General features: G+C 46.9%; 2 protein-coding genes across 12 annotated transcripts; one reads left to right on the top strand and one right to left on the bottom strand.

Moving 5' to 3' along the window:
• The first annotated feature begins 46,400 nt into the window (after positions 1-46,400).
• LOC310698963 (glycoprotein-N-acetylgalactosamine 3-beta-galactosyltransferase 1-A-like) lies at positions 46,401-122,490 on the top strand. Of its 11 annotated transcripts, none has more exons than XM_083520536.1 (5): positions 46,401-46,965; positions 50,768-50,874; positions 106,843-107,106; positions 109,876-110,540; positions 116,450-118,383. In XM_083520536.1, the coding sequence occupies exons 3-5, from the start codon at positions 106,902-106,904 to the stop codon at positions 116,669-116,671; spliced, it is 1,092 nt and encodes a 363-aa protein (XP_083376662.1). In that variant the 5' UTR covers positions 46,401-46,965; positions 50,768-50,874; positions 106,843-106,901; the 3' UTR covers positions 116,672-118,383. The 11 variants fall into 11 exon arrangements, 10 of the variants coding, with proteins under 10 accessions (XP_083376662.1, XP_083376658.1, XP_083376656.1 ...); XM_083520532.1 differs by lacking the exons at positions 46,401-46,965; positions 50,768-50,874 and adding exons at positions 53,332-53,533; positions 90,446-90,540; XM_083520530.1 differs by lacking the exons at positions 46,401-46,965; positions 50,768-50,874 and adding exons at positions 53,332-53,533; positions 90,446-90,544.
• A 97-nt stretch (positions 122,491-122,587) lies between these two features.
• Positions 122,588-143,098, bottom strand: LOC310698962 (uncharacterized protein; the record flags this gene model as incomplete). Its single annotated transcript, XM_083520526.1, has 15 exons — positions 122,588-124,141; positions 125,474-125,716; positions 126,429-126,616; positions 127,622-127,910; positions 129,640-129,747; positions 130,325-130,378; positions 131,195-131,302; positions 132,268-132,321; positions 133,830-133,937; positions 135,103-135,156; positions 136,587-136,694; positions 137,263-137,370; positions 137,473-137,634; positions 140,177-140,230; positions 143,045-143,098. Coding segments are annotated over 15 exons (1,839 nt in total), but the record flags the coding sequence as incomplete, so codon positions are not given.
• Between the last annotated feature and the right edge of the window lie 464 nt (positions 143,099-143,562).

Below are 143,562 nucleotides of genomic sequence, written 5' to 3'. Positions count from 1 at the left end.
AAAAAATCCCTAAGCCACGCGGTCACAATTTCTGCTAAAAATCTGACATTCTGCAATTCATTCAAAAATGTTGGCAAACTATTGCAAGTCATCCCCTGAAATGTTTTTCGGTGGAAACAGATGGGTCTTTATTATCGGAACAGAATTAGCGCTCGACGTCTGAACAACTTTTTTGGAAAAAATCCCTAAGCCGCGCGGTCACAATTTCTGCTAAAAATCTGACGTTCTGCCATTCACTCAAAAATGTTGGCAAACTGTTGCAAGTGATCCCCTGAAATGTTTTTCGGTGGAAACAGATGGGTTTTTATCATCGGAACAGAATTAGCGCTCGACGTCTGAACAACTTTTTTTGAAAAAATCCCTAAGCCGCGCGGTCACAATTTCTGCTAAAAATCTGACGTTCTGCCATTCACTCAAAAATGTTGGCAAACTGTTGCAAGTGATCCCCTGAAATGTTTTTCGGTGGAAACAGATGGGTTTTTATCATCGGAACAGAATTAGCGCTCGACGTCTGAACAACTTTTTTTGAAAAAATCCCTAAGCCGCGCGGTCACACTTTCTGCTAAAAATCTGACGTTCTGCAATTCACTCAAAAATGTTGGCAAACTGTTGCAAGTCATCCCCTGAAATGTTTTTCGGTGGAAACAGATGGGTTTTTATTATCGGAACAGAATTAGCCCTTGACGTCTGAACAACTTTTTTTAAAAAAATCCCTAAGCCGCGCGGTCACAATTTCTGCTAAAAATCTGACGTTCTGCAATTCACTCAAAAATGTTGGCAAACTGTTGCAAGTCATCCCCTGAAATGTTTTTCGGTGGAAACAGATGGGTTTTTATCATCGGAAACAGAATTAGCCCTTGACGTCTGAACAACTTTTTTAAAAAAAATCCCTAAGCCGCGCGGTCACAATTTCTGCTAAAAATCTGACGTTCTGCAATTCACTCAAAAATGTTGGCAAACTGTTGCAAGTCATCCCCTGAAATGTTTTTCGGTGGAAACAGATGGGTTTTTATCATCGGAAACAGAATTAGCCCTTGACGTCTGAACAACTTTTTTGGAAAAAATCCCTAAGCCGCGCGGTCACAATTTCTGCTAAAAATCTGACGTTCTGCCATTCACTCAAAAATGTTGGCAAACTGTTGCAAGTGATCCCCTGAAATGTTTTTCGGTGGAAACAGATGGGTTTTTATCATCGGAACAGAATTAGCCCTCGACGTCTGAACAACTTTTTTTGAAAAAATCCCTAAGCCGCGCGGTCACAATTTCTGCTAAAAATCTGACGTTCTGCCATTCACTCAAAAATGTTGGCAAACTGTTGCAAGTGATCCCCTGAAATGTTTTTCGGTGGAAACAGATGGGTTTTTATCATCGGAAGAGAATTAGCGCTCGACGTCTGAACAACTTTTTTTGAAAAAATCCCTAAGCCGCGCGGTCACACTTTCTGCTAAAAATCTGACGTTCTGCAATTCACTCAAAAATGTTGGCAAACTGTTGCAAGTGATCCCCTGAAATGTTTTTCGGTGAAAACAGATGGGTTTTTATCATCGGAAACAGAATTAGCCCTCGACGTCTGAACAAATTTTTTTAAAAAAATCCCTAAGCCACGCGGTCACAATTTCTGCTAAAAATCTGACGTTCTGCAATTCACTCAAAAATGTTGGCAAACTGTTGCAAGTCATCCCCTGAAATGTTTTTCGGTGGAAACAGATGGGTTTTTATTATCGGAACAGAATTAGCGCTCGACGTCTGAACAACTTTTTTGGAAAAAATCCCTAAGCCGCGCGGTCACAATTTCTGCTAAAAATCTGACGTTCTGCCATTCACTCAAAAATGTTGGCAAACTGTTGCAAGTGATCCCCTGAAATGTTTTTCGGTGGAAACAGATGGGTTTTTATCATCTGAACAGAATTAGCGCTCGACGTCTGAACAACTTTTTTTGAAAAAATCCCTAAGCCGCGTGGTCACAATTTCTGCTAAAAATCTGACGTTCTGCAATTCACTCAAAAATGTTGGCAAACTGTTGCAAGTGATCCCCTGAAATGTTTTTCGGTGAAAACAGATGGGTTTTTATCATCGGAAACAGAATTAGCCCTCGACGTCTGAACAACTTTTTTGGAAAAAATCCCTAAGCCGCGCGGTCACAATTTCTGCTAAAAATCTGACGTTCTGCAATTCACTTAAAAATGTAGGCAAACTGTTGCAAGTGATCCCCTGAAATGATTTTCGGTGGAAACAGATTGGTTTTTATCATCGGAAACAGAATTAGTCCTTGACGTCTGAACAACTTTTTTTTAAAAAATCCCTAAGCCGAGTGGTCACAATTTCTGCTAAAAATCTGACGTTCTGCCATTCACTCAAAAATGTTGGCAAACTGTTGCAAGTGATCCCCTGAAATGTTTTTCGGTGGAAACAGATGGGTTTTTATCATCGGAAACAGAATTAGCCCTCGACGTCTGAACAACTTTTTTTGAAAAAATCCCTAAGCCGCGCGGTCACAATTTCTGCTAAAAATCTGACGTTCTGCCATTCACTCAAAAATGTTGGCAAACTGTTGCAAGTGATCCCCTGAAATGTTTTTCGGTGGAAACAGATGGGTTTTTATCATCTGAACAGAATTAGCGCTCGACGTCTGAACAACTTTTTTGGAAAAAATCCCTAAGCCGCGCGGTCACAATTTCTGCTAAAAATCTGACGTTCTGCCATTCACTCAAAAATGTTGGCAAACTGTTGCAAGTGATCCCCTGAAATGTTTTTCGGTGGAAACAGATGGGTTTTTATCATCGGAACAGAATTAGCCCTCGACGTCTGAACAACTTTTTTTGAAAAAATCCCTAAGCCGCGCGGTCACAATTTCTGCTAAAAATCTGACGTTCTGCCATTCACTCAAAAATGTTGGCAAACTGTTGCAAGTGATCCCCTGAAATGTTTTTCGGTGGAAACAGATGGGTTTTTATCATCTGAACAGAATTAGCGCTCGACGTCTGAACAACTTTTTTTGAAAAAATCCCTAAGCCACGCGGTCACAATTTCTGCTAAAAATCTGACGTTCTGCAATTCACTCAAAAATGTTGGCAAACTGTTGCAAGTCATCCCCTGAAATGTTTTTCGGTGGAAACAGATGGGTTTTTATTATCGGAACAGAATTAGCGCTCGACGTCTGAACAACTTTTTTTGAAAAAATCCCTAAGCCGCGCGGTCACAATTTCTGCTAAAAATCTGACGTTCTGCAATTCACTCCAAAATGTTGGCAAACTGTTGCAAGTGATCCCCTGAAATGTTTTTCGGTGGAAACAGATGGGTTTTTATCATCGGAAACAGAATTAGCCCTCGACGTCTGAACAACTTTTTTGGAAAAAATCCCTAAGCCGCGCGGTCACAATTTCTGCTAAAAATCTGACGTTCTGCAATTCACTCAAAAATGGTGCCAAACTGTTGCAAACGATACCCTGAAAGGTTTTTCGGTGGAAACAGATGGGTTTTTATCATCGGAAACAGAATTAGCCCTTGACGTCTGAACAACTTTTTTTGAAAAAATCCCTAAGCCGCGCGGTCACAATTTCTGCTAAAAATCTGACGTTCTGCAATTCACTCAAAAAGTTGGGAAACTGTTGCAAGTGATCCCTGAAATGTTTTTCGGTGGAAACAGATGGGTTTTTATCATCGGAACAGAATTAGCCCTCGACGTCTGAACAACTTTTTTGAAAAAATCCCTAAGCCGCGCGGTCACACTTTCTGCTAAAAATCTGACGTTCTGCAGTTCACTCAAAAATGTTGGCAAACTGTTGCAAGTGATCCCCTGAAATGTTTTTCGGTGGAAACAGATGGGTTTTTATCATCGGAAACAGAATTAGCCCTTGACGTCTGAACAACTTTTTTGGAAAAAATCCCTAAGCCGCGCGGTCACAATTTCTGCTAAAAATCTGACGTTCTGCAATTCACTCAAAAATGGTGCCAAACTGTTGCAAACGATACCCTGAAAGGTTTTTCGGTGGAAACAGATGGGTTTTTATCATCGGAAACAGAATTAGCCCTTGACGTCTGAACAACTTTTTTTGAAAAAATCCCTAAGCCGCGCGGTCACAATTTCTGCTAAAAATCTGACGTTCTGCAATTCACTCAAAAACGTTGGGAAACTGTTGCAAGTGATCCCCTGAAAGGTTTTTCCGTGGAAATAGATGGGTTTTTATCATCGGAACAGAATTAGCCCTCGACGTCTGAACAACTTTTTTGAAAAAATCCCTAAGCCGCGCGGTCACACTTTCTGCTAAAAATCTGACGTTCTGCAGTTCACTCAAAAATGTTGGCAAACTGTTACAAGTGATCCCCTGAAATGTTTTTCGGTGGAAACAGATGGGTTTTTATCTTCGGAAACAGAATTAGCCCTTGACGTCTGAACAACTTTTTTGGAAAAAATCCCTAAGCCGCGCGGTCACAATTTCTGCTCAAAATCTGACGTTCTGCAATTCACTCAAAAATGGTGCCAAAGTGTTGCAAAAGATCCCCTGACAGTTTTTTCGGTGGAAACTGATGGGTTTTTATCATTGAAACAGAACGAGCCCTCGAGGTCTGAAAAACTTTTTTTTGAAAAAATCCCTAAGCCGCGCGGTCACAATTTCAGCAAAAATCTGACGTTCTGCAATTCACTCAAAAATGGTGCCAAAGTGTTGCAAACGATCCCCTGACAGTTTTTTCGGTGGAAACTGATGGGTTTTTATCATTGAAACAGAATGAGCCCTCGAGGTCTGAAAAACTTTTTTTTGAAAAAATCCCTAAGCCGCGCGGTCACAATTTCAGCAAAAATCTGACGTTCTGCAATTCACTCAAAAATGGTGCCAAAGTGTTGCAAACAATCCCCTGACAGGTTTTTCGGTGGAAACTGATGGGTTTATATCATTGAAACAGAATGAGCCCTCGAGGTCTGAAATGCTTTTTTTTGAAAAAATCCCTAAGCTGCACGGTCACAATTTCTGCTAAAAATCTGACGTTCTGCAATTCACTCAAAAATGGTGCCAAAGTGTTGCAAACGATCCCCTGACAGGTTTTTCGGTGGAAACAGATGGGTTTTTATCATTGAAACAGAATGAGCTTTCGAGGTCTGCAAAAATTTTTCTTGAAAAAATCCCTAAGCCGCGCGGTCACAATTTCAGCAAAAACCTGACGTTCTGCAATTCACTCAAAAATGGTGCCAAAGTGTTGCAAACGATCCCCTGACAGGTTTTTCGGTGGAAACAGATGGGTTTTTATCATTGAAACAGAATGATCCCTCGAGGTCTGAAAAACTTTTTTTTGAAAAAATCCCTAAGCCGCGCGGTCACAATTTCAGCAAAAATCTGACGTTCTGCAATTCACTCAAAAATGGTGCCAAAGTGTTGCAAACGATCCCCTGACAGGTTTTTCGGTGGAAACAGATGGATTTTTATCATTGGAAACAGAATTAGCTCTCCACGTCTGAACTTGCGGGAAAAACTTTTTTTTGAAAAAATCCCTAAGCCGCGCGGTCACAATTTCAGCAAAAATCTGACGTTCTGCAATTCACTCAAAAAATGGTGCCAAAGTGTTGCAAACGATCCCCTGACAGGTTTTTCGGTGGAAACTGATGGGTTTTTATCATTGAAACAGAATGCGGAGAAAATATTTTATTCCCCCCCCCCCCTGGTTTGGGCAGCCATCCCCAAGCTAGAAGAGGGAGACGGAGCACTCCGTCTCCCTCTTCTGCCTTCAGGGACAGCCTCCCTAGCCTGTGTGGGGCAGCGCACTGCGCTGCCCTACAGAGGCTTTGCGCAACCATCCCCAAGCTAGAAGAGGGAGACGGAGGGCTCCGTCTCCCTCTTCTGCCTTCAGGGACAGCTTGCCCCGCTGTCCCCCGAGTTTGTGGGGCTGGCGGGGGAGAAGAAAGCTTGCTTCTCCCCCGCCCCCAGCCTCCAGATCAGGTCGGGGAATAGCGGGGTGGCGGTGCTCCGCCACCCCCTATCCCCCGAGCTTGTGGGGCTGGCGGGGGAGAAGCAAGCTTGCTTCTCCCCCCCGCCAGCCTCCAGATCAGGATGGGGAATAGCGGGGTGGCGGCGCTCTGCCACCCCCCTATCCCCCGAGCTTGTGGGGCTGCAGGCTGCTGCCCACAAGCCTTGCGAGCCCGCGGGACATCCCGCCGGGCTTGCAAGACTTGCAGATAGCTTCCTGAAGCCTGGAGAGCGAGAGGGGTCTGTGCGCACCGACCCCTCTCGCTCTCCAGGCTTCAGCGAAAGCCTGCATTCACCCCATAGGACGCACACACATTTCCCCTTCATTTTTGTAGGGGAAAAAGTGCGTCCTATAGGGCGAAAAATACGGTACTTTGGGTGGTGGGTACTTAAGACATGTTTGCCTATGATGCTAAGCTTATACTGTACTTGGGTGTTGCCCTGACATAGCTGCCTATGCTAATCTTGTGTCACCCTCCCCTTTTGTGACATTTTAGTGATGTGGCAATGATGTATTGATGATGCTGTGCAAACTGTATTCTGACATATGGTGGGAAAGTTTTCAAAGTCAATGTGGCCCCATGCTCTGGGTTCACTGGCTGCTGTTGAACCTGCTGCGCAACAATAAAGGCTCTGAGTCTACTGACTGCTGTTTCGCTCCAAATTGCTTGCTTGCTGGAATTTCCTTCTTTTACTGACCACATGGACCTGTGGGGGGACCTGTACCCCGACAAGCTGGGCTGTTGAGTAGTCTCTCAACCTGGAATTTTCCTTACCAGTGTGGAACCTCTAATGGAGCAATCTCCCCACTCCCCCCAAAAATATTGTTCCTTAGACTGTCCCTGTGGCTGAGTATTTGGTTTTTTAAGAAAGGCACATTTCACATCAAATTTAGCTGCAGATTAAGCTGGAGGAAGGGAGGGGTCACTTTCTCTCTCCTAAACCTCTCCTGTCCACCACCACCCTTTTCTGGGCACAAGTATTTTAGACAGCCCACCCCTGTTTCCTTCCTATGCAGAGTTTAGGCCCAATAAACTGCTATTACTGTTATTATTGTTAGCTTTGCAATGGTCATGGGGGATAATTTGCAGGAAATGTGTGGCTTACTGTGTTTCTTTTTAAAAAAAGATCTATTTGCAAAAGGTTTATATAGAAAATCAATCAATCAATTACTAATAGGTCCTCAAAACACCTGGGGAGGTACTGCTGCTAGAAACTATTCCCCCTCCCCGTCCGTCCCACTTCCAATGCAAACCCCCTTCCTCAATCAAGATGGGATTTCAGCTAAAATAGAGTTGGACAACTTGGGGGTTTCAGCAGGAAATTCAAGGCAGCCCCCTGCCTGAATGAGACTGGATTCCCCTGCTAAAACAAAAAAGGGGGGGCAGTTTAGGAGATAGATCCAGACAAACCCATTTCTGAATCAGGAAGGGGTTTGCTTGGAATCCCGGCCAACTGAGCAGAATTTAAGCCCTGCTCATCGGCTGACGTTGAAAACCAGATATCGCCCGGCCCTGGGCAGGATGGCACACCGAGCCTCCTCACATCTGTTCAAAGGAGGCTGCAAAGCGGGGGTCATGTTTGTATCATTTCGCGGTCTTCTTTATTTCTATGCTCTTTTAGATGTGGCTTCATAGCCGAGTGAGAGATTTGAGCCCCAGTGCCTTCCAGGTCCTAGTTTGGCAGTCTAACCACTAGGCCGCACTGCCTCTCTACCTTCCTGCTTAAACCAGCTTTCTTTTTAGGACTGTGAACTTCTAAGGCGCCCCCACCAAGAATCCTGGGAACTGTAGTTTGTTAAAGGTGCTGGGAACTGCAGCTTTCTCAGGGTTCTGGAAACCATATTGAGCTCTTTGGAATTTTCAGAGATTGCGGGGGTGGGCTGTTAACAGATGCTGCGGAAATGAATTCTTCTTGTGGTTTTCCGTGTACGAGATCCATCCCGGTATATAAGCACTACGGTTTGGGAGGAGGCCAGTTGTTTGGAAAGCACAAGGTCGGCCAAAAAAGACACCCAGACTTTTGTGGACTGTGGCAGATGAGGTCAGAGGGAGACTGCGATTTGGGGAGAATGTATCTTATTCTAAGGAAAGCTTAATTCCAAAGAAACAGAAAAGATGTTTGACTTTCTAGGATATGGCACTGCTGTTCAGATCGCAAGTTACCCAACCTCACAATTACTTAGAGTCATGCAAACAGACCGATAGCCCATTCTACTCCAATGCACTGATGTCCACAAAAGCCGGATGGGTGATTCAAGGAAGCTTCCAGGCAGGGCATGAAGGCATTTAGCTCTTCCCCCCCTCCCAGAACTGATATTCCAGGACAAACCTTTTTTATATCAGAACTTTAATGCGCTATTAGAATTAAAAGAGGGGGAAACCCAGCCGGATGGGCGGGGTCTAACTAAATTATTATTACGGTATTTTTTGCTCTATAGGGCGCACCTGACCATAGGGCGCACCTAGTTTTCAGAGGGGGAAATCAAGGGAAAAAATATGACCTCCCCCCCTCCCTGGGAGCAGCCAAGTTACAGGGAACCAGGCAGAGGCCTTCTCAGTGGTGGCGCCTTCTTCATGGTGGTCCACTACTGCGTTAAGGGAGGTCTTGAAATAAGTAGATTTGTTGCTGATCCAAAACACCCACCCCCCCCACATGAAAACAAAGACCACCACAGCCAACTACAAATGAATAACCACACCCTAGGCCACCCGACCCCACCCCCACCCATCTTCCCCCCCTCCACCTCTTTCCCCTTTCCTTCCTAATGTCTCAACAAATGAAAATGATTTGTAAAAATGTTACATGGGGGAAAAAACATGAGAGAGAGACATTGCACACTTTTGTAAATCAACAAAATCTTTAATAAATAAATAAATAAATACTAAAAAAAAAAATCATAAAAAGAGGCCTCCTCACTGGAAGGACATCAAAGCCCACCTGAAGTCCCAAAATCCCTGAAGTCCTGATCCACGCAGATCTATGCGTGTATGGAGTGATCTGCGTGGATCTGCATCTGACAGTTTACGACTCCCTGTTGTAGGGAATCACATGTATAATCAATCGTATGATTGGGGACATCAGGTGGCCTATGATGTCCTTCAGGTAAGCTTTGGGTGTATGGCTTTCCTCCATCTCCACTGCGCAGGATTCCTCTGGAATGACAAGATCACTTGCCCAGCTTTCCTCCATCTCCACTACGCAGGATTCCTCTGGAAAGACAAGATCACTTGCCCAGCTTTCCTCCATCTCCACTACGCAGGATTCCTCTGGAATGACAAGATCACTTGCCCAGCTTTCCTCCATCTCCACTACGCAGGATTCCTCTGGAAAGACAAGATCACTTGCCCAGCTTTCCTCCATCTCCACTACGCAGGATTCCTCTGGAATGCCAAGATCACTTGCACAGCTTTCCTCCATCTCCACTACGCAGGATTCCACTGGAATGACAAGATCACTTGCCCAGCTTTCCTCCATCTCCACTACGCAGGATTCCTCTGGAATGACAAGATCACTTGCCCAGCTTTCCTCCATCTCCACTACGCAGGATTCCTCTGGAATGAAAAGATCACTTGCACAGCTTTCCTCCATCTCCACTACGCAGGATTCCTCTGGAATGACAAGATCACTTGCACAGCTTTCCTCCATCTCAACTGTGCAGGATTCCTCTGGAATGACAAGATCACTTGCACAGCCTTCCTCCATCTTAACTGCACAGGATTTGACAAGATCTTCCGCATGGGTTTCCTCCATCTCCACTGCGGAGGATTTCTCTTGAATTACCAGGTCCAGCAGAGAACCACACTTTGAACAAGTAGTAAGACTCTCGCTTTTCCCCGCACTTCCTGGGGTAATCACCACTACAGTTTCTATTTGAGGTGTATCTGTTGTGGTGGTCCTGATGCAACATCTCTCCATCCCAACCAATGCTGCACTCAGCAGCTGGAAACCCCCAGCAATACAGCCTAGATAAATAGAAGGTCCAATATGCTGCTCACTGGGAATTTGAGGCAACTCAAAAGTTTCAGGGAAGTCAATTTCCCCATTTTGTAAGACAGCAGACATGTTCCATATCACGGAAATCAGGATGAGTATCCCTGCTGGTAAGTTCAGCAGAGCTCCAAGCCCAAAAAAGGTTAAGAGAAAATCCTTATGGTTTCTGGTCTCGAACACATTGCAGAGGGCAAATGCCTGTAATCCAAGGGCCGCTGAATTCATAATGGCAGCTAAGGCCATTAAGTCCTGAGCAACAAAAATTTCCCTCGGGAGGTTTGGATGTTGTTCATGGAGCTCTTCACAATGGTAATAATAGTTTCCGTCGTTAGAAGGGTCTTTCAAAAAACAGACCTGCCAGATCCCGATCCAGATGTTTTCAGAGGCAATTCCCTTTATGTTTTCGACACGCCACACTCGCCAGTTGACAATGGCTATTGAGGCAATGCACATCATCCAGGCCATAATATCCATCAGGAATGCACATAAGAGGAGGCAGGACACCAATCTCAGCCACCTGACTACCAGGGAGCCTTCTTTCACCCGCAGGGGGGGGGGGTTGGAGATGAGGGGAGCAGGGGAGACCTTGGAAGACATCCTGGAAACAAAAGAGAAGACAACATGCAGTGAGAGAGGGAATAACAAGCATGTCTAGTCATTGAAGGACATCCTTCCATGCACAGAAAGAAGCAGCAAAAGAAAGAGTTCCCCTGCTCTCCCCCCCCACCCCCCGGTTAGGAATAGACATCTGATCCACACATACTTTCTTCCAGCAAACTGCTACTGATTTAATATACAGTGGTGCCTCGCAAGACAAAATTAATTCGTTCGGCAAGTCTCTTCGTCTTGCGGTTTTTTCGTCTTGCGATGCACGGTTTCCCATAGGAATGCATTGAAAATCAATTAATGCGTTCCTAGGGAAACCGCCTTCAGACCAGGTCCGGGGGACAGTCTGTCCCCGGACCTCTTCTGAAGGCTGGGGGGGGGACAAGGGCTTTTCTTCCCACCCCCAGCATTTTAAAAAACCCTGGGACAGCAGAGGACTTCTCCGCTGTCCGGGCGATCTTAAAATGATGGCGGGCGGCATTTTAAAATCGCCCCGGGACAGCGGAGGACTTCTCCACTGTCCGGGGCGATTTAAAAGCCCCTGGGAAGGCAGGCAGGGGGGACAAAGACTTTCGCCCCCCGCCCGCCTTCAGAAGGTGTTCCCGCCCCCCCCCCCGCCCGGCTTCACAGCAGCGCTACGAAGCCCGGCGGCTGGGGCAGGTGTTCCCGCCCCCCGCCCGGCTTCGCAGCAGCGCTACGAAGCCCGGCGGCTGGGGCAGGTGTTCCCGCCCCCCCCCGCTTCGGAGCAGCGTTCCGAAGCGGGGTGGCTGGGGCAGGTGTTCCCGCCCCCCCACCCCGCTTCGGAGCAGCGTTCCGAAACGGGGTGGCTGGGGCAGGTGTTTCCGCCCCACCCCACCCCGCTTCGGAGCAGCGCTACGAAGCCCGGCGGCTGGGGCAGGTGTTCCCGCCCCCCGCCCGGCTTCACAGCAGCGCTACGAAGCCCGGCGGCTGGGGCAGGTGTTCCCGCCCCCCCACCCCGCTTCGGAGCAGCGTTCCGAAGCGGGGTGGCTGGGGCAGGTGTTCCCGCCCCCCGTCCGGCTTCGCAGCAGCGCTACGAAGCCCGGCGGCTGGGGCAGGTGTTCCCGCCCCCCGCCCGGCTTCGCAGCAGCGCTACGAAGCCCGGCGGCTGGGGCAGGTGTTCCCGCCCCCCCACCCCGCTTCGGAGCAGCGTTCCGAAGCGGGGTGGCTGGGGCAGGTGTTCCCGCCCCCCACCCCGCTTCGGAGCAGCGTTCCGAAGCGGGGTGGCTGGGGCAGGTGTTACCGCCCCCCCGCCCGGCTTCGCAGCAGCGCTACGAAGCCCGGCGGCTGGGGCAGGTGTTCCCGCCCCCCCACCCTGCTTCGGAGCAGCGTTCCGAAGCGGGGTGGCTTGGGCAGGTGTTCCCGCCCCCCGCCCGGCTTCGCAGCAGCGCTACAAAGCCCGGCGGCTGGGGCAGGTGTTCCCGCCCCCCGCCCGGCTTCGCAGCAGCGCTACGAAGCCCGGCGGCTGGGGCAGGTGTTCCCGCCCCCCCCCACCCCACTTCGGAGCAGCGTTCCGAAGCGGGGTGGCTGGGGCAGGTGTTCCCGCCCCCCCCCACCCCGCTTCGGAGCAGCGTTCCGAAGCGGGGTGGCTGGGGCAGGTGTTCCCGCCCCCCGCCCGGCTTCGCAGCAGCGCTACGAAGCCTGGCGGCTGGGGCAGGTGATCCCGCCCCCCCCCCCACCCTGCTTCGGAGCAGCGTTCCGAAGCGGGTGGCTGGGGCAGGTGTTCCCGCCCCCCGCCCGGCTTCGCAGCAGCGCTACGAAGCCCGGCGGCTGGGGCAGGTGTTCCCGCCCCCCGCCCGGCTTCGCAGCAGCGCTACGAAGCCCGGCGGCTGGGGCAGGTGTTCCCGCCCCCCCCACCCCGCTTCGGAGCAGCGTTCCGAAGCGGGGTGGCTGGGGCAGGTGTTCCCGCCCCCCCCCCACCCCGCTTCGGAGCAGCGTTCCGAAGCGGGGTGGCTGGGGCAGGTGTTCCCGCCCCCCGCCCGGCTTCGCAGCAGCGCTACGAAGCCTGGCGGCTGGGGCAGGTGATCCCGCCCCCCCCCCACCCTGCTTCGGAGCAGCGTTCCGAAGCGGGTGGCTGGGGCAGGTGTTCCCGCCCCCCGCCCGGCTTCGCAGCAGCGCTACGAAGCCCGGCGGCTGGGGCAGGTGTTCCCGCCCCCCGCCCGGCTTCGCAGCAGCGCTACGAAGCCCGGCGGCTGGGGCAGGTGTTCCCGCCCCCCCCACCCCGCTTCGGAGCAGCGTTCCGAAGCGGGGTGGCTGGGGCAGGTGTTCCCGCCCCCCGCCCGGCTTCGCAGCAGCGCTACGAAGCCCGGCGGCTGGGGCAGGTGTTCCCGCCCCCCCCGCCCGGCTTCGCAGCAGCGCTACGAAGCCCGGCGGCTGGGGCAGGTGTTCCTGCCCCCCCCCGCTTCGGAGCAGCGTTCCGAAGCCCGGCGGCTGGGGCAGGTGTTCCCGCCCCCCGCCCGGCTTCGCAGCAGCGCTACGAAGCCCGGCGGCTGGGGCAGGTGTTCCCGCCCCCCCACCCCGCTTCGGAGCAGCGTTCCGAAGCAGGGTGGCTGGGGCAGGTGTTCCCGCCCCCCGCCCGGCTTCGCAGCAGCGCTACGAAGCCCGGCAGCTGGGGCAGGTGTTCCCGCCCCCCCCAGCCCGCTTCGGAGCAGCGTTCCGAAGCGGGGTGGCTGGGGTAGGTGTTCCCGCCCCCCCCCCCCGCCCGGCTTCGCAGCAGCGCTACAAAGCCCGGCAGCTGGGGCAGGTGTTCCCGCCCCCCCGCCCCGCTTCGGAGCACCGGGAGAAGAGATCTCCCCGCAGCCGCTTGCTTCAAAAGAGGTCCGGGACCTCTTTTGAATCAAGCGGCTGCGGGGAGAAGCGCAGCCGCTTGCTTCAAAAGAGGTCCGGGGGCAGCGGGAAGCGCTTCCCGCTGCCCCCGGACCTCTTTTGAAGCAAGGGGCGGTGGGGAGAAGCGATCTCCCCGCCGCCCCTTGCTTCAAAAGAGAAGACCCGCTGTCCCCGGGGCAAGCTTCGTTTTGCGAAGCAAGCCAATAGGGAAATTCGTCTTGCGAGGCAACTCGAAAACGAAAAAACCTTTCGTTTTGCGAGTTTTTCGTCTCGCGAGGCGTTCGTCTTGCGGGGTACCACTGTACTCTTGCACTGTTGCTGTGAAAATCAGCAACCTGTTGTGGATGGGAGCTGCTCATGTTTCGCTGTCCTGCTATCTGCTACTGCAGCTATCCTTTTCCACCGAGCATAAACACACCTGATGGCATAGTGAGGAATGCTTAATCCATAAACTTACGTGAAATGCCTTCCTCAGCTACAGTCTAGAGTGCCAGGAACAGAGCAGGTATTTGCTAGGTGCTCCTGAGCCTCAAGAAGACTGAGCTGTTGGCCACTGAGCTGACGTTCGCCTGAGCAGCCGGCCAGCCACAGCAGCAACTGCTCTGCAGAATTCTTTGGTCAGTTACAGGCCAATTAGAATCCTGACAACAACACAAATCATAACTCCAAGGTACTGGTCATTTGGAACATCAGGAAAGTGGAAAATGGGAGGGAACTCAGTTCCCTTCTTTCCCAATGCAGAGTGTTTATTCCAGGACACTGTGCAGTTAAAACACGTTCTTCCTGAAGTCAGATTCAGAGCAGTTCCAGCAGTAAAAATGGTGATGTGTGTATCTCAGTACAGATTTGTTTGATGGGCCTGAATGCATTTCATAAAGGATCTCCATGTACAATAAAGGCTAATAGCATGAGGCCCTGAACAATAAGATTTGCCTTGGCAAAATTATTGAAGACTCCTTACAAACCTATCCTTCTTCCCCATCCCATCTTGTTCGGACATTATAGTAAGGGAGAAGATCTTAGCTCTCTTCCTTTGCACTGGGATTACATGAAATTTGTGCCATGGGACCCCATCACTCACACCAATATGGGCAACACCATTTTCAGAACCTAGGTGCCCATGATTTAAAATCGCTTTCCTAAGACACTTCAGTCAAAATATTTGTGTTGCTTCCTTCCTGTTCCTTTCTGTGTTGATGCTCCGAATGTGAGCTGCTCAGCTGCATGCAGTTTCCACTGAAGTGTGTGTGTGTGTGTGTGTGTGTGTGTGTGTGTGTGTGTGTGATTAACATTCGGCCAAGCAATGGGCCTAAATCAATCTATTTCACCTGAAATAACTTTGGGAGCCAGCCTTTAAAAATCTAAAGGAGATATCAAATTCAGAGGAATTAAAAGCTGTCATCTTTTTGACTATTTGAAACATCTTAGAACGTACACAAATGTTAATGTTTGAAGGAAGGCAGCAAATGGAGCATTGGAGCCATCCATTCATCCCAGGTGTTGTGACCATTGATAAGATGAAGCACTTTCACATCGCATGGCAGTGTGCAGTGCTTTTTAAAAGGTAAAGGACCCCTGACAGTTAAGTCCGGTCACGGCTCTGGGGTTGCGCCACTCATTGGCTTTACTGGCCGAGGGAGCTGACGTTGGTCCGCAGACGATTTTTCCAGGTCATGTGGCCAGCATGACTAAGCCGCTTCTGGCAAAACCAGAGCAGCGCACAGAAACGCCGTTTACCTTCCCGCCGGAGCGGTACCTATTTATCTACTTGCACTTTGACGTGGTTTGGAACTGCTAGGTTGGCAGGAGCAGGGACCGAGCAACGGGAGCTCACCCCGTCAAATACGCAAGTCCAGTTCTGTATCTGCATGACATCCTCCACACCCAAATGCTCTCCCGTTCTGTTTCCCCCACTTAATCAGGATACACCATCTCCACTGAAAACTCTGCTCAGTGACACCCATCCAATAGAAAAGTGCTGACCGTCTTCCTGCAGATACACTTCCGTGCAGGGGTTTGTTCGACAAGTTCTTCCTGAGTGTGGGGATGTTTTCAGGGGCTCTTTACTTTTCCCTGCCTCCCCTTTCATCCTCACCTGAGGAGATCTTGGCCTTTCTCTTGACAGGGACCTTCGTTCTCAGGCCGGATTTCTGTTTTCCTCCATTCCTCCTTCTCCCCGTTTGGTTCACTGAGAAAATAAGAGAGAGGAAGTTTCATGCAAGTCAAGGTGTGCAATGCATCTTCAGGGCATTTGGGAGGAAGAAAAGGTTCAGGAACAAGCGACGCAGCAGCCCCCCAAGCGTAAAAAAAACATTTGAACATATCGCTCATGAGATTCGCCCCCCCCCCCTTAGGATATAAATGCCGAACATCCTACTCTCCTATTAATATAAAAAGTGGGGTATTTCATATGATAAGAGCAGAGGAAGCTGCCTTATATGGAGCCAGACCAATTTTGGGAAAGTGCTACATGGGCCAGTCCACCAATTGGCTACCAATGAGAACATAGCAAATCACAAAATGGCTGCCATATGGTGTGGTATGAAATAAATTTGCCTGGCTGTGGGGCGTGAAGGCCGCACCCTGCAAGACCCTTTCCACGTGGCCTAGGCCCAGACTCGCTAGCCCCACAAAAGAGGCTCCTCATGAGGCCAGAGGAACATGGCCTGGCTGTGGGGCATGATTCGAAACCTCCAGTCCCAGTCCAGTGCTCTAACCACTAAACCACACTGCCCCCCATTGCAGTCTATAACAGCCTGGAGGGCCACAGATGCCCCATATTCTCTGGCTCTGAGATTGGCCAAAGTTTCCTTTCTATCCCTTGTTGTGCAAAAAGAAAAATGCCCATGACAAAATGTGACATTTTTGGTTCTTTGGAGACAGTTCTGCTTCTTTCTCTCTCTCTCTCTCTCTCTCTCTCTCTCTCTCTCTCTCCCTCTCCATTTAAAGGAGCCTCATCTCTTTTCCCACCCAAATTCCTCCTGCACCCCCCCCCCCAGCTTCAAGATTTTCATAAAGAACTAACTAACTAACCAACCCATGATTGGAATTTACGAGATTAAGGAGATAATTTATTTTTGTATAAGGAAAATAGATGGGAGGATAAATTAATTGCGCAAGGCCAGAATATATAGGATGGCAAATATCAGAAGAAACAAAGATTATGATTTGGGTTCTTAAAATAACACCAACACATGCCTGCCCAGTGGATTTCAGAACAAATATGTCTCCGAGAACTCCCATTCCCAGAGTTCCCTGGGAAGTTGTGGGCATCTCTTTCGAGAGGCAATGGAGTGTGCCTCTGGGGGGTGAAATCAAAGGTTTTCAGCAGGCCCTAGAAGGAAAAACGAAGGAGACGCCTGCGAGAAGCCAAGTTACAGGAAACCAGGCAGAGGCCTTCTCGGTGGTGGCGCCTTCTTCATGGTGATCCACTACTGCTTTAAGGGAGGTTTTGGAATAAGTAGATTTCTTGCTGATCCAAAACACCCACCCACCCCACTCACACATGAAAACAAAGACCACCACAGCCGACTACAAATGAATAACCACACCCTAGGCCAACCCCAACCTCTCTCACCACCAAAGGAACACAAGCGAACGGCCAAGAACCTGCACAAACAACGCTGACACCAAACCCTACATATAGGAGGTAAAATAGAAAAATCGCCACCCAACCCCACCCCACCCCCATCTTCCCACCCCCCCACCTCTTTCCCCTTTTCTTCCTAATGTCTCAACAAATGAAAATGATTTGTAAAAAATTTACATGGGGGGAAAAAACATGAGAGAGAGACATTGCACACTTTTGTAAATCAACAAAATTTTTAATAAATAAATAAATAAATGCTAGTTTTTGGGAGAGGGGTGCAAATAGCTAGCCATGCCTAGGGCACAAAATAGCCTGGCACCAGCACAAGGCCAACAAACACAAAAAGGAAAAACATCAATGGGGTACAGGCCAGCTGGGTAACCCTAGCTTCCACTGAGCGCTCCTCACCCAAGCTGAGAAGGGCTCCTGTGCTCTTCTGTGCAATGCTAAGTGCAAGATGTAGGTCTTTGTGACCTTGAGGCACATGCCAGAGGCAGAGAAGTAGCTGGTGAGTAGTTGCTCCTTCAACTCCTCCCAAACACACTCCCACCATCCAATTATACATTCACGTTCCAGAGATTGCACAATGTGGGAAAAACTGTGAAGCCGGCCAATGCCTCTACATAGCTCCATCCTTATTTCAGATATTGCCATATATCAATATATTCCAATATTTAGCAGTTTGCTACTCCCTGTTGCAGGGAGTAACATGTATGATGGCATGTTTGGGGCTTTCCTCCATCTCCACTTCGCAGGATTCCTCTTGAATGATAAAATCTTCCGCATGGCTTTCCTCCATCTCAAGTGCGGAGGATTTCTCTTCAATTACCAGATCCAGCAGAGAACCACACTTTGAACAAGTAGTTAGACTCTCGCTTTTTACCGCGCTTCTTGAGGTAATCAGCCTAACAGTTGCTACAGTGGTGCCTCGCAAGACAAAAAGTATTCGTTCCGCGAGTCTTTTCGTCTTGCGATGTTTTTCATCTTGCGAAGCATGGTCCATCGCAACTGCGCCTCTTCAAGCGGCTTTTAAAAAAAAGTGCAAGACGTTTTCGTCTTGCGAAGCAAGCCCATAGGGAAATCCGTCTAGTGAAGCAACGCAAAACCGAAAAACCCTTTCGTCTAGCGAGTTTTTCGTCTTGCGAGGCATTCGTCTTGCAGGGCACCACTGTATTTGACATTTATCTGTTGCGGTGGTCTTGGCGCAAAATCTCTCAATCCCTACAGAACCTAGAGAAAATTTATCTCCGAAGGTGTTACGGAATTACGGGGGGGGCACACCTTTAAAGTTGTTAAATGTTACAAACATTATGCCTGAACCTATCCTTTCGACTTGACAGCTCAGGGAAGATACCAAGCTGTATGAATCCTATAAAATCAACCCCTTTGCCAAGTTCCTCCATTCCAGCACCATTTTGCCCTTGGAAAAAAGACTCTTTCCCCTTCTACCTCCCCAAGCTTGAAGACATGTGTACACACCTCCTGCCCCAGGAAATGCCCAGAGGTGACAATTGGTGGGCTCATTGTTAGCCAAGGGAAGACAAATCTCATCCCCAGACTTGCCTCCGGCTCCAGAGGTGCCAAGGAAGTTCTGTTGTACTTTGAGTGGTGGGTACTTAAGACATGTTTGCCAATGATGCTAAGCTTATACTGTACTTGGGTGTTGCCCCGACATAGCTGCCTATGCTAATCTTGTGTAACCCTCCCCTTTTGTGACATGTTAGTGATGTAGCAATGATGTATTGATGATGCTGTTCCTTGATGATGCTAGTTCCTTAGACTGTCCCTGTGGCCGGCTTTTTGGTTTTGTAAGAAAAGCACATTTCACATCAAATTTAGCTGCGGATTAAGCTGGGGGAAGGGAGGGGCCACTCTTTCTCTCCTAAACCTCTCCTGTCCACCACCACCCTTTTCTGGGCACAATTATTTTAGACAGCCCACCCCTGTTTCCTCTCTATGCAGAGTTAAGGCCCAATAAACTGCTATTAAAGGTAAAGGTAAAGGGACCCCTGACCATTAGGTCCAGTCGTGGCCAACTCTGGGGTTGCGGCGCTCATCTCGCTTTATTGGCCGAGGGAGCCGGCGTACAGCTTCCGGGTCATGTGGCCAGCATGACTAAGCCACTTCTGGCAAACCAGAGCAGTGCACGGGAACGTCGTTTACCTTCCCACCGGAGCGGTACCTATATATCTACTTGAACTTTGACGTCTTTTTGAACTGCTAGGTTGGCAGGATCTGGGACCGAGCAACGGGAGCTGACCCCGTCGCGGGGATTCGAACCTCCAACCTTCTGATCAGCAAGTCTTAGGCTCTGTGGTTTAACCCACAGCACCACCCGCGTCCCTATGTTGCTATTACTATTATTATTATTACTATTACTATTACTATTAGCTTTGGAATGGTCATGGGGGGTAATTTGCAGGAAATGTGTGGCTTAATGTGTTTCTTTTTTAAGAAAGATCTATTTGCAAAAGGTTTATATAGAAAATCAATCAATCAATTAGTAATAGGTCCTCAAAGCACCTGGGGAGGTACTGCTGCTAGAAACTATTCCCCCTCCCCGCCCGTCCCACTTCTAATGCAAACCCCCTTCCTCAATCAAGATGGGATTTCAGTTGAAGGTCTTGCTAAAATAGAGTTTGACAACTTGGGGGTTTCAGCAGGAAATTCAAGGCAGCCCCCTGCCTGAATGAGACTGGATCCCCCTGCTAAAACGAAGAAGGGGGACTGTTAAGGAGACAAACCCACTTCTGAATCAGGAAGGGGTTCGCTTGGAATCCCGCCCAACTGAGCAGAATTTAAGCCCTGCTCATGGGCTGACGTTGAAAACCAGACATCGGCCAGCCCTGGGCAGGATGGCACACCGAGCCTCCTCACATCTGTTCAAAGGAGGCTGCAAAGCGGCGGGACATGCTTGTATCATTTCGTGGTCTTGTTTATTTCTATGCTCTTTTAGATGTGGCTTCATAGCCGAGAGGGGGATTTGAACCCCGGTGCCTCCCAGGTGCTAGTTTGGCAGTCTTACCACTAGGCCGCACCGCCTCTCCACCTTCCTGCTTGAAGCAGCCCTTAATTGGGAATCTATATTCCTGCTTAAGCCAGCTTTCTTTTTAGGACTGTGAACTTGGCTTTGCAACCCTGGTAGCCGCACCCTACATTTAAGGCGCCCCCACCAAGAATCCTGGGAACTGTAGTTTGTTAAAGGTGCTGGGAACTGCAGCTTTCTCAGGCTTCTGGAAACCATATTGAGCTCTTTGGAATTCTCAGAGATTTTTTTTTTGGGGGGGGCTGTTAATATATGCTGCGGAAACGAATTATTGTGGTTTTCCGTGTACGAGATCCATCCCAGTATATAAGCACTATGGTTTAGGGGGAGGCCAGTTGTTTGGAAAGCACAAGGTCAACAGAAAAAGACACCCAGACTTTTGTGGACTGTGGCAGATGAGGACAGAGGGAGACTGCGATTTGGGGAGAATGTATCTTATTCTAAGTAAAGCTTAATATCACAGAAACAGAAAATATGTTCGACTTTCTAGGAAATGGCACTGCTGTTCAGATTGCGAGTTACCCAACCTCACAATTGCTTAAGATCATGCAAACAGACCGATAGCATGATTCAAGGAAGCTTCCAGGCAGGGCATGAAGGCACTTAGCTCTTCCCCCCTCCCAGAACTGATATTCCAGGACAAACCTTTGTTTTGATCCTGCAAATGCATCTCTTGCTCATCTTTTGGGTTAACTGTGCAAATCGTTCCTGGCATCCTGAAAACTCAAAGAATTACAAAGGCACTACTCCAGTTGTGCACTCTGTGGAGAATTCTGCTGCAGAAACCACCTTCATGCCTACAGCTGCCTAGAGTGACGTGCAGAGAAGATGTTAGGATCTTCCAAATAACTGCTTCAAGGGAGCATCTGAGGCCACTGTAACTGTTTTTGTTCTCGGGGAAATTTTCTAATCACAAAGCCAGGATTCCCAAGAACTAAAAGGGTGGAGATCTTGGAGGATGATGGAGAACTTGGTGCTGCTCCCTTAGGTTCCAATATTCCCAGAAACTGCAGAGAAGGAGAAACCAGGAGATTTGGAATATTACCCAAAGAAAAATACAGCAGAGGAAGGGCCTGTGGCGGGGGGGGGGGGACCTGGCACCCTACTGCTGTTGCCTATTTGCACAATTCATGTAGCAGTATAGAGCATGCGCAGCAAAACCTCACTGCCTTTCCAAATACTGCTTTTGCTGCTTCCCGTTTAATACCACCAGCCTAATCCCACACAAGTTTTGAATCATGCCCCACAGCCGGGCGATGTTCCTCCCGCCTCAAGGGGAGCCTCTTTTGCAGGGCTAGTGAGTCTGGGCCTAGGCCTGGTGAAAAGGGTCTTGCAGGGTGCGGCCTTCACGCCCTACAGCCAGGCAATTTTATGTCATACCACACCATATGGCAGCCATTTTTTGCCATCCACCATGGCAGCCATTTTGTGTTTTGCTATGTTCTCATTAGTAGCCAATTGGTGGACTGGCCCATGTAGCATTTTCCAAAAATTGGTCTGGCTCCGTCTAAGGCAGCTTTCTCTGTTCTTATTGTAGCACCCTGCTTGTGGTTAACGCTTAGCTGGAATGAAATATTCAACGCAGCAATAGAGAAATTAAAATAATAATTTATTTGTCAGACAAATAAATGAGAGGCACAGTGGTATATGGTTACCAAGCTCTCGCCTGGTCTCCTGTCATTATGGCCAGCACTTATATTCCCTCAGTCCAGGCCCCTTGCTCCTCCTTTGGCTGCCTCTGTCCAATCAGCCTGGTTGAATTTCCTATTGGCTGATTGCTATAACCAATCCTAAAAGATACACCCATTTCCTATTGCCTTTTATGGGATACAAAAAGCTATATATTCTTCTATCTATAAATGACAAATAAGTAGTCATATATCTTACATTTGTCTCAACAAGGAACCTTAATTACCAGCTCACCTCTTGCCCTCCTTGCCCTATTGCCCTCCAAAACAGATGGTTAATAGTTTTAAATTTTTATCTTAGACAGATGTCAGGGATCTTGGGTTCACATTCTCATGCATCATCATGAAAGATCTCCTTTTTGGAGGTCTTTAAACAATGGCCTGACAACCATATATCAGGACTGCTTGGATGGCGTCTCCTGTCTGGCAGGGGGCTGGGCTCATCTGCCCCTCTGGTCCCCTACAGCAATATGACTCTATGAAATAAGAATTTAACATTTCTTTCTTTCTAGATCCTTTGCATAATTACATTTAAGCTAGTATATTTCATACATTATCATAGATAGCTTTTTAGAAGAATAAGCCTTCTCAAAGGAAAGGATGGACCAGTTTACAGCCTCAAAATAAAATGGGGAAAAAGCCCTTCTCCAGCCAGTTGCTTTCTTTTCCATTTACTCTTGGCCTTTAACCTTAGGAAAATATGGCTCAAGTTTAAGGCACATGGTTTTATTTTACTGTTTACCAACTATTAATTATGTAGGGTCTGTGTAACCTTGGTCTTCAGCCTGTAATTCCCTTTTTACGACTTTGAGAATTGTTTTCTGCTATAAATCAGGGGGCCTCCTTGTCCAGGAGGATAAACATCTTGCCAAAGTACTTAGGCAGCTGGTCTTCATTTGAAAATCTTTAAGCTCATTTTAAAATACAGACCCTAATCAAACTATAAGCCTTGATAAAAATGCAGGCTATGATTGGATGCCTCATTATCATATGAAATACGCCACTATTTATATTAATTGGAGCGCAGGATGTTCTGCATTTATATCCTGGGGGGGGGGGGCGAATCTCATTAGCGATATGTTCAAATGTGTTTTTCCGCTTGGGGGGCTGCTGCGTCGCTTGTTCCTGAACCTTTTCTTCCTTCCAAATGCCCTGAAGATCCATTGCACACCTTGACAGCCAGGCAAATTTATTTCATACCACACCATATGGCAGCCATTTTGTGATTTGCTATGTTCTCATTGGTAGCCAATTGGTGGACTGGCCCATGTAGCACTTTCCCAAAATTGGTCTGGTTCCATATAAGGCAGCTTCCTCTGTTCTTATCATATGAAATACCCCACTTTTTATATTAATAGGAGCTAGGTGCTTCTTGTGGTCTGGTGCGTCTTATAGAGCGAAAAATACGGTATTTTGACGGAAGTGTCTTAGGAAAGCGATTTTAAATCATGGACACCTAGGTTCTGAAAATGTTATAGCCTGTATTGGTGTGAGGGATGCGGTCCCATGGCACAAATTCCATGTGGTCCCAGTGCAAAGGAAAAGAGCTAAGATCTTTTCCCTTACTATAACATCCAAACAAGATGGGATGGGGAAGAAGAATGAGAGGTTTGTAGGGAGTCTTCAATAATTTTGCCAAGGAAATTCTTATGTCTCATGCTATTAGCCTTTCTTGTAAATGGAGATCCTTTATGAAGTGCATTCAGGCCCATCAAACAAATCTGTACTGAGATACACATACTGTATCACCATTTTTACTGCTGGAACTGCTCTGAATCTGACTTCAGGAAGAACATGTTTTAACTGCGCAGTGTCCTGGAAAAGACACTCTGCATTGGGAAAGAAGGGAACCGAGTTCCCTCCCATTTTCCACTTTCCTGATGTTCCAAATGACCAGTACCTTGGAGTTATGATTTGTGTTGTTGTCAGGATTCTAACTGGCCTGTAACTGACCTAAGAATTCTGCAGAGCAGTTGCTGCTGTGGCTGGCCGGCTGCTCAGGCGAACGTCAGCTCAGTGGCCAACCGCTCAGTCTTCTTGAGGCTCAGGAGCACCTAGCAAAGACCTGCTCTGTTCCTGGCACGCTAGACTCTAGCTGAGGAAGGCATTTCACGTAAGTTTATGGATTAAACATTCCTCACTATGCCATCAGGTGTGTTTATGCTTGGTGGAAAAGGATAGGTGTAGTAAAGGTAAAGGGGTCTCGCTTTATTGGCTGAGGGAGCCGGCATACAGCTTCCGGGTCATTATTAAGCTGCTTCTGGCGAACCAGAGCAGTGCGCAGAAACGCCGTTTGCCTTCCCGACGGAGCGGTACCTATTTATGTACTTGCACTTTGAAGTGCTTTCGAACTGCTAGGTTCGCAGGAGCAGGGACTGAGCAACGGGAGCTCACCCCGTCGCGGGGATTTGAACCACCAGCCTTCTGATCGGCAAGTCTTAGGCTCTGTGGTTTAACCCACAAAACAGTGAAATCATGAGCAGCTTCCCATCCACAACAGGTTGCTGAGGTTCTGGCCATTTTCACAGGAACAATGCAACAGTACATGAAATCAGTAGCAGTGTGCTGGAAGAAAGTCTGAGTGTCGGCTTCTCTGGATCAGATGTCTCTACCTAACCAGGGGGTGGGAGAGAGCAGGGGAACTCTTTCTTTTGCTGCTTCTTTCTGTGCCTGGAAGGAAGAATGCAGGAGGGAGGATTTCCTTCAATGACTAGACATGCTTGCTATTCCCTCTCTCACTGCATCTTGTCTTCTCTTTTGTTTCCAGGATGTCTGCCAAGGTCTCCCCTGCTCCCCTCCTCTCCAAACCCCCCCTGCGGGTGAAAGAAGGCTCCCTGGTAGTCAGATGGCTGCGTTTAGTTTCTGGTCTCCAGTTGTGTGCATTCCTGATGGATATTTTGGCCTTGCCGATGTGCATTATGTCAACGATCAGTGTCAACTGGCGAGTGTGGAGTGTGGAAGACATCGAGGGAATCGGCTCTGGAAACATCTGGATTGGAATCTGGGATGTCTGCTTTTGGAAAGACCCTTCTAACGACGGCAACTCTTTTTGGCATTGCGAAGATCTCGATGAGCAACATCCAACCCTCCCGAGGGAAATTTTTATTGCACAGGATTTAATGGCATTAGCTTCGATTATGAATTCAGTGGCCCTGGGATTAATTTCATTTGCCTTGTACAATGTGTTCAAGCCCAGAAAACATAAGGATTTTCTCTTTCGCTTTTTTAGGCTTGGAGCTCTGCTGAAATTAGTTGCAGGGATACTCGTCCTGATTTCTGTGGTCTGGAACACGTCTGCTGTCTTGCAAAATAGGGAAATTGACTTCCCTGAAACTTTTGAATTGCCTCAACTTCCGAGCGAGCAGCATATTGGACCTTCTATTTATCTAGGCTATATCGCTGCAGGTTTCCAGCTGCTGAGTGCAGCATTGGTTGGGATTGAGAGATGTTGCATCAGGAGCACCACAACAGATACATCTCTAATAGAAACTGTAGTGGTGATTACCCCAGGAAGTGCGGTGAAAAGTGAGAGTCTAACTACTTGTTCGAAGTGTGGTTCTCTGCTGGACCTGGTAATTCAAGAGAAATCCTCCACAGTGGAGATGGAGGAAAGCTGTGCAAAAGATCTTGTAATTCCAGAGGAATCCTGCACAGTAGAGATGGAGGAAAGCCGTACGCCCCAAAGCTCACCTGAAGGACATCAAAGTCCACCTGAAGTCCCAAAACATACTATTATACATGTTATACCCTACAACAGGGAGTCGTAAACTATCAGATCCAGATCAACGCAGATCGCTCCATACACGCATGGATCTGCATGGATCAGGATATGATAGTTTTGTTTTGGGACTTCAGGTGGGCTTTGATATCCTTCAGGTGAGGAGGCCCTTTTTATGACTAGTAGTTAGTTAGTTATTAAAAATGTTGTTGATTTACAAAAGTGTGCAATGTCTCGCTTTCATGTTTTTTCCCCCCAGGTAACATTTTTATAAATCATTTTCATTTGTTGAGACATTAGGAAGAAAAGGGGAAATAGGTGGAGGGGGGAACAATGGGTGGGGGTGGGGTCGGGTAGCAATTTTTCTATTTTACTTACTATACGTAGGGTTTGGTGTCAGCATTGTTTGTGCAGGTTCTTTGCTGTTTGCTTGTAATTAATAAACCAATTAATAAACCAATATTAATTAAAATATTGACTCTGTTCGCATGATCTTGGCCAGTCTTAATGCACACTCTCGTCCGTTTTTCAGAGCCTCCTCCAGAGCAGACCCACTAAAGCCTAACCGGTGGGTCTACTCCTGTGTAGGATTCAGTTCTTGATAGTTGTGCACTTGGGTCTGGGTTAAAGGCGGATCTACACGGATCCTCATGGATCCTCCACTTTTTTAAAAATAACTCCATCAAATGCAGTTTCAAATCACACCTGGAAGGCACGCCTACAGACTGGACTATCAAAAACGTGGATGCAGCACCACAAAAACTTGGATCCGAGGCATGGATCCTCATGAATTCATATGATTTTTATAGTGAAACAAAATAAAAACACCATGATACTGTAGACCACTTTTTAGTCTGTAAGCAGAACCAAAGAAATCACGCATCCACTGTTTGTGCTGCCGTACTTTCGTGGAGCTGACGTGCTTTCGTGGAGCAAAAACATGGTTAAAAAACATGGATCCTGATGGATCCTCATGATTTTTGCATTAGATCAGGCCAAAGTCACCATCAGCTCAAATATCATGGCCATGGGCACAGTATCCACCACAAAAATCACTAATCCACGGCTTCCTGGCGACACCGTAGCCCAAAAACGTGGTTTTGAAGCATGGATCCTCATGGATCCTCACGCTTTTTGCACTAGATCAGCCCAAAGTCACTGTCAAATCACACATCATGTCTAGGGGCACAGCCTGCATCACAAAAAACTCAGATCCACGGCTTCCTGGTCATCCCCTGGCCCAAAAACGTGGTTTTGAAGCACGGATCCTCCTGGATCCTCACGCTTTTTGCATTGAGCCACCCCAAACTCACCGTCAAATCACACATCATGTCCACAAAAAACTCAGATCCACGGCTTCCTGGTCAGCCCCAAACACTCAGTCTCATAACAAAAAATACTCAACGGAGTTAGGGCTGAGGGTAGGGGAAGTACAATCATGATCTTTCCAGTCCTCTAGAAGCTAACCCTTTTGGTCATTTTGATCATGGAGCCAAATATCTCTTCCCAAGTTTTAAGAGCCTAAACAAGTAAAGAACAAGCTTGCCCTTTACATGCAAAAGCCATGAAATTCAGCCCATTGGGCAACTGATCATGGGGCTGGGAGGAGGGAGGTAAGGACTAGCACCTTCTCTGCCCTCCACCTCCAACAGCTACACCTGAAAGTTTCATGATGGGGTTCGATTTAAGAAGCTGAATGTTTATAAAGGCACTTAGCGAATTTCTGCCACGGAAATTCTGAACAGAAACACTCTGCAGGTTCAGCCCCTAACAGAAACTGCTCTACGGTCTCTGTGTTGGGAAATGGGAACAGATCTTGCTCATCACCAACCTTCCCTCTGCAAATCAGTATCACTATGAGGCTGAACTGAACAGCTTGCTCCAGAGTTTTAAGAGATAGGTTTCTGTGGTGTAGTGGTTAAGAGCGGTGGACTCTAATCTGGTGAGCTGGGTTCGCTTCTCCGCTCCTCCACATGCAGCTGTTGGGTGACCTTGGGCCAGTCACACTTCTCTCTGAACTCTCTCAGCCCCACCTACCTCACAAGGTGTCTGTTGTGGGGGTGGAAGGGAAAGGAGATTTTTAGCCACTTTGAGACTCCTTCAAGTAGAGAAAAGCAGGATATAAAAACCAACTCCATGAATAAGAATTCTATGGAAAAGGACCATCCCTGCCATGATGATGAAAACTTCATCATCTTCATCCTGGGAAAAAATGACTATTGGGGTTCCACAAGGATCTGCCCTGGGCCTGGTGCTATTCAATCTTTTTATAAATGATTTGGATGATGGAATAGAGGGCATGCTAATCAAATTTGTAAATGACTGCAAACTGGGAGGGGTTGCTAATACACCAGAGGGCGGGTCAGAATTCAAAAATGACCTGAAAAGCCTAGAGAGCTGGGCCAAAACCAACAATATGGAGTTCAGTAGGGAGAAATGTAAGGTACTACACCTGGATAGAAAAAATGAAATGCACGGGTGGGGGACACTTGGCTTGACAACAGTACCTGTGAAAGGGATCTGGGAGTCTTAGCCGACCACAAGCTGAACATGAGTCAACAGTGTGATGTGGCAGCTAAGAACGCCAATGCAATTCTGGGCTGCATCAGTAGGAGTATAGTGTCTAGATCAAGCGAAGGAATGCTACCACACTATTCTGGTTGGTCAGACCACACCTGAAAAACTGTGTCCAGTTCTGGGCACCACAGTTGAAGAAGGATATTGTCAAGCTGGAGCATGTCCAGAGGAGGGTGACCAAAATGTAAAAGGTCTGGAATCCAAGCCCTATGAGGAGAGACTTAGGGAGCTGGATTTGCTTAATCTAGAGAAGAGAAGATTAAGGAGTGACATGATAGCCATGTTTAAATATTTGAAGGGATGCCATGTTGAAGAGGGAGCAAGCTTGTTTTCTGCTGTTCTAGAGACTAGGATGCAGAATAATGGATTCAAACTATGGGAAAAGAGATTCCACCTAAACATTAAGAAGAACTTTCTGTCAGTAAGGGCTGTTGGACAGTGGAATATGCCACCTCGGAGAGTAGTGGAGTCTCCTTCTTTGGAGGTTTTTGAGTGGAGGCTGGCTGGCCATCTGTCAGGGGTGCTTTGCTTGTGTGTTCCAGCATGGCCTTTGCGGTCTCTTCCAGCTCTATGAGTTTATGATTCTATGACACTAGCTAGGACGCTGCACTGTTCCATTAGATAGATATTGTTGCTATTTTTTAAGCTAAAGGTTATGTATAGCTGCCATCTATTAGTCTTTGAGCCAGTGTGGTGTAGTGGTTAAGAGTGGTGGACTCGTAATCTGGTGAGCTGGGTTCGCTTCCCGGCTCCTCCACATGCAGCTCCTCACAGGGTGTCTGTTGTGGGGAAGGAAGGGAAAGGAGATTGTTAGCTGCTTTGAGTCTCCTCAAGGGGAGTGAATGGCGGAATATCATGTCCAAACTCTTCTTCCAAACTCTTTGTAATAGTGACATTTCCCATAAATATGCTGAGACACAACTGAATAATGTTATAGATTTCAATGGGATTCATGGAAGGGCCAAGTTTATTCAGCAGTTTAAATGAATGGGGCATGGAAGGGCTTAACTGGTTCTTAAGCAGGGCCAAAACCTGGGGGAAGGAATCTTCAGTCTCTGCAGAAAACAGCAGGCACAACAACATTTTGTATGGAATGCAGAGCCAGTTCTTCTCATAAGCAAGTAAGGGGAGCCCCTGAGGTGCTGGATGCGCCACTAGAGCTGGTGGCATGGTGTGAGTACCAAGGTTGGTTTTGCTCTCTGCATTTTTCCTGAAGTTGTTGAGCTGTGAAAATCATGTCCACTGCCCCCTAGAAGGCTGGAAACCATTTTGGGATTCAGGAAGGGTCACCTCGGATAATGTTAAGAGACGGTTTGTTAAGATCCTTGCAAGCATTTTGCCGGCCACAGCTAATAGAGAGATGCCGCGATAGTTTCCACAATCAGTTCTGTCACCTTTTTAAAAAGAGATTGATAATTTGGGCATCCCTGAAGTCTGCTGGGATCACTTCTCTCTCCCAGATTTTTTTAATGCGCTTGTGAAGTTGTTGTGTAAGTTCAATTCCACCCGCTTGGAAGATTTCAGCAGGTATCCCATCAGGTTCACTGGCTTTGTTGTTTTTCACTTGGTTAATAGCTGTACACAACTCTCCCAGATTTGGAGATACTGCAAGCTCATCTCTAATTTGTTTTTGCAGGATTTGTGAGAGGACCTCAGCAGCTATGGGGGAGTTGTGGTTAAGGAGATGTTGGTAGTGTCCTTTCCAGCACAGTGCAATAGCTTCTTTATCTTTTAGAAGTGTGGTACCATCTGCTGAGCGTAGGGGGCATATGCCATGATTTATTGGTCCATAGATGGTCTGTGTGGCTTTAAAGAAACTCTGTGCATCATGAGTGTCGGATAAGTGCTGGATCGCTTGAGCTTTTTTTTATCCACCAGGTGTTTTTTAGTTCTCTGGTTCTTAGCAAGCAGTGAATTGCCAGGACTTGGAAGCCCCCTGGTGATGAATTCACTCTTTCCACCCCCCTTTCAAAAATGTGCATGGAATGAATGAGCTGGCATTCAAATCTATTCTTTTAAAAGCATATTTTCTATTATTATTGGGTCCATTCTGACAAATATTGGGTCCATTCTCTCAATTCTGATCCTTCTTGATTCCCTCATTTCTTGGGGTTGGACTAGATGACCCCTGGGGTCACTTCCAACTCTTCCATTCTACAATTCTCTCACCTACAATTCTGACACCTGCTTCAGGTTGTACCAATCATACCAGCAGATAAACAGCATTTTCTCCAGTTGATGGTCTTTTTTTAGGGGGTAGAGGTTTTTGTTAGGAAATCCTGACATCCAGTGGATGGGGAATGCCTGACAGCTGACGTTACACTCCCAACATCCACTTAAAAGCCATATGGTCCCTTGAAATGCTTCCCCCAAAGGGATTCTGGGAGCTGTAGTGCTGAGAGCCGTTTGGAGACCCCCTATTCCCCTCCCAGAACTACCATTCCCAGAGTTCCCTGGGAAGTTGTGGGCATCTCTTTCGAGAGGCAATGGAGTGTGCCTCTGGGGGGTGAAATCAAAGGTTTTCGGCAGGCGCTGGAAGGAAAAAATGAAGGAGACGCCTGCGAGAAGCCAAGTTACAGAAAACCAGGCAGAGGCCTTGGCAGTAGTGGCGCCTTCTTCATGGTGATCCACTACTGCTTTATTTATTTATTTTTATAATTTTTATTAGATTTTATACAATTGTAACACATACTGGAACAAACGTTGCACAACCCAAAAAAACAAACCAAAACAAAGATTACAAAAGGAAAAAAGAAAGAGATAAAGAATACATCTATAACAAATAACAACAGACAAATGAACCACACAAATGAGCTTAATTATTTAAAAATCCAATCTTCTAGACATATTACTTGACTTCCTCTAAACCCTCCCTTCTGAGTTTCTTTGTGTCTGAATGTAATAGTTTTCCAATCTCATTATTAAAGCACAATATTCCAGTTCTAATCTAATTTCTTCACTTTTCTGAGTGTTCTAAATCCCATTTATTGAAATAAATCCTAATTTAATCCTAGGCCTGTTAGGTACTTTCAAGTAACTTCTAATTTTTAATATTACCATATTTATTCAAATGGTCCTTAAATTTCCTCAAATCTTCTTGATATTCCTCTTCTTTCTGGTCACAGATTCTTTCAGTAAGGTCAGCTAGCTCCATGAAGTCCATCATCTTCATTTGCCATTCTTCCACAGTTGGTAGTTCTTGTGTTTTCCACTTCTTGGCTAGTAAGATTTGAGCAGCAGTTGTGGTATACAAAAATAATTTTACATCTTTCTTGGGCAATTCCAAACCTGTTATTCCTAGAAGAAAGGCTTCTGGTTTCTTTATTAATGTATATTTCATTATTTTTTTCAATTCATCCTAAATCTTTTCCCAGAAGTCTTTCACCTTGGGACGGGTCAACCACATATGATAAAAAGTTCCTTCTTTTTCTTTGCATTTCCAACATAGATTATCACAGTTATGGTAAATCTTTGCTAATTTAACAGGGGTCAAGTACCATCTATACATCATTTTCATTCTCTTTTCCTTTAACATCATACATGCGGTAAACTTGATCCCTTTCTTCCATAACCTCTCCCAGTCCTCCATCATTATATTATGTCCCACATCTCTTGCCCAATCAATCATCACCGATTTAACTTGTTCATCCTTTGTATGCCACTCTAAAAACAAATTAGACATTTTAGACATATTCTTAACTTTAGTATCTAACAACTCCGTTTCCAATTTGGTTTTATCTATTGCAAAACCATTTTTCTTGTCAATCTTAAATAATTCATTAATTTGATAATATTGAAGCCAATTCACTTGATCTTTAATTTGATCAAACGGTTTTAACTTAATACCTTCCTGATCCTCAATCTGTAAGTCTGAGCATCTCAACCATTTATTTTCCATATTTTACTTTTTTGGGGCCCGTGCTTCCATTGGCAAAAGCCATTTAGGGATCCACTACTGCTTTAAGGGAGGTCTTGGAATAAGTAGATCTGTTGCTGTTCTCCTGCGCTCCCTGCCTCCCGCCCTGGTCCGTGTGCCCTTCTCCCAAGCTCTGCACACTATTTCATATTTGGTTCTGCATTGCAATAGTGCAACGATGAGAGCATGTTGGCAGGGGGAACTATTCTGACAGGGGTGGGGCCAAAGGACCTACCTATGTGCTCTTTCCATCTGTCGATCCTGGCTAGCTGACAAATCCAGAAGGCTTTGAAGTAAGTTGGTTCCAAACGACACTGCACTGTGTCCCTTCGCAACACCCCCCCAAACGCAAATTCTTAGGGTGACTTTGACCTTGTAAACGAGTGGTTTTTGCTAGCAAAAAGTCCAGCTTCTTGTTGCTGCAAGGTGGTATCTGTACTCCGACTTCAGGGCCTGATACTCACCATTTCACCCCCTGCACCAAGGCATTCCCACACTTGACTAATGTTCTCAAGCTCCACCAACCTTGAAGCTTCCTGCTTTTCTCTTTGGGACATTGCCTCTTGAACAACTGCTTCCTGCCCATTTTGGGGAGCCCTTGTCAATTTCAATACTGTAAATTGTGCACGCTTGCTACCTTAGAGCTTGCAGGCTCAGTCTTGGCTGTCATTGTTGAGTGGTGCCAAAACAGCTGGTTGCATGGACCCAGGAAGCAGAGTGCCACAGTCTTGAATTGAGATGAATTTTTCCACATCTCTTGACTTCCAGGTTTTTCTTTGTTTGCTTGTGGTCCATATCATTGAGGAGTCCAAGATCACTTTTTAATACAGATTTATTAGCTAATAATTGGGAAATTTAACCAATAATCATAGTAAACCACAACAAAATCCTTAAATTCCTCTACCTATAATCACATTAAATACTACTAAAGAATACAATGAAGATCAATGGACCAACGTACTGGAGTTAATTTCAAAACATAAAACATAATCTATTAGGAATTATAAAACAATTGTATGCAGAAAATGATATAAAATAGGAATGTCTATTGATGGCATCCTACAGCATTAAAAGATGATATCCTATAACATTAAAAGGAAAAAATCCCTAATTTGTCTATTTGTTCAAGGTACTACCGATAAACTGATCGCCAAAGAATTGATGCTTTTGAATTATGGTGCTGGAGGAGACTCTTGAGAGTCCCATGGACTGCAAGAAGATCAAACCTCTCCATTCTGAAGGAAATCAGTCCTGAGTGCTCACTGGAAGGACAGAATGTGAAGCTGAGGCTCCAATACTTTGGCCACCTCATGAGAAGAGAAGACTCCCTGGAAAAGACCTTGATGCTGGGAAAGATGGAGAGCACAAGGAGAAGGGGACGACCGAGGACGAGGTGGTTGGATAGTGTTCTCGAAGCTACCAGCATGAGTTTGACCAAACTGTGGGAGGCAGTGGAAGACAGGAGTGGCTGGCGTGCTCTGGTGGCGTAGCGTGGGGGGTGCAGGGGGGCCGGCCGCACCGGGCGCAACACCTGGGGGTTAGGGTTAGGGTTAGGGGGAGCAAATCCACGGGTTAGGGGGCGCAAATTACTTGCCTTGCCCCGGGTGCTGACAACCCACGCTACGCCACTGGGTCCATGGGGTCATGAAGTCGGACACGACTAAACGACTAAACAACAACCGATAAACACTCCTCCAGAGAAATGAAAGAGCTGACAAAAAATGTAAATCTATGAGTACACACAGGAAAGAAATCCAGACGAGGAACAAGCTAAAGGGAACAAGGACACAAATGGTAGAGAACACGTAAAAGAGGCCTCCATGTGATTCCCTTCCACCGTAAAGAGCAAACTATCAGATCCAGATCCATGCAGATCTCTACAGTTTGTTCAGGGCGTCGGGAACTGTAGTTTCTTTGGGGCTCTGGAAAGCGCAGTGTGTCAAGGGAGCTGGGAACTGCAGTTTAAGGGTGCTGGGACCTGTAGCTCCCGGGATGTGCATATGCACGCGTTTGCTTTAAGCGCAATTCCGCAACCCAAAAGAAGGTTTATCATGAGGACTACACTCTTGTGCACGGAATTGAAATTACAGAACCCTTGAATTTTATATTTTTTAAAAATTGAAAGTGTAGGTTTGCTTGGAAGGGACTTGAGTGTTGTGATGTACCAGGTTGTTTTTATGTGCATATCTATATAACATATGGGACCAAAGGGGGTGGGAAATATGTCTACGTCTGAACTGTAGTTAAATGCGGAGAAAATATTTGCAGTTCCTACGGAAACTACCGGGGGGGGGGGGAGAGAGACATCTTTAAAGTTGTTAAATGTTACAAATATTAGGCCTGAACGTATCCTTTCGACTTGACAGCTCAGGGAAGATACCAAGCTTTATGAATCCTATAAAATCAACCCCTTTGCCAAGTTCCTCCACTCCAGCACCATTTTGCCCTTGGAAAAAATACTCTTTCCCCTTCCACCTCCCCAGGATTGAAGACATGTGTACACACCTCCTGCCCCAGGAAATGCCCAGAGGTGACAATTGCTGGGCTCCTTGTTCTCCAAGGGAAGACAAATCTCATCCCCAGACTTGCCTCCGGCTCCAGACATGCCAAGGAATTTCTGTTGTACTTTGGGTGGTGGGTACTTAAGACATGTTTGCCTATGAAGCTAAGCTTATACTGTACTTGGGTGTTGCCCCGACATAGCTGTCTATCCTAATCTTGTGTAACCCTCCCCTTTTGTGACATGTTAGTGATGTAGCAATGATGTATTGATGATGCTGTGCAAACTGTATTCTGACATATGGTGGGAAAGTTTTCAAAGTCAATGTGGCCCCATGCTCTGGGTTCACTGGCTGCTGTTGAACCTGTTGCGCAACAATAAAGGCTCTGAGGCTACTGACTGCTGCTTTGCTCCAAATTGCTTGCTTGCTGGGATTTCCTTATTTTACTGACCACATGGACCTGTGGGGGGACCTGTACCCCAACAAGCTGGGCTGTTGAGTAGTCTCTCGACCCGGAATTTTCCTTACCAGTGTGGAACCTCTAATGGAGCTATCTCCCCACTCCCCCAAAAAATACTGTTCCTTAGACTGTCCCTGTGGCTGAGTTTTTGGTTTTTTAAGAAAAGCACATTTCACATCAAATTTAGCTGCAGATTAAGCTGGAGGAAGGGAGGGGCCACGCTTTCTCTCCTAAACCTCTCCTGTCCACCACCACCCTTTTCTGGGCACAATTATTTTAGACAGCCCACCCCTGTTTCCTTCCTATGCAGAGTTAAGGTCCAATACGCTGCTATTACTCTTGTTATTATTAGCTTTGCAATGGTCATGGGGGATAATTTGCAGGAAATGTGTGGCTTACTGTGTTTCTTTTTTAAAAAAGATCTATTTGCAAAAGGTTTATATAGAAAATCAATCAATCGATTAGTAATAGGTCCTCAAAACACCTGGGGAGGTACTGCTGCTAGAAACTATTCCCCCCCTCCGCCCGTCCCACTTCTAATGCAAACCCCCTTCCTCAGTCAAGATGGGATTTCTGCTAAAAGAGAGTTGGACAACTTGGGGGTTTCAGCAGGAAATTCAAGGCAGCCCCCTGCCTGAATGAGACTGGATTCCCCTGCTAAAACAAAGAAGGGGGGCTGTTTAGGAGATAGATCCAGACAAACCCGTTTCTGAATCAGGAAGGGGTTTGCTTGGAATCCCGGCCAACTGAGCAGAATTTAAGCCCTGCTCATCGGCTGATGTTGAAAACCAGATATCGCCCGGCCCTGGGCAGGATGGCACACCGAGCCTCCTTACATCTGTTCAAAGGAGGCTGCAAAGCGGAGATCATGTTTGTATCATTTCATGGTCTTCTTTATTTCTATGCTCTTTTAGATGTGGCTTCATAGCCGAGTGAGAGATTTGAGCCCCAGTGCCTTCCAGGTCCTAGTTTGGCAGTCTAACCACTAGGCCGCACTGCCTCTCTACCTTCCTGCTTAAACCAGCTTTCTTTTTAGGACTGTGAACTTTTAAGGCGCCCCCACCAAGAATCCTGGGAACTGTAGTTTGTTAAAGGTGCTGGGAACTGCAGCTCTCTCAGGGTTCTGGAAACCATATTGAGCTCTTTGGAATTTTCAGATATTGGGGGGGAGGTGGGCTGTTAACAGATGCTGCGGAAATGAATTCTTCTTGTGGTTTTCCGTGTACGAGATCCATCCCGGTATATAAGCACTACGGTTTGGGAGGAGGCCAGTTATTTCGAAAGCACAAGGTCGACAGAAAAAGACACCCAGACTTTTGTGGACTGTGGCAGATGAGGTCAGAGGGAGACTGCGATTTGGGGAGAATGTATCTTATTCTAAGGAAAGCTTAATTCCAAAGAAACAGAAAAGATGTTTGACTTTCTAGGATATGGCACTGCTGTTCAGATCGCAAGTTACCCAACCTCACAATTACTTAGAGTCATGCAAACAGACCGATAGCCCATTCTAGTCCAATGCACTGAAGTCCACAAAAGCCGGATGGGTGATTCAAGGAAGCTTCCAGGCAGGGCATGAAGGCATTTAGCTCTTCCCCCCCTCCCAGAACTGATATTCCAGGACAAACCTTTTTTATATCAGAACTTTAATGCGCTATTAGAATTAAAAGAGGGGGAAACCCAGCCGGATGGGCGGGGTCTAACTAAATAATTATTACGGTATTTTTTGCTCTATAGGGCGCACCTGACCATAGGGCGCACCTAGTTTTCAGAGGGGGAAATCAAGGGAAAAAATATGACCTCCCCCCATCCCTGGGAGCAGCCAAGTTACAGGGAACCAGGCAGAGGCCTTCTCAGTGGTGGCACCTTCTTCATGGTGGTCCACTACTGCTTTAAGGGAGGTCTTGAAATAAGTAGATTTCTTGCTGATCCAAAACACCCACCCACCCCCACACATGAAAACAAAGACCACCACAGCCAACTACAAATGAATAACCACACCCTAGGCCACCCGACCCCACCCCCACCCATCTTCCCCCCCTCCACCTCTTTCCCCTTTCCTTCCTAATGTCTCAACAAATGAAAATGATTTGTAAAAATGTTACATGGGGGGAAAAACATGAGAGAGAGACATTGCACACTTTTGTAAATCAACAAAATCTTTAATAAATAAATAAATAAATACTAAAAAAATAATAATCATAAAAAGAGGCCTCCTCACTGGAAGGACATCAAAGCCCACCTGAAGTCCCAAAATCCCTGAAGTCCTGATCCACGCAGATCTATGCGTGTATGGAGTGATCTGCGTGGATCTGCATCTGACAGTTTACGACTCCCTGTTGTAGGGAATCACATGTATAATCAATCGTATGATTGGGGACATCAGGTGGCCTATGATGTCCTTCAGGTAAGCTTTGGGTGTATGGCTTTCCTCCATCTCCACTGCGCAGGATTCCTCTGGAATGACAAGATCACTTGCCCAGCTTTCCTCCATCTCCACTACGCAGGATTCCTCTGGAAAGACAAGATCACTTGCCCAGCTTTCCTCCATCTCCACTACGCAGGATTCCTCTGGAATGACAAGATCACTTGCCCAGCTTTCCTCCATCTCCACTACGCAGGATTCCTCTGGAAAGACAAGATCACTTGCCCAGCTTTCCTCCATCTCCACTACGCAGGATTCCTCTGGAAAGACAAGGTCACTTGCACAGCTTTCCTCCATCTCCACTGCGCAGGATTCCTCTGGAATGACAAGATCACTTGCCCAGCTTTCCTCCATCTCCACTACGCAGGATTCCTCTGGAATGCCAAGATCACTTGCACAGCTTTCCTCCATCTCAACTGTGCAGGATTCCTCTGGAATGACAAGATCACTTGCACAGCCTTCCTCCATCTTAACTGCACAGGATTTGACAAGATCTTCCGCATGGGTTTCCTCCATCTCCACTGCGGAGGATTTCTCTTGAATTACCAGGTCCAGCAGAGAACCACACTTTGAACAAGTAGTAAGACTCTCGCTTTTCCCCGCACTTCCTGGGGTAATCACCACTACAGTTGCTATTTGAGATGTATCTGTTGCGGTGGTCCTGATGCAACATCTCTCCATCCCAACCAATGCTGCACTCAGCAGCTGGAAACCCCCAGCAATACAGCCTAGATAAATAGAAGGTCCAATATGCTGCTCACTGGGAATTTGAGGCAACTCAAAAGTTTCAGGGAAGTCAATTTCCCCATTTTGTAAGACAGCAGACATGTTCCATATCACGGAAATCAGGACGAGTATCCCTGCTGGTAAGTTCAGCAGAGCTCCAAGCCCAAAAAAGGTTAAGAGAAAATCCTTATGGTTTCTGGTCTCGAACACATTGCAGAGGGCAAATGCCTGTAATCCAAGGGCCGCTGAATTCATAATGGCAGCTAAGGCCATTAAGTCCTGAGCAACAAAAATTTCCCTCGGGAGGTTTGGATGTTGTTCATGGAGCTCTTCACAATGGTAATAATAGTTTCCGTCGTTAGAAGGGTCTTTCAAAAAACAGACCTGCCAGATCCCGATCCAGATGTTTTCAGAGGCAATTCCCTTTATGTTTTCAACACGCCACACTCGCCAGTTGACAATGGCTATTGAGGCAATGCACATCATCCAGGCCATAATATCCATCAGGAATGCACATAAGAGGAGGCAGGACACCAATCTCAGCCACCTGACTACCAGGGAGCCTTCTTTCACCCGCAGGGGGGGGTTGGAGATGAGGGGAGCAGGGGAGACCTTGGAAGACATCCTGGAAACAAAAGAGAAGGCAACATGCAGTGAGAGAGGGAATAACAAGCATGTCTAGTCATTGAAGGACATCCTTCCATGCACAGAAAGAAGCAGCAAAAGAAAGAGTTCCCCTGCTCTCCCCCCCCCACCCCCCGATTAGGTATAGACATCTGATCCACACATACTTTCTTCCAGCAAACTGCTACTGATTTAATATACAGTGGTGCCTCGCAAGACGAAATTAATTCGTTCCGCAAGTCTCTTCGTCTTGCGGTTTTTTCGTCTTGCGATGCACGGTTTCCCATAGGAATGCATTGAAAATCAATTAATGCGTTCCTAGGGAAACCGCCTTCAGACCAGGTCCAGGGACAGTCTGTCCCCGGACCTCTTCTGAAGGCTGGGGGGGGGGGGACAAGGGCTTTTCTTCCCACCCCCAGCATTTTAAAAAACCCTGGGACAGCGGAGGACTTCTCCGCTGTCCGGGCGATCTTAAAATGCTGGCGGGCGGCATTTTAAAATCGCCCCGGGACAGCGGAGGACTTCTCCACTGTCCGGGGCGATTTAAAAGCCCCTGGGAAGGCAGGCAGGGGGGACAAAGAGTTTCGCCCCCCGCCCGCCTTCAGAAGGTGTTCCCCCCCCCCCGCCCGGCTTCGCAGCAGCGCTACGAAGCCCGGCGGCTGGGGCAGGTGTTCCCGCCCCCCCCCACCCTGCTTCGGAGCAGCGTTCCGAAGCGGGGTGGCTGGGGCAGGTGTTCCCGCCCCCCGCCCGGCTTCGCAGCAGCGCTACGAAGCCCGGCGGATGGGGCAGGTGTTCCCGCCCCCCCCACCCCGCTTCGGAGCAGCGTTCCGAAGCGGGGTGGCTGGGGCAGGTGTTCCCGCCCCCCGCCCGGCTTCGCAGCAGCGCTACGAAGCCCGGCGGCTGGGGCAGGTGTTCCCGCCCCCCGCCCGGCTTGGCAGCAGCGCTACGAAGCCCGGCAGCTGGGGCAGGTGTTCCCGCCCCCCCCCGCTTCGGAGCAGCGTTCCGAAGCGGGGTGGCTGGGGCAGGTGTTCCCGCCCCCCCCGCTTCGGAGCAGCGTTCCGAAGCGGGGTGGCTAGGGCAGGTGTTCCCGCCCCCCGCCCTGCTTCGCTGCAGCGCTACGAAGCCCGGCAGCTGGGGCAGGTGTTCCCGCCCCCCCCCACCCCGCTTCAGAGCAGCGTTCCGAAGCGGGGTGGCTGGGGTAGGTGTTCCCGCCCCCCCGCCCGGCTTCGCAGTAGCGCTACGAAGCCCGGCGGCTGGGGCAGGTGTTCCCGCCCCCCCGCCCCGCTTTGGAGCACCGGGAGAAGCGATCTCCCCGCAGCCGCTTGCTTCAAAAGAGGTCCGGGACCCCTTTTGAAGCAAGCGGCTGCGGGGAGAAGCGCAGCCGCTTGCTTCAAAAGAGGTCCGGGGGCAGCGGGAAGCGCTTCCCGCTGCCCCCGGACCTCTTTTGAAGCAAGGGGCGGTGGGGAGAAGCGATCTCCCCGCCGCCCCTTGCTTCAAAAGAGAAGACCCGCTGTCCCCGGGGCAAGCTTCGTTTTGCGAAGCAAGCCCATAGGGAAATTCGTCTTGCGAGGCAACTCGAAAACGAAAAAACCTTTCGTTTTGCGAGTTTTTCGTCTCGCGAGGCGTTCGTCTTGCGGGGTACCACTGTACTCTTGCACTGTTGCTGTGAAAATCAGCAACCTGTTGTGGATGGGAGCTGCTCATGTTTCGCTGTCCTGCTATCTGCTACTGCAGCTATCCTTTTCCACCGAGCATAAACACACCTGATGGCATAGTGAGGAATGCTTAATCCATAAACTTACGTGAAATGCCTTCCTCAGCTACAGTCTAGAGTGCCAGGAACAGAGCAGGTATTTGCTAGGTGCTCCTGAGCCTCAAGAAGACTGAGCTGTTGGCCACTGAGCTGACGTTCGCCTGAGCAGCCAGCCAGCCACAGCAGCAACTGCTCCGCAGAATTCTTAGGTCAGTTACAGTTACAGTTAGAATCCTGACAACAACACAAATCATAACTCCAAGGTACTGGTCATTTGGAACATCAGGAAAGTGGAAAATGGGAGGGAACTGAGTTCCCTTCTTTCCCAATGCAGAGTGTCTTTTCCAGTACACTGTGCAGTTAAAAACACGTTCTTCCTGAAGTCAGATTCAGAGCAGTTCCAGCAGTAAAAATGGTGATGTGTGTATCTCAGTACAGATTTGTTTGATGGTCCTGAATGCATTTCATAAAGGATCTCCATGTACAAGAAAGGCTAATAGCATGAGGCCCTGAACAATAAGAATCTCCTTGGCAAAATTATTGAAGACTCCTTACAAACCTATCATTCTTCTTCCCCATCCCATCTTGTTTGGACATTATAGTAAGGGAGAAGATCTTAGCTCTTTTCCTTTGCACTGGGATTACATGAAATTTGTGCCATGGGACCCCATCACTCACACCAATACGGGCAACACCATTTTCAGAACCTAGGTGTCCATGATTTAAAATCGCTTTCCTAAGACACTTCAGTCAAAATATTTGTGTTGCTTCCTACCTGTTCCTTTCTGTGTTGATGCTCCGAATGTGAGCTGCTCAGCTGCATGCAGTTTCCACTGAAGTGTGTGTGTGTGTGTGTGTGTGTGTGTGTGATTAACATTCGGCCAAACAATGTGCCTAAATCCATCTATTTCACCTGAAATAACTTTGGGAGTCAGCCTTTAAAAATCTAAAGTAGATATCAAATTCAGAGGAATTAAAAGCTGTCATCTTTTTGACTATTTGAAACATCTTAGAACATACACAAATGTTAATGTTTGAAGGAAGGCAGCAAATGGAGCATTGGAGCCATCCATTCATCCCAGGTGTTGTGACCATTGATAATATGAAGCACTTTCACATCGCATGTCAGTGTGCAGTGCTTTTTAAAAGGTAAAGGACCCCTGACAGTTAAGTCCAGTCACGGCTCTGGGGTTGCGCCACTCATTGGCTTTACTGGCCTAGGGAGCTGACGTTGGTCCGCAGACGATTTTTCCGGGTCATGTGGCCAGCATGACTAAGCTGCTTCTGGCGAACCAGAGCAGCGCACAGAAACGCTGTTTACCTTCCCGCCGGAGTGGTACCTATTTATCTACTTGCACTTTGACGTGGTTTGGAACTGCTAGGTTGGCAGGAGCAGGGACCAAACAACGGTAGCTCACCCCGTCAAATACGCAAGTCCAGTTCTGTATCTGCATGACATCCTCCACACCCAAATGCTCTCCCGTTCTGTTTCCCCCATTTAATCAGGATACACCATCTCCATTGAAAACTCTGCTCAGTGACACCCATCCAATAGAAAAGTGCTGACCGTCTTCCTGCAGATACACTTCCGTGCAGGGGTTTGCCCGACAACTTCTTCCCGAGTGTGGGGATGTTTTCAGGGGCTCTTTGCTTTTCCCTGCCTCCCCTTTCATCCTCACCTGAGGAGATCTTGGCCATTCTCTTGACAGGGACCTCCGTTCTCAGGCCGGATTTCTGTTTTCCTTCATTCCTCCTTCTCCCAGTCTGGTTCCCTGAGAAAATAAGAGAGAGGAGGTTTCATGCAAGTCAAGGTGTGCAATGGATCTTCAGGGCATTTGGAAGGAAGAAAAGGTTCAGGAACAAGTGACGCAGCAGCCCCCCAAGCGGAAAAACACATTTGACATATCGCTCATGAGATTCGCCCCCCCCCCCCGTGGATATAAATGCAGAACATCCTGTGCTCCTATTGGGCCGCACCCTGCAAGACCCTTTCCACGTGGCCTAGGCCCCGACTTGCTAGCCCCACAAAAGAGGCTCCTCATGAGGCCAGAGGAACATAGCCTGGCTGTGGGGCATGATTCAAAACCTCCAGTCCCAGTCCAGTGCTCTAACCACTAAACCACACTGCCCCCCATTGCAGTCTATAACAGCCTGGAGGGCCACAGATGCCCCATATTCTCTGGCTCTGAGATTGCCCAAAGTTTCCTTTCTATCCCTTGTTGTGCAAAAAGAAAAATGCCCATGACAAAATGTGACATTTTTGGTTCTTTGGAGACAGTTCTGCTCCCCCCCCCTCCATTTAAAGGAGCCTCATCCCTTTTCAAACCCAACTTCCTCCTGCACACAGCTTCAAAATTTCCATAAAGAACTAACTAACTAACCAATCATAATTGGAATGTACGAGATTAAGGAGAGAATTTATTTTTATATAATGAAAATAAATGGGAGGATAAATTAATTGCGCAAGGCAAGAATATATAGGATAGCAAAAATTAAAAGAAACAAAGATTATGATTTGGGTTCTTAAAATAACAACAACACATGCCTCCTCAGTGGATTTCAGAACAAATATGTCTCTCTCTTTTTAAATTACCCAAATGCTATAATGCAAGGAGTTGTAGTGACAATGCAGTGAGATTCTACTCAGAGTAAGCCTATTGGAATGAAAGGGTTTGAATTAGTTGCGTCCTTTAGTTCTTGCTTTTTATCTAGATAATACCTAATTAGGAATACAGTGGTGCCTCGCAAGACGAAATTAATTCGTTCCGCAAGTTTTTTCTTCTTGCGAGTTTTTCGTCTTGAGATGCACGGTTTCCCATAGGAATGCATTGAAAATCAATTAATGCGTTCCTCTTCTGAAGGCTGGGGGGGGACAAGGGCTTTTCTTCCCACCCCCAGCATTTTAAAAAACCCCGGGACAGCGGAGGACTTCTCCGCTGTCCGGGGCGATCTTAAAATGCTGGCGGGCGGCATTTTAAAATCGCCCAGGACAGCGGAGGACTTCTCCGCTGTCCGGGGCGATGTAAAAGCCCCTGGGAAGGCAGTCAGGGGGGACCTGGAAGAGGTTCTGGACCTCTTCTGAAGGCGGGCGGGGGGCAAAAGTCTTTGCCCCCTCCCCCGCCTGCCTTCAAAAGCCGTCCGGGACAGCGGAGAAACGCGCTGCCTTTCTCCGCTCTCCCGGGAAGGCAGGCAGGGGGGAGCAAAGACTTTCGCCCCCCCCCCCGCCTTTAGAAGAGGTCCAGGACCTCTTCTGAAGGCGGGCGGGGGGCGAAAGTCTTTGCTCCCCCCCCCCGCCTGCCTTCAAAAGCCGTCCGCGATAGCGGGAAGCGCTTCCCTGCTATCCTGGACTGCTTTTAAAATGCTGGCGGTGGGGAGCAAAGCCTTTCGGCCCCCGCCGGCCTTCCTGGACCTCTTCTGAAGGCCGGAGGGGGGGGGAAGGCTTTGCTCCCCACCACCAGCATTTAAAAGAGGTCCCCGGAGATTTCCCTATGGGCTTTCGTCTTGCGAAGCAAGCCCATAGGGAAATTCATCTTGCGAAGCGCCTCCAAAACAGAAAACCCTTTCGTCTTGCGGATTTTCCATCTTGCGAGGCATTCGTCTTCCGGGGTACCACTGTAGGGATTGGTTTGCTTTCTTTCTGTTCTTGTTTTTATTACCGTATTTTTCGCCCCATAGGACGCACTTTTTCCCCTCCAAAAATGAAGGGGAAATGTGTGTGCGTCCTAAGGCTTTCGCTGAAGCCTGGAGAGCGAGAGGCATCGGTGCGCACCGACCCCTCTCGCTCTCCAGGCTTCAGGAAGCTATCCGCAAGTCTTGCAAGCCCGGCGGGAGTTCCCGCGAGCTCACAAGGCTTGTGGGCAGCAGCCTGCAGCCCCGGCGAGTGTCCACAAGCCTTGCGTGCCCAGCAGGAGGTCCCGCCGAGCGCGCGAGGCTTGGGGCGGCAGCCTGCAGCCCGAAGCACGCAAAGCCCTCCGGAGGTTGCCCCGTGCTTCAGGCAGGTGTGCGCAAGGCTTGGGGTGGCAGCCGCGGCGGGGGGGGGGAAATATATATTTTTTATTCATTCCCCCCCCAAAAAACCGAGATGCGTCCTATGGGCCGGTGCGCCCTATAGGATGAAAAATATGGTAAGTATTTTGTTGTGTTGTTGTTGTTGTTGTTGAAATTCCACAAATTGCACATCAGGATTCATTACATAGTAAGCCCCCCCCCCTTTTCTATTATCTGCTTCCCATCCCATTTCCTAGGATGTTTTTTTTCTTTTCCACCCTTAGCTGCAACCTATCTTCCCTCTTTTATATCAGAACTCTAATGCTCTATTAAAATTAAAAGAGGGGAAAACCCAGCTGGATGGGCAGGGTCTAACTAAATTATTATGGTTGTCTTATTTATTTGTGTTTTTATCTTGTATAAAAGATAAAAACACAAAAAAAACCCAAAGTTGAAGCAAGAAGGAATCTTCAAATATTAAAAAAATGCAAGGAGTGAATTGCCAGGACTTGGAAGCCCCCTGGTGATGAATTCACTCTTTCCACCCACCCCCCTTTCAGAAATGTGCATGGAATGAATGAGCTGGCATTCAAATTTTTCTTTAAAAAAGCATATTTTTTATTATTATTGGGTCCATTCTGACAAATATGGGGTCCATTCTCTCACTTCTGACCCTTCTTGATTCCCTCATTCCTGGGAGTTGGACTAGATGACCCATGGGGTCCCTTCCAACTCTTCCGTTCTACAATTCTCTCGCCTACAATTCCGACACCCGCTTCAGGTTGTACCAATCATACCAGCAAATAAACCACATTTTTGCCAGTTGATGGTCTTTTTTTAGGGGGTAGAAAAGAGCGTGGGTTTGTTTTGGAGGTTTTTGTTAGGAAATCCTGACGTCCAGTGGATGGGGAACGCCTGACAGCTGACGTTACACTCCCAACATCCACTTAAAAGCCATATGGTACCTTGAAACGCCTCACCCAAAAGGATTCTGGGAGTTGTAGTGCTGAGAGCCGTTTGGAGACCCCCTATTCCCCTCCCAGAACTCCCATTCCCAGAGTTCCCTGGGAAGTTGTGGGCATCTCTTTCGAGAGGCAATGGAGTGGGCCTCTGGGGGGGTGAAATCAAAGGTTTTCAGCAGGCGCTAGAAGGAAAAACGAAGGAGACGCCGGCGAGAAGCCAAGTTACAGGGAACCAGGCAGAGGCCTTCTCGGTGGTGGCGCCTTCTTCATGGTGATCCACTACTGCTTTAAGGGAGGTCTTGGAATAAGTAGATTTCTTGCTGATCCAAAACACCCACCCACCCCACTCACACATGAAAACAAAGACCACCACAGCCGACTACAAATGAATAACCACACCCTAGGCCAACCCCAACCTCTCTCACCACCAAAGGAACACAAGCGAACGGCAAAGAACCTGCACAAACAACGCTGACACCAAACCCTACATATAGGAAGTAAAATATGAAAATCGCCACCAGACCCCACCCCACCCATCTTTCCCCCCTCCACCTCTTTCCCCTTTTCTTCCTAATGTCTCAACAAATGAAAATGATTTGTAAATGTGTTACATGGGGGGGGGGGACACACGAGAGAGAGAGACATTGCACACTTTTGTAAATCAACAAAATCTTTAATAAATAAATAAATACTAGTCATAAAAAAGAGGCCTCGTCACCTGAAGGACATCAGAGCCCACCTGATGTCCCCAAACATACGATTAGACATGTGATTCCTTTAATTAAACATGTCTAATCGTATGTTTGGGGACATCAGGTGGGCTCTGATGTCCTTCAGGTGAGCTTTGGGGTGTATGGCTGTGGCGTTTGCCTCCTAGGATGGGTCATAAGGAAAGGGTTAAAATGGGTGTGATGTGATTGGCCAGTGAGAATGCAAGGGGAGAGTAAAACTTAGAGTGGGAGGTTTTGACAGTTGAGATTTGGGAGTTGGAGAAGGAAAAGGGAGGAATAGGCAGTGGAGTGGGTTGGTCAAGTTGTATTGTGAGAGAGTGAGAGGAATTGTTAGGGAGAGTCATAGTTGGAATAATCAGTTTGGAGTTGTTAGGAACTAAAGTTAAGAAACTGAGAAGAGAAAAATAAACTGAAACCATACGCTTGTTCCTGCATTTAAGAATAAACTTGATTATTTGTTAATGTTAACAACTGTCTGGACTCCGTGTGTGTCCCTGTGAGAAGCGGGGTGGTGGCAGCCAAGAAAGCAATCACAGTGGTGGCCACGTGTGGTGGGAGTGTGAAAAGATGAAAAAATTTTGGGACTTTATATATAATGAACTGAAGAAACTTTTTAAGTATACATTCCTGAAAAAACTGGAGGCTTTTTTAATAGGGATAATAGGGGAGGAAGTAAAAAAGGAGGATCATAAATTATTCCAATATGCTCCAGTAGCAGCTAGGATCCTTGTAGCTCAAAAGTGGAAGTCACAGCAGACCCCAACGGTTATGGAATGGCAGGCTAAATTTTTTGAATTCACAAAATTAGCTAAAAGGACGTATAAAATCCGGGACCAAAAAGGGACAAAGTTTGAAGAAGAATGGGGTAAATTTGTGGCATACATAAGAATTAATTGTAGAAGTTTAAAAACTACAGCAGGGTTAACATAAATCCTGTGATGTGTATAGAAGTGAATAAGAATCTCTAAGAGAAGATCTATATTAAGAAAACCGCAGCTGGGAAGGAAGGAAGTCTGGGCGTGTATATACGCAGTGTAAATAAGATGACATAAAATGATGACTAAAAGATTGTTTTATTTTGTTTGTGAAAAAACTCAATAAAAAGCATTTGCAAAAAAAGAAAGCAATCACAGTGGTGGCACAGGGTCAATAGACCGTCAAACGTCCCGGGGCCCTGTGTGATCGCCACAAAATTGGTGGCAGCAGTGGGATCACAACCGTAGGTGGGATCACAACCGTACCTGCGGTGGAATAACATCACTACCTGTCACCACAGAAGTGGTAGGCAAGTGGTGGGATTCGGTGGGAAAAACAATACACCTGGAGCTTGGGGAGAAAATCTCAAACTACCTCACAAAATGGTTAGAACAGGAGAGGGCAGCCTCTGTTCCAAAAATCAGAGAAGTGTTTGCTCTGGAAGAATTTTATGAAACAATCAACGACCAATTAAAATATCTTATAAAGGAAAGACACCCTCAATCACTTCAAGAAGCCGCTAACTTAGCTGGCCAAATAAATGAAATAAGGGACCATAGGTTCAATGAACCAAGTTTTGGCGGGAAAGTGTGGGGGACTAACAGAAATAAATTCCAACAAGCAACGGGAAACCCCTCTTCAGAGAAAGACAAGGGAAAGAGGCCATTGTCAAAGGGGCAAAATGACAAGGCCCAAGCCAACACCAGTCTCACCGAGGAGAAAGGGTGGAAAACAAATTATACAAATCCCAAAGAAGTTCAATGCTGGGGATGTGGAAAATTTGGCCACAAAAGTTTTAATTGTAGAGCTGGAGGAGAAAAGTCTGGTAATATTAGCCCTCAGAAAAAAACGTATTGCATCAAAGCTGAGGAGAGTCAAGCTAGGCAGGATAGGCCAAAGCCTATCACTACAACTCCTTGCATTATAGTGTTTGGGTAATTTAAAAAAAGAGAGACATATTTGTTCTGAAATCCACTGAGGAGGCATGTGTTGTTGTTATTTTAAGAACCCAACTCATAATGTTTGTTTCTTTTGATTTTTGCCACCCTATATATTCTTGCCTTGCGCAATTATCCTCCCATCTCTCTTCATTATATAAAAATAAATTATCTCCTTAATCTCGTAAATTCCAATTATGGGTTGGTTGGTTAGTTCTTCATGGAAATCTTGAAGCTGTGTGCAGGAGGAAGTTGGGTGGGAAAAGGGATGAGACTCCTCTAAATGAAAAGAGAGAGAGAGAGAGTGAACCAGAACTTTCTCCAAAGAACCAAAAATGTCACATTTTGTCATGGGCATTTTTCTTTTTGCACCACAAGGGATAGAAAGGAAACTTTGGGCAATCTCAGAGCCAGAGAATATGGGGCATCTGTGGCCCTCCAGGCTATTATAGACTCCAATTGAAGGGCCTCAGAAATAGAAATTCCAGCATGCTGTTATCAAAGCCACTGTTACAAGACGGGCAAGGCCACAAGCAGGCAGACAAACAAAGAATGAGTAAATTGGGAAGTGTTAAGCTTCAAAAGGAGAAACATGGAATGTTAGAGCCTGATTGGATAAGAATGTAAAGTCTCACGCTCTGTTTTTTTTTTGTTGTTTTTTTGGTATAGTCTATAAAAAGTGGGCGCATCCTGACTGGGGTGTGCAGATTGCGAGCTTATGGAGCTGTGCCTTTGTCCTGCATATGCATTTCAAATAAATCCTTTTGAATCCTGCAAGTTTGATTGCCACGCTGTATGAATCTGTGCTCCGGGGACCCAATAGCAGATATGGAACAGGTCCAACAGTTAGACTGCCAGATTAGGACCTGGGAGGCACCGGGGTTCAAATCCCCCTCTCAGCTATGAAGCCACATCTAAAAGAGCATAGAAATAAACAAGACGACGAAATGATACAAACATGTCCCCCCGCTTTTCAGCCTCCTTTTAACAGAAATGAGGAGGCTCGGTGTGCCATCCTGCCCAGGGCCGGGCGATGTCTGGTTTTCAACGTCAGCCGTCAGCCGATGAGCAGGGCTTAAATTCTGCTCAGTTGGGCGGGATTCCAAGCAAACCCCTTCCTGATTCAGAAACGGGTTTGTCTGGATCTATCTCCTAAACAGTCCCCATTCTTTGTTTTAGCAGGGGAATCCAGTCTCATTCAGGCAGGGGGCTTCCTTGGATTTCCTGCTGAAACCCCCAAGTTGTCCAACTCTTTTAGCTGAAATCCCATCCTAATTGAGGAAGGGGGTTTGCATTGGAAGTGGGACGGACGGGGAGGGGGAATAGTTTCTAGCAGCAGTACCTCCCCAGGTGTTTTGAGGACCTATTACCAATCGATTGGTTGATTTTCTATATAAACCTTTTGCAAATAGATCTTTTTTAAAAAAGAAACACAGTAAGCCACACATTTCCTGTAAATTATCCCCCATGACCATTGCAAAGCTAACAATAATAACAGCAATAGCAGCATATTGGGCCTAAACTCTGCATAGGAAGGAAACAGGGGTGGGCTGTCTAAAATAATTGTGCCCAGAAAAGGGTGGTGGTGGACAGGAGAGGTTTAGGAGAGAGTGGCCCCTCCCTTCCCCCAGCTTAATCCGCAGCTTACATTTGATGTAAAATGTGCTTTTCTTAAAAAAACAAAAACTCAGCCACAGGGACAGTCTAAGGAACAATATTTGGGGGGGGGAGCGGGGAGATTGCTCCATTAGAGGTTCCACACTGTTAAGGAAAATTCCGGGTCGAGAGACTACTCAACAGCCGAGCTTGTCGGGGTCCGGTCCCCCCCCCCCCCTCGCAGGTCCATGTGGTCAGTAAAAGAAGGAAATTCCAGCAAGCAAGCAATTTGGAACAAAACAGCAGTCAGTAGACTCAGAACCTTTATTGTTGTGCAACAGGTTCAACAGCAGCCAGTGAACCCAGAGCACGGGGCCACATTGACTTTGAAACCTTTCCCACCATATGTCAGATTACAGTTTGCACAGCATCATCAATACATCATTGATACATCACTAACATGTCACAAAAGGGGAGGGTTACACAAGATTAGCATAGGCAGTTATGTCGGGGCAACACCCAAGTATAGTATAAGCTTAGCATCATTGGCAAACATGTCTTAAGTACCCACCACCCAAAGTACAACAGAACTTCCTTGGCATGTCTGGAGCCAGAGGCAAGTCTGGGGATAAGATTTGTCTTCCCTTGGAGAACAAGGAGCCCAGCAATATCAGCCCTCCCTTCCCCACAGGTGGGCAGGGTTTGCGGCACCGAGCGAGGCTCACCTGGGCGGGTGCCACCCACCTGCTTGAGCTGGCCTTTGACCCGCCCTCGGCCAGGGAGGACAATGGATGTCCAGCCAGGGGTGGGCCGAAGGCCAAAAAGAAAAGAAGCTGACTCCTGGGCTCAAGCCTCTTTTGCCATTCTCCCTTCCAGGATCATTTCTTCACTCATTCTTCATTTCTTCATTCACTCAAACACGCACCCGTTGACACAATCACAATTCACGGCGGTTTTACACAAAGCCTTATCTGCTTGCGGTTTTAGTCCCCAGGAATATTCTGTGCACTCGTTCCGTATCGGGGCTGCTACTTCAGCAGCGTTACAAGGTTGAGACTCCGCACACATCAAGACACTGGGGCGCTGGCGCTCGACAGCCTACAAAAGTTACATTCGTCCCGGCTCCTCCTTATCACTTGCAATTTTATTGTCTTACAGGTTTACCCACCATGAAGATCTGGGTGATAGGCCACAGCATTGTCCATTGGGCAGCGGATTATGCACGGTCTCAAAATCATGGCCATAGCCTTAACATCCACCCCAAGGTACGCTTTTATTGGATGGCCCAGCGGGGCATGCGTTAGCGGAGCTTGATGCCCATGCTGCGTAGTGCCGCAGCGATCCATGGCCCTCCAAGGGTCTTGATTATACATGCGGGGGAGAACGATCTAGTGGAGCAAAAAGGCATTGCCCTTGCCCTTGCTGCAAGGACAGATTTAAAAAGCCTGCATGCCTTGTACCCATCAATGACCATCGGTTGGTCCAATCTCCTACCCCATCTTCACTGGAGGGGGGCTTCCAATCCCTCTCGCCTCAATTATGCAGTGAGTAAAATTAACAGGGCCATGCGCAGCACCATGCGCCCAATTGGTGGGTTCTCTATCCCACATCCCACCATCACAGCAGATAGAGTTGACCTATTCCGGGGGGAACGGGGTGCACCTGACCCCACTGGGCAATGACTTATGGCTGCACGACTTGCGACAAGCCCTTCGGGACTGGATAGATTGCGGGGTTTGATTGGTCCTCCGTTGTGGGACTTGGCGGCAAGACCCCTTAGGGCCTCGAGTGGCGGTTTTAGGCCTTGGCAAGGTAGCCTTTAGTCTAACATCAAGTTGGGGGGTCATGGATTCATACTCCCCATGCGGTGGCGCTTGAAGGGCCCGTTAAAGGGCAAAACCGGGAGTCCCTGGCCCTAGAGCGGCGGCATGTAGGTCAAACTCCCCGGACGAGGTCAGTGGAAGGGCATGCTGTGTAAGTTTGCGCTTTGCAGTCCCCTCTCACTGGGCCTCAACTGCCTGCATATCCTCAGCCAGGAGGGCTGAGAGGGCTACCTGCCAAGGCCTGTGCCAAGTTTCCCACTTCTGAAGTTCAATAAAGTTGTGGCCAATTTGAACCCATATTCTGGTCTCTTGTCTTATCATTTGGGCAGTGGCGTAGCGTGGGTTGTCAGCACCCGGGGCAAGGCAAGTAATTTGCGCCCCTAACCCCTAACCTGCCGCCGCTGCCAGCTTCTTCTTGCTGCTGCCTGGTCTGGTCTGGTGTGGTTCTCTCCCGCGCTCAGCGCTGCGCTGGGCGGCCGCTGCACTGTCCCTCCCCCAGATAGTCCCTCGCTCTCTCTCCGCACCGCACGCCTGGCACCCACCCCCTCCACAGTGGGCGGCGATCCGGCGGCTCGGATCGGATTCGCACAGCCAGCACTGCAGTGAGAGAGAGTGAGTGAGCCAGGTAGGGGCAGAGAGCTGAGAGTGCGAGCGCGCGCCCCCCCCAGATGTTGCGCCCGGTGCGGCCGGCACCCCCTGCACCCCCACGCTACGCCACTGCATTTGGGGGAAAGGGGTAGGCACCACAGACAGGGTTTAGCGCGCGTGAAGGACATTCTTTATGACCCCCTTATCTGATGAGATCCTTGGAGCAATAGAGACGCTTGAAAGAGTCAAAATGACAGCAGGAAAAATCCCTTTATTTTGTCATGACAAAAATGGTACAGACACGCGTTGCCCGATGTCTGGCCCCGAATTCTAAGCGAGCCAGCTTTTTATACATTTGCAGAATACAATACCACCTGATTTCTTGTAAACCACCTGATTTCTGGGAAATCGAAAGTTATAGTAAGTTCCTATTACCATGTAAGGTCTTGCCTCCCTCTTTCCTGCCATGGCCCACTACATTCCTGAGTTTGCTTATCTCTTTGCAACCTTGAATAATAAACATTTGAGCCTGCTCCATCAATGTCAGCCTTGTTCTCCTGATGGACTTCTCCTTTCTCAGAAAGGCCTTGGGGGGGGGGGTTGCTATGGCCCTACACACTGAAGCAGAGAGAACTGCCCTGTGAGAGGGGATGCACAGGTTTGGACCACTACTCTGAAGGTCCCTTTGCTGCACCTCAGATAGTGGGGGAATATGGAGCGGGAGCTGCATAAAAGATGGGAAGAACAGGTAGGCTCACATGAGACGTGGTGATTCTTTGTGTATTCTTGACTTGTGTCATTCAGGGATTCAGCAGAACAAGCTAGCTAGCTCATAGAACTGAGCCTTGAAATCAACTGGAAGCCTATGAAGATGTCTTAAATTTGGCATTACCTTATGCAGTTCTTACATCTGTCCCTGGGGACATTTTCAAATAGCTTCCAATGGAAAGGAATTGCAAGGGAGACATTTATGCCAGCTCTTGAGTTACTCTAAATAGCCCCCGCTTTGTGTCCTAGTTATTTTCCAGGCCTAAATCATAGAATTGTAGAGTTGGAAGAGACCACTAGGGTCATCTAGTCCCAACTCCCTGCAAAGCAGGAATCTTTTGCCCAACCTTGGACTCAAACCCACAACCCTGATATTTCGAGTCTCATGCTTTACCAGCTGAGCTATCTCTGGCCTCATGGCAACAGGCACTTATGGGAGTTTGCATCACAAAGGCCAGACAATGCCTCTGCAGCGGCCAATCAGATGCCTCTCAGAAAGTCCCAAGCTGGGTGGGTTAGCAACAGTCACCTTCCTTTGCTGTTCCTTGGCAATGATATTCAGAGCCATACCATCTCTGAACCAGGAGTTTCCATATACTAGCCAGATAACAGTTCCATGTGACACTCACCTTACCTTCCTGGCATTCTCCTTCAAATCGTGAATGAATTGGACCAAGACCCAGGTTAGTGCTGATCATTGTATCTGGCAACACTGCCATGGAAGATTATCAAGAAACTTCAATTGGTACAATATATATAGCTGTCATAATTTTGACGGGTACAGCCATGTGTATGTATACTAAAAAGGGACACAGGTGGCGCTGTGGTCTCAACCACTGAGCCTCTTGGGCTTGCTGATCAGAAGGTCGGCAGTTTGAATCCCCATGACAGGGTGAGCTCCCGTTGCTCTGTCCCAGCTCCTGCCAACCTAGCAGTTCGAAAGCACACCAGTGCAAGTAAATAAATAGGTACCGCTGTGGCAGAAAGGTAAACGGCATTTTGGTGTGCTCTGGTTTCTGTCATGGTGTCCTGTTGTGCCAGAAGCAGTTTAGTCCTGCTGGCCACATTACCTGGAAAGCTGTATTTGGACAAACACCGGCTCCCTCGGCCTGAAAGCGAGATGAGCGCCGCAACCCCATAGTCGCCTTTGACTGGATTTAACTGTCCAGAGGTCCTCTACCTTTACCTTTTTTTTACCTATGTATACTAAAAACAATTAATGAACTTACAGGCTTTTTTAAAGGAAGGTTTTGGGTTTTTAAAATTTTTATTCAGAATTTCAGCATAACAATTTATCAAAAACATATCATCCATCTGTTTCCACCGAAAAACATGTCAGGGGATCGTTTGCAACACTTTGGCACCATTTTTGAATGAATTGCAGAACGTCAGATTTTTGCTGAAATTGTGACCGCGCGGCTTAGGGATTTTTTTCAAAAAAAAAGTTGTTCTGACCTCGAGGGCTCATTCTGTTTCAATGATAAAAACCCATCTGTTTCCACCGAAAAACCTCTCAGGGGATCGTTTGCAACACTTTGGCACCATTTTTGAGTGAATTGCAGAACGTCAGATTTTTGCTGAAATTGTGACCGCGCGGCTTAGGGATTTTTTCAAAAAAAAGTTGTTCAGACCTCGCGGTCTCATTCTGTTTCCAATGATAAAAATGAATCTGTTTCCACCGAAAAACCTCTCAGGGGATCGTTTGCAACACTTTGGCACCATTTTTGAGTGAATTGCAGAACGTCAGATTTTTGCTGAAATTGTGACCGCGTGGCTTAGGGATTTTTTCAAAAAAAAAGTTGTTCAGACCTCGAGGGCTCATTCTGTTTCAATGATAAAAACCCATCTGTTTCCACCGAAAAACCTCTCAGGGTATCGTTTGCAACACTTTGGCACCATTTTTGAGTGAATTGCAGAACGTCAGATTTTTGCTGAAATTGTGACCGCGCGGCTTAGGGATTTTTTCAAAAAAAGGTTTTTCAGACCTCGTGGTCTCATTCTGTTTCAATGATAAAAACCCATCTGTTTCCACCGAAAAAACTCTGAGTGGATGGTTTCAACACTGGCACCATTTTTGAGTGAATTGCAGAACGTCAGATTTTTGCTGAAATTGTGACCGCGTGGCTTAGGGATTTTTTCAAAAAAAGGTTTTTCAGACCTCGCGGTCTCATTCTGTTTCAATGATAAAAACCCATCTGTTTCCACCGAAAAACCTCTCAGGGTATCGTTTGCAACACTTTGGCACCATTTTTGAGTGATTTGTAGAACGTCAGATTTCTGCTGAAATTGTGACCGCGTGGCTTAGGGATTTTTTCAAATAAAAGTTGTTCAGACCTCGAGGGCTCATTCTGTTTCAATCATAAAAATCCATCTGTTTCCACCAAAAAACCTGTCAGGGGATAGTTTGCAACACTTTGGCACCATTTATGAATGAATTGCAGAATGTCAGATTTTTGCTGAAATTGTGACCACGCGGCTTAGGGTTTTTTTCAAAAAAAAAGTTGTTCAGACCTCGAGGGATCATTCTGTTTCAATGATAAAAACCCATCTGTTTCCACCGAAAAAACTCTGAGTGGATGGTTTCAACACTGGCACCATTTTTGAGTGAATTGCAGAACTTCAGATTTTTGCTGAAATTGTGACCGCGCGGCTTAGGGATTTTTTCAAAAAAAGGTTTTTCAGACCTCGCGGTCTCATTCTGTTTCCAATGATAAAACTCCAACTGTTTCCACCAAAAAACCTCTCAGGGGATCGTTTGCAACACTTTGGCACCATTTTTCAGTGAATTGGAGAACGTCAGATTTTTGCTGAAATTGTGACCGCACGGCTTAGGGATTTTTTCAAAAAAATGTTTTTCAGACCTCGCGGTCTCATTCTGTTTCCAATGATAAAAATGAATCTGTTTCCACTGAAAAATCTCTCAGGGGATCGGTTGAAACACTTTGGCACCATTTTTGAGTGAATTGCAGAACGTCAGATTTTTGCTGAAATTGTGACCGCGTGGCTTAGGGATTTTTTCAAAAAAAAGTTGTTCAGACCTCGAGGGCTCATTCTGTTTCCAATGATAAAAATGAATCTGTTTCCACTGAAAAATCTCTCAGGGGATCGGTTGAAACACTTTGGCACCATTTTTGAGTGAATTGCAGAACGTCAGATTTTTGCTGAAATTGTGACCGCGTGGCTTAGGGATTTTTTCAAAAAAAAAGTTGTTCAGACCTCGAGGGCTCATTCTGTTTCCAATGATAAAAACCCATCTGTTTCCACGGAAAAACCTCTCAGGGGATCGTTTGCAACACTTTGGCACCATTTTTGAGTGATTTGTAGAACGTCAGATTTCTGCTGAAATTGTGACTGCGTGGCTTAGGGATTTTTTCAAAAAAAAGTTGTTCAGACCTCGAGGGCTCATTCTGTTTCAATGATAAAAACCCATCTCTTTCCACCGAAATACCTCTCAGGGGATGGTTTCAACACTTTGGCACCATTTTTGAGTGAATTGCAGAAAGTCAGTTTTTTGCTGAAATTGTGACCGCGCGGCTTAGGGATTTTTTTCAAAAAAAAGTTTTTCAGACCTCGAGGGCTCATTCTGTTTCAATAATAAAAATCCATCTGTTTCCACCGAAAAACATGTCAGGGGATCGTTTGCAACACTTTGGCACCATTTTTGAGTGAATTGCAGAACGTCAGATTTTTGCTGAAATTGTGACCGCGTGGCTTAGGGATTTTTTCAAAAAAAAGTTGTTCAGACCTCGAGGGCTCATTCTGTTTCAATGATAAAAACCCATCTGTTTCCACCGAAAAACCTCTCAGGGTATCGTTTGCAACACTTTGGCACCATTTTTGAGTGAATTGCAGAACGTCAGATTTTTGCTGAAATTGTGACCGCGCGGCTTAGGGATTTTTTTCAAAAAAAAGTTTTTCAGACCTCGAGGGCTCATTCTGTTTCAATCATAAAAATCCATCTGTTTCCACCGAAAAACATGTCAGGGGATCGTTTGCAACACTTTGGCACCATTTTTGAATGAATTGCAGAACGTCAGATTTTTGCTGAAATTGTGACCGCGCGGCTTAGGTTTTTTTTCAAAAAAAAGTTTTTCAGACCTCGAGGGCTCATTCTGTTTCAATCATAAAAACCCATCTGTTTCCACCGAAAAACCTCTCAGGGGATGGTTTCAACACTGGCACCATTTTTGAGTGAATTGCAGAACGTCAGATTTTTGCTGAAATTGTGACCGCGCGGCTTAGGGATTTTTAAAAAAAAAAGTTGTTCAGACCTCGCGGTCTCATTCTGTTTCCAATGATAAAAATCCATCTGTTTCCACCGAAAAACCTCTCAGGGGATCGTTTCTTTATGTAATAGCAGAATATGGAAAAACGAATTCATACCAAGGAAAAATGAATAACAATTCAAAGTTGTGGTGCAGGTACCTTGAACTAGCCACAATAACAAAATTAATAAGAAGTAAAGTAAAAAAAGGTAAACTGTGCAGGATTCCTCTGGAATGACAAGATCACTTGCACAGCCTTCCTCCATCTCAACTGCGCCGGATTTGACAAGATCTTCCGCATGGGATGGCCAAGGGGGGTTCAAAGTCTTTTATTACTCCCTTCCCAAAAAATCATATCTGTATATATATATATATATTTAATTACAGCTCAGAATGATGGATGTGCTTTTTGTTGAAATTGGGTCAAAGCATTTCACCTTCTCCTGTGTTTAGGACTTTTTGCTGTATCAATTTGTGCATTTTTTCTTGCTTTCTTTCTTTCATTTTTGAACGTGGATAACGGAGTTTGTTTTAACAAAAGTCCACAAGGAGTTTCACATGAAAGGCTACTTCGGTAGCTTGTTAAAAAACATATGGCACATCAAAAATCAATCCAATGCAAGACTTTTCACTGTGCAATGGAACTTTCTTTTCTCTCAGTGTGTACCCCTGAAATCTGTTCTGGCATTTCCCCCAACCCCTCGAAACAAGTCTTTTTTTTCATATAATTTTTATTAACAAACCAATCAAATCACATTAATTCCAAATTACAAAGCCAAATTTTTATTTTTTTGTTGGGGGTACCCATACTTCGAGCTCAGAAAAGGATCCAAACGTCTCTCTTGCTGCTGCTTTAATATTCACAGTTCTGTCCAAACAGTATTCACAGTTCTGTCCAATCTTCTCTCTATTGTTTTCTTCATCTTCTTGTTGTTATCGTATATTCCTTTCTTTGTGACCTGAGATAGTCTCCACAAGCGGGTTAAAAACAAACGTTGTTATATCCTGTGTGGATTTTCCGTTCCTCCAAGAGCCATATTCAAACAGACAGACGCCATTTCAACACTTCCGTACAAAGCATTCTTAAAGTCTGCCCATTAATCCTCACAGGCCTGTCACTCTCTCCTCAGACTTCTTAGGGGGTTCTGCCAGGTCAAACTCACATTCCGATATAATAACAAAGCCGTGGTCTCCTCCCCCTCGATCGTAAATCCACCAAGCCTGCTTCCTAACGAGTCTCTTTTTCTAACTGCGTCATTCCAAAGGCCTTTCATTCCTTTCCAAATATTTCACAAGCCATGTCTTTGATTAGTAATTCATTTCCACACAGTTCTTAATCATTCTGCTTATATTCAGTAATTGCAAAGATTCTTCCTGGGGGGGGGGGGTTGTTAGGTAATCACATAAGATAAAAAAAGAATAGTCCCCCCCCCATTCCGTCCCGTTCCAACATACCGACCCTTTGATGTGTCTTCTTCTTGATATCTTTTCCTGTTAAATTCAGCCGTCGCTCCCCTTCACAGAGGTCACTTCAATTAGCAATCTTAACTCCCGTTCTTCACTCGAAATATGTGCATTTGCTTCTCTCTCTCATTGTTTAATTTGAGTTGCTGCAAACAGGCTGCGCGATCAGAGACAGCGTCCGGGAGAGCCGTGCCACACGAGTGCTGTGCGCCTTGTGCCCTCACCCCCTTCTTTCGAACTCGAGGGTGATATATGGCAACCGCAGGCGAGGCAATGTTCCCCATTCCCTTGGGGTAACAAGGGAGGCTGCATACTCCCACATCAGCCTCTTAATTACCTCGTGTGGGCCGGAGAGATGGTATTGTCGGCCATCTTCCAATGCGCCCCTAGCGCCCCCCCTTTCGAAACAAATCCGAGGATGGCACAGGGTTTATGTGGGGAGACAGTACGTACATGTACTGTCTGTAAGCCCCCCTTCCTCCTGTTTCAGCCTCCCTCTTTTCTCCCAGACAGGAGTCTCCCTTTATCTTATCGCCTGAGCTACATTCCTCAAAAGGGGACTCCTGACTATAAAATCTCCTTCTAAGGGAGAGGGGGGTTTCGGACACCTCGCACCCTTTTAAAAACTTTATTCCAACTCTGAAACCAAACCATCTTTCTATACCAAAAAAGCAAAGCTAGGCTAAACTTCAACCCATCACATTACCCCAGAATTTTAAATGCCCTCCAATGCTTTGCAGACTCATTGCCTTCCACATAGCCATAAAATTGGAAGAGTTGAAAGGGACCCTGGGGTCATCTAGTCCAGCCCTCCAAAATACAGGGTTTACAGCAAGATTTGTACTACCAAAGAGACACACGCATTTAAGTACAGATGCACAACTGGAAAGGAAACATCTATGCTCCTATCCTGAATGCTGCCTATCACACCCTAAGGAGGAGGAAAATAGAAGTATCCAACCTCGTATAGATCTCAGATCCTGAAATAAGGGTTAATTCAATTGATACAACCACTCACAAATAATAAAACAGTCATAGTTTGGATTAATAGGAATACAAAATGAACAAATTTTTCTTTCCATAACTTGTATAAGAATAGGAAGCCTAATTAAGATTTTTAAAATAACCACACTTAGGAAAGTTAGACATGGGGTACCTTTAGCAAACATTTCCCCCCTATTGCAGATTTCTTGTTAAGGGAAGCTTACTCGGAAGTAAATATACCTGGCACAGAAGTAAGAGGGGGGGGGGGGACTGAAAGAGACAGGGGGAAGGGGGGTTGGAATTTCCCAAGAGAAGAGGCCAGGAAGTCTCACAGAGACTGATATCAGGAGCCTTACAACTCCTCTGTCCAACCAAATCAAAATTAAAACTGGACTCAGATAGACAATTGCTGGCTAGGGAAGCTTCTGCTTTTAATAACATTTGTCTCTCAAATGGAGACCTACTTAAGGCTCATGAAACACTGGGAAAGTAGCTTCTGAGCAAGGAAACATTCCCCAGCAGAGTTACAAATTCCTTTCCTCTTTAGTTGCATAGGGAAGGGGGGGCAATCCCCCCCCTCAGAACACAGGATTTTTCGCTGCTCTTGAATAATAAACATTTGCCGTGAAAGAAAGGGTGTTCTTATGGCCCTACATTGGAATAAGTAGATCTGTTGCTGTTCTCCTGCGCTCCCTGCCTCCCGCCCTGGTCCGTGTGCCCTTCTCCCAAGCTCTGCACACTATTTCATATTTGGTTCTGCATTGCAATAGTGCAAAGATGAGAGCATGTTGGCAGGGGAAACTACTCTGGCAGGTGTGCGGCCAAAGGGCCTACCTATGTGCTCTTTCCGTCTGTCGATCCTGGCTAGCTGACAAATCCAGAAGGCTTTGAAGTGAGTTGCTTCCAAACAACACTGCACTGTGTTCCTTCGCAACACCCCCCAAACGCAAATTCTTATGGTGACTTCACCCTTGTAAACGAGTGGTTTTTGCTAGCAAAAAGTCCAGCTTCTTGTTGCTGCAAGGTGGTATCTGTACTACGACTTCAGGGCCTGATACTCACCATTTCACCCCCTGCACCACACTTGACTGATGCTCTCAAGCTCCACCAACCTTGAAGCTTCCTGCTTTTCTCTTTGGGACATTGCCTCTTGAACAACTGCTTCCTGCCCATTTTTTGGAGCCGTTGTCAATTTCAATAAATTGTGCACGCTTGCTACCTTAGAGCTTGCAGGCTCAGTTTTGTCTGACGTTATTGAGTGGTGCCAAAACAGCTGGTTGCATGGATCCAGGGAGCAGAGCGCCACAATCTTGAATTGAGATTAATTTTTCCACATCTCTTGACTTCCAAGTTTTTCTTTGTTTGCTTGTGGTCCATATCATTGGGGAGTCAAAGATCACTTTATATCACAAATCTTTTAGCTAATAGATTGCGAAATTTAGCCAATAATCATAGTAAACTACAACAAAATCCTTAAATTCCTTTACCTATAACTGCATTAAATACTACTAAAGAATACAATGAAGATCAATGGACAAACGTACTGGAGTTAATTTCAAAACATCGAAGATAATCTGTTAGGAATTATAAAACAATTGTATGCAGAAAATGATAAAAAATAGGAATGTCTATTCATGATATCCTATAACATGAAAATATATCATATAGCATTAAAAGATGATATCCTATAATATTAAAAGGGAAAAATCCCGAAATTGTCTATTTATTCAAGGCTCTACCGATAAACACTCCTCCAGAGAAATGAAAGAGCTGACAAAAAATGTAAATCTATGAGTACACGAAGGAAAGAAATCCAGAAGAGGAACAAGCTAAAGGGGACAAGGACACAAATGGTAGAGAACACGTAAAAGAGGCCTCCATGTGATTCCCTTCAACCATGAAGAGTAAACTATCAGATCCAGATCCATGCAGATCTCTAGTTTGTTCAGGGCGTCGGGAACTGTAGTTTCTTCGGGGCTCTGGAAAGCGCAGTGTGCCAAGGGAGCTGGGAACTGTAGTTTAAGGGTGCTGGGACCTGTAGCTCCCGGGATGTGCAGATGCACGCGTTTGCTTTAAGCGCAATTCCGCAACCCATAAGAAGGTTTATCATGAGGACTACACTCTTGTGCACGGAAATGAAATTACAAAACCCTTGGATTTTATATATTTTTTTAAATTGAAAGTGTAGGTTTGCTTGGAAGGGACTTGAGTGTTGTGATGTCCCAGGTTGTTTTTAAGTGCATATCTATATAACATATGGGACCAAAGGGGGTGGGAAATATGTCTACGTCTGAACTATATTTAAATGCGGAGAAAATATTTGCAGTTCATACGGAAACTACCGGGGGGGCACATCTTTAAAGTTGTTAAATGTTACAAATATTAGGCCTGAACGTATCCTTTCGACTTGACAGCTCAGGGAAGATATCAAGCTTTATGAATCCTATAAAATCAACCCCTTTGCCAAGTTCTTCCATTCCAGCACCATTTTGCCCTTGGAAAAAAGACTCTTTCCCCTTCCACCTCCCCAAGCTTGAAGACATGTGTACACACTTCCTGCCCCAGGAAATGCCCAGAGGTGACAATTGCTGGGCTCCTTGTTCTCCAAGGGAAGACAAATCTCATCCCCAGACTTGCCTCCGGCTCCAGACATGCCAAGGAAGTTCTGTTATACCGTATTTTTCGCCCTATAGGACGCACCGGCCCATAGGACGCACCTAGCTTGCTTCTCCCCCGCCCCCAGCCTCCAGATCAGGTCGGGGAATAGCGGGGTGGCGGCGCTCCGCCACCCCCTATCCCCCGAGCTTGTGGGGCTGGCGGGGGGGGGGGAGAAGCAAACTTGCTTCTCTCCCCCCCCCCCCGCCAGCCTCCAGATCAGGTCGGGGAATAGCGGGGTGGCGGCGCAAGCTTCCTGAAGTGGGGTGGCGGATAGCTTCCTGAAGCCTGGAGAGCGAGAGGGGTCGGTACTTAAGACATGTTTGCCCATGATGTTAAGCTTATACTGTACTTGGGTGTTGCCCTGACATAGCTGCCTATGCTAATCTTGTGTAACCCTCCCCTTTTGTGACATGTTAGTGATGTAGCAATGATGTATTGATGATGCTGTGCAAACTGTATTCTGACATATGGTGGGAAAGTTTTCAAAGTCAATGTGGCCCCATGCTCTGGGTTCACTGGCTGCTGTTGAACCTGTTGCGCAACAATAAAGGCTCTGAGGCTACTGACTGCTGCTTTGCTCCAAATTGCTTGCTTGCTGGGATTTCCTTATTTTACTGACCACATGGACCTGTGGGGGGACCTGTACCCCCAAAAGCTGGGCTGTTGAGTAGTCTCTCGACCCGGAATTTTCCTTACCAGTGTGGAACCTCTAATGGAGCAATCTCCCCACTCCCCCCAAAAATACTGTTCCTTAGACTGTCCCTGTGGCTGAGTTTTTGGTTTTTTAAGAAAAGCACATTTCACATCAAATTTAGCTGCAGATTAAGCTGGAGGAAGGGAGGGGCCACGCTTTCTCTCCTAAACCTCTCCTGTCCACCACCACCCTTTTCTGGGCACAATTATTTTAGACAGCCCACCCCTGTTTCCTTCCTATGCAGAGTTAAGGTCCAATACGCTGCTATTACTCTTGTTATTATTAGCTTTGCAATGGTCATGGGGGATAATTTGCAGGAAATGTGTGGCTTACTGTGTTTCTTTTTAAAAAAAGATCTATTTGCAAAAGGTTTATATAGAAAATCAATCAATCGATTAGTAATAGGTCCTCAAAACACCTGGGGAGGTACTGCTGCTAGAAACTATTCCCCCTCCCCGCCCGTCCCACTTCTAATGCAAACCCCCTTCCTCAGTCAAGATGGGATTTCAGCTCAAAGAGAGTTGGACAACTTGGGGGTTTCAGCAGGAAATTCAAGGCAGCCCCCTGCCTGAATGAGACTGGATTCCCCTGCTAAAACAAAGAAGGGGGGCTGTTTAGGAGATAGATCCAGACAAACCCGTTTCTGAATCAGGAAGGGGTTTGCTTGGAATCCCGCTCAACTGAGCAGAATTTAAGCCCTGCTCATCGGCTGACGTTGAAAACCAGACATCGGCCGGCCCTGGGCAGGATGGCACACCGAGCCTCCTTACATCTGTTCAAAGGAGGCTGCAAAGCGGAGGTCATGTTTGTATCATTTCATGGTCTTCTTTATTTCTATGCTCTTTTAGATGTGGCTTCATAGCCGAGTGAGAGATTTGAGCCCCAGTGCCTTCCAGGTCCTAGTTTGGCAGTCTAACCACTAGGCCGCACTGCCTCTCTACCTTCCTGCTTAAACCAGCTTTCTTTTTAGGACTGTGAACTTTTAAGGCGCCCCCACCAAGAATCCTGGGAACTGTAGTTTGTTAAAGGTGCTGGGAACTGCAGCTTTCTCAGGGTTCTGGAAACCATATTGAGCTCTTTGGAATTTTCAGATATTGGGGGGGAGGTGGGCTGTTAACAGATGCTGCGGAAATGAATTCTTCTTGTGGTTTTCCGTGTACGAGATCCATCCCGGTATATAAGCACTACGGTTTGGGAGGAGGCCAGTTGTTTGGAAAGCACAAGGTCGACAGAAAAAGACACCCAGACTTTTGTGGACTGTGGCAGATGAGGTCAGAGGGAGACTGCGATTTGGGGAGAATGTATCTTATTCTAAGGAAAGCTTAATTCCAAAGAAACAGAAAAGATGTTTGACTTTCTAGGATATGGCACTGCTGTTCAGATCGCAAGTTACCCAACCTCACAATTACTTAGAGTCATGCAAACAGACCGATAGCCCATTCTAGTCCAATGCACTGATGTCCACAAAAGCCGGATGGGTGATTCAAGGAAGCTTCCAGGCAGGGCATGAAGGCACTTAGCTCTTCCCCCCTCCCAGAACTGATATTCCAGGACAAACCTTTTTTATATCAGAACTTTAATGCGCTATTAGAATTAAAAGAGGGGGAAACCCAGCCGGATGGGCGGGGTCTAACTAAATAATTATTACGGTATTTTTTGCTCTATAGGGCGCACCTGACCATAGGGCACACCTAGTTTTCAGAGGGGGAAATCAAGGGAAAAAATATTACCTCCCCCCCTCCCTGGGAGCAGCCAAGTTACAGGGAACCAGGCAGATGCCTTCTCAGTGGTGGCGCCTTCTTCATGGTGGTCCACTACTGCTTTAAGGGAGGTCTTGAAATAAGTAGATTTGTTGCTGATCCAAAACACCCACCACCCCCCCACACATGAAAACAAAGACCACCACAGCCAACTACAAATGAATAACCACACCCTAGGCCACCCGACCCCACCCCCACCCATCTGCCCCCCCTCCACCTCTTTCCCCTTTCCTTCCTAATGTCTCAACAAATGAAAATGATTGTAAAAATGTTACATGGGGGAAAAAACATGAGAGAGAGACATTGCACACTTTTGTAAATCAACAAAATCTTTAATAAATAAATAAATAAATACTAAAAAAAAAAAAATCATAAAAAGAGGCCTCCTCACTGGAAGGACATCAAAGCCCACCTGAAGTCCCAAAATCCCTGAAGTCCTGATCCACGCAGATCTATGCGTGTATGGAGTGATCTGCGTGGATCTGCATCTGACAGTTTACGACTCCCTGTTGTAGGGAATCACATGTATAATCAATCGTATGATTGGGGACATCAGGTGGCCTATGATGTCCTTCAGGTAAGCTTTGGGTGTATGGCTTTCCTCCATCTCCACTGCGCAGGATTCCTCTGCAATGACAAGATCACTTGCCCAGCTTTCCTCCATCTCCACTACGCAGGATTCCTCTGGAAAGACAAGATCACTTGCCCAGCTTTCCTCCATCTCCACTACGCAGGATTCCTCTGGAATGACAAGATCACTTGCCCAGCTTTCCTCCATCTCCACTACGCAGGATTCCTCTGGAAAGACAAGATCACTTGCCCAGCTTTCCTCCATCTCCACTACGCAGGATTCCTCTGGAATGCCAAGATCACTTGCACAGCTTTCCTCCATCTCCACTACGCAGGATTCCACTGGAATGACAAGATCACTTGCCCAGCTTTCCTCCATCTCCACTACGCAGGATTCCTCTGGAATGACAAGATCACTTGCCCAGCTTTCCTCCATCTCCACTACGCAGGATTCCTCTGGAATGAAAAGATCACTTGCACAGCTTTCCTCCATCTCCACTACGCAGGATTCCTCTGGAATGACAAGATCACTTGCACAGCTTTCCTCCATCTCAACTGTGCAGGATTCCTCTGGAATGACAAGATCACTTGCACAGCCTTCCTCCATCTTAACTGCACAGGATTTGACAAGATCTTCCGCATGGGTTTCCTCCATCTCCACTGCGGAGGATTTCTCTTGAATTACCAGGTCCAGCAGAGAACCACACTTTGAACAAGTAGTAAGACTCTCGCTTTTCCCCGCACTTCCTGGGGTAATCACCACTACAGTTTCTATTTGAGATGTATCTGTTGTGGTGCTCCTGATGCAACATCTCTCCATCCCAACCAATGCTGCACTCAGCAGCTGGAAACCCCCAGCAATACAGCCTAGATAAATAGAAGGTCCAATATGCTGCTCACTGGGAATTTGAGGCAACTCAAAAGTTTCAGGGAAGTCAATTTCCCCATTTTGTAAGACAGCAGACATGTTCCATATCACGGAAATCAGGACGAGTATCCCTGCTGGTAAGTTCAGCAGAGCTCCAAGCCCAAAAAAGGTTAAGAGAAAATCCTTATGGTTTCTGGTCTCGAACACATTGCAGAGGGCAAATGCTTGTAATCCAAGGGCCGCTGAATTCATAATGGCAGCTAAGGCCATTAAGTCCTGAGCAACAAAAATTTCCCTCGGGAGGTTTGGATGTTGTTCATGGAGCTCTTCACAATGGTAATAATAGTTTCCGTCATTAGAAGGGTCTTTCAAAAAACAGACCTGCCAGATCCCGATCCAGATGTTTTCAGAGGCAATTCCCTTTATGTTTTCGACACGCCACACTCGCCAGTTGACAATGGCTATTGAGGCAATGCACATCATCCAGGCCATAATATCCATCAGGAATGCACACAAGAGGAGGCAGGACACCAATCTCAGCCACCTGACTACCAGGGAGCCTTCTTTCACCCGCAGGGGGGGGGTTGGAGATGAGGGGAGCAGGGGAGACCTTGGAAGACATCCTGGAAACAAAAAAGAATAACAAGCATGTCTAGTCATTGAAGGACATCCTTCCATGCACAGAAAGAAGCAGCAAAAGAAAGAGTTCCCCTGTTCTCCCCCCCCCCACCCCCCGGTTAGGTATAGACATCTGATCCACACATACTTTCTTCCAGCAAACTGCTACTGATTTAATATACAGTGGTGCCTCGCAAGACAAAATTAATTCGTTCCGCAAGTCTCTTCGTCTTGCGGTTTTTTCGTCTTGCGATGCACGGTTTCCCATAGGAATGCATTGAAAATCAATTAATGCGTTCCTAGGGAAACCGCCTTCAGACCAGGTCCGGGGACAGTCTGTCCCCGGACCTCTTCTGAAGGCTGGGGGGGGGGACAAGGGCTTTTCTTCCAACCCCCAGCATTTTAAAAAACCCTGGGACAGCGGAGGACTTCTCCGCTGTCCGGGCAATCTTAAAATGATGGCGGGCGGCATTTTAAAATCGCCCCGGGACAGCGGAGGACTTCTCCACTGTCCGGGGCGATTTAAAAGCCCCTGGGAAGGCAGGCAGGGGGGACAAAGACTTTCGCCCCCCACCCGCCTTCAGAAGGTGTTCCCGCCCCCCCCCCGCCCGGCTTCGCAGCAGCGCTACGAAGCCCGGTGGCTGGGGCTGGTGTTCCCGCCCCCCGCCCGGCTTCGCAGCAGCGCTACGAAGCCCGGCGGCTGGGGCAGGTGTTTCCGCCCCCTCCCACCCCGCTTCGGAGCAGCGTTCCGAAGCGGGGTGGCTGGGGCAGGTGTTTCCGCCCCCCCACCCCGCTTCGGAGCAGCGCTACGAAGCGGGGTGGCTGGGGCAGGTGTTTCCGCCCCCCCCCCACCCCGCTTCGGAGCAGCGCTCCGAAGCCCGGCGGCTGGGGCAGGTGTTCCCGCCCCCCGCCCGGCTTCGCAGCAGCGCTACGAAGCCCGGCGGCTGGGGCAGGTGTTCCCGCCCCCCCACCCCGCTTCGGAGCAGCGTTCCGAAGCGGGGTGGCTGGGGTAGGTGTTCCCGCCCCCCGTCCGGCTTCGCAGCAGCGCTACGAAGCCCGGCGGCTGGGGCAGGTGTTACCGCCCCCGCCCGGCTTCGCAGCAGCACTACGAAGCCCGGCGGCTGGGGCAGGTGTTCCCGCCCCCCGCCCGGCTTCGCAGCAGCGCTACGAAGCCCAGCGGCTGGGGCAGGTGTTCCCGCCCCCCCACCCTGCTTCGGAGCAGCGTTCCGAAGCGGGGTGGCTGGGGCAGGTGTTCCCGCCCCCCCCACCCTGCTTCGGAGCAGCGTTCCGAAGCGGGGCGGCTGGGGCAGGTGTTTCCGCCCCCCGCCCGGCTTCGCAGCAGCGCTACGAAGCCCGGCGGCTGGGGCAGGTGTTCCCGCCCCCCGCCCGGCTTCGCAGCAGCGCTACGAAGCCCGGCGGCTGGGGCAGGTGTTCCCGCCCCCCCAACCCGCTTCGGAGCAGCGTTCCGAAGCGGGGTGGCTGGGGCAGGTGTTCCCGCCCCCCGCCCGGCTTCACAGCAGCGCTACGAAGCCCGGCGGCTGGGGCAGGTGTTCCCGCCCCCCACCCCGCTTCGGAGCCGCGTTCCGAAGCGGGGTGGCTGGGGCAGGTGTCCCGCCCCCCGCCCGGCTTCGCAGCAGCGCTACGAAGCCCGGCAGCTGGGGCAGGTGTTCCCGCCCCCCCACCCCGCTTCGGAGCAGCGTTCCGAAGCGGGGTGGCTGGGGTAGGTGTTCCCGCCCCCCCGCCCGGCTTCGCAGCAGCGCTACGAAGCCCGGCGGCTGGGGCAGGTGTTCCCGCCCCCCCGCCCCGCTTTGGAGCACCGGGAGAAGCGATCTCCCCGCAGCCGCTTGCTTCAGAAGAGGTCCGGGACCCCTTTTGAAGCAAGCGGCTGCGGGGAGAAGCGCAGCCGCTTGCTTCAAAAGAGGTCCGGGGGCAGCGGGAAGCGCTTCCCGCTGCCCCCGGACCTCTTTTGAAGCAAGGGGTGGTGGGGAGAAGCGATCTCCCCGCCGCCCCTTTCTTCAAAAGAGAAGACCCGCTGTCCCCGGGGCAAGCTTCGTTTTGCGAAGCAAGCCCATAGGGAAATCCGTCTTGCGAGGCAACTCGAAAACGAAAAAACCTTTCGTTTTGCGAGTTTTTCGTCTCGTGAGGCGTTCGTCTTGCGTCAGCAACCTGTTGTGGATGGGAGCTGCTCATGTTTCGCTGTCCTGCTATCTGCTACTGCAGCTATCCTTTTCCACCGAGCATAAACACACCTGATGGCATAGTGAGGAATGCTTAATCCATAAACTTACGTGAAATGCCTTCCTCAGCTACAGTCTAGTGTGCCAGGAACAGAGCAGGTATTTGCTAGGTGCTCCTGAGCCTCAAGAAGACTGAGCGGTTGGCCACTGAGCTGACGTTCGCCTGAGCAGCCAGCCAGCCACAGCAGCAACTGCTCCGCAGAATTCTTAGGTCAGTTACAGTTACAGTTAGAATCCTGACAACAACACAAATCATAACTCCAAGGTACTGGTCATTTGGAACATCAGGAAAGTGGAAAATGGGAGGGAACTCAGTTCCCTTCTTTCCCAATGCAGAGTGTTTATTCCAGGACACTGTGCAGTTAAAACACGTTCTTCCTGAAGTCAAATTCAGAGCAGTTCCAGCAGTAAAAATGGTGATGTGTGTATCTCAGTACAGATTTGTTTGATGGGCCTGAATGCATTTCATAAAGGATCTCCATGTACAATAAAGGCTAATAGCATGAGGCCCTGAACAATAAGAATCTCCTTGGCAAAATTATTGAAGACTCCTTACAAACCTATCCTTCTTCCCCATCCCATCTTGTTCGGACATTATAGTAAGGGAGAAGATCTTAGCTCTCTTCCTTTGCACTGGGATTACATGAAATTTGTGCCATGGGACCCCATCACTCACACCAATATGGGCAACACCATTTTCAGAACCTAGGTGCCCATGATTTAAAATCGCTTTCCTAAGACACTTCAGTCAAAATATTTGTGTTGCTTCCTTCCTGTTCCTTTCTGTGTTGATGCTCCGAATGTGAGCTGCTCAGCTGCATGCAGTTTCCACTGAAGTGTGTGTGTGTGTGTGTGTGTGTGTGTGTGTGTGTGTGTGTGTGTGATTAACATTCGGCCAAACAATGGGCCTAAATCCATCTATTTCACCTGAAATAACTTTGGGAGCCAGCCTTTAAAAATCTAAAGTAGATATCAAATTCAGAGGAATTAAAAGATGTCATCTTTTTGACTATTTGAAACATCTTAGAACATACACAAATGTTAATGTTTGAAGGAAGGCAGCAAATGGAGCATTGGAGCCATCCATTCATCCCAGGAGTTGTGACCATTGATAAGATGAAGCACTTTCACATCGCATGTCAGTGTGCAGTGCTTTTTAAAAGGTAAAGGACCCCTGACAGTTAAGTCCAGTCACGGCTCTGGGGTTGCGCCACTCATTGGCTTTACTGGCCAAGGGAGCTGACGTTGGTCCACAGACGATTTTTCCGGGTCATGTGGCCAGCATGACTAAGCTGCTTCTGGCGAACCAGAGCAGCGCACAGAAACGCTGTTTACCTTCCCGCCGGAGTGGTACCTATTTATCTACTTGCACTTTGACGTGGTTTGGAACTGCTAGGTTGGCAGGAGCAGGGACCAAACAACGGGAGCTCACCCCGTCAAATACGCAAGTCCAGTTCTGTATCTGCATGACATCCTCCACACCCAAATGCTCTCCCGTTCTGTTTTCCCCATTTAATCAGGATACACCATCTCCATTGAAAACTCTGCTCAGTGACACCCATCCAATAGAAAAGTGCTGACCGTCTTCCTGCAGATACACTTCCGTGCAGGGGTTTGGCCGACAACTTCTTCCTGAGTGTGGGGATGTTTTCAGGGGCTCTTTGCTTTTCCCTGCCTCCCCTTTCATCCTCACCTGAGGAGATCTTGGCCATTCTCTTGACAGGGACCTCCGTTCTCAGGCCGGATTTCTGTTTTCCTTCATTCCTCCTTCTCCCAGTCTGGTTCCCTGAGAAAATAAGAGAGAGGAGGTTTCATGCAAGTCAAGGTGTGCAATGGATCTTCAGGGCATTTGGAAGGAAGAAAAGGTTCAGGAACAAGCGACGCAGCAGCCCCCCAAGCGGAAAAACACATTTGACATATCGCTCATGAGATTCGCCCCCCCCCCCCGTGGATATAAATGCAGAACATCCTGTGCTCCTATTGGGCCGCACCCTGCAAGACCCTTTCCACGTGGCCTAGGCCCCGACTTGCTAGCCCCACAAAAGAGGCTCCTCATGAGGCCAGAGGAACATAGCCTGGCTGTGGGGCATGATTCAAAACCTCCAGTCCCAGTCCAGTGCTCTAACCACTAAACCACACTGCCCCCCATTGCAGTCTATAACAGCCTGGAGGGCCACAGATGCCCCATATTCTCTGGCTCTGAGATTGCCCAAAGTTTCCTTTCTATCCCTTGTTGTGCAAAAAGAAAAATGCCCATGACAAAATGTGACATTTTGGGCTCTTTGGAGACAGTTCTGCTCCCCCCCCTCCATTTAAAGGAGCCTCATCCGTTTTCAAACCCAACTTCCTCCTGCACACAGCTTCAAAATTTCCATAAAGAACTAACTAACTAACCAATCATAATTGGAATGTACGAGATTAAGGAGAGAATTTATTTTTATATAATGAAAATAAATGGGAGGATAAATTAATTGCGCAAGGCAAGAATATATAGGATAGCAAAAATTAAAAGAAACAAAGATTATGATTTGGGTTCTTAAAATAACAACAACACATGCCTCCTCAGTGGATTTCAGAACAAATATGTCTCTCTCTTTTTAAATTACCCAAACGCTATAATGCAAGGAGTTGTAGTGACAATGCAGTGAGATTCTACTCAGAGTAAGCCTATTGGAATGAAAGGGTTTGAATTAGTTGTGTCCTTTAGTTCTTGCTTTTTATCTAGATAATACCTAATTAGGAATACAGTGGTGCCTCGCAAGACGAAATTAATTCGTTCCGGAAGTTTTTTCTTCTTGCGAGTTTTTCGTCTTGCGATGCACGGTTTCCCATAGGAATGCATTGAAAATCAATTAATGCGTTCCTATGGAAACCGCCTTCAGACCAGGTCCAGGGACAGTCTGTCCCCGGACCTCTTCTGAAGGCTGGGGGGGGACAAGGGCTTTTCTTCCCACCCCCAGCATTTTAAAAAACCCCGGGACAGCGGAGGACTTCTCCGCTGTCCGGGGCGATCTTAAAATGCTGGCGGGCGGCATTTTAAAATCGCCCAGGACAGCGGAGGACTTCTCCGCTGTCCGGGGCGATGTAAAAGCCCCTGGGAAGGCAGGCAGGGGGGACAAAGACTTTTGCCCCCCGCCCGCCTTCAGAAGAGGTCCTGGACCTCTTCTGAAGGCGGGCGGGGGGCAAAAGTCTTTGCCCCCCCCGCCTGCCTTCCAAAGCCGCCCGGGACAGCGGAGAAACGTGCTGCCTTTCTCCGCTCTCCCGGGAAGGCAGGCAGGGGGGAGCAAAGACTTTCGCCCCCCCCCCCGCCTTCAGAAGAGGTCCAGGACCTCTTCTGAAGGCGGGCGGGGGGCGAAAGTCTTTGCTCCCCCCCGCCTGCCTTCAAAAGCCGTCCGCGATAGCGGGAAGCGCTTCCCTGCTATCCTGGACTGCTTTTAAAATGCTGGCGGTGGGGAGCAAAACCTTTCGGCCCCCGCCGGCCTTTCTGGACCGCTTCTGAAGGCCGGAGGGGGGGGGAAGGCTTTGCTCCCCACCACCAGCATTTAAAAGAGGTCCCCGGAGATTTCCCTGTGGGCTTTCGTCTTGCGAAGCAAGCCCATAGGGAAATTCATCTTGCGAAGCGCCTCCAAAACAGAAAACCCTTTCGTCTTGCGGATTTTCCATCTTGCGAGGCATTCGTCTTGCGGGGTACCACTGTAGGGATTGGTTTGCTTTCTTTCTGTTCTTGTTTTTATTACCGTATTTTTCGCCCCATAGGACGCACTTTTTCCCCTCCAAAAATGAAGGGGAAATGTGTGTGCGTCCTAAGGCTTTCGCTGAAGCCTGGAGAGCGAGAGGCATCGGTGCGCACCGACCCCTCTCGCTCTCCAGGCTTCAGGAAGCTATCCGCAAGTCTTGCAAGCCCGGCGGGAGTTCCCGCGGGCTCACAAGGCTTGTGGGCAGCAGCCTGCAGCCCCGGCGAGTGTCCACAAGCCTTGCGTGCCCAGCAGGAGGTCCCGCCGAGCGCGCGAGGCTTGGGGCGGCAGCCTGCAGCCCGAAGCACGCAAAGCCCTCCGGAGGTTGCCCCGTGCTTCAGGCAGGTGTGCGCAAGGCTTGGGGTGGCAGCCGCGGCGGGGGGGGAAAATATATTTTTTTTATTCATTCCCCCCCCCCAAAAAAACGAGATGCGTCCTATGGGCCGGTGCGCCCTATAGGATGAAAAATATGGTAAGTATTTTGTTGTGTTGTTGTTGTTGTTGAAATTCCACAAATTGCACATCAGGATTCATTACATAGTAAGCCCCCCCCCTTTTCTATTATCTGCTTCCCATCCCATTTCCTAGGATGTTTTTTTTCTTTTCCACCCTTAGCTGCAACCTATCTTCCCTCTTTTATATCAGAACTCTAATGCTCTATTAGAATTAAAAGAGGGGAAAACCCAGCTGGATGGGCAGGGTCTAACTAAATTATTATGGTTGTCTTATTTATTTGTGTTTTTATCTTGTATAAAAGATAAAAACACAAAAAAAAACCCAAAGTTGAAGCAAGAAGGAATCTTCAAATATTAAAAAAATGCAAGGAGTGAATTGCCAGGACTTGGAAGCCCCCTGGTGATGAATTCACTCTTTCCACCCACCCCCCTTTCAGAAATGTGCATGGAATGAATGAGCTGGCATTCAAATTTTTCTTTAAAAAAGCATATTTTTTATTATTATTGGGTCCATTCTGACAAATATGGGGTCCATTCTCTCACTTCTGACCCTTCTTGATTCCCTCATTCCTGGGAGTTGGACTAGATGACCCATGGGGTCCCTTCCAACTCTTCCGTTCTACAATTCTCTCGCCTACAATTCCGACACCCGCTTCAGGTTGTACCAATCATACCAGCAAATAAACCGCATTTTTGCCGGTTGATGGTCTTTTTTTAGGGGGTAGAAAAGAGCGTGGGTTTGTTTTGGAGGTTTTTGTTAGGATGTCCTGACGTCCAGTGGATGGGGAACGCCTGACAGCTGACGTTACACTCCCAACATCCACTTAAAAGCCATATGGTACCTTTAAACGCCTCGCCCAAAAGGATTCTGGGAGTTGTAGTGCTGAGAGCCGTTTGGAGACCCCCTATGCCCCTCCCAGAACTACCATTCCCAGAGTTCCCTGGGAAGTTGTGGGCATCTCTTTCGAGAGGCAATGGAGTGGGCCTCTGGGGGGTGAAATCAAAGGTTTTCAGCAGGCGCTAGAAGGAAAAACGAAGGAGACGCCGGCGAGAAGCCAAGTTACAGGGAAGCAGGCAGAGGCCTTCTCGGTGGTGGCGCCTTCTTCATGGTGATCCACTACTGCTTTAAGGGAGGTCTTGGAATAAGTAGATTTCTTGCTGATCCAAAACACCCACCCACCCCACTCACACATGAAAACAAAGAACACCACAGCCGACTACAAATGAATAACCACACCCTAGGCCCACCCCAACCTCTCTCACCACCAAAGGAACACAAGTGAACAGCCAAGAACCTGCACAAACAACGCTGACACCAAACCCTACATATAGGAAGTAAAATATGAAAATCGCCACCAGACCCCACCCCACCCATCTTTCCCCCCTCCACCTCTTTCCCCTTTTCTTCCTAATGTCTCTACGAATGAAAATGATTTGTAAATGTGTTTCATGGGGGGGGGGGACGGACACGAGAGAGAGACATTGCACACTTTTGTAAATCAACAAAATCTTTAATAAATAAATAAATACTAGTCATAAAAAAGAGGCCTCGTCACCTGAAGGACATCAGAGCCCACCTGATGTCCCCAAACATACGATTAGACATGTGATTCCTTTAATTAAACATGTCTAATCGTATGTTTGGGGACATCAGGTGGGCTCTGATGTCCTTCAGGTGAGCTTTGGGGTGTATGGCTGTGGCGTTTGCCTCCTAGGATGGGTCATAAGGAAAGGGTTAAAATGGGTGTGATGTGATTGGCCAGTGAGAATGCGAGGGGAGAGTAAAACTTAGAGTGGGAGGTTTTGACAGTTGAGATTTGGGAGTTGGAGAAGGAAAAGGGAGGAATAGGCAGTGGGTTGGTCAAGTTGTATTGTGAGAGAGTGAGAGGAATTGTTAGGGAGAGTCATAGTTGGAATAATCAGTTTGGAGTTGTTAGGAACTAAAGTTAAGAAACTGAGAAGAGAAAAATAAACTGAAACCATACGCTTGTTCCTGCATTTAAGAATAAACTTGATTATTTGTTAATGTTAACAACTGTCTGGACTCCGTGTGTCCCTGTGAGAAGCGGGGTGGTGGCAGCCAAGAAAGCAATCACAGTGGTGGCCACATGTGGTGGGAGTGTGAAAAGATGAAAGTTTTTTGGGACTTTATATATAATGAACTGAAGAAACTTTTTAAGTATACATTCCCGAAAAAACTGGAGGCTTTTTTAATAGGGATAATAGGGGAGGAAGTAAAAAAGGAGGATCATAAATTATTCCAATATGCTCCAGTAGCAGCTAGGATCCTTGTAGCTCAAAGGTGGAAGTCACAGCAGACCCCAACGGTTATGGAATGGCAGGCTAATTTTTTTGAATTCACAAAATTAGCTAAAAGGACGTATAAAATCCGGGACCAAAAAGGGACAAAGTTTGAAGAAGAATGGGGTAAATTTGTGGCATACATAAGAATTAATTGTAGAAGTTTAAAAACTACAGCAGGGTTAACATAAATCCTGTGATGTGTATAGAAGTGAATAAGAATCTCTAAGAGAAGATCTATATTAAGAAAACCGCAGCTGGGAAGGAAGGAAGTCTGGGCGTGTATATACGCAGTGTAAATAAGATGACATAAAATGATGACTAAAATATTGTTTTATTTTGTTTGTGAAAAAACTCAATAAAAAGCATTTGCAAAAAAAGAAAGCAATCACAGTGGTGGCACAGGGTCAATAGACCATCAAACGTCCCGGGGCCCTGTGTGATCGCCACAAAATTGGTGGCAGCAGTGGGATCACAACCGTAGGTGGGATCACAACCGTACCTGCGGTGGAATAACATCCCTACCTGTCACCACAGAAGTGGTAGGCAAGTGGTGGGATTCGGTGGGGAAAACAATACACCTGGAGCTTGGGGAGAAAATCTCAAACTACCTCACAAAATGGTTAGAACAGGAGAGGGCAGCCTCTGTTCCAAAAATCAGAGAAGCGTTTGCTCTGGAACAATTTTAGGAAACAATAAACGACCAATTAAAATATCTTATAAAGGAAAGACACCCTCAATCACTTCAAGAAGCCGCTTACTTAGCTGACCAAATAAATGAAATAAGGGACCATAGGTTCAATGAACCAAGTTTTGGCGGGAAAGTGTGGGGGACTAACAGAAATAAATTCCAACAAGCAAAGGGAAGCCCCTCTTCAGAGAAAGACAAGGGAAAGAGGCCATTGTCAAAGGGGCAAAATGACAAGGCCCAAGCCAACACCAGTCTCACTGAGGAGAAAGGGTGGAAAACAAATTATACAAATCCCAAAGAAGTTCAATGCTGGGGATGTGGAAAATTTGGCCACAAAAGTTTTAATTGTAGAGCTGGAGGAGAAAAGTCTGGTAATATTAGCCCTCAGAAAAAAAAGTATTGCATCAAAGCTGAGGAGAGTCAAGCTAGGCAGGATAGGCCAAAGCCTATCACTACAACTCCTTGCATTATAGTGTTTGGGTAATTTAAAAAAAGAGAGACATATTTGTTCTGAAATCCACTGAGGAGGCATGTGTTGTTGTTATTTTAAGAACCCAACTCATAATGTTTGTTTCTTTTGATTTTTTGCCACCCTATATATTCTTGCCTTGCGCAATTATCCTCCCATCTCTCTTCATTATATAAAAATAAATTATCTCCTTAATCTCATAAATTCCAATTATGGGTTGGTTGGTTAGTTCTTCATGGAAATCTTGAAGCTGGGGGGGGGGGTGCAGGAGGAAGTTGGGTTTGAAAAGGGATGAGACTCCTCTAAATGAAAAGAGAGAGAGAGAGAGAGAGTGAACCAGAACTGTCTCCAAAGAACCAAAAATGTCACATTTTGTCATGGGCATTTTTCTTTTTGCACCACAAGGGATAGAAAGGAAACTTTGGGCAATCTCAGAGCCAGAGAATATGGGGCATCTGTGGCCCTCCAGGCTATTATAGACTCCAATTGAAGGGCCTCAGAAATAGAAATTCCAGCATGCTGTTATCAAAGCCACTGTTACAAGACGGGCAAGGCCACAAGCAGGCAGACAAACAAAGAATGAGTAAATTGGGAAGTGTTAAGCTTCAAAAGGAGAAACATGGAATGTTAGAGCCTGATTGGATAAGAATGTAAAGTCTCACGCTCTGTGTTTTTTTTTTTTTTTTTTTTTTTGGTATAGTCTATAAAAAGTGGGCGCATCCTGACGGGTGTGCAGATTGCGAGCTTATGGCGCTGTGCCTTTGTCCTGCATATGCATTTCAAATAAATCCTTTTGAATCCTGCAAGGTTGATTGCCACGCTGTATGAATCTGTGCTCCGGGGACCCAATAGCAGATATGGAACAGGTCCAACAGTTAGACTGCCAGATTAGGACCTGGGAGGCACCGGGGTTCAAATCCCCCTCTCAGCTATGAAGCCACATCTAAAAGAGCATAGAAATAAACAAGACGACGAAATGATACAAACATGTCCCCCCGCTTTTCAGCCTCCTTTTAACAGAAGTGAGGAGGCTCGGTGTGCCATCCTGCCCAGGGCCGGGCGATGTCCGGTTTTCAACGTCAGCCGTCAGCCGATGAGCAGGGCTTAAATTCTGCTCAGTTGGGCGGGATTCCAAGCAAACCCCTTCCTGATTCAGAAACGGGTTTGTCTGGATCTATCTCCTAAACAGTCCCCATTCTTTGTTTTAGCAGGGGAATCCAGTCTCATTCAGGCAGGGGGCTGCCTTGGATTTCCTGCTGAAACCCCCAAGTTGTCCAACTCTTTTAGCTGAAATCCCATCCTAATTGAGGAAGGGGGTTTGCATTGGAAGTGGGACGGACGGGGAGGGGGAATAGTTTCTAGCAGCAGTACCTCCCCAGGTGTTTTGAGGACCTATTACCAATCGATTGGTTGATTTTCTATATAAACCTTTTGCAAATAGATCTTTTTTTAAAAAGAAACACAGTAAGCCACACATTTCCTGCAAATTATCCCCCATGACCATTGCAAAGCTAACAATAATAACATCAATAGCAGCATATTGGGCCTAAACTCTGCATAGGAAGGAAACAGGGGTGGGCTGTCTAAAATAATTGTGCCCAGAAAAGGGTGTGGTGGACAGGAGAGGTTTAGGAGAGAGTGGCCCCTCCCTTCCCCCAGCTTAATCCGCAGCTTACATTTGATGTAAAATGTGCTTTTCTTAAAAAAACAAAAACTCAGCCACAGGGACAGTCTAAGGAACAATATTTGGGGGGGGGGGGAGCGGGGAGATTGCTCCATTAGAGGTTCCACACTGTTAAGGAAAATTCCGGGTCGAGAGACTACTCAACAGCCGAGCTTGTCGGGGTCCGGTCCCGTCCCCCCCCTCGCAGGTCCATGTGGTCAGTAAAAGAAGGAAATCCCAGCAAGCAAGCAATTTGGAACAAAACAGCAGTCAGTAGACTCAGAACCTTTATTGTTGTGCAACAGGTTCAACAGCAGCCAGTGAACCCAGAGCATGGGGCCACATTGACTTTGAAACCTTTCCCACCATATGTCAGAATACAGTTTGCACAGCATCATCAATACATCATTGATACATCACTAACATGTCACAAAAGGGGAGGGTTACACAAGATTAGCATAGGCAGCTATGTCGGGGCAACACCCAAGTATAGTATAAGCTTAGCATCATTGGCAAACATGTCTTAAGTACCCACCACCCAAAGTACAACAGAACTTCCTTGGCATGTCTGGAGCCAGAGGCAAGTCTGGGGATGAGATTTGTCTTCCCTTGGAGAACAAGGAGCCCAGCAATATCAGCCCTCCCTTCCCCACAGGTGGGCAGGGTTTGCGGCACCGAGCGAGGCTCACCTGGGCGGGTGCCACCCACCTGCTTGAGCTGGCCTTTGACCCGCCCTCGGCCAGGGAGGACAATGGACGTCCGGCCAGGGGTGGGCCTAAGGCCAAAAAGAAAAGAGGCTGACTCCGGGGCTCAAGCCTCTTTTGCCATTCTCCCTTCCAGGATCATTTCTTCATTCATTCTTCATTCACTCAAACACGCACCCGTTGACGCGATCACAATTCACGGCGGTTTTACACAAAGCCTTATCTGCTTGCGGTGTTAGTCCCCAGGAATATTCCGTGCACTCGTTCCGTATCGGGGCTGCTACTTCAGCAGCGTTACAGGGTTGGGACCCCGCACACATCAAGACATTGGGGCGCTGGTGCTCGACAGCCTACAAAAGTTACATTCGTCCCGGCTCCTCCTCCTTATCACTTGCAATTTAATTGTCTTACAGGTTTACCCACCATGAAGATCTGGGTGATAGGCCACAGCATTGTCCATTGGGCAGCGGATTATGCACGGTCTCAAAATCATGGCCATAGCCTTAACATCCACCCCAAGATACGCTTTTATTGGATGGCCCAGCGGGGCATGCGTTAGCGGAGCTTGATGCCCATGCTGCGTAGTGCCGCAGCGACCCATGGCCCTCCAAGGGTCTTGATTATACATGCGGGGGAGAATGATCTCCTACCCCGTCTTCACTGGAGGGGGGCTTCCAATCCCTCTCGCCTCAATTATGCGGTGAGTAAAATTAACAGGGCCATGCGCAGCACCATGCGCCCAATTGGTGGTTTCTCTATCCCACATCTCACCATCACAGCAGATAAGAGTTGACCTATTCCGGGGGGACGGGGTGCACCTGACCCCACTGGGCAATGACTTCTGGCTGCACGACTTGCGACAAGCCCTTCGGGACTGGATAGATTGCGGGGTTTGATTGGTCCTCGGTTGTGGGACTTGGCGGCAAGACCCCTTAGGGCCTCGAGTGGCGGTTTTAGGCCTTGGCAAGGTAGCCTTTAATCTAACATCAAGTTGGGGGGTGGTGGATTCATACTCCCTCCCCATGCGGTGGCGCTTGCAGGGCCCGTTAAAGGGCAAAACCGGGAGTCCCTGGCCCTAGAGCGGCGGCATGTAGGTCAAACTCCCCGGACGAGGTCAGTGGAAGGGCATGCTGTGTAAGTTTGTGCTTTGCAGTCCCCTCTCACTGGGCCTCAACTGCCTGCATATCCTCAGCCAGGAGGGCTGAGAGGGCTACCTGCCAAGGCCTGTGCCAAGTTTCCCACTTCTGAAGTTCAATAAAGTTGTGGCCAATTTGAACCCATACTCTGGTCTCTTGTCTTATCATTTGGGCAGTGGCGTAGCGTGGGTTGTCAGCACCCAGGGCAAGGCAAGTAATTTGCGCCCCCTAACCTGCCACCGCTGCCAGCTTCTTCTTGCTGCTGCCTGGTCTGGTCTGGTGTGGTTCTCTCCCGCGCTCAGCGCTGCGCTGGGCGGCCGCTGCACTGTCCCTCCCCCAGATAGTCCCTCGCTCTCTCTCCGCACCGCACGCCTGGCACCCACCCCCTCCACAGTGGGCGGCGACCCAGCGGCTCGGATCGGATTCGCACAGCCAGCACTGCAGTGAGAGAGAGTGAGTGAGCCAGGTAGGGGCAGAGAGCTGCGAGTGCGAGTGCGCCCCCCCCCAGATGTTGCGCCCGGTGCGGCTGGGCCCCCCTGCACCCCCCATGCTACACCCCTGCATTTGGGGGAAAGGGGTAGGCACCACAGACAGGGTTTAGCGCGTGTGAAGGACATTCTTTATGACCCCCTTATCTGACGAGATCCTTGGAGCAATAGAGACGCTTGAAAGAGTCAAAATGACAGCAGGAAAAATCCCTTTATTTTGTCATGACAAAAATGGTACAGACACGCGTTGCCCGATGTCTGGCCCTGAATTCTAAGCGAGCCAGCTTTTTATACATTTGCAGAATACAATACCACCTGATTTCTTGTAAACCACCTGATTTCTGGGAAATCGAAAGTTATAGTAAGTTCCTATTACCATGTAAGGTCTTGCCTCCCTCTTTCCTGCCATGGCCCACTACGGCCATTTGCATTCCTGAGTTTGCTTATCTCTTTGCAACCTTGAATAATAAACATTTGCTCCATCAATGTCAGCCTTGTTCTCCTGACGGACTTCTCCTTTCTCAGAAAGGCCTTTGGCGGCGGGGGGGGGGGGGGTTGCTATGGCCCTACAAACTGAAGCAGAGAGAACTGCCCTGTGAGAGGGGATGCACATGTTTTGAACCACTACTCTGAAGGTCCCTTTGCTGCACCTCAGATAGTGGGGGAATATGGAGCGGGAGCTGCATAAAAGATGGGAAGAACAGGTAGGCTCACATGAGACGTGGTGATTCTTTGTGTATTCTTGACTTGTGTCATTCAGGGATTCAGCAGAACAAGCTAGCTCAGGGGTCTGCAACCTTTAAGACAAAAAGAGCCACTTGGACCCGTTTCCGAAGGAAAAAAAAACTGGGAGCCGCAAATCTCGTCATTATAAAAATAACTTTTTTGTCACTTTTTTATTATTTCTTTGTTTGACCCCTCAGAATTACTCCTCCTCATAGAAATAAACGTTAAGTTAACAAGTTACCTTTGTGTGTGTGTGTGTTCTTCACTCCCCTTCAAAACAGTGACCAGCGTACATGCCCCCTTTCAATGCATGACCAGCGTACATGCCCCTTACAATGTAGCGGGCGGGCGGGAAGGTGACGTCGGGACGGTGCGTGACTAACGCACACACCGCCCCCATGCGACGTCACAGCCAGTACAGCGCCCGCCACAGTGGGGAGTGTCGGGGCGCACAATGCGCCTCCTCCCCTCGCTAGTATCCGCCCTGGAGCCGCAGCAAAGGTGTAAAAGAGCCACATGCGGCTCCGGAGCCGCGGGTTGCAGACCCCTGAGCTAGCTCATAGAACTGAGCCTTGAAATCAACTGGAAGCCTATGAAGATGTCTTAAATTTGGCATTACCTTATGCAGTTCTTACATCTGTCCCTGGGGACATTTTCAAATAGCTTCCAATGGAAAGGAATTGCAAGGGAGACATTTATGCCAGCTCTTGAGTTACTCTAAATAGCCCCCGCTTTGTGTCCTAGTTATTTTCCAGGCCTAAATCATAGAATTGTAGAGTTGGAAGAGACCACTAGGGTCATCTAGTCCAACCCCCTGCAAAGCAGGAATCTTTTGCCCAACCTTGGACTCAAACCCACAACCCTGATATTTCGAGTCTCATGCTTTACCAGCTGAGCCATCTCTGGCCTCAAGGCAACAGCCACTTATGGGAGTTTGCATCACAAAGGCCAGACAATGCCTCTGCAGCGGCCAATCAGATGCCTCTCAGAAAGTCCCAAGCTGGGTGGGTTAGCAACAGTCACCTTCCTTTGCTGTTCCTTGGCAATGATATTCAGAGCCATACCATCTCTGAACCAGGAGTTTCCATATACTAGCCAGATAACAGTTCCATGTGACACCCCTTACCTTCCTGGCATTCTCCTTCAAGTCGTGAATGAATTGGACCAAGACCCAGGTTAGTGCTGATCGTTGTATCTAGCAACACTGCCATGGAAGATTATCAAGAAACTTCAATTGGTACAATATATATAGCTGTCATAATTTTGACGGGTACAGCCATGTGTATGTATACTAAAAAAGGGACACAGGTGGCGCTGTGGTCTCAACCACTGAGCCTCTTGGGCTTGCTGATCAGAAGGTCGGCAGTTTGAATCCCCATGACAGGGTGAGCTCCCGTTGCTCTGTCCCAGCTCCTGCCAACCTAGCAGTTCGAAAGCACACCAGTGCAAGTAAATAAATAGGTACCGCTGTGGCAGAAAGGTAAACGGCATTTTGGTGTGCTCTGGTTTCTGTCATGGTGTCCTGTTGTGCCAGAAGCAGTTTAGTCCTGCTGGCCACATTACCTGGAAAGCTGTATTTGGACAAACACCGGCTCCCTCGGCCTGAAAGCGAGATGAGCGCCGCAACCCCATAGTCGCCTTTGACTGGGTTTAACTGTCCAGAGGTCCTCTACCTTTACCTTTTTTTACCTATGTATACTAAAAACAATTAATGAACTTACAGGCTTTTTAAAGGAAGGTTTGGGGTTTTTTAAATTTTTATTCAGAATTTCAGCATAACAATTTATCAAAAACATATCATCCTCATTCCCCCCCCCATTTCCCCCTCCCCCCTCCCCAAGAAACCCCCCCTCCCCCCCGGACTTCCCTCAGCTCCTCTCTCTGGTTTTTCAGCACATGTTATTCTCTGCATATTATAAAATTGTAAAAATCCTTAAGTTATCTGTCTATATGTTGCCAATAATAAATTAGTGAATGTTTATTCAATTCTGAAGGAATGTTTTAGTCCTTATGATTGGGGAAAATAGATCTGAAGCTCCATGAACAGCATCTGGTGAAATCTCAAAAGGGTGCAGCTCAGAATTTCCATTGATTGGAAAGAGTTAAAAGTTGAGTTTGGTCAAAAGCAAGTCTCCAAGTCTAATGGGGAAATCTTAGAATTGTAGAGTTAGAAGGGAACCTGATTATCATATAACCCAACCGAATATGCTGCTGTCCCATACAGGGATCGAACCTGCAACCTTGGCATTATCAGCACCATGCTCTAACCAGCAGTGGTGGCCTAACTTGCCCCCCCCCAGATGTTTTGGGACTACAATTCCCATCATCCCTGACCACTGATTCTGTTAGCTAGGGATGATGGGAGTTGTAGTCCCAAAACATCTGGAGGGCCGGGTTTGGCCACCACTGGCTGCTAAGCTATCCAGGCTCCTTCCTTCAACAAGCTTATTTACAAACTTGATCCTGACAAAGCCTCACACAAAGGAGATAAGGAACAGCAGCCAGAACAGGGTAGGAAGAAGACAGGGTGGCAGATTGAGAAGCTGCTAAAGAAGAAGATCCAACCTATCCATTCTTAAGGAAATCAGCCCTGAGTGCTCATTGGAAGGACAGATCCTGAAGCTGAGGCTCCAATACTTTGGCCACCTCATAAGATGAGAAGACTCCCTGGAAAAGACCCTGATGTTGGGAAAGATGGAGGGCACAAGAAGAAGGGAATGACAGAGGACGAGATGGTTGGACAGTGTTCTCGAAGCTACCAGCATGAGTTTGACCAAACTGCAGGAGGCAGCGGAAGACAGGAGTGCCTGGGGTGCTCTGGTCCAGGGGGTCACGAAGAGTCGGACATGACTAAACAACTAAACAACAACAACAACAAAAGAAGATGCAGCCCAACTCAGCAACTGGGAAGTTCCAGTACAGGAAATGAGACGGACTTAATGCTTTTCAAAATAAAAAAATGCCTTCCAGTAGCACCTTAAAGACCAACTAAGTTAGTTCTTGGTATGAGATTTCATGTGCATGAACACTTCTTCAGATACACATGCTTTTCAGTTAGTAAATTTGAGGATTATTTCTGGATCAGCCAGCAGAGGGAACTCCTTTGCCATAAATAGCATATGAAGGTTGGTTACACATGCTGATTTGGATTTGTCAAATAAATTTGAGAGCAGGTGACTAGAAAGAAGTGGTGTAAATGAGGAAAATTGTAGAGGAGACCCCCCTGTTGGTGAGACGGCTTTTTCATTACTTATCCTTTCTTGCATTCCTAAAATTTGCACAGGAGATAGCAGTGGAAGTTGTTGGAGAGTCTCAGTTTTGTATCGAACAGCTATCCAGGCACAATTCTCGGAACGATTCTGCAACCTGAGATAGCCTTTTCAGACTGGCTGCAGCAAGGTTGTGTTAGGAAGAGTTACTTAAGAGAGAGCAGTCAGGGACGCAAAGTCGCTGGAGGGCTCTTAATGACACAGAGTCATGATCACCATGATCCTGATCTGATAATCTCAGTACATTACCTGCTTAATTCTTTTCCGCTGCTCTTCCCCTGCTTCAGAGAAGGTTTCTGGGACCAAGGTTTAAACTTCTAAAACTTGTTGATTTAAAAGTTGATAGAATACCATTTAATCCTAAGATCCTTTTTTTAAAAAAAAAAATATTTATTAAGATTTCAAGAACAAAAAATTACATAAAAGACAATGAAAAATATAAAGAAGAAAAGAAAGAAGAAAAAAACACATACAAAATGCAAAGTATAGAAAAATATATATAAAAAAACACTTAGAAACAAATTTATCCTTCCGTATCTTACATTTCATTTCCTTGCTTCCCTGACCTCCTCTCACCTCCCTTTTTTGTATTCTTGTTCAATTGGTTAATTCAGCAATTCCTTTCCCTCTTTATTTTTGTCTTAGTCCTTTAACTTAATATATTATAGCTTTAAATTCTCACCTATTAACAGCCATTTTTTCATACAGCTTTATGACATTGCTGCTAGAACCACTTAATTTCATTCTGACATCATTCTAACATTCATTAATTTTGCAGTATTTCTGTAGATAGTCTTTAAATTTCTTCCAATCTTCTTCCACCGACTCTTCACCCTGGTCTCGGATTCTGCCAGTAATCCTAAGATCCTTCCATGATAAAGTAAGGGGAAACATATGCCTTTGCTTTGATACTAAAATATAAATTTAAAAATCAAGTGTTTGGTTTTTAAACAGTGACATCATGAAAAAGCAGCATCAACCTGATAATAAATGTTGGAAATGTAAAGAAACTGAAGGTACATTCTTTCACCTTTGGTGGACGTGCCCAAGGATTAAGGCTTTCTGGAAAATGATATATAATGAAATGAAAAAGGTATTTAAATATACCTTCTTTAAGAAACCAGAGGCCTTTCTCCTGGGCATTGTCGGCCAATTGGTACCAAAGAAAGACAGAACATTCTTTATGTATGCTACAACAGCAGCAAGAATACTCATCACAAAGTATTGGAAGACACAAGACCTACCCACCTTGGAAGAATGGCAGATGAAGGTGATTGACTACATGGGATTGGCAGAAATGACTGGCAGAATCTGAGACCAGGGAAGAGAGACGGCAGAAGAAGATTGGAAGAAATTTAAGAACTATCTTAAGAAATATTGCAAAATCAATGTGTGTTAGAATGAGGCGGCTTTAAAAATCAAATGGAGTACAGCTGTAAAGATTAAGTTAAAAGAAAAGAAAGGTTGACAATTAGATAAAATTAAGGGTGAGGATTTGCTGAACTAAATATTTAAACTGGGAATGCAGAAAGGGGAGGTATGAGGAGGTCGGTGAAGTAAGTTTTAAGAAAATAAGGTTCTGAAATTATACTTGTTCTTTTTTTTGTTTGTGTTTGTGTATTGTTTTGTGTGATATAATTTGTAAAACTTCAATAAATATCTTTTAAAAAAAAAGAAAAAAGAAAAAGCAGCATCAAGCACATGGCAAGAAAGAAGAGAGAAAAATCTAAAGAAAGGGAGGAAAGGGGGAAAACAATGCAGTGTCTCTTGTTCCTGGCATGTACATTATAAACATCATAGCAGTGAACATCTGAACTACTGCTGTAATAATAATAATAATAATAATAATAATAATAATAATAATAATAATAATAAATACCCTGCCCATCTGGCTGAGTTTCCCCAATAAAAGAGAAAAGTATGTAACATTGATTCAGGACAACATAGACATCTCTGCATGTGCTGACCTTTTGGAAAGCCAGTACAGTGTTACCTCAAGTTAAGTACTTAATTCGTTCCGGAGGCCCGTACTTAACCTGAAACTGTTCTTAACCTGAAGCACCACTTTAGCTAATGGGGCCTCCTGCTGCCGCCGCGCCGCCGGAGCACAATTTCTGTTCTCATCCTGAAGCAAAGTTCTTAACCTGAAGCACTATTTCTGGGTTAGCGGAGTCTGTAACCTGAAGCGTCTGTAACCCGAGGTACCACTGTACTGTAGTTGGACAACAGCACCGGAGACAGACATTAGACTACAATTTGAGAAAAGATTCTTGCTTTGTGAAAACATGGGGCTTAAAACAGCAGACTTCTAGCTTTCTTACTGTTTACCAGTCCACATCTTAAAGAAGGTACTGTATAGTATGAAAACCTGGCCAACCCCACAGGGGTACATGTAAAACCCTCCTAGATGTTCAGCGTAGTCCAGCATAGCTTTGTTGGTAAAGCACGAGACTCAATCTCAGGGTTGTGGGTTTGAGCCCCAAGGTGGGCAAAAGGTTCTTGCATTGCAGGGGGTTGGACTAGATCAAGCATAGCCAAACCTGGCCCTCCAACTGTTTTGGGACTACAGTTCCCATCATCACTGACCACTGGTCCTGTTAGCTAGGGATGATGGGAGTTGTAGTCCCAAAACAGCTGGAGGACCAAGTTCGGCCATGCCTGGCCTAGATTATCCTTTTGCTCCCTTCCAATTCTATGATTTGTGTTCCGTTCTAAGTAGAGCCCATGACTATTATTATTAAGCTTATTCTGAAATTCTTGTCTAGATTTGGTTTGGGTCCATCATTCTTAATATTTCCAAAGATGCTGAACAACAAATAAAATTGTAAGTCTCCAGGCAGACCAGTTTTTCATCTGAAGCAGCAAATGTAAAATTCAAAAACAGTTTGTAGGGGGGTTAGGCTGGCTTTTGCCTCAGCTTTGGAAGAAAGCTTCTATTTCCAACATTATTAATCGATGGAATGGAGATTTAAATGTGGCTTGTGTCCCAGTCAATGCTGTGCTGTTGCCATGGCCTGGGGGCTTTGTCATTGTCAAAGCCTTGCTGCTCTGAGGGCTGAGTTGAATTTAAAGATCAATTGAGAATTGCCTATAGTGTATGTAAACCTCATTGTGCATCCCTGAACAATTATGATAGAAGCCTTTACTCACTCACTAAAGTAATTGCAATTCCCAGATGATTCTGTTTGAATTTGGTTGAAAGTCGCTTTGAGTTGGCATGGCAAGAAAAAGCAGCTAACAAATTTAATGAATAATAATAATTCTGGTGTATCATGTTGAGAATCAGAGTGGGGTGGGGTGAGAGAATGTGTCAGGTAACACCTTTGGCCCAATTATTCAGCTGTAAGCAGAAAAATAAGGAACCCACTGTATAGGAACATACACCAACAGGAAAAAACAGGCCAGCATAGAAAGACACAAGTAAAAGGTAAAGGACCCCTGGACAGTTAAGTCCAGTCAAAGGCGACTATGGTGTTGCGGTGCTCATCTCACTTTCAGGCTGAAGGAGCCGGTGTTTGTCCACAGACAGCTTTCCGGGTCATGTGGGCCGCATGACTAAACTGCTTCTGGTGCAATGGAACACCGTGATGGAAACCAGAGTGCACAGAAACACTGTTTACCTTCCCACCGCAGTGGTATCTATTTATCTACTTGCACTGGTGTGCTTTCAAACTGCTAGGATGGCAGGAGCTGGGACAGAGCAACAGGAGCTCACTCCGTTGCGGGGATTCGAACCACCAACCTCCTGATCAGCAAGCCCAAGAGGCTCAATGGGTGGCGGGTTGCGCTGTGGTCCAAATGACGTTTCCATGTGCTCTGGTTTCTGCCATGGTGTTCTATTGCGCCAGAAGCAGTTTAGTCATGCTGGCCACATGACCTGGAAAGCTGTCTGTGGACAAACGCCGGCTCCCTCGGCCTGAAAGCGAGATGAGTGCCACAACACCATACAGTCGTACCTCGGCTGCTGAATGCCTTGGAAGTCAAACGTTCTGGCTCCTGGACGATCGAAAACCGGAAGTGAGTGTTCGGTTTTTGAACTTTTTTTGGAAGTAAACGTCCAGCGCAGCTTCCACTATTGTTTCCGGTGCACCTGCGCAATCAGAAACCGATTGGAAGCCATGCCTTGGTTTCCGAATGTTTCGGAAGTCCAACAGACTTCCGGAACAGATTCCGTTCGACTTCCGGTGTACGACTGTAGCCGCCTTTGACTGGAGTTAACCATCCAGGGGTGCTTTACCTTTTTGACAAAGACACAGTACATGGCAAGCAAACTGCAATGAATGTTTTTGTCACAATGTACCCACTATTAAGAGGGACGCGGGTGGCGCTGTGGGTTAAACCACAGAGCTTAGGACTTGCCGATCAGAAGGTTGGCAGTTCGAATCCCCATGACGGGGTGAGCTCCCGTTGCTCGGTCCCTGCTCCTGCCAATGTAGCAGTTTGAAAGCCCGTCCAAGTGCAAGTAGATAAATAGATACCGCTCCGGCGAGAAGGTAAAGGCGTTTCCGTGCGCTGCTCTGGTTCACCAGAAGCGACTTAAGTCATGCTGGCCACATGACCCGAAAGCTGTACGCCGGCTCCCTCAGCCAATAAAGCAAGATGAGCGCCGCAACCCCAGAGTCGGCCATGAATGGACCTAATGGTCAGGGGTCCCTTTACTTTTAACTGCTATTAAAAGACGTACAGCACATGCAAGCGGTACTCCGGAATCATCAAAATAAGTACAATATTACAATTCATAATATATTTTCATTATGTCTGATGCAAGGGAATTATTAGGAGTGGCGGAGCACCTGTAGCAAACAGGACTCTACATGTTCCCGACATGGGACCTCACAAGGTGAGTCACCCTGCTCAAGGTCTGGGAAAGTTTACACTATATTGTTTGGCTTGGGTTGCTACCATTTTCTTATATATTGAAGGAGGGGTTTCTCTTCAAAACAGGGATCACTGGGCTCCAGGCCTGTTTGCTATAGCTGTTTCACATCTCCCAAGAATTCCCTTGCGTCAGAGATAATGAAAATATATTAATATATTTACAGACACTAAATATTTACAGATATTTACAGTGGGTTACAGACACTTCAGGTTACACACTCCGCTAACCCAGAAATAGTACCTTGGGTTAAGAACTTTGCTTCAGGATGAGAACAGAAATCGTGCTCTAGCGGCGCAGCAGGAGGCCCCATTAGCTAAAGTGGTGCTTCAGGTTAAGAACAGTTTCAGGTTAAGAACGGACCTCTGGAATGAATTAAGTTCTTAAGCCGAGGTACCACTGTAATATGGTACTTATTTTAATCATTCAGTTGTGGCATGGCATAATCGTGACAGCTGTTCTCTCCACAGAACCTTGAGATACCTGCATATGGCCTCTGTGAATTACGTCTAGCACATGTAGGTCAAAATTGTGAAGTAGAGTTTTACTGATCAAGTAACTTAAGTGTGCAATTCTGGCCTGGGTCTTCTTTTCTGCTGTTTTGTATGAGCACACTACAAGCTGAGCGAACAGTAAATTAAGCTGTATTGTAGTCTAATGTTAAATTAAGCCTGCAGAAACTAACTTCGCCAACCAGGCCACACCTCTGAGTTGCCTCTCTAGGAGCTGGTTTCCTGGGTCATACCTGTTTCTCTTAAAAGGACCACATGCTGAGCTTGGCGGCGGCAGCACTGGACAGGGGAAACGGGATATTCTGGAATCTAATCAGAAGGTGAGATGGTTTCTGTAATTCTGGAATGTCTTGGGAAAATCAGGACAGTTGTGTGCTCTGCCGCTGGAGTTGGGAGGTCTGCTCATGCTGTACTCTTTGTGATGAGCCCAATTGGATAGGAAGCATCACCCGATCTGGCCTAGCATAGCCGTGCAACTTATGCTGCCAATTAAGATTTGTTTAACTCACTAACAGGAAGGATTCGAAACCGGCGGGACCAGAAATTCACGGAAGACTGGAGTAAATTTACAGACTACTTGAAAAGTATTTGTGAAGATCAGACAACGTATGTAGGTTTGCAAGAAGTTTTGTGAGGAGTATTATTGGAAGTATTGCAAAAATGGAGAAGGGGAAGGATGATTTGTTAAGAGATGTAAAGGCAATATAAAGTTAAGAAATGCATAAGAAGTGGTTAAAACGATGGATCATCAGAGGTGCTGATGGAAATCTAAAAAGATTGTATAAGTGATAAGTTTTGTGGTACATTTATATGTTAAAATCAATAAAAATATATAAAGGGGGGAGATTTGTTTAACTCAATGATTTGGGTGGGTGTGGCTGTTTCTTCTCTTAAGAAGAAGCAGGAAATGGTTCTAAAACCAGTAAAGTATGACCCATGGCCTGTTTTCTTTCCCCATCAATTTCTCATATCCTATTTCCTGGATCTATAAATTATTAAATGACACACCTGGGACAGGTGGCTTGGTGCCACAGACTCCCCTGGACCTGGGTGTAAAATAATTTAATATACAAGAGCTACCAGTACTGCTAATATTTTCTTTGTGAGCAGCCAGCTTCCTGAACCCTGCTTGTTGGCCGCATAGTTTCTGGATTCAGTAAAAGCTCACAGCACCAACCTCACTATATTTGGCAAATACGTACTCTTCCCAGAAAGTAGATCAAATAGTATCAGGAATTTAAGTGTGTTTGTTGGAGTTGCCACTAGAGCCAGCCAACATTTAAATGGAAGTTCAGCTGCGATACCAGTTTCAAACTTTTTGAGCTGGCAATATATCGCACCTCCTCACCCTGCCTGTCCGTCACTGTTGGAGACAGTATGATTCTGAATGCCAGTTGATGGAAACCGCAGGACTTCCATGCAAATCTTCTCTATATCGTTCCAATTTTTTTTTTAGTATATGTGCTGCCGAAGCGAATATATAGTTCAAATATATGTTGGAAGTGTAAGGAAAAGGAGGGGACATTTTATCATATGTGGTGGGATTGTAAGGTAATTTTAAAAAATTGGGAAATGATATACAATGAATTGAAGAAAATGTTCCATTTAACATTTGTTAAAAACCCCGAGGCATTTTTGTTGGGGATTGTAGACCTGCCAGAAAAGTTGAAAAACATCTTCATGTATGCGACAACAGCCGCGAGAGTTCTGGTAGCACAAGGATGGAAGACTGAAGAAACCCCAACTAAAGAATCATGGCAAGAAAAATTGATGGACTATGCAGAACTGGCAAAACTGACATACAAGCTACGGGACAAGGATAACTGTGACTTTAAGGATGAATGGGAACCCTTTACAAAGTATCTGAAGACGCAACAAAGCGAACTGGACTCCTTGGCAGGTTTTGAATAAACATTCACAAACTCTTTTATTGGTAATAATCAGCTAAATAGTTTGAGGACCTATACAACTGTGTAACATGCAGAAAACAGCATTCTTAGAGAAACCAAAGACTGGAACTGAGGGAAGTCGGGGAGGGGGGGGAGGGAGGAAAAATGGGGGGGGGGACAAGGATGATATGTTTTTGGATAATATGTCTTATTATAATTTTGAATAAAAAAATAATTAAAAAAAAAGAAACTGCGGGACTCCCAAAAGAGGGCATGTCTGGAAATTCCTCAATGTATGGCAACACTATGCTTGAGGGCTTCCCACAGGCATATTGTTGGCCACTGTGAGAAGACGATGCTGCAGTAGATGGAGCACTGGCCTGAAACAGCAGGCTCCTCTTATGTGTGGAGTAAATAAGTGAATAAGGCTCAAGGCTCATGTGTATTTTTGGCTGTTCCCATGGCAACAAAAACATTATCTTTCTCTTCTCTTCTCTACCCTCCCATGCTCTTTCTAGCTCATGTTGCCCTAACTCCTTTTTTTAAAACTCTTCGTCAATACTGAGAAGTTTTCACAAATGCATAGCAACGTATAATGTCACTTAGCAAACAAAAAGGATATACGGTGGTACCTCAGTTTTCGAACGTAATCCGTTCCGGAAGACCGTTCGAGTTCCAAAACGTTTGTACTGTAAACCGAAAACTCAAAACGGAAAACTCAAAACGGAAAACTCAATACGGAAGTCGCGTTTTTGGTTCAACTTCCAAGGCGCGTTCGAAAACCGAAGTAATTACTTCTGGGTTTACGGCGTTCAAGTTCCAAAACGTCCTGCGGGTGAGGGGAGCACCCTGTTGCAACAGTTCAATAAAGATCAAGCTTACTAGCTGCTTTGCTTCTCAATATTCTCTGGTTGGCCTCTGTAATTCTCTCCTACCAATAGGGAACCTATGTAAGGACTCTATATGGGCTCTAGGATACCCCATAAGGGAAAGGGGCAATTTTTGTTTACAACAATAGATACAGAGCAACCTAGAAAATATTTGTGTTTTGGCTTTACCTTGAAGAAAATTATTTGCTTTGGTAAGTTCCTCCATTACGAATCAGTCCCATATCTTTCAATGCTAGCTCAAAATAATGAGATGTACAGATCCTTTCCCTGTGCTTAAAGCTACTTCTGTTCTAACTCTTGAGTAACTGTTTAGTTTTACAAGTCCTAAGATGTCCCCTTTCCCCTGTTTGTTGAGGTGGGGGAAGGAGATGAAAATTATTGTGCTATTTGTTCTCTGTACCTGAACTAGCTGAAAAGCTAGTTTTTCTTGCCACACTTAGCAAATATATTGATGTCATACTTGTTCCATAAAATATCTGCTTCCTTTTTCTGCGTCATTGCTCTCCAGGATACAGTTCCTCATTCTATAGGCCTGAAACCCTGGAAGCAGAGATCTCTGAATTCAGGCATCTCATAGCAAATGTTGCCACAGACTCAGCCAACGAAGCATTTTCATTTGATTTCCCTTTTGCACCCTAGTTCAAGTGTCCTGATTTTCCAGGGACAGAAGCCATCCAAGTTACTGATTTGATCCCAGAATGTCCTGGTTTTCATTTTTCCTCCCTTCCATGTCTCTGAGAACAATCAAAAGTGGTGGAGAGATCAGAAACATGCACACACATTCTCTTTGGAAACAGGAGCCTTTGCTCTGTGTGGGGTTGTGTGTGTATGTGTAGTGTAAAAATGGAGTCCTGATTATACTGAAAATAAGGTAAAGGGACCCCTGACCATTAGGTCCAGTCGCAGACGACTCTGGGGTTGCGGCACTCATCTCGCTTTATTGGCCAAGGGAGCCAGGGTACAACTTCCGGGTCATGTGGCCACATGACTAAGCCACTTCTGGTGAAGCAGAGCAGCGCACGGAAACACAGTTTACCTTCCCGCCAGAGCAGTGCCTATTTATCTACTTGCACTTTGATGTGCTTTCGAACTGCTAGGTTGGCAGGAGCAGGGACCGAGCAACGGGAGCTCACCCCGTCGCGGGGATTTGAACCGCCAGCCTTCTGATCGGCAAGCCCTAGGCTCTGTGGTTTAACCCACAGCACCACCCGCGTCCTTCATACTGAAAATGCACCAAATAAAGGAAAGGTGAGGCTGGCATACGAAGCCCTTCCTATATGTAATTTTGAAGGAAAATGTCACCAATCCATTTAATTTTTTTTATTTTTTTATATTTTTTTTGCAATGCTTCAGCAGCAAGCCATTTTCTTTTAGGGAACACGTGGCATGTTTATTCCTTTATTGTAAATTGAGCCTTACACTGCAAGCCCTTATATGTCTACTCAGAAGTAAATCCCACTATATGCAACGACAGCAGCAAGAATACTTATTGCAAAACACTGGAAGACACAAGATTTGCCCACACTGGAAGAGTGGCAGACGCAATTGATGGACTATATGGAACTGGCTGAAATGACTGGCAGAATCCGAGATTTGGGAGAAGAAACAATGGAAGAGGATTGGAAAAAATTTAAGGACTATTTACAAAAATACTATAAATTATATGAATGTTAAGAGTTTGCATGACTTAGAAAATTTAGCTTCAGCAATAAGATTCGGTGATATGGAAACTAAGTTATAATTATGAAAGGACTAATGTTTAAAGTAACATCACATCTATTTTAAGGTAAAGTAATCAGATAATAAGCATTTTAAACATAAAGTATAACTATTCGAAAATATAAAGGAATGCATGAAACAAGGTAACAATTTGCTGATATCTTTATTGTAAAGAATGCAGGGTGAGGGAGACGTGGGGAAGTCCAGTTGGTTATGAGAAAACATTCTGGAAAGATGGTTCTCTTTTGTTTGTTTGTTTTTTTTCTTTTCTTTTTCTACTAATGTTATTTTTCTGACTGTATACTTGTATCTGAAAAAAGCAATAAAAATATGTTAAAAAAAGAAGTAAATCCCACTATATTCAATGGAGCTTACTCCCAGATAACTGGGTAAAGACTGTACAGTGGTAACTCGGGTTACAGACAGTTCAGGTTACAGACAGTTCAGGTTACAGACTCCGCTAACCCAGAAATAGTACCTTGGGTTAAGAACTTTGCTTCAGGATGAGAACAGAAATCATGCTCTAGCGGCGCAGCAGGAGGCCCCATTAGCTAAAGTGGTGCTTCAGGTTAAGAACAGTTTCAGGTTAAGAACAGACCTCCAGAACAAATTAAGTTCTTAACCTGAGGTACCACTGTACAGCCTTACACTGCAATCCTAAGCATTTTTACTCAAAACTAAGACCCACTGAGTTTACTCTTTGGTATGGTCCTGGTCATTCTCACAGTTTCCATTATTATTAGTATTACTATATCCTGCCTTTTCCCCCTGACAGGGACTCAAGGCAATCCCATTTATCTGTTGAAGGTGTTGTACGTGATCCCTTCCCTCGCATGTGTGCAGGAGATCAACCATGGGAGAAGCTTCCAGTTGTAGAACACAATGTCCCAGTTTTCATCTGAGAAATGTTGGAGGTATGCAGTAGTTGTTACGAGAGTGTTGGATTAGGACCAGGGTTCGAATTTCCACTCAGCTGTGAAACTCACTGAGTGAACTTGCGAGAGTCGCTTATCTGTCAGCCTGTTTGCTGTCTCCCAGTGGCTGCAAAGACATCACGAGTGAGATTCAAATAAGTTGTTGCATGAGCACACTGAGGTTCACTGGTGCAATGGGACTTCTCCCCTGCACACCTCTGTGCCCCCTAAATCTGCTCTGGGGAGATTGAGGGAAACCACAGAACAGGTTTAGGAGGCCTGAGGGGCATGCTGGGGGAGGATATGGGATATGGGACAAGTCCCATTGTGCAAGCGGACCCCACACATCTGTCCCACTTAGTGCCATGTTGAATTCCACCCCATACATTTAAAGCACATGACTTCTCCCAATGAATTATGGGAACTGGAACCGGCAAGCCACTCCAGTATCCCTGCCAAGAAAACTCCATGGACAAAGACAACAGGCATATAAAAATTATGACGCTGGAAGATGAGCCCCTCAGGTCGGAAGGCGTCCAGCATGCTACTGAGGAAGAGCGGAGGACAAGTACAAGTAGATTCAGAGCTGATGAAGCGGCTGGGCCAAAGGTTGCTCAGTTGTGGATATGCCTGGAAGCGAAAGGTTGCTCAGGTGTGGATATGCCTGGAAGCGAAAGGAAAGTCCAATGCTATAAAGAAAAATATTGCATAGGAACCTGGAATGTAAGAACCATGAACCTTGGTAAGTTGGATGTGGTCAAAAATGAGATGGCAAGAATAAATATTGACATCCTGGGCATCAGTGAACTCAAATGGACGGGAATGGGCGAATTCAGCTTGGATGACCATCATATCTACTACTGTGGGCAAGAATCCCGTAAAAGAAATGGAGTGGCCTTCAAAGTCAACAGAAGCTACCAGCATGAGTTTGACCAAACTGCGGGAGGCAGTGGAAGATAGGAGTGCCTGGCGTGCTCTGGTCCAGGGGATCACGAAGAGTCGGACACAACTAAACGACTAAACAACAACAAAGTTAGTTTAGGGCAGGCACCCCCAACCAGCGGCCCTCCAGATGTTTTGGACTACAACAGGGGTAAGCAACCTAAGGCCCATGGGCCACAAGCAGCCCATGGGGGTCATTTAACCAGCCCACGAGCCAACCCCGAACTGAGCCATCTGTTCGGCGAGTCCCTGTGTGCTGCGCTAAACCAGCACAGGAACTCACTTCTGCGGTGCCGGAAATCGTGTTTGCGCAGACGCCAGAAATCGCATGCGTGTGATCCAGCCCACGAAGGGATCTCCGTTGGAGTGAACCGTCTCAGGAAAGGTAAACCTTTCTGACCCCTGGCCTACAACTCCCATGATCCCTAGCTGACAGGACCAGTTGTCAGGGATGATGGGAATTGTAGTCCAAAACATCTGGAGGGCCAAAGGCTGGGGATGCCTGGTTTAGGGTGCTGGGAATGGTAGATCTGTGAGAGGCAAACTAGGATTCTTTTGCGAAAGTCATGTGCTTTCAATGTGTGGTATGGATTGCAGCCACAGTGTACTGTGTACTGTAGTTGAGAGGATAAAATGGTGTGATGCGTGACCTTGATCTCTTTGGAGAAATGGCAGGATGTAAATGCAAGAACGAAACACGCCCCCCCCCCCCCGGTTCACTGTGGATTGAGCCTGATACTGAAGTTAAGGGAATCTTGTGGTTTTAGACAGATCATGAAAAAGAGTAGGAGCCCATAGAATCTGTGCTGAGGCACTTTGGAATGTACCATAGAGCAGGGGTAGGCAACCTAAGGCCCGGGGGCCAGATCTGGCCCAATTGCCTTCTAAATCCGGCCCACGGATGGTCTGGGAATCAGCGTGTTTTTACATGAGTAGAATGTGTCATTTTATTTAACATGCATCTCTGGGTTATTTGTGGGGGCTGCCTGGTGTTTTTACATGAGTAGAAAGTGTGCTTTTATTTAAAATGCATCTCTGGGTTATTTGTGGGGCATAGGAATTCGTTCATTCCCCACCCCCAAATATATAGTCCCACCCCCCATAAGGTTTGAGGGACAGTGGACCGGCCCCCTGCTGAAAAGTTTGGTGACCCCTGGTCTAAAGTATGCATGTTTTGCTTTTTAAAAATGGAAATTATCTTCCTGGTCAGGTTGAAGTAGGAGAGAGTTAGGAGCAGAGACTTTTGGGATCTATAAGGAAGGATTTATATGGTTTCTTGGCCTGCAGATTGCAAACTTAGAAGCGAAATTGTAAAACTCTTACAACCATGTACAACAGGAAGAAGGTTATCTAAATCTTTGTTTCGTTTCTGTTGTAATAAAATGAGCTTTTACTTTAAGAGAGAGAGAGCAAAATGAGGGAGCATACCGTCATGGGGAAAAGAAAGTACACCCTCTTTGAATTCTGTTGTATTATGTATCATCTGTTGTTATTATTATTGATTAACAACAACACATGACATATTAAACTGCGTCATGCTTTATTTAACAAATATAAAGCCATAATGGAGAAGTCTTGTGTGGAAAATTAAGCACACATTGATGGCAGAAAGTGAGGAGGAATTAAAGAACCTTTTAATGAGGGTGAAAGAGGAGAGCGCAAAATATGGTTTGAAGCTCAACATCAAAAAAAGGAAGATCATGGCCACTGGTCCCATCACCTCCTGGCAAATAGAAGGGGAAGAAGTAGAGGCAGTGAGAGATTTTACTTTCTTGGGCTCCATGATCACTGCAGATCGGTGACAGCAGCCACGAAATTAAAAGACACCTGCTTCTTGGGAGAAAAGCAATGACAAACCTAGACAGCATCTTAAAAAGCAGAGACATCACCTTGCCAACAAAGGTCCGTATAGTTAAAGCTATGGTTTTCCCAGTAGTGATGTATGGAAGTGAGAGCTGGACCATAAAGAAGGCTGTTTGCCGAAGAATGGATGCTTTTGAATTATGGTGCTGGAGGAGACTCTTGAGAGTCCCATGGACTGCAAGAAGATCAAACCTCTCCATTCTTAAGGAAATCAGCCCTGAGTGCTCACTGGAAGGACAGATCCTGAAGCTGAGGCTCCAGTACTTTGGCCACCTCATGAGAAGAGAAGACTCCCTGGAAAAGACCCTGATGTTGGGAAAGTTGGAGGGCACAAGGAGAAGGGGACGACAGAGGACGAGGTGGTTGGACAGTGTTCTCGAAGCTACCAGCATGAGTTTGACCAAACTGCGGGAGGCAGTGGAAGACAGGAGTGCCTGGCGTGCTCTGGTCCAGGGGGTCACGAAGAGTCGGACACGACTAAACGACTAAACAACAACAAAGCCTTGCGTGCATGCTGGCTTGCAATCCCCAAACCAGCCCCTCGCCCACCCCCCCCACCCCCCAGGCAGCGCGTCATCTCCAGACAAGCGGGCAAAGCAGCCGTAGCCACGCCCCCTGCCCTCCCCTGCCCGGGCTCGGCCGCTTCAGCGCCTGCATGCTTTTTTGGGAGGAGCAAGCGCACCAATCGGGAGAGGAGTTGCGACCTCTCAGCCAATGGGCGAACCCGGAGGCCGGCTCGGGTAGCCCAGGGCAGAAGCGCTGTGGCTCCTCGATGACCGCGCAGAGGCATCGTGAAGAAAGAGCGTAGCCGGAGTTGCTGGCTGATTTCCACCCTCTTCCAATCGGTGCATCTGGGGGGTGCAAAAAAAAGGTAACGCCGAGCAATTTCCTGCATGCTCCAGGGTTTCCCACGCCGCCCATCTCAGCATCCTAATTCATCCCCCGCCCCCCCTTAACCTTGTAGCTCCCAATCGGAGATGCTCAGAGGCGGCACCCTATTCCTCTTCGTGCCCCCCACACCCCTTTCGTATTTCCAGTCCCCATAGCCTTCCCAATCGGCTCCCATCACTCCCCTCTTATCTCCTGTAATCCCTCTGGAGGAGCCTAGCTCAGCGTCGGGGAGCGCCGACTGCCGGGCATGCAGATGGTCTCAGGTTAGACCCCCGGCTTCTCCAGGGCAGGGAATGCCGCCCCCCTCTCCTAAAGCAAAAAATACCCCGGAGAGCCGTTGCGGGTCAGAGTCGACAGTGGTGAGCTGGGTGGATCAAGAGTGCAAGGCTTGTGCGTCTGTTGCAAGGCTGCAACCTATACGCACCTACATGGAAGTAAGTCCCATTGATCTGCAGACTTCTGAGGAGGCATGCCTTCAGCTGCACTGTAACTCTCCCTCCCCCTTTTCCATGCTCAATGTTGCTTAGGTGGGGGAGAAAGAAGCTCCACCACTCTATCTCCCTCCCTCCCAGAGACCTGCTTTTGGGGGGTCCAGTGAGAATCAAAATTAGTTCTGTCTCTGCAACCCTTCTTCCTTCTTCACAGTTGCTTCTGGTCCTAGCAACAGGGACGGTGGCCAGAAAACAGTGTATGCTAGTCCTTTTAATTCTAGAGAGCTGGGGTTTTTTTTTCTAGATCCCCGGATTACTAAGAGATCCCTTTTGATCACAGCTACTTGCCACACCTGTAGTGTGCAGCACAAGCTCCCTGAGTGAGCCTATCCACTGCCAATAGCTGCTTATTCCTTGCACTGGCCCTGTAAAACTATAAAATGGGATTGAATGTGCTCCTTTGGGGCATCTGATCCTGGGCCCTGTGATATGCAAGCACAGGGTGTGTCTGGTTCCACTGACTCCTGGAAGCTATTGCTATGTGCTCATTGGCTTTCCAGGGTGAATGCAAGGAACTTGGCTTAGTTATTTACCTTTCAACCCATAAAAGAACTTCTCTAAGTCATGCATAAGAAGTTAAATGAAAACTATTTTAAGATTAAAATAAAAAAAATTCCTTCCAGTAGCACCTTAAAGACCAACTAAGTTAGTTCTTGGTATGAGCTTTCGTGTGCATGCACACTTCTTCAGATACACTGAAACAGAAGTTGCCAGATCCTTCTATATAGTGAGAAGGTGGGGAGGGGTATTACTCAGAAGGGTGGTGGGAATGGGAGATTGGCAGATAGCTGAGATGAGCCTGTTGACGACTCTTAACGACTGCAATAGGTCTTACAGGAAAAGGCAAGGGGTGAGAAGGTGAAAAATGGCTTAGTCATGTATAATGAGATAAGAATCCAATGTCTTTGTTCAGACCAGGTCTCTCCATGGTTTTAAGTTTGGTAATGAGTTGCAATTTTTTTATTTTGACTATGGCAGACCAACACGGCTACCTATCTGTATTTTAAGATTATAATGGTGATGCAATGAAAGCATAAAGGAACGTTTAATGCACAATGCAGCAAGTCCTTTTACACATTGGAAGAGCCAAGGCAACCTTGAGTTGGCCTTCCTAGCCCCAGTGTGGATGTGCTAGAATGCTGAACTGGATATACCAGTTTGACACACACAACGTACGCAGCAGTCTACTGTGGAGCTGTTGTCCCAGGGCCTGCTTGTCTTCAGTGGTTGAGCCTCTGGGTTGCAAGCAGAAGGTCTCAGGTTCAACCTCTGGCATATTCAGGTAGGGCTAGGAATGTCTTCCACCTGAAATCCCAGGAGCACAGCAGCGGTGAAGGGTTAAAGCCCAACAAGCTCTATTGGCTTTCAAAATGTAATCCTTTCAATTGCTGAGTTCGTAAATAGAGTGCCTGGTCACTCCAGTGCTGGGAGACTTGTTGAAGCCAGTCTTTGTAGACTGGCCACTAACATGACCTGTGTTCTGTTGCCGGCAGGTTGACATGGGCTAGGTGTATGGTGATAAACTTGAAAGTCAATTCATTTTGTGCAGTGAATCTGTCCTGACGACTGACTGTACTGCTACCTCTTCTGGTTTTATGTTTTGTGATTTGAAAGCGGTTTCAAGCACGTGTGTGTGTTTGTGTCTGTGTGCGCATGCGTGCGCATGTGTATAGACCTCTGCTGGGTAAAGCTAAAGGGACCCCTGACCGAGGGAGCCGGCGAACAGCTTCTGGGTCATGTGGCCAGCATGACTAAGCCACTTCTGGTGAACCAGAGCAGTGCACAGAAACGCCGTTCACCTTCCCGCTGGAGTGGTACCTATTTATGTACTTGCACTTTGACGTGCTTTCAAATTGCTGGGTTGGCAGGAGCAGGGACTGAGCAACAGGAGCTCACCCCGTCACGGGGATTCGAACCACCGACCTTCTGATCGGCAAGTCCTAGGCTCTGTGGTTTAACACACAGCGCCACCCGCATCCCCTCAGCTGGGTTATCCTTTGTCAAATACCGCAGAAATGGGAGTGGTCCGGTTAAGCAAAACTATTCTAGTACATTCCTGGCCTGAGGTACTCATGAACCCACGTGAAGTGCTGGGCAGGACTTTGGGAGGCACCCACAAGTTCACCTTCCAAGAGTTGAGGTATCTTGCTGAGGTTTGTAGGTATGAATTTCTGCAAGAAAGAGAGCTGTCTCTGCAGTTCAGGCCCCCACATGGGGCATGTTATGTTGAAGGTCCTTGGGCTAGGCTGGGAAGCCTGTGGCTCTTCAGATGTTGTGGGCCTCCAACTCCCATCAGTCTCATCCAACGTGCTTATTGGTTAGGGACAAAGGCAGTTGTAGTCCAGCAATATCTAGAAAGGGGCAGGAGTGAGGTTTCCCATAGGTATCCGGGTGGCCACAGTGAAATCAGGATGCCGGAGACCCAGCAGGACTCTTCTTAGGTTCTTAAATAAAGTATGTTTAGGATTGCAGCCTTCATCTGGACTGACGGTCCTACAGCCACGAACATGGAATCCAATTTTTACTCTGTTCTTAAGCGTGGATGCATTGAAAGAATGGAGAAAGAGAAAATGATCTGTCCTTTTATCCCCCTGATGGCTATTCTATAAGGTGGTAGAGATATGAAAGAGTGATTAGTCTGCATAAAGTGTCCTTTTAGCATGCAGAAGAGGGGGCGCCTCTCCATCCTCTGTCGCTTGGGCCTGGCTTTCCGTTGGGCTGAGAGATGTCCCTTCTGTTGCTATGGAAACCTCTCCCGGTGATGTGTTTTGGCAAACCACTGGCTCTCCGTAGAATTTCACTAGCTGGGGGCTGGGGAGAAGCAGTTTGGGGGTGTGGATAAAACCTAGATTGTTACTAAACATTCACACCCTCCTCCCTACCCCCAACAACAGGATGTTTGGGTCTGATCAGATGTTTCTCCCTTTCAGTTAGTGATGGTTTTGAGGAGAAGCTATTTCATGTGTAAGACAAGGGTAAAATGTGTGTGTCTGTGAGAGAGAGAAAGGTGTCAGATTATCTCCCCATTTCACTTCCATATAACTGATTGTGTTCCCACTAAATACATTACTGGGCTTTCTGCCAAAAACACTGTACTGACCATGGGGGAAAATGGCCACTTGGCTTGATTCTTGCATTGTCCACCTAGCAACCAACCTATAGGTCACCTTGGACAGCAGGGGAGAATAAATTCAGGCCACATCTGTACCAGACATTTAAAGCACTATTAGGGTAAAAAGGTAAAGGACCCCTGGACGGTAGAATCCAGTCAAAGGCAACTACAGGGTTGTAACGCTCATCTCGCTTTTAAGGCCGAGGGAGCTGGCGTTTGTCCACAGACAGCTTTCTGGGTCATGTGGCCGGCATGACTAAACCGCTTCTGGCGCAATGGAACACTGTGACGGAAACCAGAGCGCACAGAAACGCTGTTTACCTTCCTCCCACAGTGGTACCTATTTATCTACTTGCACTGGCGTGCTTTTGAACTGCTAGGTTGGCAGAAGGCTGGGACAGAGCAATGGGAGCTCACCCCGTCACACTATTATACCACTTGAACAATCACTGCTTCCCCCAAAGCATTCTGGGAAGTGTAGTTCATTAAGGGTGCGGAGTGCCATGAAGAGGCCCTCGTTCCCCAGAGTTCCCTGGGGAAAGGGATTAAGCCACTCTGAGAATTGCAGCTCCAAGAGGCAGACTGGGGTCTTCTAACAACTCTTGTCAGCCTTAACAAACTCCCGTTCCCAGGATTCTTTGGAGGAAGCCATAAAGCAATATAACAGTACAGTGGTGCCCCGCAAGACGAATGCCTCGCAAGACGGAAAACTCGCTAGACGAAAGAGTTTTCCGTTTTGGAGGTGCTTCGCAAAATGAATCTCCTATGGGCTTGCTTCGCAAGATGACAATGTCTTGCGAGTTCCTGCTGGGTTTTTTCCCTCCCCCCCTTTTTTCTAAGCCGCTCAGCAGATAAGCCGCTAAAAGCCGCTAATAGCGCTAATAGTGCTAATCCGCTAATCTGTCAATGGGCTTGCTTCGCAAGACGAAAAAACCGCTAGACAAAGAGAATCACAGAACGGATTCTTTTCGTCTTGCGAGGCACCACTGTACTTTAAATGTCTGGTGGGGAAGAGGCTTCAGGTTCCAGAAAGATGAGCCTGAAGACCTGTGGCCCTGTCTGCAGAAAGAGACAAATTATTTCATGAGGCGTTCTCCCCCAATAATAATAGTAATAATAATAATAATAATAATAATATAAATAAATAAAATCCCTTGCTCATATTGGCTCAGTTTCCTTCTAACTAGGGCACATTTCCTATTTGATGCCATTGTAACGATTGTAAGGTGATTGCTATTATTATTTATTAAATTTGTATACCGCCCTATGCCTGCAGGTCTCGGGACGGTTCACAAGATAAAAATAGCAATATAAAAACATAAAATAAGTGATAAAAATGATTTTTTTAATTGTTCGTATTATACTGGAACAATACTGCCCTGGAAACTGTTGGGTTTTAGGCCGAGATGTCAGGGCATGGCCATAGCCAGGATTTATTTTTTTGGAGGGGGCAGGCTTTATGTGGGGGGAGCAGAACCAAGTTATCTGCAACGCAATTGGTCAGTTAAGTATTTTTATTTATTTACTTGATTGGGGGGGGGGGCAGCTGCCACCCTGCAAGCCTGCTACAAGGGGCGTTAATTGGGTTGTTGTTTTTAATTTTGATTATATATTTTGTGGTTTTACATTGTGAACTGCCCTGAGACCTCCGGGTATAGGGCGGTATATAAATTCAAATAATAATAATAATAACAATAATAGTAATACTCCCTCAACTATATGTGGCACATTAACAAACTAGGACAGCTGTGGTGGCTGATGGGAGTTGTAGTCCAAAATATCTGGGCCCAGCTGTGGTGGCTGATGGGAGTTGTAGTCCAAAATATCTGGGCCCAGCTGTGGTGGCTGATGGGAGTTGTAGTCCAAAATATCTGGGCCCAGCTGTGGTGGCTGATGGGAGTTGTAGTCCAAAATATCTGAAGGGCCCCAGTTTGTTTAGGGAAGCTTTTAATGTTTGATGTATCACAGTATTTTAATATTCTTTTGGAAGCCGCCCAGAGTGGCTGGGGAAACCCAGCCAGATGGGTGGGGTATAAATTATTATTATTATTATTATTATTATTATTATTATTATTAGCAAAACCCTCCCTGGAATTTAGCCTCCAGCCCTAATATTTATCCCCCAGCGTACAAGAGTTTTCCGTGGTGCCATCTGCCTTTTCTTGCCTCGAGGGCCGCCGCTTCTGCCAACTCTTTGGGCAATTAGTTCGTTAAGTCCTCTGGGGCCAAGGGATTAATTAGCAGTCACTTTGAACTGATTAATAATAGATGGAGCTGGGTTTGTAACCGCTGCCAGCAACTAAGCAATTCATTAAGACAGCAACCCTTGGTGCAGTGCATCCTGCAGCCCTCCTGGAGTGGAGCGGGGAGCGTGACCAAGCAAGTCAAAATAAAAGGGGGAAAGAACGAGGTGCATGTCGCATTGTGGTTACACTAGAGTGTTGCACAAGGACCCGGGAGACCAGGGTTCGAATCCCCACTCAACCGTGAAGCTCTCTGGATGACCTTGGACATGTCACTGCCTCTCAGCCTGATCTACCTCACAGGCTTGTTGTGGGGATTAAATGAGGAGGGGGTAGAGAGAGAAGCACGTCTGCCACTTTGAGCTCCTCGGAGAACAAAGGTAGCTATCAATGCGGGAAATTAAAATAAATCAATAGACGTGCTCTCTTAGGAACATAAAGGTAAAGGGGCCCCTGACCATTAGGTCCAGTCACAGACGACTCTGGGGTTGCAGCGCTCATCTCGCTTTACTGGCCGAGGGAGCCGGTGTACACAGTGGCGTAGCGTGGGTTGTCAGCACCCAGGGCAAGGCAAGTAATTTGCGCCCCCTAACCCGTGGATTTGCGCCCCTAACCCTAACCCCCAGATGTTGCGCCCGGTGCGGCCGGCCCCCCCTGCACCCCCCACGCTACGCCACTGGGTGTACAGCTTCCAGGTCATGTGGCCAGCATGACTGAGCTGCTTCTGGCGAACCAGAGCAGCACACAGAAAAGCCGTTTACCTTCCTGCCAGAGCGGTACCTATTTATCTACTTGCACTTTGATGTGCTTTCAAACTGCTAGGTTGGCAGGAGCTGGGACCGAGCAACAGGAGCACACCCCGTCGCAGGGATTTGAACCGCCGACCTTCTGATTGGCAAGCCGTAGGCTCAGTAGTTTAACCCACAGCAGGCAAAGCAGTAGTCTAGCTCAGTACTGTTTACACTGACGGGCAGCGGCCAGGATGCCAGGTTGGCGGCTGGGGAAAGCAAAATGTCACTTAGAGAAGGATCTGAAATATTTTCCTTAAAGCCTGAATCAGTTAAATTCTGGATTGCTTTATGTGATGTTTTAATGTGCTGTAAACCACAGAGCCTAGGACTTGCCGATCAGAAGGTCGGCGGTTCGAATCCCCGTGACGGGGTGAGCTCCCGTTGCTCGGTCCCTGCTCCTGCCAACCTAGCAGTTCAAAAGTACGTCAGAGTGCAAGTAGATAAATAGGTACCGCTCCAGCGGGAAGGTAAACGGCGTTTCCGTGCACTGCTCTGGTTTGCCAGAAGCGGCTTAGTCATGCTGGTTACATGACCCAAAAGCTGTACGCTGGCTCCCTTGGCCAATAAAGCGAGATGAGCGCCGTAACCCCAGAGTCGGCCATGACTGGACCTAATGGTCAGGGGTCCCTTTACCTTATGACATTAAACTGCTCTGAGGTTTTATTTTTTTAAAATATAAAACAGTATAGGTATTGCTGTTATTATTATTATTATATTTTATTTTATTCCTGGAGGGGGTGGAACAGAACTAGACAGCCCATTGTGGTGACTGCAGTCCAGGTTTAAGGTGCTATTTGGCAATTAGATAATATATCTGGATTTCTAACGCTGCCAGCAGCTCTCTCTAGGATTTTCAGATTACAGTCTCTCCCTGCCATACCTGAAGATACTAGGGATTAAAACTGGGACCCTCTGCACACCTATTCTACAGTATTGCTAAAGCTAAGCTGATGTGGACCTGACCTTTCCCTTAGATAGGGAGGCCTCTGAGAGCACCAAAATCCAATAAATAAATAGTTTTCAGCTGAGGTGGTTTCTATAAAGATCTGAGCTGCTAGACCAGAATTTATCTATTAACTCCTTGGCTGTCACTGGGAGCAGAATGGCTATATTTCTAGGCAAGGCCCCTCACTCTTATTCCTCTGCCTTTCCTTCCCTCCACTACAGGCCACATGAAGCACTCTGCTCTTCCCGTCCTCCACCCCTGACACTGGCCGCAGGTGGCCATGGGGTTCCTAGGCTCCAAAAGTTCCTTGTTGGCGTTCCACCTAGGCCTCATCGCTGGCTTTGTCAGCACCTTCTACCTCATGGGCAACCTGACGTGGGAAGGGCCCCCACGCCTTGGCACCCAGCTACCGCGTGGCTACAAGGACCCGGAGTGGATTGTCGATAGATCAGCTCTCTTCAGCGTGGCACACCCGCACCTAGAAGGTAAGGGCTGGAGGGGTTGTTGTTTAGTCGTTTAGTTGTGTCCGACTCTTCGTGACCCCATGGACCAGAGCACGCCAGGCACTCCTGTCTTCCACTGCCTCCCGCAGTTTGGTCAAACTCATGCTGGTAGCTTCAAGAACACCGTCCAACCATCTCATCCACTGTCGTCCCCTTCTCCTTGTGCCCTCCATCTTTCCCAACATCAGGGTCTTTTCCAGGAAGTCTTCTCTTCTCATGAGGTGGCCAAAGTATTGGAGCCTCAGCTTCAGGATCTGTCCTTCCAGTGAGCACTCAGGGCTGATTTCCTTCAGAATGGAGAGGTTTGGTCTTCTTGCAGTCCATGGGACTCTCAAGAGTCTCCTCCAGCACCAGAATTCAAAAGCATCAATTCTTTGGCAATCAGCCTTCTTAATGGTCCAGCTCTCACTTCCATACATCACTATTGGGAAAACCATGGCTTTAACTATACGGACCTTTGTTGGCAAGGTGATGTCTCTGCTGGAGGGGAGAGGGAGGCAAGTGTTATAAGAAAAATACTGTTCCCTTTCCCTTATGGGGTATCTAAGAGCCTGTATAGATTCCTTAAGTAGGTTCTCTATTGGTAGGAGAAAATAACAGAGGTCAACCAGAGAATATTGAGAAGGAAAGCAGCTATTAAGCATCATCTTTATTAAACTGTTGCAACAGGGTCCCCCACTCCCCCATGTAGGGAGGGAGGAAAGGAACCCACAACATTGGTTTGCAAGCTCTTCTACAGACTTTTGAAATTGCCTCCCCTGTAGCTCAAGACCACCCCCCAAAACATCATACATACATCACAGAAAGAGGTGGTCCTGAGCAGAAATTTGAGTGTGTTGCTTCTCTCCTTTTGTGCCAGGATACCTGATACTGCCTTATCTGATTGCCTTTTCTGGGTAGCCTGGCCATTCCTTTGAGATGGTAAATACTTGGTTCCTGAAAGGTAAAGGGACCTCTGACCGTTAAGTCCAGTCGTGGATGACTCTGGGGTTGTGGCGCTCATCTCACTTTACTGGGACAAACGCTGAGGGAGCCAGCGTTTGTCCGCAGACAGCTTCTGGGTCATGTGGCTAGCATGACTAAGCCGCTTCTGGCGAAACCAGAGCAGTGCACGGAAACGCCGTTTACCTTCACGCCAGAGTGGTACCTATTTATCTACTTGCACTTTAACGTGCTTTCAAACTGCTAGGTTGGCAGGAGCAGGGACCGAGCAATGGGAGCTCACCCCGTCACGGGGATTCGAACCGCCAACCTTCAGACTGCATTTACAGTGAGGTGTAAGCCCCTACAGTCCAAAGAGGATTGGAAAGCTTTTCCCATTTCCTTCCTCCTTGCAGATAAATATTTGAGGAAAATTTGAGAGAGTCAAACAAAATGGCTTCAGGATTGTTCTCCTGTACTATTTCAGGCACGTGGTTTATATACTTATATTTATATACTTATGTATGTGTTTGCCTTGTACATTTATGAACACACACACAAACACACGTGTGTGTATATGGCCTTAGAATTCCTATAACAAAAGGGTGGGAGGAATCTCTGTTGGACTATCACTCCATTGGTCTCCAGTCACCGGCCACGTTGAATGGGGTTGATGGGAGCTGGGAATGCAACAATATCAGGAAGGAGGCAGGTTCCTTAGTGGTGCAACAGAGAAATCTAAGTAGGGGCCTTTAGGTAGGAGCAGTGCTTTTTTCCTAAACAAAAATGTTTAGGGGTGCTCTCATTTTGACTCAAGAAAATCACCATTTTATAGTTCAAATTGAGCAAAATAAACACAGTAAATGGACCAAAGTCCAAAGATTCACAAAACATCTAAGGGTATGTGTACCCCCAGAAAAAAAGCACTGGTTGGAAGTATGTCTTCCACTCTATTTGGGGTTACCTTTGAAGGTGACTCAGAAACTACGACTAATTCAGAATGCGGCTGCATGGGAGTAGCCGCCGGGACCATATAACACCAGTCTTGAGAGATCTGCATCGGCTCCCAGTATGTTTCTGAACAGAATTCAACGTGTTGGTTCTGACCTTTAAAGCCCTAAACGGCCTCGGTCCAGTATACCTGAAGGAGTGTCTCCACTCCCAGCATTCATCCTGGGCACTGAGGTCCATCTTCGAGGGCCTCCTACCCATGATAACTGAGATCAGGTGTCCCAGTTCATCCCCTCCCCCCTCCCCTGTGGAGCCTGTCCCAGCCATTCTGTTGGCTGTGGCTCACTCCCAGGGAGCCCTGATCCTCTCCCCTTCAGAACAGAATGCAAACTATACAACAAACCAATAAAACAGTAGAAACGAATTTTTTAAAAAACCAATTTACAATTATACTAAAACTAATCCCCACCCCCAACAGAGCAAAAACAAAACAAAAAACCAAAATTTAAAAAGCCACAGATTAAAAACTATTTAAAAACATAAGTATTTTCAACATTTGCCCCAACCCCAGAGTTTGTTCCAGTGAGTCTGGGCTCTTCAGGAGTCTAAAGCAGAGCAGGGCGAGTCTGGGCCCCACCTCCTAGGCCAGGTGGAAAAAGGCCTTGCAAGGAACAGCCAAACAGACAGATAAACAGGGAAAGGTTCCTCCATTGTCTCCACTTTCAATTAACAATTTTGTATTAGTGTATGAAGCCCTGATGTTTTGTGAGTGGGAAGTCTATAAATACTTTAATCAATAAACAAAGTGCGTGGTACAAGCCCTATAACCAGAAGCGTCTATTGTGGAATATGCTAACTCTGTGGCCTCCTCTTTCTCAGGTGAGGAGAGCAGTGTGGCTGACGAGCTGTATGACAAGGTGCGGATCCTGTGCTGGGTGATGACAGGCCCCAGTAACTTGGAGACGAAGGCTCGCCACGTCAAGGCCACCTGGTCGCGCCACTGCAACGTGGTCCTCTTCATGAGCTCCGTGCAGGATGACAACTTCCCCACTGTTGGGCTGGGGACCAAGGAAGGCCGGGACCAGCTCTACTGGAAAACCATCCGGGCTTTCCAGTACGTGCATCAGCACCACTTGGAGCAGGCGGACTGGTTCCTCAAGGCCGACGACGACACCTTTGTGGTGGTGGACAACCTCCGGTGGCTGCTCTCCAACTACACCGCCGACAGGCCCATCTACTTTGGCAAGCGCTTCCGGCCCTTCGCCAAGCAAGGCTACATGAGCGGGGGAGCTGGCTATGTCCTCAGCAAAGAGGCCCTGCGGCGCTTTGTGGCTGGTTTTGAATCCAAGGTGTGCAGCCACACGACTTCAGTGGAGGACCTTGCCCTGGGCCAGTGCATGGAGAAGATGGGTGTGGAGGCTGGGGACTCGCGGGACACAGAGGGGAGAGAGACCTTCCATCCTTTCGTGCCGGAATCTCACCTGACGGAGAAGTTCTCGAAAAGCTTCTGGTACTGGAACTACTGCTATTACCCCATTGTGGAGGTAGGTGGCCTATCCTGTTTTGGGAAGGGGCAGGGAAGGTGGAGTGGCTCTCTGGGGTTTCGGAAAGGAGAGATGCTGGGGTTGAACCTGGGACCAAGCCCTGTGCTCTGGGGCAGCGTATCAGGAAGGAAATCATCTTTCACAACCCTGTCTCACAGTGCTGAACTGTCAGGAGCTGGAGTCAAGGAGTAGGTCAGCAGTCAGAGAAAAACACAGTGCTGTGCTGGCTAGGACTGATGAGAGTTGAAGTTAGACCTCTAAACAGGCAGCAGCTGCCTCTCAGCTTTAGTTTGTGTGTATGGATGAGAGTTCATCTACCTGAAAACAGCCTGAACTCCTATTCATGTTAGCTCCAACTTGAGTGGGTTTTACCACCAGGTAAGTGTGTGTATGGGGACGCGGGTGGCGCTGTGGGTTAAACCACAGAGCCTAGGACTTGCCGATCAGAAGGCTGGTGGTTCGAATCCCCGCAACGGGGTGAGCTCTCATTGCTCCGTCCCAGCTCCTGCCAACCTAGCAGTTCGAAAGCAGGTCAAAGTGCAAGTAGATAAATAGGTACCGCTCCAGTAGGAAGGTAAACGGCGTTTCTGTGCGCTGCTCTGGTTCGCCAGAAGCGGCTTAGTCATGCTGGCCACATGACCCAGAAGCTGTACGCCGGCTCCCATGGCCAATAAAGCGAGATGAGCGCTGCAGCCCCAGAGTCGGTCACAACTGGACCAAATGGTCAGGGGTCCCTTTACCTTTTTAAGTGTATCTATTTTTTATATATATAATATTTTATTAGGTTTTATCGATAGAAAAGTTTAGAAAAATACAAAAAACAAAACAGATACAAAATACAAAAATACAAACATTAAACACAAAACAGAAAAAAGAAAAAACACATATAAAAGAAAAACAAAATTCCCCTTTTTCTTAATCTCTCATCTTTAGTTAACTTATTTTCCTGACTTCCTCACGTCTCCCATTTTTATATCCCTTTTTAAATTTGGTTCAGCAAATTCATATCCTATTAGTTTATCTATTTATTAATCCCCTCTTACATTTTACCTTGTTGCTAGAACCCCTTCAATTCATTTCAATGTCATCAGCATTCAAAAATTTTACAGTATTTCTGCAAATAAATTTTAAATTTCCTCCAATCTTCTTCCACCAACTCTTCTCCCTGGTCTCGGATTCTGCCAGTCATTTCCACCTTTTTAAGTGTGTGTATGGCAATAGGCCAAAGTGAGCTATAATCAAGGCCCAACCTGCTCCTTCACGCATTGCAGCTGTCAGAGCTGATAACGTTTTAATAGGGCAATATTTGCTGCTCTCACCTACTCCTGGTATTTATTTAACCAGAACAACAAACATCCTCTTTGCTACATCAGTGCAGGACTTGCATTCAATCCTGGTGCCTGTTGTCGTTGGTGGGGCATGGTAGTTCCCGGCAGGCAGCTGGCCTTACGTTTCCTGAATCAGAAGTCTCCTCTGATAAATCCTGCGCATGCCATAGCTAGGAGAAGCACCTTCAACAGTAGGGACAGGGGTGAGACTTTGCTCTTTGGTTAGGGAGAGTGTCTTTGCCTTTCGGTGGTGAAAGATTCTGGAGGTACGATCCCAGATTCATGTGGTTTTCTAACAGAGGCAAGAGGTCTGTGTGCTCCAGCCATTCCCAAAGCGTTTCCCTCCAGCTGTCAGCGATGTGTGGATTTTACCCAGTGAGTGATGCTCAAACCTGGTTTCATTCCTTTCCTAAGGCGTGTTTTACCACCCTGAGCTTTCAGCAGTTGGAAGTTTCTCTGTGACGGCAGCAATTTGTGGCACCCCTGTGGATAAGGTGATAGAGTTAATAGCATTAGGCACTTTGCCCTGTTTTATGCAGGAGGATGTAGCAAGGGAAGGAGCAAAGAGGGTCTCCCCATCCCACCTTTGGTTTTCCTTTTTTAAAAAATCTGAGTGACATATATGAGGGGAGGCTCACGGGTACTTAGTCAGAAAAGGGGAATGTTCGGAATACGGAAGGTAAAGTTGCCCGAAATATGAGTGGCCTGAGAACTGAGAAGACTGAGGGGATTAAGTAATTAGGTTAACTTGTGTTTAGCTGTGAGATGCATGAAAGAGAGCCAACAGGATTGCTCTGCTTCAGGGAGACCTTTTTTTGCCTAGTGTGAATCTGGGCTGTTTGTTCTCTGGAAACTTCATTTATACTGGAAACCAGCACTGCTTCTTCACCAGTGGTGCTGGGGTGGGCAGGTTGCCCTCAGAGATGCTACCCTAGGGCTTCTGCTACCTGAGGTAGCTACCTCAGCTCACCTCATGGCAGACCAGCTCCAATACCAGGGATAAGGAACTGGATCTGACCAGTGGGCGGGGTCCTTATCTCTGTGGCCCACTGTGGGCCAAGTTTTACGGGTGGGTGTGGCCACCCACCTGCCAGCCACCTGCCATCATTCTGTTTTTCTAGCCCAGGTTTCCTCAACCTTGACCCTCCAGATGTTTTTGAGACTACAATTCCCATCATCCCTGACCACTGGTCCTGCTAGCTAGGGATCATGGGAGTTGTAGGCCAAAAACATCTGGAGGGCCAAGGTTGAGGAAGCCTGTTCTAGCCTGTCTTTCACCATCTTCCATTTTTCATAGACCAAATGGAAGGGGCGTGAAGTGGCTGCTCTGCTGAAACTAAACAGACCTGGGACTGGCCAATAGCTGAATGGGAGAACACGTGGAACCTTGAGCTCCATCGTGGAAGAAAGTTGGGAGGACATAAATGCAACCCAGATATTGGTAGACTACAACTCTTGTGGCGGATGCCTCCTAGGATGGGTCATAAGGAAAGGGTTAAAATAGGTGTGATGTGATTGGCCAGTGAGAATGCAAGGGGGGAATAAAAGTTAGAGTGGGAGGTTTTGAAAGTCAGTTGAGGTTTGGGAGTTGAGGGTTGAGGTTTGGGAGTTGAAGAAGGAAGAGGGAGGTTTAGGTGTGGGTTGGTAGACTTGTATTGAGGGAGAGTGAGAGGAATTGTTAGGTGGAGTCAGATAGATAGTTGGAATAATCAGTTTGGAGTTGTTAGGAACTAAGATTAAGAAACTGACAAGAGAAATATTAACTGAAACCATAAGCTTGTTCCTGCATTTTAAAATAAACTTGCTTATTTGTTTATGGTAACAACTGATAGGACTCCGTGTGTCCCCGTGAGATGCGGGGTGGTGGCAGCGGAAGAAGCAATCGCAGTGGCGGCACAGGGTCAATAGACCGTCAAACGTCCGGGGGCCCTGTGTGTCATCGCCACAACTCCCATCATTCCCCAGACAGCATGGTCAGTGGTCAGGGAAGATGAGAGTTGCAGTCTAACAGCATCTGGAGGGCCACAGCTTCCCCAATCCTGATTTAATAAATAAATTATTTTTTTTTAAATTCCCAAGTCCATTGCCAAACACACCCAGATTCTTAGGAGAGTTGCTGTCTGGTACAGAATACCTTCTGCAAAATAAGCAAGTACCGTATTTTTCGCTCTATAGGACACACTTTTCCCCCTCCAAAAATTGAGGGGAGATGTGTGTGCGTCCTATGGAGCGAATGCAGGCTCCTTGGCTTCAGCCATAGCAACGCTAAGCCTCCGAAGGGCAGAGGGAGCACTCTCTCCGTGCTCCAAAGGCTTCGCATTGCTTTCGCTGAAGCCTGGAGTGCGAGAGACGTCAGTGCGCACCAACCCCTGTCGCTCTCCAGGCTTCAGGGATAGCCGTGCGCAGCCCCTCCAACAGAGAGAGGCTGCACGTGGCTATGGCTTCTTTAGCCCCGCGCAGCCTCTCCTGGGAAGGAGAGGTTGCGCGGGGCTAAAGAGGAAGCCAAAACAGCCAGAGGGATCCATCCTGCTGGCTGCCTTGGCTTGTACCATAGCCGCGCGCAACCCCTCCGGCAGGGAGAGGTTGCGTGCAGCCTGTACGCTGCTCTTAGGGGCTGGGGGGGAAATAAGATTTTCCCCCTTGATCCCCCCCCCCAAAAAAAACTAGGTGCGCCCTATGGTCCGGTGCGCCCTATGGAGTGAAAAATACGGTATGTACTTATTTATTTGAATAATTAGTTCAGCTTGCTAAATGTTGCAGAATCACAATTTTTACTTCTTTCTTGATTATACAGAGTGCACACCCAGCCCTATTCTCATTGGATCGTGCAGCTGGCATGGCCGGGGGTCGCGAATGATGGATTCAAATTCCCATTACCCCTGACGGTTGACCATGTTGGCTAAGGGTGATGGGAGCTGGAGCCCCACAGAATCTAGAGGGCCTCAGCTTCTCCATTCCTGACTTAGAGAATGCCTGGCATTTCTGCATGTGGGGTTCTTATAAAGGAATGATTGGCACTGAGCTTTGCGTTGCCTGACCCTTTTAGGAGCCCGTTTACCAGTTCCACCCAACCCCCAACCTCATGTTTCCTGAAGCTTATTATGCCCCTTTTCCTTAATCCAACTAAGGCTATTGCTTTAGTCTGTAATGGGATGAAGGTTTCCTGTGACATACATAGATGGTAGGAGTGGACAGCAAAACAAAAGGCTATGTCTGCTGATATGGATGTAAGGGAAAGAGGAAGGAGCAGGCCATCGGAACGCTAGACCTGTCTCAGCAGAAGGACTCATGTCACCCCATGTCCTCGACCACACCTGACCTGCAAACCAGCCTGTGTGCTCGACCAACACGTGGGATGAACTTGGAGTCCTGATTCAGCACAGGGGGATTAGCCCTTTACCCATTGTGTAATCGGTCCTCAGATAACAAAACTGCAGCTTAGAATCAAGGATGCGTAGTTTGATTGCAAAACCGGATTCTTGATCAACGTGCATGTTGTTCCAGAGTTATTGCAGGGAGGATGAACTGGGCAAGCAGCAATCAGATTGGCAGCTTTGTTACATCTGTGGCTGTGTCACAAACCAATGTTGTAGGCTGCCCTGATGGATAGGTAAGCAGGCAGGGTCTTCCATTGCACCACAAGTTTTCTGGTGAGAGAATCCTTACATTTGTCTGCGGCTTCTGCCGTTCTCTGTGGTTGTCACTTCTGCTTCTTGTGGCATATGGAAAAAAGGGATACGGGTGGCACTGTGGTCTAAACCACTGAGCCTCCTGGACTTGCCGATCAGAAGGTCGGCGGTTTGAATCCCCGCAACAGGGTGAGCTCACGTTGCTCTGCCCCAGCTTCTACCAACCTAGCACGCCAGTGCAAGTAGATAAATAGGTACCTCTGTGGCTGGAAGATAAATGGCATTTTTGTGCGCTCTGGCTTCCGTCACAGTGTTCTGTTGCACTAGAAGTGTTTTAGTCCTGCTGGCCACATGACCTGGAAAGCTGCCTGTGGACAAATGCCGGCTACCACAGCCTGAAAGCGAGATGAGCGCCACAACCCTATAGTTGCCTTTGACTGGACTTAACCATCCAGGGGTCCTTTAAAGGTGAAGGGATGCCTGACCATTAGGTCCAGTTGTGACCGACTCTGGGGTTGCGGCGCTCATCTTGCTTTATTGGCAAAGGGAGCTGGCGTACAGTTTCCGGGTCATGTGGCCAGCATGACTAAGCCTCTTCTGGCGAAGCAGAACAGCGCACGAAAACGCCATTTACCTTCCCGCTGGAGCAGTACCTATTTATCTACTTGCACTTTGACGTGCTTTCGAACTGCTAGGTTGGCAGGAGCAGGGATTGAGCAACGGGAGCTCACCCCGCCGCAGGGATTCGAACCACCGACCTTCTGATCGGCAAGTCCTAGGCTCTGTGGTTTAACCCACAGCGCCACCCGTGTCCCTTTTCCAGGGGTCCTTTACCTTTGCCTTTATGGAAAAAGGACAGCTGTTCAGCTAGCAAAGCAACAGTGAAGGGGATGGCTTTCCTCGCATGCTGCGTGGTCCACAGTTAACCCTGGTTTTCCTTTGCTCCTCCTAGGGTCCCCAGTGCTGCTCCGACTTGGCCGTCTCCTTTCACTACGTGAGTTCAGAGTTGATGTACACCTTGGAATACCTGTGCTACCACCTTCGCGCTTACGGCTACAGGTATCGCTACCACCCGCCTTTGCCTGAGAATGCTGCTCATCTCCAGCCCCGCCCTCGGGGGGAAGCCCCGGAGAGGACCAATAGTACTACACTGCAGACCGAGAAGAAGGTGTAGGGGCGGATCCCTGGCACATGACCCTTGAGCAGAGCGGCCCAGCCCAGCCATCCTCGGACAAGACCAGTGCTCCTGTTATGGGGCCATCTACGCGGGAAAAAGCAACAAGAGCTGAGCAGGCCACAAGCTGAGAGATTTCTTTTAATCCCTAAAGGTGTGTGTGCACGCACACTTGCCACACAAGGGGTCTTGCACATGGCAGAGGAGCCATTCTTATTTGTGTGCTGAGAAGCAAATGTCTGGCCTACTATGGCCTATCCTATGCTTGCTCGTTTTCCTACTGCAAGCTGGAGAGGCCCAAGCCTTCCATGTGCTGTGAAGCGGTTTCATGCTTAGTAAGTGCTCTTGATGCACTGGGGTGAGGAGACTGGTCCCTGGGTGGTGGGGAAGAAGAGGGGATAGAGGGGCTCTTGTGGGTCCTGGAAGGGAGAGCTGAACTCACAAGGGGGCGGTGCCTGCTGCCATCACAAGAATGGGGCACAACTGCATGGCCATAGACTTAGTAAGGAGAGCACCACAGAGTGGGGCTTGGGTTTTACCACTGGAGAAAGAATAGTAAGGGTCCTGGCTGGTCAGTGGTTGGTGCCATTGTGGTAAGAGGGACCCAGCACTACAAGAGGGGGACGCACGGTCCGTTTGCACCCTTGCAAGCTGTGTTCGGGGTCTCGCAGTTGATATTATAGGGTGAAGTGCTTGTATCTCCTGTGCCTGCAATTTCCCCCCATTATTAGGTTTCTTGATACCAGAGCCTAATAATTAAGCCATCTGCCTTTAACGTCAACACGTTCCAAGTCGGGGTTCTTCACTCTTGGATCCCCAGATGTTGTTGGACCACGAGTCCCATCAGTCCGAGCCAACATAGCCTTGTTGTTTAAGGGAAAGAGAAGGAGAGAATAGGAAGAACAGAGAGCTGGCAGGTAAGCAATTAAAAAAGGAAGGAGAATGTTTTTTTTAAAAGTGGCAATTTGTGGCTTAAGGCAGGTCCCAAATCCGGAAAGGCTAAAGACCTGTGAGCCTGCAGTTGTTTCTCAACTGCACATTCCATCATCCTCGACCACTGGCCGTGCTGGCTGGGGCAGATGGGAGTTGTAGTTCCGCAGCATCTGGAAGGCAACAGCTTCACCACTCCTTGTATGAGACACCCTAACTGTGCATGGTCCTCAACATCCACATGAATAAAGATGCTGCTGTATTATGGCCATCTCGCAGTCAAAAAGTGATGTTTTGTGCCAGAACCAATAGGTTTGGGGCAGGGCTTGCCTGCCCATGAGTTGGACTGAGGCAGTTGTATCAGGTGGAAAAATCATGGCAGGACTGCCCCCTGCTGCCACTGCTGGAGAAGGAAGGAGAAACGCTGCAGCTTCTGGCGAGATATTGTAGAGCTCACAAGATATCACTGCTGCTTCTCCCTAGTGGGGGGGGGGGAGATGCACCTGCCCCCTTCCACTCACTGGACAAGCAAGGAGAAGAGGCCTCAGCTTCTGAGTTCTGGTGAGATATCATGGACTTCTCACGAGATCTTGCCAGAAGCTGCAGCCGCGCAACCTCAGTAAACAAGACTTCGGTGGAGGGATATCAGCTGTGAGGTGGGTGGCACCTTCCCATTTTGCCTCTGTATGGGTTGGTGGGTGAAACAGGGCAGGACAGCCCTGATTTGCAGGCAGAAGAACAAGCAAAAGTCAGGCAGTGTGAGAAAGCCTGAAAGCGTTATTCCACCTAAACATTAGGAAGAACTTCCTGACAGTAAGAGCTGTTCGACAGTGGAATTTGCTGCCAAGGAGTGTGGTGGAGTCTCCTACTTTGGAGGTCTTTAAGCAGAGGCTTGACAACCATATGTCAGGAGTGCTCTGATGGTGTTTCCTGCTTGGCAGGGGGTTGGACTCGATGGCCCTTGTGGTCTCTTCCAACTCTATGATTCTATGATTCTATGATTCTATGATTCCTTGCTGTGTCACTAGATTTGAATGTTCTTGTGTTTTTTGCCTGGTGGGTTAGTCTCTTAATCATTTGATGGTCCCAAGTGCCCCCTGGTGGCTATTACATGCCATGTTATGGTTATGGTAAGACTTTTTACCTAACCAATCTACCGTATTTTTCGCTCTATAAGATGCACCAGACCACAAGACGCACCTAGTTTTTGGAGGAGGAAAACAAGAAAAGAAATATTCTGAATCTCAGAAGCCAGAACAGCAAGAGGGATCGCTGTGCAGTGAAAGCAGCAAGCCCTCTTGCTGTTCTGGCTTCTGGGATAGCTGCACAGCCTGCATTCGCTCCATAAGACGCACACACATTTCCCCTTACTTTTTAGGAGGGGAAAAGTGAATCTTATAGAGCAAAAAATACGGTAATTTGTTGAAGATGCAGGCAGACCTTTGAATTGTTCAGAGCTCTTTGCCAGATGGAATGGAAAGGCAGAGGCATTTTCAGCTTATAAGGAGAGAAAAGATAGGCCCAATTTAATAACCGAAAGTACAGCCTTTGTTTTGATCAAGAGTTAAAGCCGAAGCACTTGTGCAGTTCACAACGATCTGCCTCCATAAAACAGCATAGATGGGTGAAAGAAATAGCTAAGCATCCTTTTTGTGGTCTGTTGCAAAAGCTTGGAGTAGAGGTAGCCCTGCCGATGTTGTTTGCCTTTATCTCAGATCATCCCCAGCCAGCATGGCCAGTGGTCAAGGATAATGGGACTTCCAGTATCTGGAAGGCAGCACGTTGGGGATTCAATGGTTACTGAATCCTGAACCTTAAGGGGTGAGCAGTTGCCAAGACATACTGGGCTCACTTGCTGATAAGAATTTTGCTGGCATGTTTGTTGACATCTGACTGTCTTCCTTCTAGACGTTTTGTTTTGCTTGCTTTTTTGTCCAGAAGAGGGCAACAAAGATGAGGAGCACAGCAGGAGACCAATTCCATGCTGAAAAGATTGAAGGAGTTAGTTGTGGTTTAATCTGGGGATAGGATGGTTAAGAGTCGCAGCCATCTTCACATATTTGAAGGGCTGTTGCATGGAGTCTGCCAATGGCATGAATGATTCTGTTGCTCCAGAGGCTATTACCCAAACCATCGGGTTGGTATTACAAGGACGTAGGCTAAAAATTAGGTCTTTCCCAACCGTCTGAGCTGTAAAAACAGCTGGCTTCCTAAAAAAGACAACTGAGAAGGATTTATGCTCTGAGTCTTAGTCTGACCTTCTGGGGAGCCTCCGCTAACACTAGCTTGGAATTAGCACTGCCTGTGAGCCTGTTGCTTTGCTCCCATACCTGCACATTTCCCAAGAATTTTACGAAATCATAAGCCAACAACATCTTCTCTTTCAAATGAACAAGTTGGTAGACTCTCTCCTTCATTAGGGTTCTCCCCCCCCCTTTCCCTTTTGACATTTCATAATACTGTTGGGTTCAATCTAGAGAAGAGTAAGTTGAAACGTATGGCAGTATTTCAGATAGTCCTCCTGATTGTCTTTTTAAAAAGAAATTAGAAGGAGCTGCCAGTTACCTATTCATACTGCTGGTGCACATCGAGTCTGACTGATGAGTTCTCCAGTATCACAGTCAAAGGCCCTTAGATGCTTTTAAAGCAGAGTTGCCAGGGACCCAAAAGGTATTTCTCTGGACTGCCCATTTATTAACCTGTTGCCTTCCGTGGTACCCTTTGCCATTCACTTCAGTTGAGGGATTGTTCCACTGTTATGTACTTCTCCTTGTGCCTGCACAGCTGTTACTGCCATTGAAGTGAATGGTGACTTATTCACACGCTGTTGTGTAACCAGAGCGTACACAGTGTCCTAAACTGGAATGTTCTCTTATTCCATAAATTATAATGATATTTTTTAGAAGAAAGACTTTGGGAGCTACGAAATGGTAATAACTGGTGATAACTGGCAGAATGCTTCCTGTTGCCAATTTCGTTGTTTTTCTTCGTAAAAGAATGTTTAGATATTTACTGAAAATGATTTTGTTAAAGTCTTTGGCTCTGGGGGAGGTAGGTAGTTTTCACAAGAGACATGTTTGAAGTTTTTCATTCGCTTTACAAATAAACCAAGTTTCAAGGACAGTTAATTCTGTGCTTCTGCTGATCTCTGAAGGAAATTGCTTAGCCAAGGTTGAAGATTGTGAGTTTTCAAAAACAGGTCGTGGGAGAATGCATTGTTTAAAGTTGCAAACCACAAAGGTTTTAAAAATTTTTTTTCAGAAAACTTGCACCATCACTCGGAAGCCTTATGCCATAGCTCAGTGTAGATTCAAGATGTGGAGTCTGTGGCCTTCTGCCTATTTTAGTCTCAAACTCCCATCAGTCCTTGCCAGCATGACCAATTGTCAGAGATGAGTGTTATAGTCTCTGCTGGGGTGGGCTCAGTTGCTCACCACCCAGAGTATATACAATACTTGGCTACCTCAGTATAAGGCAGCTTTTTATCTACATACATGCCCTCTTTAAGGAAAAGCCCACCTTTTCCTGGTTATCTTGAAATATTGTGGCCTTTGATGTTACTGGTTTAATTGTAAGCTGCTTTGATCTTAGGCAAAGGAAAAGCTGTGTTTTAGGCTCATGCATAGTTACTTGGCTGGTTGGTTGCGACAAGTAAAAAATCATTTCTGGGTGACCAAGCAAGAGACTTTTAGAAAGGTTGGCTTGGTGTTTTCGGTTTCACTTTAATTTAATAATGCTTTCTAACATAGTTTTGTGTGGCTACAAAGCCTCCCCCCCCATACCTGTCCCCTGATCATGAGGTTGCAGGGCAGGTTATAAAAACCTTTTCAAAAAATACAATCTTGGAATGAATGAAAACGAATCAGTGAACAAAATGTGGCTGTCAACCTTGGGGATTTACAACTCAAAAGTTGCAAGCCTGCTAAGGGTTGTAGTCAACTTAGTAGCTCTCTGTGCGAAGGGACCTGCTTCTCCTTGCACAACAGGAAGGACTCCCCCTCTCCTCCTGCTGTGCACCCCATAAATCTCTTCTGGGGGTTCAGCCAACCATCTGGGGCAGATTGGTGATCGCAGAAGAGACAACGGAGTGGTGGCAATGGGGAGAAAGACCAATTGCACAAAAGGTAGTTCCACTCGTGCAGTTACTTATTTGTATACTCTGTCCCGATGATTATTTGCTGCCCTGGGCTCCTTCAAGAAGAAGGGTGGAAAATTAGCCGAGTTAATAATAATGTACTGCACTGCTGTCCTATACATCTGCCAGGAAGTAAGCCCGTTTTTAATTCAATAGGCCTTACTCCTAAGTAAGCATTTATACTAGGATTGCAGCCTTAAATGAAATAAAAAATTCCTTCCAGTAGCACCTTAAAGACCAACTAAGTTAGTTCTTGGTATGAGCTTTCGTGTGCATGCACACTTCTTCAGATACACTGAAATAGAAGTTGCCAGATCCTTCTATATAGTGGCAACTTCTATTTCAGTGTATCTGAAGAAGTGTGCATGCACACGAAAGCTCATACCAAGAACTAACTTAGTTGGTCTTTAAGGTGCTACTGGAAGGAATTTTTTATTTTGACTATGGCAGACCAACACGGCTACCTATCTACTACTGGAGCCTTAAATGAAGTTAGGGCACAATCCATTCAAAGTAAAGGACTTGTATGTATGAAGGTGATTTTGTGTCTGAACTTAAATATCTCTCACTGAAATCAACAGAAGTTGAGAGTGCTTCAGTCTTTAAATGTGGAGAAATGAATATTACCATTGACAGATTGAAGGAAAGCTGCCGCCAATGTTACTGTGCTCTTACCTCTTTGTAAGGTAAGAAGAATTATCTTGATTCAAAAACACAAAGACTAAAATCCCCTTCCCTCTTTTTAAAAGAAAGTCTGGTCTTTTCTGCTTTTCTTGGAAATGTTTCCTCAGGGAAGATAAACATTGTTTAATAAAGATTACCTCTTAGGGTGAAAATTAATACACACGGAACAGCTTCAACAAAGATGTCTTTATTTGGAATAGGAAAAGCATTCTACCTTGAGTGCAAGGGTGGGGGGAGCAGAAATTAAAGAAAGCAACTGGTATTGATGGTGATGGGGGTGATCAGGATAGAATATGGGGTGTGGTGTTGTGGGCCTGACTGTGTTTTCGTCATTTTACATTCCTTAGTTTTTAAAGGAGAACAACAACCTGCTTTTCTTTTTACCTTGCACTTCAGAAACTCTCTCCTTTCTCTTGATTTACTAACTCTGAAAGTAGACAAATCGAAGCAGGAGAGGTGGTGAGAGAGAGAGAGAGAGAATGTAAAAGTGGGACCAACTTTACAAAAAGATTGTAACTGCCGTGTCGGTCCCAGAAATATAAAATAGGTAAGAAGCTATCTTTTATTAGGCCAACAGAGCTCTGTGTAACTCAAAAGTGTACATATGCTTACAATCAGCCAAAGTTGGCTAACAAAAGGTAGTTTTGTCTACTCAAAAAGAAGAGGAATTGGTAAAGGAGCGTTCTGCCATCAGCCAAATCTCACTTATGCAAGGGAGTAGCAATGTGTTAACCTGGTGTCTGAGAGCTGCAGTTCAGAAAGGCACCAGGTTGTTGAAGGGGGTCTTAAGCACCATGTGTTTCTGTGGGAAGGGGTGGTAGTCCCCGAACTTGCCCCTCATCTCTTTTGTGGCTGGCGGTGAGATCATACTGACAAATGTTTCCTTAAGTGTGAGGTAGCTTAAAAACCAGGGACGTTTGAGAGTTGACCCTATGACTTCCTTCATTTTGTAAAGAGAGAGTAGATGAGGCTTGGTAGACTTCAGAACGGTGGGCAGAAGCAAAAATAGTAAGAAAAACAACAAAAATCAGATCAACTTGTACTTTCCAACGAAGGTTTTTTATAATCAATTGATGTTAAAAAATACAGACTTGTTTTACAATAATAATAGCACCATTTTTAGTATTATACACAGTAATCTTGCTTGTGATACACACCCAGGGTTGTTTGGATGGGTGGATGGGGGGGAAAGAATTGGCTACAACCTGTACTTTGGGGCATCAGCACCTTGGAGGGGAAGGACCCTTCCTGCATGCTAGTGAGCTTCCAAGAAAGGTCTTACAGGAAGACAATAAATAAATAATACCATTATTTGTTGTTCCTTTTTTTCCTTTTTCTCCTTTGCTTGCTTTCATGGTCTGCCCAAGTGATGGTTGCCTCGGAAACTGACAGAGTCCAAAATGTAAGCATGGGGGAACGGATGGAATTTTGGGAAGGGAAGAAGGTTTGGTTCAACTCTTCAGTGCAGAAAGTCCTACAAGGTGATTTGGGGAGAACTTGGGTTCCTTGGGTTGGTTTTGTATGGTATTGGACTGGTTTTTTAAAAAAATATTAATTTTCGAAACTTTTTTTCTTTACAAGAAGCACACCGGGCCAATGTCAACACCAAATTCTTGATCAGCTCCGCCAATGTCCATAGGTGCAATGTCAATGATGGGCAGGCGTGAGGTCTTCTGAGAACGGTATTCAATGATTGTCTTCCCCCATTTACCAGTGTGTTTCTGGAATGGAAGGAAAAAACCCACAAAAGAATGCATTATTTTAAGTGCCACAAGATCTCCAGCTGGGATCAGTTGCTGGGGGTGGCTGGCTGGAACAAATCAAAGTTCTGGAAAGCAGGGCAGGAATAACCATGGTACTAAACATACTAAAACACAAGAGCTTTTACTGTGTTGCTGTTATCTGGGGAATCTTAAGATCTGCATTCTGTCCTGCTCAGGTTGCTATGCAACTTTGGAAGCTAGTACTAACAACCCACAGGGACGCAGGTGGCGCTGTGGTCTAAACCACAGAGCCTAGGGCTTGCCGATCGGAAGGTCGGTAGTTCGAATCTCCGCAAAGGGGTGAGCTCCTGTTGTTTGGTTCCAGCTCCTGCCCACATAGCAGTTCAAAAGCACATCAAAGTGCAAGTAGATAAATAGGCACCGATCTGGTGGGAAGGTAAATGGCGTTTCTGTGCTCTGCTCTGGTTCGCCAGAAGCGGCTTAGTCATGCTGGACACATGGCCCAGAAGCTGTCTGCGGACAAATGCTGGCTCCCTTGGCCTATAGAGCGAGATGAGCACACAACCCCAGAGTCGTCTGCGACTGGACCTAAGGGTCAGGGGTACCTTTGCCTTTACTAACAACCCACACGCTCATGGCCATTAAAAAGGGTCATATCTGATTTCATGTGCCATGAGCAGAAGCTGAAATTGTGCATGGGGGTGCAGAATGCCAGCTTCAGCAGGAGTATACAGTGGCTGCCAGCATACACCTCAAGCAAGTAAAGGAAGCAGGATAATCCTCTGAATCTGTTTTGAGATTCCTATGACTCTTGAGCACAATGGTGGTTTTCTTGCTACAGCCATGTCTCCTCTGTGTGTGTCTAATTTTAAAACACACCCATAGCTCGTCTACTTTGAGAAGTGCCACACTATGGCTGATTTCAAGTGGGGGGGGGGACACACAGGGTGAGAGAATCAGTCTCTATTTGATCACTTCTGTGAAACGAGATGAGCAAATGATGTGGGATTTAGTGAAGCAAAAAAGCAACCCTGTGGGGCTGGCTCCAGGGGTCTTGTAACACTGCTCTCACCCTACAGTGCCCTCCCAAATAGGGCCAAACAAAGGACTTTGTGGGTCCCACTCAGGCTAGGGCCGCACTTTTCAATCTAGCTGGTTTCTCACGTGGAATGGAAGTATTCCTGACAGTCTTCTCTGCTGATCCTCTCCTTATGGTCAGACTGGGCCTTGGCAAGTGCCTAGCCTGGCTGGCTGCTACTGTCAGCTGCCTTAGTTCTGTGCCTTTAACCCAGCAACGTCATATTGCTGTGGCAAACCCCTCAAACTTACCGTGCAGCCATCCTGCAAGGCGCTATATGTGAACCTGCTATTGCCCTCGGCTCTGATCTCCACGTCGTTGGATCCCTGTATCAGGAGAGCTTTCTTAAGGTTCCCAGAAGCCTCGTCCATGTAGGCAATGCTGTTCTTGCAGTGGTAGGTGATATTTTGAGAGCCTTCAGTAGACAAGAGGCGCAGGAAGGTCATCTGGATGTTGGCCGTGTTAGGAGCCAAGTTCTCATCTCCATAGCTGAACTGTAAAGGGACCAAGAAGACAGAGGTTGAGAGACGCCTTTCTTAGAAAGACCGCAGAAAGCAAAAACTGGTACCTCTGTAGATTGTGAGTTTCCCTTGGCCATGCCAGTACCTCCCTCCTGTCTCACAGTGACCCTACTGCACTCACCAGCTGAGTTTGCTATCAGGGTGATGCCTCTGAACATCAGCCATCATGGTTGGTTTATCATTCTCAAATTTGTCTAAATCTTTTAAAAAGCAATCTAAGCTAGTGGTAATCAACCATATCTCATTGCTGCGAACTCTAAAGTCGCCCTGTTTCCTTTCTGCTGCCTGGTCACAACACTCAGTGTTGCTTGATTTCTTCTCATTTCTCCCAAAGTTGGAGAATAAGCCTCACACAGACATTTCAAAGACAAGAATAGTGAGATGCAAGTATAAAAACAGAGGGTCAGTATAACGATTAATGGGCAAACAGAACATTAAGCGCCAAGGTGAACATTCCGTAAGTGCAAGGAGAATATTCTCTCCGTTCTGGGTTTCTCTCCCCACTGCAACCTTTCAGAGCAGATTCAGAGAATGGCATAGTAAGTGTGTGTGTGTGTGTGTGTGTAAGTAATCCGCTAGTGCCAAGCCTTGCACTAATGCAACTGTTTACTTGCACGGGTTCACATTGGATTTGCATGCCTTGGATGAAATATCAAAAGCATTTATTCTAGCTTGACCCACTTACGTGGAAACCTCCATTGATTGTCTCTCCAAACCAGATGTGCTTCTTGTCTTTGCTCTTGCTTGTCCACCAGTTCTTCTTGGGAATGCTGCTAGGCTTGGGGTAAACACAGCTCTCTCCCGTCTCCATATTGCAGAAAACCTTTATGGCATCCAAAGTGCAACCCTGGTTGGGGTCAATCCAATAGTCGCCTGCAAAATTAAGAAAGAAGCAGTTGGCACGGTGTTTTTCCTCTTTCTCTCTCTCATCACACCGCTGTTCTGTGCTGCTGAGTCTTAGTCACCGACTTCCTGCAGTGACCCCCGCCCCCAATCCCTTAGGTGGCATGTGCAAATTCAGAAGCTTAAGCAATTATAATATCTACAGGGGAATGGAATTTATTAGTGTCAGATTGCAAATGGAAAGCTAACTATGTGTTAAAATATAATCGCAAAATGAGGCTAAACAAGTCACACAGTAATCCTGCTCTGGGAATTATGAGGATTGTAAGTGCGATTCTTTGAGCTTTAAAGCCTCTGCAAACGGTAGGTTATTAAAACATTATTCAGGCAATTTTCATTCTGAAATACTGATCAACAAACATATGATCTAAAAGCTTTGTTTACTTTATTAGGATACAATAACATGAATATCACACACCCACCCCAATTAAGTTACTATGGCCAGATGTGTTTAATTAAACACGTTAAATATTTTGATAGGAGCTTAAACTCTCTGAGGTCTTGTTAATGACTTTGGTCAGAAAAAAGGTTGTGAATTTGATGCCAAGGGAAGGGGTAGGTGGGTGTCCCTGTGGCTTCCACAGGGAGACGAAATGTATCGCCAGCTGTATGGATTTTGCATGCCACTTTCATGCCTTCTGCTGTGTGGATGAGGCTACATTTCCCATGCAGTTTGGTGGCAGGAATTGGAAGTGCTGAAACAGTAGCCTCAGTCCCTGTAGATGCTCTGGGTTAAGGTTACCAGACATCCCCGTTTCCCGGGGACAGTCCCCGGATTTACAAATCAGTCCCCTGACAAAATCCATCCATTTAGTAGGAAGTTGAAAAATGTCCCCGGATTCATTAAAAAAAATCTGGTAACCTTACTCTGGGTGGTGAGACGCAAAGACCTCTCTGGGATTGTTATGCTGCGGGAATAGGAAGCGAGGCTTCTGAGCCCACAACCCAGCCAGCGGCAAGCCCCAATACACTCACCGCTCTTCCATTCGGGGTGGCAGAGTTTTAGGTCACGGCAGGTACGAGCCGGGTTCTTCCTACTGCCCTCGGGGCTCCGGATGCTCTCAATCTGGTTGTTGAGCGACTTCAGGGTGGCATCGACCTCGGCATCATGCTGCCTCAGGTTGCTAGAAGCCTGGTCGGATCGCATGTAGCGCATGGGGTCGGGGCCTTTCTCCGTCTGACCCAGGCCAGCAAAGGCGGACATGTCAATGCCAGGTCCAGGTGGGCCAGGAGGACCAGGGGGTCCAGGGTTTCCAGGAGGACCCTACAGGGTTAAAGGAAAGGAGACAGCCCTGAAATGCTTGCTGTTGGGCGAAAGCAACCCCCTGCTGTATGGTAGGTGCATTTATGGAGGTAGCCCATCTGGGCCGTCACATTCCATTTTCTTTCACTGACATGGGACTAAGTTGAGCCGATAGGACCTACAGTTTCAGTTCCAGATGGTCTCACTCTTGGGCAAGAGGGGCTGAATCAGAAGTCTTTTTCATGCTTTCCAGCTCTGTAGTACATCTGCTGCTGGAAGATGACTTAACAGAAGCTATCACACTTGCTGAGACATCAGCAGAGACATCACCTTGCCGACAAAGGTCCATATAGTTAAAGCTGTGGTTTTCCCAGTAGTGATGTATGGAAGTGAGAGCTGGACCATAAAGAAGGCTGATCGCCGAAGAATGGATGCTTTTGAATTATGGTGCTGGAGGAGACTCTTGAGAGTCCCATGGACTTCAAGAAGATCAAACCTATCCATTTTGAAGGAAATCAGCCCTGAGTGCTCACTGGAAGGACAGATCCTGAAGCTGAAGCTGAGGCTCCAATACTTTGGCCACCTCAAGAGAAGACTCCTTGGAAAAGACCCTGATGTTGGGAAAGATGGAGGGCACAAGGAGAAGGGGACGACAGAGGGTGAGATGGTTGGACAGTGTTCTCGAAGCTACAAACATGAGTGACCAAACTGCGGGAGGCAGTGGAAGACAGGAGTGCATGGCGTGCTCTGGTCCATGGGGTCACGAAGAGTCGGACACGACTAAACGACTAAACAACAACAACATCATCATACTTGCTGCTGTTTTGGAGATGGATTATATGGTTTAGATCAGTGTTTCTCAAACTTGGGTCTCCAGCGGTTTTTGGACTACAGCGCCCATCATCCGTAGCTAGCAGGACCAGTGGCCAGGGATGATGGGAACTGTAGTCCCAAAACAGCCAGAGACCCAAGTTTGGGAAACCCTAGTTTAGATGTTATTTTATGGTGCTCTTCCGTAAACTGCTCTGTTGTTTTTAAAGGAGAGTGGTATATATTTGATGATAATAATTCTCATCGATTTCAAATATTTAATTAGACGTGCTGGGCTGTACATTAGATCCTGCTCATAGAACCTCATGTAATTCCCACAGGGAGACAAAGCACAGCCCTTCTGTAGCACAGAGGGCTGTAGGCCACCCTCAAAAGGAGAACAATTTGAGCCACTGATTAATACCTAGGCAAGCTCCACGGAGGCAGTCAAACCAGCTGGGTAAAGGGCACAAGGGCAGGGGACTGCCTAGACACAGAGTGCACAGAATTTGCACTCCCCTGTTCTAGGTGCATTTTGCAACAGGGAATTTTCATTTCATTGGCGCTAGCAGTTTCTGAGCTTTGGGCACAGTCCTGCGCCTAAGATTTCTGCATAAAACTGCGGAGTGGAAGGAAAGGAGGACCTTTTTCTGTCTCCCCACTTCCAGCTACTCTCTGAAGACTGGAGAAGAGACCCTCATAAGAATATTAGGAAGGTGGGCAGGGGAAGGACTAGACCATGTGAAAAATGAGCATAATATTTTAGCTGCAGTTCATTTTCAGCTTTGAATTATTGTTATAAAAAATCACGCCGAGACATTCCATCGTTGCGCCCATAACCTTAAGGTGACATTTAGCTCCTAGCTTTCATATCTTTGTTTCTAACACTGGGGGGTGCAGCTTCTTGTACTTCATTTATGCCGTTCCTTCAGTTACTTACAGCTTGGCCAGTTTCTCCACTACGACCACGAGGACCGGGGGGGCCAATGGGGCCAGGCATTCCGTTAGAGCCATCTTTGCCAGAGGGGCCAACTGGACCTGGGGGTCCCTAGGAGAGAAGCAATGAGCATGAGTTAACACCAGGCTGCCCATGAACATTAGCAAGTATTGGGATGGGCTTCTTAAAAGAACCACACAGTAAAATCTACAAGTGGTAGTACTGCAGCGCAGTAGAATTGTGTCTGACTCTGTCCCCCAGATCCCACACTGCATATGACATTTACCATATAATCGACCAATGAACCTTCTTCAGTTATCAGCCATGTACACACTCTGACAAAACCCACCAGGCCAAAACAAATATATCACAACACACAAAAAGCAGAGGTCCCCAGATTTCTGATCACTAAAATTTATTTGTAATACAAAAATAGTGAAGATCAGTCTTCTCCCTCTTAAAGTTCTCTCCTCCAAATACATTAATTTCTCCCCAAATCAGCTGGCATCCAGAAATTGGTGCCTGGATATAACAAGCCCACATTCTACCAGCTGAAAAAACTGAGCAACACACAAGACACTTAGTGAATAAGGCTAGTGTACACAGCAGAGTCTTAACACCCAGCCACAACACTCCCTGGTCTTTCGCCAAGGAAAGGAGCTCTTCTTATCAGGGAGATTGGACTTACCCTGGGACCAGAAGGACCAGCCGGACCTGATGCGCCTTGATCGCCAGAAGGACCCTATGGAAAAAGGTGAGGGGGTGGGGGAAAGCAAAGCCATAGTTACCGTACATACCAGCCATGTCACAGCCTCTCTGCAGAAGGGCCTAAAGAGTTTAGGAGTTGTAGAGAATGGCTTCAAGGACGTTCCATGCCAGAATTATTTTCTACCTCCTTAAGTTTTTACTTTGCTGCTTTAATTGCTAGACCTGTACTGTGCCGACGATGTTTTATCTTCAACTGTATGCTGCATTTAGCCAACTAGTAAAGGTAAAGGGACCCCTGACCATTAGGTCCAGTCATGGCCGACTCTGGGGATACGGCGCTCATCTCGCTTTATTGGCCGAGGGAGCCAGCGTACAGCTTCCAGGTCATGTGGCCAGCATGACTAAGCCGCTTCTGGTGAACCAGAGCAGCGCACGGAAACGCCGTTCACCTTCCCGCCGGAGCGGTACCTATTTATCTACTTGCACTTTGACGTGCTTTCGAACTGCTAGGTTGGCAGGAGCAGGGACCGAGCAATGGGAACTCACCCCGTTGTGGGGATTTGAACCGCCAACCTTCTGATCGGCAAGTCCTAGGCTCTGTGGTTTAACCCACAGCGCCACCCGTGTCCCATTTAACCAACTACCCAGGGATAAATACTATAAAGGGAAGTTAATAAATAAACAAATAAATACTAGTTAGACAGACAGGCATCCCTGCAGGGAGAAGTTGATTCACATCCCTGCTGCAGCAGATAGACTCAAACCCAAAACTCCCCTGAGCCCATGACAAGCCTAGAACAGAACACCACGGACTGAATTCTACTCTAAAGATACGGAAACCAAAACTTACGGGAGGCCCAGGAAGACCCTGCAGGCCAGTGAATCCCCTGTGACCCTTCAGACCTCTCTCTCCTGCCTCACCAGCTTCACCCTTGTCACCACGAGGACCTTGTGGACCCTAGGAGGAGAGAACACAAGCGGCATTCAGGGCAAGAGAGTCATGCGCAAAGTTTGGCAACATAGTACGGGGTGGCGATGCTGCCTGCAGATCTGAACACAACTTCCCTCCTGGCAGCCCTACACTTGGCCAACATCTCTCGACCCTGTTGGTTGCTATGTTCTGATGTCACAAAGGGCCTCTGTTTCTCCTGCAAGTGACTTGACTTCATGGTCCTATGCTGGGGGGGGGGGGCACATTCCCTGTGACTGCCTAGAAGTCATTTGCCTGAGGCAGCAGCTGACCAGTTAGCGGAAACCAGTTAATTTCTGGTTCTGAATCCATGAGCATCTTTGAGCTGAAGCAGAGTGCAGTTACGCCTTGGGATTAAGAATTACGCTCGTGCAGGTGAACTAGTTGATCTTAGAACCCTTATGCGGAAACAGACATATAACACTCGGCACTTCGAAGGGGTGTGTGTGTCGGGAAGTGGCACTGATTAATACAGAGAAAGATGTTCTCCGTTGCTCTCTGGTGGAGGCAGTAAATAAAGCAGAAGTCCCCAGGGCTTTTACCTGTTCCTTAGGGCTGCGATTGCTAGGATCACTATGCTTCCTTTCTTGAAAGCAGAGGAAACCTTCACAGTACTGAACTAGGATCCTCTTTTCAGGGAAGGTGGGCAAAGTACTCCTGTGACTACTACACTACAGGTAAGAGGCAACTGCTTCTGAATGACCGCACACAGAGTACTTATTGCTGTTTGCCTCTGTGTCAGATGAATACATTTTTGTTCAAATGGCAGGTGGTCGTGTTCTAAGAGCAAGAACTTCAAGCACTCATTCATTGTGTCAAAAGCACAAATTGGAAGGAAACTTTCCTCTTTTGGATGTACACAGCAGTGACTCGGGGGATGCTCAATAAATGCAACAGCCTCTACTGGGAGCCCAGGAAAAATGAAAGTGGGTAAAGGAGAAATAAGTACTCACGGGCATGCCGCGTGCCCCTGCAGGACCAGCAGGACCCATTGGACCTTGAGCACCCTGGAGAAAGATGAAAACAAAAATTTTAAGCTGACTACTGGGCACCTCCTTCATGCTGAGATGAGACCAGAGGCCACAGCTCTCCGTGTTGACCAACAGGATTCGAATCTAGCACGGTACAGTCGTGCTCAGTGCTCTCTTTCAAGGCCTGACCCAAAACACACAGCAGCTGAGGTATGGATATTTGTAGCAGAAAGTCCCACTAGAGGGGAAAGGGTTAAGAAGTGCCTTCCTCATTCTTCTACTTATGCACTGTAAACAACATTCAAAGGGTGAAGGACTAAGTGTGACTGAGCACAACATGCTGTTTGGCCCAAGCTAAGTGCCTGGATAGCTCAGTTGGTTAAAGTACGGTGTCGGTAATGCTAAGGTTGCAGGTTCAATCCCCATACAGGATAGCTGTATATTCCTGCATTTCAGGGGATTGGACTAGATGATCCTGGAGATGATCTATGATTCTAAGTTTGGCCCAAACTGGGAAATCCTGTAGATTCTAAATATTCTGGAAGGATAAAAAGGTAAAGGACCCCTGACAGTTAAGTCCAGTCACGAACGTCTCTGGGATTGTGGCGCTCATCTCACTTTACTGGCCGAGGGAGCCGACGTTTGTCCGCAGACAGTTTTTCCGGGTCATGTGGCCAGCATGACTAAGCAGCTTCTGGCAAAACCAGAGCAGCGCATGGAAACGTCTGGAAGGATAGGATTCAGCAAAGCCATAGGAAAGGGAAAACCATCTAGCAAGTTAGGGCAATTCAATCAACCTCTTATAGCATTCCATTAAGAAGTCCCCTCCAGCCCAGCATTCTGTTCCAACCTTATGTTTCAGGAAGTTCACAAGCTATCATGGCTAACAGCAACCGGTGCACCAGTTCCCAACCTTGGGTTCTTAGATGTTGTTGGGCTACATATCCCATCATCCCTGAACACTGGCCATTCTGGCTGGGGATTATGGACATTGTAGTCCAACAACATCTGGGGACCCACCTACTGCATGGTGTGTTTTTCTTTTCAGGCAATTATTTTTGTTGATTTTCCAAATTACAACCCATTTTTCACAAATTATTCATAATTAATATTTTATTAAGTTTTATCAATAAAATAATTCAGAAAAAAAGTACAAAAACAGAAAAATACAAAATCACAAAATACAAAAATACAAACATTAAACACAAAAGAAAAAAGAAAACACATAAAAACAAAACTCCCTCTTTTTTTAAATTCTCATCTTTAGTTAACTTATTCTCCTGACTTCCTCACGCCTCCCTTTTTTGTATCCCTTTTTAAAAATTTGGTTCAGCAAATTCATATCCAATTTAACTTATCTATTATCAATCCCATCTTACATTTTACCTTGTTGCTAGAAAAAAACTTTTAAATGCTGATGACGTTGAAATGAACGGAAGGGGTTCTAGCATTTTTCACAAATTATTACAATACCAAATCAATGCAATTTTAATTAAGTGGCTTCCCACGTGCCATCACCTAGGGCATGTTTACTGGATACTCACCGCTTCACCTCTATCTCCTTGTTTACCAGTTGGACCAACAGGACCAGGAGAACCAGGTGGGCCGGGAGCGCCAGGACCACCAACAGCACCAGTTTCACCACGATCACCCTGTCAGGGGACAAAGTAGAAGCATTAAATACCAAATATGTATATGAGATATGGTGAGGGACAGCAACCCCACTGATGGGACATTTCCTCCCCCTCCCTTCTCCCCCCCCCCCCGACTGGTTCCATGCTCTTAGAAGATATGGCAGGTGCTGGGGCTGAAGGAGCAATCTGAGAAGGATCTTGGAAGACTTTGGTGAAGAGGTGTGGGAAAACCTTTGGTTGAACAGCAAGGAACAGACTAACAAACAAGGCACTGCCATAAGACATAGGGATAGAGGGAGAGAGCAGCCTTTCTTCCAGCCTCCCAAAATGCATATTATGATGGCAGATGAAGATGTTGGACTTCAGGAGCTAGCTGACCTCACTGGGAGAATCCACGACCAGAAAGAAGAGGAATATCAAGAAGATTGGAAGAAATTTAAAGACTATTTGAATAGATATTGTAACACTGAAAATTAGAAGTTACCTGAAAGTATCAATTAGGCCTAGGATTAAATTAGGATTTAATTATTAAATGAGATTTAGAAGGTTAAGAAAAGTTAAGAAACTTGACTATAATTGGAATATTGTTTTTGAATAATGATATTGGCAAACTGCTACATTTAGTTACAAGGAAATTCAGATGGGAGGGACTGGAGGAAGTCAAATAATACGTTTATGAGGTTGGAAGTTTAATCAATTATTAATTTGTGTTGTATTTGTGTAACTGTTGCTATATCTTTTGTTGTTATTTGCTTTATTTCTTTTATTTTTCTTTCTATTTTTTCTTTATGGGTTTTTTAGTATGTGTTATATTTGCAAGAAACCTAATAAACATTATTGGGGGGAAAACCAAAAAAACCAAAATGCATATTATGTGGCTGGAATAAATTGTGTAAGTAAGGGTAATGTTAATGGCTTATTCCACAAAACGTTGCTGCGTTACTCAGATTTCAGGGAAAGAGGTGGAAGAGATGCCTGAGAAAATTGTGGGACTAAGAACAAGGAAGGTAAGGGCTAAGAACGTGGACAGAAAGATTAAGCAGGTGAGCTGCTCCCACCTGGATTATGCCCTGAGATTATACCCACATGGCATTAGATTTTTGACTCGAGCGACACACGTTCCTTGAGCAAATCATATTTAAATACAGCAGTGGTTAATGCTCCTTTGAAATGGGACACTCACCTTCACGCCAGGGGAACCATCTCTTCCTGGGGGACCGTCTGAGCCAGGATTGCCCTGAGAATAAAAATGATAGGTGTTTATCCTTAGGAGCCAAGGAAGTGGCGCTGTGTGTCTTTCTGAGAAGGCATAGCCAACCGCCCCAGACAGTGGGTTGCATTTCCTAAAATCATTCCCGATTCACAACCTCGGCTTGACAAGCAGCCTTTGCCAATATACACTCATCGCAGTCATGTATGCCCCTCCTCCAAGGGAGTTTGGAGACTGTTCCTTCTTGGAACCTACTTTTGCAGGAAACTGACACCTTGCTCCCAGCAAACTTGGGCATCAGGTTTAGCAGATCCTAGTGCAAGCATTTGAAAGAGCTCCTTCGCAGCTCCTCTTGCAAAACCAACCTTCAAGCCAAGCCCAGGCACCACTGGCTGGCAAGGGTGAGGAGACGGTAACCCAGAACTGGAAGAAGAACTGCTTTCTTGAATTGCTGAGGAACCACCTTTCAGCACTCCCCAAATTCACCTCTTTTAAATACTGCTTATAAACTGTACCCCAAGTTGCAGTTATAATTGCCTGCCACCTCTACCCAGTGGAATCCCACTTGCAGAAAAGCCCAGCCCACTATGGGCTGGAAGCAATCAGTTCCTTGAACGGTTGGTAACTTTTTTGGCGAATGCCGCCACTTTAGAAACACGGGGAGCAGTGGGGTGTTAAGTGGAGGAAAATTACAACATGAATCGTAGCTTTAGATTCCTGATCAGCAACAAAGGCTTTGGAAGGCTACTTGGAGAAGAGAGTGGGGGTAATCTAAAGCTTATTTAATTGCACCCCTCCCTGACCCCCCCAATGGGCTGCTGCTAAATATAGGCATCCCTTACAAACCTTAAAAGCAAAAGGGGTCCACATGTAAGAAAAATGTAGATTGTATCCCTTACAAGGCAGTCGACGACTTCTAAACTACATTAATGGCTATGATTTTAATCAAAAGGAAGTAATTCCCTCTAAAGGCCAAGAAGGAAATATGTTTAGGATCAGGGTTTAAGAAGGATGCATACATTCTTTAGAATATTCCTGGAAATGCATCACTAAATTGAGGCTGCTGCAGCATAAATCAAAACCAGCAATCACTGTAATGGGAAATGCTACAAATTCAGTACTGGAAATGCCATCACATCAACCTTCTCTAACCCAGCGCTTCCATGCTAGACTACAATTCCCATCACCCCTGACCATTCACTATGCCAATTGATGGAAGCTGGAGTCCAACAACATCTGCAGAGCAACAGGTTGGGAGAAGGCTGGTTTAAAACATTATCAGGGTGTTTTATTTTTAAAAGTTTGTTCCACTCTGGGGCATTGAATGAAAACACAAGTTTTCATCCCCCCCGCCCACTCATCCTCTGACCCTTGACATGTTTTGCTGCAGGAATGCAGTTTTAAAATAGGTTACCCTTTCCCCCAGGCCACACATAGAACATGCTGAGTATGCTCACCTCACGTCCAGGTTCGCCAGAGGGACCAGTCAGGCCTGGTGGACCAACTGGGCCAGGTGGACCTCTGTCTCCAGGGCCGCCGGGAGCTCCTTGTTTACCAGGCTCACCCTGAAAAGAGGAGGGTGGGAAGAAAAAAATCAGCTCAGGTAAAGAACAGGTACTTTGCTCAGAGACATCACCTTGCCAACAAAGGTCCGTATAGTTAAAGCTATGGTTTTCCCAGTAGTGATGTATGGAAGTGAGAGCTGGACCATAAAGAAGGCTGATCACCGAAGAATGGATGCTTTTGAATTATGGTGCTGGAGGAGACTCTTGAGAGGCCCATGGGCTGCAAGAAGATCAAACCTCTCCATTCTTAAGGAAATCAGCCCTGAGTGCTCACTAGAAGGACAGATCGTGAAGCTGAGGCTCCAATACTTTGGCCACCTCATGAGAAGAGAAGACTCCCTGGAAAAGACCCTGATGTTGGGAAAGATGGAGGGCACAAGGAGAAGGGGACGACAGAGGACGAGATGGTTGGACGGTGTTCTCGAAGCTACCAGCATGAGTTTGACCAAACTGCGGGAGGCAGTGGAAGACAGGAGTGCCTGGCGTGCTCTGGTCCATGGGGTCCCGAAGAGTCGGACACGACTAAACGACTAAACAACAACAACAACAAGCTCCCCAGATCACTTACGGAAGGACCCGGCAGACCAGGGAAGCCTCTCTCACCGCGCTGACCAGGGAGACCAACGATCCCTCTCTGACCTGCCAAGCCTTGAGGTCCAGGTGGGCCGTCAGCACCCTGGAGGGGAAAGAAAAGGGCAGAGATGGGTGTTAATTTGCAAATGACAAAGCAGCAAGCCAGATCCATTGTACATGCAAAGAAGGAGGGATGAATACGTACAGGAGGACCATCTTCTCCAGATTCTCCCTTCTCGCCTGGGGGACCAGCAGGACCTTGCAAACCAGGATCGCCAGCACGCCCAGTGGGGCCTGCGTCACCACGAGCTCCCTTGGGACCATCTTTACCAGGAGCGCCGGGAGGTCCTGCGGAACCGGGATTGCCCTATGGGGAAAAGGGAGAGCCAGTAAGATCCCCAGAGACTGATTCTCTGCATTAAAAGTTATACTGTTGAGAAAAAACTTGAATCCACCTTATCTGCAAGAGATAAGATTATTTTGGGTACAATGTGAATTGAGATAAAAGCTTCCTGTCAGCCTCCAGATTTACGTATACAGTGGTGCCTCGCAAGATGAATGCCTCGCAAGACGGAAAACCCGCTAGACGAAAGGGTTTTCCGTTTTTGAGCTGCTTCGCAAGACGAATTTCCCTATGGGCTTGCTTCGCAAGACGAAAACGTCTTGCGAGTGTTCCGATTTTTTCTCTCGCTTCCCCCCCCCTTTTTCTAAGCCGCTAAGCCGCTAATAGCCGCTAATCCAATAATAGCGCTAATCCGCTAATCCGCTAATAGGGTTACTTCGCAAGATGAAGAGACTCGCGGAACGGATTATTTTCGTCTTGCGAGGCACCACTGTACCTCCCAAAAGTTAAAAGGTCCCCAGAGGTCTACAGTTTTGAAGATGTTCCATGAGACGCTGCATTTTCTTGCATTCATGACAACTAAGGTTACCACCCGTCCCTCAAAAAATGGGACTGTCCCATTATGGGGCACCGTGTCCTGTTTGGCCCCCAATTTGTCCCATTTTCAAAGCCATAAAAAGAAAAATAGGCATTTGTGTGCTCACCCAAACATGCTTATCTTGCATGCAACCAATATCAAAATGGCTTTGAAGTCATTTCATTCTGCACCAGGTAAAGTAATTTTCAGCCCCCCAATTCCCCCCGACTTGTCCCTTATTTCACCTGACCAAAGGTGGCAACCCTAATTACAACGTAGCCTGAATCCATGAGCAGGTCGGTCATCAATTTAATCAGAGAAATGTCCTTATGATCTCACCTGAAAGCATCTAAACCAGACACCTGGAGTGAAAAACAAACTCCAATTGTAGGAGATAAAATATCACATCAGTCATTTAAGACCGATTGAGTTGTCCTCCCCTCCCCCCCTTACAGACTCATATTAAAGGAAGTGAAAGGAGAACTTAAATGCATTTTGTAAGCTCCTGGGGTTGAAAGTATTCAAGGTTAGAGCCCCACTGGTTGTTGTGCAAGTAGAAGACAAGTGATTTAGAACTTGGCAGGTCCCAGATTGCGGGGAAAGGGGGCACAGGAAAAAAAGGCCTCTAACCAATTAATACAGGTCAGGTTCAAGGGACTACTTCCCTAATTCCAGGTGGAGTATCAAAAGCATCAGAGCTTGTAGGTGAATAAACCAGACTTGTTAGGAAGTCCACTCAAGTTACTAGTCAGATCTTTGTTGTTTTTAACTAAGTAAAATAATAGACCAGGGAAGAAGGAACTTTCATGTGACTTACGTTTTAGTGCTTTTATCAAGGCAACCCAACAGAAGCGTTTGATGTTTCTACCCACAGGACTCTTAATTTTGAGTAGGCTTGCACTATAAAAGTAAGTCTAACTGTTCAATAGGGCTTACTTCCAATAGGGCTTATTACTACTTTTAATAGGGCTTACTTTAAGTGGATGACTGCAGCCTCAGTTTCTGCCACTTCTATATCCCTCTCCTGTGGGATTTTATATCAAGTTATCCCTTATTAGCTTTCATGTATTTATGATTTCCTCTATTTTATTCCTAAAACAATTGATATAAACACATAAAACACATTTTAAACGCCATATATATATATATATATATATATATATATGCAGGTTTTGGTGTCTTCGGGTGTCTTCCCGTGTAAGAGTTGGGGTGTCTAGGCGACGTTTCGACGAGGTCTCACTCGTCATCTTCAGGCTGGTGCTTTCGGCTTCTTGTTACTGGAACAGAGCAGGATCTCAGTGTTTGAGTTCCTATAAATACTGTTGAGGGGGTGTGGTGTATAGCCTCCAACGTTCTGGGCAGAGAGGAAGTTCCCAGGTTAGTGTGCCTTTTCTTCTTTTGTTCCTTAATTACTTGAGGGCAAGTAATTAAGGAACAAAAGAAGAAAAGGCACACTAACCTGGGAACTTCCTCTCTGCCCAGAACGTTGGAGGCTATACACCACACCCCCTCAACAGTATTTATAGGAACTCAAACACTGAGATCCTGCTCTGTTCCAGTAACAAGAAGCCGAAAGCACCAGCCTGAAGATGACGAGTGAGACCTCGTCGAAACGTCGCCTAGACACCCCAACTCTTACACGGGAAGACACCCGAAGACACCAAAACCTGCATTCCTGTACCCGTGAAAATCTACAAAAGCATATATATATATATATATATATTGTTTAAAAAATATATATAGTGTGGCCTTTGCCACATTTAACCTGAATCACCCCAACACTCTTGTCAGCCTACCCTCTCTTATCTCCTAAATATTTTGTTTTATTCACAATCCCACTTGGTTCCTGCTTCAGGCTTTTAGCTAACTCTTTGGTAAAGACATAAAGCTATTAAAAAACAAACACATTCCCATTGAATACCTCTTTCTTGGTTGCCTATAATACAAATTTAAAATAAAATAAATGCCTATCAATGACCAACAACTTACGTTAGGGCCTGGTGGTCCAACTCTTCCTGCTGCGCCAGGGAATCCAGTAGCACCCTGGGAAGAAATAAAAAGGATTATGAACAGAGCACCCAGGGACATTTGAGGCACCAGTGGGTGATTCGGGAAACTACAGGACCACCCCCTTTATTTTCAGCCTGTTTCACTGAAGACTCCGTTATACAGCTGCAAATAAAAGGTTTCAAGTGTGTTTTAAGTGCAATATACAACATGACACCAGATGGCGATGGTGAGCTTTACAGAAAATTCAATGTATTTTTTAAAAACGCTTTTTAAAAAAGCATATTTTTTTTCCAGAACATTTTTTAATAAGTGTGTAGATTCCACCTAAAAAAGGTTTCAGTTTGGTGAAGTTTGGAAAGCATAATTTGGCTTCGAGAATTACCTGCTGAGGTCAAAAAAGAGGCCAGACTGAATAAGGGAGTCCTTCTATTTCTCCCCTGCTGCGTGTCAGTGCTGATGTGTTTCAGGCACAGGGGCAAGGAACCTTCACTAAAACACGGTCGGTACTGATTCTACCAGCTGACCATGCTCTCAAAGCCCAGCTCACCACACAACCATTTCTTGGGCTGATGTCTGTTCTAGATTGTGGTTGCCCCTAGCACTCATAACATCCAAGCTTGTTAAAAGCATCAAGTGAGATAGCTGGCCCACAGATGGGCAGGAGACTAGGCTGCAGATCCCTCGCCTCTAATAAAGCAGTGCAAATCCCGATGGTTCCCTGGAAGACCCGTTTATGAAAGAGCCCTTCCACTTTAGCTTCTCCACTTCTTGGCCATCATGAAAGAATAATCAAGTTTGAAAAACCTTTCTGAAGACAGGAGCTAGCTTGGCCTAGACTGTGATCCTCCTGTCTATATAATAATAATAATAATAATAATAATAATAATAATAATAATAATAATAATAATAATAATAATAATAATAACAACTTATTATTTCCCCCCTTCCATCAGGCTGGGCCTCCCCAGCTACTCTGGGCGGCTTCCAACCGAACATTAAAAACAAGACAGCATCAAACATTAAAAACTTCCCTAAACAGGGCTGCCTTCAGATGTCTTTTAAAAGTAAGATAGTTGTTTATTTCCTTGACATCTGATGGGAGGGTGTTCCACAGGGCGGACGCCACTGAACAACAGTACAGTGGTACCTTGGGTTACAGACGCTTCAGGATGAGAACAGAAATTGCACAGCGGCAGCAGGAGGCCGCATAAGCTAATGTGGTACCTCAGGTTAAGAACAGCTTCAGGTTAAGAACGGACCTCCAGAACAAATTAAGTTCTTAACCCGAGGTACCACTGTATACGGTACTGTCTTACAGCCTTCCAAGTGTTGTTGGACTACAAGTTTTATCATCCCTGACCACTGGGCATGCTGGTTGGGGCTGATGGGAGTTGTAGTCCAATAGCATATGGAGGGCACTAGGTTGAAAAAGGCCAATCTTATACTAACTGGCAGTGGCTTCCCACGTCTCCCAGCCAAGAGACTTAAGCAGAAACAGCAGAGGCTGAACCTATGACCTTATGTAGACGAAGTATTTTTAATCTTTGTTGGAAGCTGCCCAGAGTGGCTGGGCTAACCCAACCAAATGGGTGGGGTACAAATAATAATAATATTATTATTATTATTATTATTATTATTATTATTATTATTATTATTGACACAACAGCCCAGGGCTGGCCCACCAATGAGGTGGGATGAACCAGCCGCCAAGGCGGTACTTCTATGGGCTCCCTGACTGCCCTGCTGCCTCCCACATCGGTGCCAATTTCCAGCAATATCTTGCTGGAACCTGTCATTGTTGCTGACATTTTGCACCCCCACCACCCCAGGTGAGGACTGTGTGGTAGACCGGCACTTCCTGTTTTGCCTCAAGCAGCAAAACAGCCCAGTAAATTGCCCACAACAGAGTGTGGAGCCTTTTTTTGCCTCGGGTACACATTCCCAATTTTAAACCGGCGACTGAATTGATGAGGCTCGTGAAGAGAAAGTAGCTATGGCATAAGCACATGGGGAGGTTTTACAGTTACCAGATAAACCGATGGAGGGTGGCAGGCTAAGTAAGGTTCATTGCCAGTAGTCTTTGGAGCGAAGCTACCATATTTACATGAATCTAGAGCTGGACCATAAAGAAGGCTGAAGAATTGATGCTTTTGAATTATGGTACTGGAGGAGACTCTTGAGAGTCCCATGGACTGCAAGAAGATCAAACCTCTCCATTCTTAGGGAAATCAGCCCTGAATGCTCACTGGAAGGACAGATCCTGAAGCTGAGCCTCCAATACTTTGGCCACCTCATGAGAAGAGAAGACTCCCTGGAAAAGACCCTGATGTTGGGAAAGATGGAGGGCAGAAGGAGAAGGGGACGGCAGAGGACGAGATGGTGGGACAGTGTTCTCGAAGCTACCAGCATGAGTTTGACCAAACTGCGGGAGGCAGTGGAAGACAGAAGTGCCTGGCGTGCTCTGGCCCATGGGGTCACGAAGAGTCGGACATGACTAAATGACTAAACAACAACAATGCGCACCTCAGTTTTCAAAACCTTGAAACCAAAGAACTGTTTCCTATGTCAGCGGCGTTTTACAAGCTTGCAATAGAATATAATGCGCCATCAAATCTAATGCACACCCTAATTTTCAAGACGTAATTTGCCCAAAAAAAGGTGTGCATTACATTTGAGTAAATATGGTATTTATCTGAGTGGTATAATCACCGACTTCTGCTCTCCAAGGTACTGAACAGGGTGATCTACAGTAGAAGGTTCAAGTCAAGTACGATAAACTATCACAGCACAGTTATCAGAGGTGCCAGTAAGGGAAGAAATGAAGCAAATTGTCCATAAAATACTTACCGGAGGTCCCTGTGCACCACGCGCTCCCTTTGGACCAGTCACACCAGTTGGACCCTACAGAGACACAAAACAAAATCTGGATTAGGCACAGTTAACCTTCTCACTGAGCTTCTGCCAGAGATCTCTGTAGCACAGATCTGAAAGAAGCAACCAGCCTCCTTTCTGACAGTACAAGGTAAAGGTTCCCCTTCCCATCAGGGCCAGTCGTGACCGACTCTAGGGTTGCGCGCTCATCTCGCTCAAGAGGCCAGGAGCCAGCGCTGTCCGGAGACACTTCCGGGTTACGTGACCAGCGTGACGAAGCGGCATCTGGCGAGCCAGCACCAGCGCCGCACACGGAAATGCCGTTTACCGTCCCGCTAGAAAGCGGTCCCTATTTATCTACTTGCACTTAGGGGTGCTTTCGAACTGCTAGGTGGGCAGGAGCTGGGACTGAACAACGGGAGCTCACCCCACCGCGGGGATTCAAACCGCCGACCTTTCGATCAGCAAGTCCTAGGCTCTGTGGTTTAACCCAC

This window comes from Podarcis liolepis, assembly GCF_965112155.1.
Source record: "Podarcis liolepis genome assembly, contig: HAP1_SCAFFOLD_22, whole genome shotgun sequence".
Taxonomy (NCBI): Eukaryota; Metazoa; Chordata; class Lepidosauria; order Squamata; family Lacertidae; genus Podarcis; species Podarcis liolepis.
This window is presented reverse-complemented; position numbering and strand designations above follow the sequence as displayed.

Excerpts from the sequence above, each read along its gene's own strand:
- LOC310698963 (XM_083520536.1), top strand. The coding sequence starts at position 106,902 with ATGGGGTTCCTAGGCTCCAAAAGTTCCTTGTTGGCGTTCCACCTAGGC. Across the intron at positions 107,107-109,875 it reads GGCACACCCGCACCTAGAAG|GTGAGGAGAGCAGTGTGGCT; the intron begins GTAAGGGCTGGA and ends CCTCTTTCTCAG. Across the intron at positions 110,541-116,449 it reads GCTATTACCCCATTGTGGAG|GGTCCCCAGTGCTGCTCCGA; the intron begins GTAGGTGGCCTA and ends TGCTCCTCCTAG.